Source organism: Loxodonta africana, chromosome 22 (genome assembly GCF_030014295.1).
Source record: "Loxodonta africana isolate mLoxAfr1 chromosome 22, mLoxAfr1.hap2, whole genome shotgun sequence".
In the NCBI taxonomy this organism is placed as follows: domain Eukaryota; kingdom Metazoa; phylum Chordata; class Mammalia; order Proboscidea; family Elephantidae; genus Loxodonta; species Loxodonta africana.
Window position 1 is genome coordinate 2,201,323 of NC_087363.1, and position 144,179 is coordinate 2,345,501.

General features: G+C 36.7%; 2 protein-coding genes and 5 pseudogenes across 2 annotated transcripts; 1 reads left to right on the forward strand and 6 right to left on the reverse strand.

Moving 5' to 3' along the window:
• Positions 1-27,737: 27,737 nt before the first annotated feature.
• Positions 27,738-30,278, forward strand: LOC135228519 (olfactory receptor 4C46-like). The gene is made up of 2 exons (XM_064275162.1): positions 27,738-27,829; positions 28,979-30,278. Exons 1-2 carry the CDS (start codon positions 27,738-27,740, stop codon positions 29,946-29,948), a joined length of 1,062 nt encoding a protein of 353 aa, XP_064131232.1. The 3' UTR covers positions 29,949-30,278.
• A 13,940-nt stretch (positions 30,279-44,218) lies between these two features.
• LOC135228520 (olfactory receptor 4A5-like) lies at positions 44,219-71,258 on the reverse strand (annotated as a pseudogene).
• Positions 71,259-81,669: 10,411 nt separating this feature from the next.
• LOC111751215 (olfactory receptor 4A47-like) lies at positions 81,670-83,684 on the reverse strand (annotated as a pseudogene).
• A 1,227-nt stretch (positions 83,685-84,911) lies between these two features.
• On the reverse strand, positions 84,912-86,039 carry LOC100655891 (olfactory receptor 4A5-like). Its single transcript, XM_003422923.3, has one exon. It carries the CDS (start codon positions 85,934-85,936, stop codon positions 84,929-84,931), a length of 1,008 nt encoding a protein of 335 aa, XP_003422971.2. The 5' UTR covers positions 85,937-86,039; the 3' UTR covers positions 84,912-84,928.
• An 8,881-nt stretch (positions 86,040-94,920) lies between these two features.
• LOC135228434 (olfactory receptor 4A15-like) lies at positions 94,921-95,921 on the reverse strand (annotated as a pseudogene).
• Positions 95,922-112,748: 16,827 nt separating this feature from the next.
• Positions 112,749-114,496, reverse strand: LOC100656465 (olfactory receptor 4A5-like; annotated as a pseudogene).
• An 8,307-nt stretch (positions 114,497-122,803) lies between these two features.
• Positions 122,804-123,783, reverse strand: LOC111748969 (olfactory receptor 4A47-like; annotated as a pseudogene).
• Between the last annotated feature and the right edge of the window lie 20,396 nt (positions 123,784-144,179).

Here is a 144,179-nt window from a genome sequence, read left to right on the forward strand (position 1 = left end):
AATAGCAACGGAACATTGTCAGATATAGTGCTGGATGATGAGATCCTCAGCTTGGAAGGTGCTCAACATACAACTGGGGAAGAGCTCTCTCCTCAAAGTACAGCTGACTTTAATGACTTAGATGGAGTCCAGTTTTTAGGACCTTCATCTGCTGATGTGGCACAACTCAAAATGAGAAGAAACAGCTGCAAGCATCCCTTAGTAATGAGAACATGGAATGTGCAAAGTATGAATCAAGGAAAACTGGAAATTCTCGAAAATGAAATGTTTGGAGATTGATATCCTAGGCACTGATGAGCTGAAATGGACTGGTATTGGCCATTTTGAATCAGACAATCATATGGTCTACTATGCCTGGAATGACCAGTTGAAGAGAAATGGCATCACATTCACTGTCAAAAAGAACATTTCAAGATCTATCTATCCTGAAGTACAATACTGTCAGTGATAGGGTAATAGTGATACACCTAAAAGGAAGACCAGGTAATACAACTATTATTCAAATTTACACACAAACCACTAATGCCAAAGATGAAGAAACTGAAGATTCAGACTTCTGCAGTCTGAAATTGATCAAACATGCAATCAAGATGCATTCATAATTTTTGGTGAATGGGATACAGAAGTTGGAAATAAAGAAGAACAAACAGTAATTGGAAAATATGGCCTTGGTCATAGAAATGATGTTAAAGATTGCAAGATAGAATTCTGTAAGAACAATGGCTTATTCATTAGAAACACCTTTTTTTAACAACATAAACGGTGACTATACAGGTGGACCTTACCAGATGGAATACACAGGAATCAAATGGACTACATCTGTGGAGTGAGACAATGAAGAAGCTCAATATCGTCAGTCAGAACAAGGACAGGGGCTGACTGAGGAACAGACCATCAATCAGTCATGTGTAAGTTCAAATTGAAGCAGAAGAAAATTGAAACAAGCCCATGAGAGCCAAAGTACAACCTTGAGTATATCCCACCTGCATTTAGAGACTATTTCTCAAGACTAGATTTGATGCATTGAACACTAACGACCAAAGACTAGATGAGTTGTGGAATGACATCAAGGACATCATACATGAAGAAAGCAAAAGGTCACTAAAAAGATGGTAAAGGAAGAAAACACCAAAATGTATGTCAGAAGAGGCCCTGAAATTTCCTCTTGAAGGCAGAACAGCTAAAGTGTATGGGACAAATTATGAAGAAAAAGAGCTGAACAGAAGAGTTCAAAGGATGGATTGAGAAGACAAAGTATTATGATGAAATGTGTAAAAACCTGCAAGTAGAAAACCAAAAAGGAAGAACATACTTAGCATTTCTCAAGCTGAAAAAAAAAAAATTAAGCCTTGATTTGCAATATTGAAGAAATCTATGGGAAAAATATTAAACAATGCTGGCAGCATCTAAAGAAGATGGATGGACAGAAGAAAGATGTGGCAGTCTGCTTCTGTAAAGATTATAGCCTTGGAAACCCTATAAGGCACTTCTACTCTCTCCTATAGGGCCAGTATGATTTGGAATTGGCTCCATGTCAATGGGTTTTTCTTTTTCTCTTTTTATTACTCCCTAGAAGGAGTCCTGGTGCTGCAACATTTAAGCACTAGGCTGCTAATCGATAGGTTGGTGGTTGCAACCCATCCACTAGCTCAGCAGGGGAAAGACCTGTCTCAATCCTCTTCGGTAAAGATTACAGCCTAGCTTAGGAGCAATGAGTTTGTGACAACTGTGGACGAAAAACTCACAAAAAGAGGAGGAGAATGGTTGCAAAACTCAAAGAATATGAGAAATGTAACTGCATTGCACATGTAGAAATTGTTGAATCAGTGTATATTCCACTGTGTATATTACCAACAACAACAAAAAAATAAAATAAACTGCTGAAAAAAGAAGATGGAAGGAAAAAAGTCATTGTACTAAAAGAATTGGTGAAATTCAACCATTTCAGCAGATAGCATGTAATCAAGAACTGATGGTACTGAAGGAAAAAATGTAAGCTGTGCTGAAGACATTGGTGAAAAACAAGCCTCCAGGAATTGATGGAATACCAGTTGAGATGTATCAGCAAATGGATGCCACCCTGGAAATTCTTCACAACTTCAGTCTTTTCTCCATTTATCATGATGTTGCTTATTGGTCCACATGTGAGGATTTTTGTTTTCTTTATGTTGAGGTGTAACCCATACGGAAACCCTGGTGGAGTAGTGGTTAAGTGTTATGGCTGCTAACCAAGAGGTCGGCAGTTCGAATCCACCAGGTGCTCCTTGGAAACTCTATCATGCAGTTCTACCCAGTCCTATAGGGTCGCTATGAGTCAGAATCGACTTTAAGGCAGTGGGTTTGTTTGTTTGTGTGGGTAATCCATACTGAAAGCTGTGGCCTTTGATCTTCATCACTAAGTTGTTCAAGTCCTCTTCACTTTCAGCAAGCAAGGTTGTGTAATATCTGCATAATGTAGGTTGGTTTCCGGTTATAATATAACACACACACGTGTGTAGAGCTCATAAAATGAAATAAATGATATATAATGTTAAATTCAGTATTTTGAAGGACGTTCTGGAGAAAGCCTTCTTATTTTCAGCAGATCATGTCACAGATGTAGCCGCTCACAGATAGAACCCAGCTTTAATACCAAAGTCTCATCATGGAGAGTGAAGCAAAAAACATGGGAAAATTATTGTGGGAGAAGGTTCCAAGGACCCATTTTCTAAAGAACTCTTGTGTGCAAGGCTCTATGGAGGAAACATTGTTGAGTAGGGCATCAAATTTTGGCCTAGAGTTTCTGTTCTTCTCAAATTTATTATTGACCCTTTGGTTTGCAGGCTCTGACACCGAGTTCAACATCTTCAAAAGAAAACATGAAGAATGGGAACATTGTGGCTGAGTTTGTCCTCCCTATACTCACTCAGTACCCTGAAGGGGGAAAAAGTTTCATTTGTCACATTCTTACCCATCTACATTGTGAAGATAGTGGTCAATCTGCTTATCATGGTGACAATCATAGCCAGCCAATCCCTGGGTTTCCCCAAGTGTTTTTTTTTTTTTTTCTCGCCTATTTATCATTTATATAGACTGCATATTCTACCTCTATTGCTCCCAAAATGATCGTAGACATGCTGTACTAGGAAAAAAAAAAGTTCATTTCCTTCCATGCTTACATGGCACAAGGCTTTATAGATCATTTATTTGCCAGTGCTGAAGTTATTTTTCTGGTGGTGATGGCAAATGACTAATATGTGGCCATCTGTAAACCTCTTCATTATTTGATGGATATGTGTTCCCATGCTGATGATAGCCTGGATTGGAGGTTTTCTACACTCTGGTTCAATTCTCTTTATCAGCCCCCTTTCTGTGGCCCCAAAGTCAATGACAGCTTTGTGTGTGATATGTATTCCTTATTGAAACTTGCTTGCATGAACAGGTGTTTCTGTGATAGCCAATGGAGAGGCAATTTTCACTGTGATAATCTTCATCCTACTAGTCTTCTATGGGGCCATCTCACGCTCCTTGAAAATTAATTGTTTGGAAGAGAGACAACTGTGCAGCTCATATGACTGTGGTCATTTTATTCTTTATTTTCTGTGTCTTCCTGTATGCAAGGCCCACATCTCCTTTCCCATGGATATATTCATGACTGTGGTTTTAGCTTTCATAACCCCTATGTTAAACAATTTAATCTATCTGTACCCTGAGAAACTCAGAAATGAAAAATGCCGTGAGGAAACTTTGCAGTAAAAAAGTAACCTTAGTTGGAAGAGGGCTGTAGCCCTCATTCAGAACATGATATTCATTATTTCACAGAGCCAAGGAATGCTTTCACTATCAGTGATCCCAGTCTTTTTTTTTAAATCATTTTTGTTGGATTCTTTAGACTATTTATTTTTAAACTTATATATAAAATATTCTTTATAGGAGGTGGGGCCAAGATGGCTGACTAGGTAGAAGCTACCTCGGATCCCTCTTGCAACAAAGACTCGGAAAAACAAGTGCATCAATCACATACATGACAATCTACGAACCCTGACCATCAAACACAGATCTAAAGAGTTGACCTGAGTGACAGAGACTGAGAGTGAACAACCACGGGGAAGCAGCGACTGTTTTCGGAGCCTGGAGCCAGCATCCCAGTCAGGAAACCTTGGTGCGGGGCTTTGGACTGGACGCAGGGGAGCTGAGCACGGCATCCTGAGACAGCACAAACACGGTCGCAGCCCTAGACCCCAGAAGTGACCTAGGGGGAAGCCCAGCCAGTGCACGCAGGCAGCGCAGCGATGCGGCTGCCAGGAGGAGAAGTCAATGGGAGGCAGCAACAGGTTTTGGAGCCTGGAGTGAACGGCGTCCCAGCCGGGGAATCTTTGCGCTGGGCTTTGGACTGCGAGCGGAGGAACTAACCACGGCTTCTAAGACAGCAGAAGCACGGGACGCAGGCCTGACCCTTGGGGTCAATCTTTACCTAGCCAGCGCACACAGTTGAAGAGCCCCTTGGGAATATCAGATACAACAGTCATCTCAAGCAAGATAAGTAACTTTGTCTATATTCTGGGGTGCTACTCTCTCCTATTAATTGAACCCTCCCCTCCCCTTCCCAGGCAGCTTCATTAACATTGGAATTTCCTAAGCCAGACAGTGAAGTGCTCTGCAGTTTTCCTTTCTTTTTTGTTCTTTTCCTAACCCATTCTCCTGGCCTGAGAGAAGCAGCTACAAAAAAACCCAGGGACCAAAAATCCTTCCCTAATTGGACTAAAAATACAGAACAAACTCCAGCCAAACTTATGTGATCCACAGTCTTGGGCTTTCATCCCTACACAGAACAAGGTGGCTATTATAATGCAAAGGTATTTCTGATAGCGATCTGACTGTAATTGTTTTAGCAGATTACTGGAAAGACAAGTTTCCCAGGTCTGATATCTCTGTGTATTCAACACAGCCCTCACTGACCCACAACAGGGCACTGAGAGCTGAAGCTCCCCCCAGACCACCTAGCCTCCTGCCTTAGGGGTCTAAGGAGGGTGACACCTACCAGTCTGTAGAGGTACTTGCATTGGGAGCCTAAGGTACAGCCGCAGAGCCCACCAACCAAAGTGCTTTAGGAATAGAGACACATCTACCTCACTGGCACTTGGCGGAAGCCTCTCAGTAACCTGATCTCCCTGGAGTGTGACCTCCTGCTGCTACTAGAATCTTTTGCACACAACTATCACCACTACCTCTCTAGATGGATAGGTGACAGTCTGCCTCACACACTTGATGACCCCAAATCAGATTCTACTCAAGAAGAGTGAATGGACTCTAAGGCTTATATATCTGGTAACAGCCCAAACCAGCTCGTAATATGGCATAAGTGATTCAATGGCTACAACAATCAAGACAGCACAATCTAGTAGCCCATATACTTATATTGAAAGAAAACAAAACAAGATAAGACTCAGTGAGTAAATATAGAAGAAATCACTACAATATCTTAGAGATGGCTCAGAGACAGCAGTTGATATCAAACCACATAAAGAAGCAGACCATGGTTGCTTCTACAACTCCCCAAATTAAAGAATCAAAATCTTTCCCAAATGAAAAGACAATCCTGGAATTGCCAGATGCAGAATATAAAAAACTAATTTACAGAATGCTTCAAGACATCAAGAATGACCTCAAAAATGAAATAAGGCAATCTACAGAAAAAGCCAAGGAACACACTGATAAAGTGGTTGAAGAAATCAAAAAGATTATTCAAGAACATAGTGAAAAAATTAATAAGCTGCAAGAATCCATAGAGAAACAACATTCAGAAATCCGAAAGATTAACAGTAAAATTACAGAACTAGACAACTCAATAGGAAGTCAGAGGAGCAGACTCGAGCAATTGGAATGCAGGGTGGGGGATCTGGAGGACAAGGCAATTGACACCAATACAGCTGAAAAAAAAATCAGATAAGAGAATTTTAAAAAATGAAGAAAACCTAAGAATCGTGTGGGACTCTATCAAGAAGAATAACTTGCATGTGATTGGAGTCCCAGAACAGGGAGGGATAACAGAAAATACAGACAGAATAGTTGAAGATATGTTGGCAGAAAACTTCCTTGACATCATGAAAGACGAAAGGATATCTATCCAAGATGCTCATCGAAACCAATATAAGATTGATCCAAAAAGAAAATCACGAAGACATATTATCATCAAACTTGCCAAAACCAAAAATAAAGAGAAAATTTTAAAAGCAGCCAGAGATGAAAGAAAGGTCTCGTACAAAGAAGAATCAATAAGAATTAGTTCAGACGACTCAGCAGAAACTATGCAGTCAAGAAGGCAATTGGATGATATATAGAGCACTGAAGGAGAGACACTGCCAACCAAGGATCATATATCCAGCAAAACTCTCTCTCAAAAATAAAGGTGAAATTAAAACATTTACAGATAAACACAAGCTTAGAGAATTTGTAAAAAAACAAACCAAAGCTACAAGAAATATTAAAGGAAATTGTCTGGTCAGACAACCAATAATATCAGATACCAGCACAACACAAGGTCACAGAACACAACATCCTGATATCAACTGAAATGGGCAAATCATAAAAACAAATTAAGATTAATTTTAAAAAGAAAAAAGTGCTCAAAACAGGGAATCATTGAAATCAATATGTAAAAGATCACAATAATCAAAAAGAGGGACTAAAACTGCCATATGGAGAGGAAAACAAGGCGATATAGGACAATACAAGTTAGGTTTTTACTCAGAAAAATAGGGGTAAATATTAAGGTAACCACAAAGAGGTATAACAACTCCATAACTCAAAATAAAAACCAAGAAAAACGTAACAACTCAGCAAACATAAAGTCAACTACTATGAAAATGAGGAACACACAATTTACAGAGAAAAACATCTCAGCACAAAAAAGTAAGTAGAAAAATGAAATTGTCAACAACACACAAAAAGGAATCAAAATGACAGCACTAAACACACACTTATCTATAATTATGCTGAGTGTAAATGGACTAAATGCACCAATAAAGAGACAGAGAGTCTCAGACGGGTTAAAGAAACACGATCCATCTATATGCTGCCTACAAGAGACACACCTTAGACTTAGAGACACAAACAAACTAAAACTCAAAGCATGGAAAAAAATATATCAAGTAAACAACATGCAAAAAAGAGCAGGAGTAGCAATATTAATTTCTGACAAAAGAGACTTTAAAGTTAAATCCACCACAAAGGATAAAGAAGGACACTACATAATGATTAAAGAGACAATAGACCAGAAAGATATAACCAAATTAAATATTTATGCACCCCGTGACAGGGCTGCAAAATACATAAAACAAACTTTAACAGAACTGAAAAGTGAGATAGACACCTCCACAATTACAGTAGGAGACTTCAACACACCACTTTCAGAGGACAGGACTTCCAGTAAGAAGCTCAATAGAGACACGGAAGACCTAATTACTACAATCAACCAACTTGACCTCATTGACTTACACAGAACACTCCACACAACGGCTACAAAGTATACTTTTTTTCTAGTGCACATGGAACGTTCTCTAGAATAGATCACATATTAGGTCATAAAACAAACCTTTGCAGAATCCAAAACATCGAAATATTACAAAGCATCTTCTCAGACCACAAGGCCATAAAAGTGGAAATCAATAACAGAAAAATCAGGGAAAAGAAATCAAATACTTGGAAACTGAACAATACCCTCCTGAAAAAAGACTGGGTTATAGAAGACATTAAGGAGGGAATAAAGAAATTCATAGAATGCAACGAGAATGAAAACACTTCCTATCAAAACCTCTGGGACACAGCAAAAGCAGTGCTCAGAGGTCAATTTATATTGATAAAAGCACACGTACATAAAGAAGAAAGAGACAAAATCAGAGAACTGTCCCTACAATTTGAACAAATAGAGAGTGAACAACAAAAGAATCCATCAGGCACCAGAAGAAAACAAATAATAAAAATTAGAGCAGAACTAAATGAATTACAGAACGGAAAAAAAATTGAAAGAATTAACAAAGCCAAAAGCTGCTTCTTTGAAAAAATTAACAAAATTGATAAACCACTGGCCAGACTGACTAAAGAAATACATGAAAGGAAACAAATAACCCAAATAAGAAATGAGATGGGCCACATCACAACAGACCCAACTGAAATTAAAAAAAATCATATCAGATTATTATGAAAAATTGTACTCTAACAAATTTGCAAACCTAGAAGAAATGGATGAATTCCTGGAAAAACACTACCTACCTGAACTAACACAATCAGAAGTAGAACAACTAAATAGACCCATAACAAAAAAAGAGATTGAAAAGGTAATCAAAAAACTCCCAACAAAAAAAAGCCCTGGCCCGGACGGTTCTACCAAACTTTCACAGAAGAGTTAACACCACTACTACTAAAGGTATTTCAAAGCATAGAAAAGGATGGAATACTACCTAACTCATTCTATGAAGCCAGGATATCCCTGATACCAAAACCAGGTAAAGACACCACAAAAAAAGAAAATTACAGACCTGTATCTCTTATGAACATAGATGCAAAAATCCTCAACAAAACTCTAGCCAATAGAATTCAACAACATATCAAAAAAATAATCCACCATGACCAAGTGGGTTTTATTTTTATTATTATTTTTTTTTATGCAAGGCTGGTTTAATATTAGAAAAACCATTAATGTAATCCACCATATAAACAAAAGACAAAAAACACATGATCTTATCAATTGATACAGAAAAGGCATTTGACAAAGTCCAAAACCCATTTATGATAAAAACTCTCAGCAAAATAGGAATTGAAGGAAAATTCCTCAACATAATAAAGGGCATCTCCCACCAACATCATTCTAAATGGAGACAGCCTGAAAGCATTTCCCTTGAGAATGGGAACCAGACAAGAATGTCCTTTATCACCACTCTTATTCAACATTGTGCTAGAGGTCCTAGCCAGAGCAATTAGGCTAGACAAAGAAATAAAGGGCATCCGGATTGGCAAGGAAGAAGTAAAATTATCTCTATTTGCAGATGACATGATCTTATACACAGAAAAACCTATGGAATCCTCCAGAAAACTACTGAAACTAATAGAAGAGTTTGGCAGAGTCTCAGGTTGTAAGACAAACATACAAAAATCACTTGGATTCCTCTACATGAACAAAAAGAACATCGAAGAGGAAATCACCAAATCAATACCATTCACAGTAGCCCCCAAGAAGATAAAATACTTAGGAATAAATCCTACCAAAGATGTAAAAGACCTATACAAAGAAAACTACAAAGTACTAGTGCAAGAAACTAAAAAGGACTTATATAAGTGGAAAAAATACCTTGCTGATGGATAGGAAGAATTAACATAGTAAAAATGTCTATTCTACCAAAAGCCATCTATACATACAATGCACTTCCGATCCAAATTCCAATGACATTTTTTAATGTGATGGAGAAACAAATCACCAACTTCATATGGAGGGGAAAGAAGCCCTGGATAAGTAAAGCATTACTGAAAAAGCAGAAGAAAGTGGGAAGCCTCACTCTACCTGATTTTAGAACCTATTATACAGCCACAGTAGTCAAAACAGCCTGGTACTGGTACAACAACAGGCACACAGACCAATGGAACAGAAATGAGAACCCAGATATAAATCCATCCACATATGAGCGGATGATATTTGACAAAGGACCAGTGTCAGTTAATTGCGGAAAAGATAGTCTTTTTAACAAATTTTGCTAGCATAACTGGATATCCATTTGCAAAAAAATGAAACACGACCCATACCTCACACCATGCACAAAAACTAACTCCAAGTGGATCAAAGACCTAAACATAAAGACTAAAACGATAAAGATCATGGAAGAAAAAATAGGGAAAACGTTAGGAGCCCTAATACAAGGCATAAACAGAATACAAAACATTACCAAAAATGATGAAGAGAAACCAGATAACTGGGAGTTCCTAAAAATCAAACACCTATGCTCATCTAAAGACTTCACCAAAAGAGTAAAGAGACCACCTACAGATTGGGAAAGAATTTTCAGCTATGACGTTTCTGACCAGCGCCTGATCTCTAAAATCTACATGATTCTGTGAAAACTCAACCACAAAAAGACAAACAACCCGATCAAAAAGTGGGCAAAGGATATGAACACGCACTTCACTAGAGAAGATATTCAGGCAGCTAACAGATACATGAGAAAATACTCTCGATCATTAGCCATTAGAGAAATGCAAATTAAAACTACGATGAGATTCCATCTCACTCCAACAAGGCTGGTGTTAACCCAAAAAACACAAAATAATAAATGTTGGAGAGGCTGAGGAGAGATTGGAACTCTTATACACTGCTGGTGGGAATGTAAAATGGGACAACCACTTTGGAAATCTATCTGGCGTCTTCTTAAAAAGTTAGAAATAGAACTACCATAAAAAAATACAACCCAGAAATCCCCCTTGTCGGAATATATCCTAGAGAAATAAGAGCCTTTACACAAACAGATATATGCACACCCATGTTTATTGCAGCTCTGTTTACAATAGCAAAAAGCTGGAAGCAACCAAGGTGTCCATCAACAGATGAATGGTTAAGTAAATTGTAGTGTATTCATACAACGGAATACTACACATGGATAAAGAACAGTGATGAATCTGTGAAACATTTCATAATATGGAGGAACCTGGAAGGCATTATGCTGAGTGAAATTAGTCAAAAGGACAAATATTGTATAAGACCACTATTATAAGATCTGGAGAAATAGTAAAAACTGAGAAGAACACATACTTTTGTGGTTACGAGGGGGGGGAGGGAGGGAGGGTGGGAGAGGGTTATTTACTGATTAGTTAGTAGATAAGAATTACTTTAGGTGAAGGGGAAGACAACACTCAATACATGGAAGGTCAACTCAATTGGACTGGACGAAAAGCAAAGGAGTTTCCGCGATAAACTGAACGCTTCAAAGGTCAGCGGAGCAAGGGCAGGGTTTGGGGGACTATGGCTTAAGGGGACTTCTAAGTCAATTGGCAAAATAATTCTATTATGAAAACATTCTGCATCCCACTTTGAAATGTGGCGTCTGGGGTCTTAAATGCTAACAAGTGGCCATCTAAGATGCATCAATTGGTCTCAACCCACCTGTATCAAAGGAGAATGAAGAACACCAACGTCACACGATAACTATGAGCCCAAGAGACAGAAAGGGCCACATGAACCAGATTTACATCACCCTGAGACCAGAAGAACTAGAATGTACCCAGCCACAACCAATGGCTGCCCTGACAGGGAGCAGAACAGAGAACCCCTGAGGGAGCAGGAGATCAGTGGGATGCAGATCCCAAATTCTCATAAAAAGACCAGGCTTAATGGTCTGACTGAGACTAGAGGAATCCCGGCGGTCATGGTCCCCAAAACTTCTGTTGGCCCAGGACAGGAACCATTCCCGAAGACATCTCATCAGACATGGAAGGGACTGGACAATGGGTTGGACAGAGATGCTGATGAAGATTGAGCTACTTGTATCAGGTGGACACTTGAGACTGTATTGACATCTCCTGTCTGGAGGGGAGATAGGAGGGTAGAGAAGGTTAGAAACCAGCAAAATCATCACAAAAGGAGAGACTGGAAGGAGGGAGCGGGCTGACTCATTAGGGCGAGAATAAGTGGGAGTATGGAGTAAGGTGTACATAAGCTTATATGTGACAGACTGACTTGATTTGTAAACTTTCACATAAAGCAAAATAAAAATTATTCAAAAAAAATATTCTTTATATTAGTAGAATTTGTTATAGCCCTTAAAGACAAAGAAAATTTCATAGGTTTAACCCCCTATATATTGAATCATACTGGGTTAATTTTCCTTTGTGGACAGCAATATTTGGTTTTATTTCAAACTCTTATCTGTGAAGCATGGTACCTTCCTAAAACATAAAAATATGACCTAATCAAACATTTCTTTTAGTGCAAGGCAATGAGATTTTAAAGTTAAAAATTAAGATTTTAAAAAAAGATTATCTAACAAAAAAAATGACTGTCAAATTAATTAAATTTACATGGCAGATGAGGATAAATTCATAAGAAATGAACTTTGTTAACTTTGTACTGTGATGAAGCAAGGATAACCAAGTACCATACAGTCGATTTTGTGAATTGTGACTGATTTTTGAACAGAAAAGTATTTCAACCCCATTTAGTATATCTAGTTAATCGACCTCCTCCAATAGTTGAAATGCATGTTTAAAGTCATTCATACCACAGATAATTCAAAAACAGTTGCAGTAGTACATCCACAGGGAACTGCTGGAAATTCAAGGCGAATTCAGAAGAGGACATGAAATGAGGGATATCATCGCTGATGTCAGATGGATTTTGCCTAAAACAAAGAACACCAGAAAGATGTTAACCAGTATTTTATTAAATGCCTATAGAAAGGCATTTGTGTGGATTACAACAAATTATGAAAAACATTGCAAAGAATGGGAATTGCACAACACTTAATCGTGCTCTTATGGAACCTGTAAAAAGACCCAGAGGAAGCTGTTTGAACAGGACAAGGGGATACGGTATGGTTTAAAATCAGGAAAGGTGTGCATCAGGGTTGTATCTTTCATCATACTTATTCAATCTGTATGCTGAGCAAATAATCTGAGAGACTGGACTATATGAAGAAGAATGTGGTATCTGGATAGATGGAAGATTCATTAATAATCTGAGATATGCAGATGATATAGCCTTGCTTGCTGAAACCCTGGTTGCATAGTGGTTAAGTGCTACAGCTGCTAACCAAAAGGTCAGCAGTTTGAATCCACCAGGTGCTCCTTGAAAACTCTATGGGGCAGTTCTGCTCTGTGCTTTAAGGTTGCTATGAGTTAGAATTGACATGATGGCAATGTGTTTGGTTCTTGGTTTGGTTTTGCTGACAGCAAAGAGGACTTGAAGCAGTTACTGATGAAAATCCAAGACTACACCCTTCAGTATGGACTGCATCTCTACATACAAATTTTTTTTTTTAACAAAAATTCTCACAACTGGACCAATAAGAAACATCATGATAAATGGAGATAAGATTGAAGTTGTCAAGGATTTCATTTTACTTGGATCCACAATCAACCACCTTGGAAGCAGCAGTCGAGAAATAAAATGAAGTATTGCATTGGAAAAATCGGCTGCAAAAATCTCTTTAAAGTGTCGAAAGTAAAGATGTCACTTTGCAGACTAATGAGTGCCTGACTCAAGCCATGGTATTTTCAATCACATCATGTGCATGCAAAAGCTAGGCAACGAATAAGGAAGACTGAGGAAGAATTGATGTCTTTGAATTATGGTGTTGCTGAAAAATTTTGAAAGTACTATGAACTGCCAGAAGAATAAACAAGTCTGTCCTGGAAAAAGAACAGGCCGTTCTCTGGAAGGGAGGATGGCCAGACTTTGCTTCCTGTACTTTGGACATGTTTTCCAGAAGAGGCCAGTTCCTAGAGAAGAGCATTGTGCTTGGTAAGATAGAAGGTCAATGAAAGAGAGGAAGACACTGGATGAAATGGATTGACACAGTGGCTGCAACAATGAGCTCAAACATAGCAACAATTGTGGGATGGTTAAGGACTGGGCAATGTTTACTTCTGTTGTACACAGGGTCACTATGAGTTGGAACCTACTCAATGGCACCTAACAAAAACAACATATCACAGAGCAGAGTTTCAGAATCTGCCTACATTAGACAATTTGAGTATACTTTTTTTTTCATTTTAACACAATGTTATGGATTGAATTGTGCCATTTCCAAAATAGGTGTTGAAATTCTAACCCCTGTACTTGCATATATGATCCTGTTTAGAAATAACAGTTTTATTTTGTTATGCTAATGAGGCTATACCAGTGTAGGGTGGATCTTAAACCTAATCTTGTCTGAGTTATTAAAAGAGCAGAATATACACAGACACACAAACCATGTGAGGATTGTTTAAAAGCCAAAGAATGTCAAGGAACCAAGGAATGCACAGGGCTATTCACAAGCAAGGAATTGACACACCCAGTACTTTACTTGGACTTTTAGCTTCCAGAACAATGAGAAAATAAATTTCGTTTATTTAAGGCTACCTAGTTTTGGTATTTGTGTCATAAAAAAAAAAAAGTTTTTTTTTGTGTGTGTGTGTGTCATAGCAAATAAAAATAATACCAAACCCACTGTCCTCGAGTCGATTCTGACTTGTAGCCACCCTATAGGACAGAGTAGAACTGCCCATAGGGTTTCCAAGGAATACCTGGTGAATTCGAACCACCAAGCTTTTAGTTAGCAGTCATAGCTCTTAACCACTGTGTCACAAGCAGCACTAGACAATTAAGACACACAATAAGTAGTAAATATTTTTGGAGCAGATTATTTTGTTTTATGTGATGAATGCCTTTCTGATTCTCAGTAAAACGAACTGTACATTCTTGTTGACTTAGGTGATAAATCACAGGTGTCTCTCTGTTTATAATTGCTCTGTAGCAGTTTGGTGCAATGGATAAGTGCTTGGCTGCTAACCGAAATTTGACATTGTGAATCCACCAAGTGGCTTCTCAGGAGAAGACCTGGGGATCTGCTTTCTTAAAAATTATAGCCAAGAAAATTCTATGGGGCAGTTTTTTTTTTTTTAATTAATTTTTATTAAGCTTCAAGTGAACATTTACCATTCCAATCAGTCTGTCACATGTAGGTTTACATACATCTTACTCCCTTCTCCCACTTGCTCTCCCCCTATTGAGTCAACCCTTTCAGTCTCTCGTTTCGTGCCAATTTTGCCATCTTTCATCTCTCTCTTTCTTCCCATCCCCTCTCCAGTCAAGAGTTGCCAACACACTCTCCAGTGTCCACCTAATTTAATTGGCTCACTCTTCATCAGCATCTCTCTCCCCACCGCTGACCAGTCCTTTTCATGCCTGATGAGTTGTCTTCGGGGATGGTTCCTGTCCTGTGCCATCAGAAGTTCTGGGGAGCATTGTCTCTGGGATTCCTCTAGTCGCATTCATATCATTAGGTATGGTCTTTTTATGAGAATTTGGGGTCTGTATCCCATTGGCCTCCTGCTCCCTCAGGAGTTGTCTGTTGTGCTCCCTAGCAGGGCAGACATCGATTGTGGCCGGGCACCAACTAGTTCTTCTGGTCTCAGGATAATGTAGGTCTCTGGTTCATGTGGCCCTTTCTGTCTCTTGGGTTCTTAGTTGTCGTGTGGCCTTGGTGTTCTTCCTTTGACTTTGCTCCAGGTGGGTTGAAACCAATTGATGTATCTTAGATGGCCCCTTGTTGGCATTTAGGACCCCAGGCGCCACAATTCAAAATGGGATGCAGAATGTTTTCATAATAGAATTATTTTCCCTGTTGACTTAGAAGTCTCCTCAAACCATGTTCCCCAGACCCCAGCCCCTGCTCCACTGACCTTTGAAGCATTCATTTTATCCCGGAAACCTCTTTGCTTTTAGTCCAGTCCAATTGGGCTGACCTTCTTTGTATTGAATGTTGTCTTTCCCTTCACCCAAAGCAGTTCTTATCTACTGATTGATCAATAAAAAGCCCTCCCCCTCCCTCCCTCGCTCCCCCCTTTGTAACCACAAAAGTATGTGTTCTTTTCCGTTTTTTCTATTTCTCAAGATCTTATAATAGTGGTCTTATACAATATTTGTCCTTTTGCCTCTGACTCATTTCGCTCAGCATAATGTCTTCCAGATTCCTCCATGTTATGAAATGTTTCACAGATTCGTCACTGTTCTTTATCGATGTGTAGTATTCCATTGTGTCAATATACCACAATTTATTTACCCATTCATCCGTTGACGGACACCTTGGTTGCTTCCAGCTTTTTGCTATTGTAAACAGAGCTGCAATAAACATGGGTGTGCATATGTGTGTTTGTGTGAAGGCTCTTGTATCTCTAGGGTATATTCCGAGGAGTGGGATTTCTGGGTTGTATGGTAGTTCTATTTCTAACTGTTTAAGGTAACGCAAGATGGATTTCCAAAGTGGTTGTATCATTTTACAATCCCACCAGCAGTGTATGAGAGTTCCAATCTCTCCACAGCCTCTCCAACATTTATTATTTTGTGTTTTTTGGATTAATGCCAGTCTAGTTGGTGTGAGATAGAATCTCATCGTAGTTTTAATTTGCATTTCTCTAATGGCTAATGATCGAGAGCATTTTCTCATGTATCTGTTGGCTGCCTGAATATCTTCTTTAGTGAAATGTGTGTTCATATTCTTTACCCACTTCTTGATTGGGTTGCTTGTCTTTTTGTGGTTGAGTTTTGACAGAATCATGTAGATTTTAGAGATCAGGTGCTGGTCTGAGATGTCATAGCTGAATATTCTTTCCCAGTCTGTAGGTGGTCTTTTTACTCTTTCGGTGAAGTCTTTAGATGAGCATAGGTGTTTGATTTTTAGGAGCTCCCAGTTATCGGGTTTCTCTTCATCATTTTTGGTAATGTTTTGTATTCTGTTTATGCCCTGTATTAGGGCTCCTAGGGTTGTCCCTATTTTTTCTTCCATGATCTTTATCGTTTTAGTCTTTATGTTTAGGTCTTTGATCCACTTGGAGTTAGTTTTTGTGCTTGGTGTGAGGTATGGGTCCTGTTTCATTCTTTTGCAAATGAATATCCAGTTATGCCAGCACCATTTGTTAAAAAGACTATCTTTTCCCCAATTGACTGACACTGGTCCTTTGTCAAATATCAGCTGCTCATATATGGATGGATTTCTATCTGGGTTCTCAATTCTGTTCCATTGGTCTATGTGCCTGTTGTTGTACCAGTACCAGGCTGTTTTGACTACTGTAGCTGTATAATAGGTTCTGAAATCAGGTAGAGTGAGACCTCCCACTTTCTTCTTCTTTTTCAGTAATGCTTTGCTTATCCGGGGGTTCTTTCCCTTCCATATGAAATTACTGATTTGTTTCTCTATCCCCTTAAAATATGACATTGGTATTTGGATTGGAAGTGCGTTATATGTATAGATGGCTTTTGGTAGAATAGACATTTTTACTATGTTAAGTCTTCCTATCCATGAGCAGGGTATGTTCTTCCACTTAAGTATGTCCTTTTGAATTTCTTGTAGCAGAATTTTATAGTTTTCTTTGTATAGGTCTTTTACGTCCTTGGTAAGATTTATTCCTAAGTATTTTATCTTCTTGGGGGCTACTGTGAATGGTATCGATTTGGTTATTTCCTCTTCGGTGTTCTTTTTGTTGATGTAGAGGAATCCAAGTGATTTCTGTATGTTTATTTTATAACCTGAGACTCTTCCAAACTCTTCTATTAGTTTCAGTAGTTTTCTGGAGGATTCCTTAGGGTTTTCCATGTATAGGATCATGTCATCTGCAAATAGTGATAGCTTTACTTCCTCCTTACCAATCCGGATACCCTTTATTTCTTTGTCTAGCCTAATTGCCCTGGCTACGACTTCAAGTACGATGTGGAATAGGAGTGGTGATAAAGGGCATCCTTGTCTGGTTCCCGTTCTCAGGGGAAATGCTTTCAGGTTCTCTCCATTTAGAGTGATATTGGCTGTTGGCTTTGCATAGATGCCCTTTATTATGTTGAGGAATTTTCCTTCAATTCCTATTTTGGTAAGAGTTTTTATCATAAATGGGTGTTGGACTTTGTCAAATGCCTTTTCTGCATCTATTGATAAGATCATGTGGTTTCTATCTTTTGTTTTGTTTATGTGATGGATTACATTAATGGTTTTTCTGATATTAAACCAGCCTTGCATACCTGGTATAAATCCCACTTGATCAGGGTGAATTATTTTTTTGATGTGTTGTTGAATTCTATTGGCTAGAATTTTGTTGAGGATTTTTCATCTATGGTCATGAGGGATATAGGTCTAAAATACTCTTTTTTTGTAATGTCTTTACCTGGTTTTGGTATCAGGGAGATGGTAGCTTCATAGAATGAGTTGGGTAGTATTCCCTCTTGTTCTATGCTTTGGAATACCTTCAGTAGTAGTGGTGTTAAGTCTTCTCTGAAGGTTTGGTAGAACTCTGCAGTGAAGCCGTCTGGGCCAGGACTTTTTTTTGTTGGAAGTTTTTTGATTACCGTTTCAATCTCTTTTTTTGTTATGGGTCTATTTAGTTGTGCTAGTTCTGAATGTGTTAGTTTAGGTAGGTAGTATTTTTCTAAGAATTTATCCATTTCTTCTAGGTTTTCAAATTTGTTAGAGTACAATTTTACGTAGTAATCTGAAATGATTCTTTTAATTTCATTTGGCTCTGTTGTGATGTGGTCCTTCTCGTTTCTTATTCGGGTTATTTGTTTCCTTTCCTGTTTTTCTTTAGTCAGTCTAGCCAAAAGTTTATCAATTTTGTTAATTTTTTCAAAGAACCAGCTTTTGGCTTTGTTAATTCTTTCAATTGTTTTTCTGTTCTCTAATTCATTTAGTTCAGCTCTAATTTTTATTATTTGTTTTCTTCTGGTGCCTGATGGATTCTTTTGTTGCTCACTTTCTATTTGTTCAAGTTGGCGGGACAGTTCTCTGATTTTGGCTCTTTCTTCTTTTTGTATGTGTGCCTTTATCGATATAAATTGACCTCTGAGCACTGCTTTTGCTGTGTCCCAGAGGTTTTGATACGAAGTTTTTTCATTCTCGTTGCTTTCTAAGAATTTCCTTATTCCCTCCTTGATGTTTTCTATAACCCAGTCTTTTTTCAGGAGGGTATTGTTCATTTTCCAAGTATTTGATTTCTTTTCCCTAGTTTCTCTGTTATTGATTTCTAGCTTCTTTGCCTTGTGGTCTGAGAAGATGCTTTGTAATATTTCGATGTTTTGGATTCTACCAAGATTTGTTTTATGACCTAATATGTGGTCTATTCTAGAGAATGTTCCATGTGCACTAGAAAAAAAAGTATATTTTCCAGCAGTTGGGTGGAGAGTTCTGTATAAGTCAATGAGGTCAAGTTGGTTGATTGTTGTAAGTAGGTCTTCCGTGTCTCTATTGAGCTTCTTACTGGATGTCCTGTCCTTCTCCGAAAGTGGTGTGTTGAAATCCCCTACTATAAATGTGGAGGTGTCTATCTCGCTTTCAATTCTGTTAAAATTTGATTTATGTATCTTGCAGCCCTGTCATTGGGTGCGTAAATATTTAATATGGTTATATCTTCCTGATGAATTGTCCCTTTTATCATTATATAGTGTCCTTCTTTATCCTTTGTGGTGGATTTAAGTTTAAAGTCTATTTTGTCAGAAATTAATATTGCTACTCCTCTTCTTTTTTGCTTATTATTTGCTTGATATATTTTTTTCCATCCTTTGAGTTTTAGTTTGTTTGTGTCTCTAAGTCTAAGGTGTGTCTCTTGTAGGCGGCATATAGATGGATCGTGTTTCTTTATCCAGTCCGTGACTCTCTGTCTCTTTATTGGTGCATTTAGTCCATTTACGTTCAGCGTAATTACAGATAAATAAGTTTTTAGTGCTGTCATTTTGATGCCTTTTCATGTGTGTTGTTGGCCTTTTCATTTTTCCACATACTTTTTTGTGCTGAGACGTTTTTCTTAGTAGATTGTGAGATCCTCATTTTCATAATGTTTAACTTTATGTTTGTTGAGTCGTTACGTTTTTCTTGAGTTATGGAATTGATATTCCTTTTTATGGTTACCTTATTATTTTCCCCTATTTTTCTAAGTAAAAACCTAACTTGTATCATTCTATATCGCCTTGTATCACTCTCCATCTGGCAGTTCAATGCCTCCTATATTTAGTCCCTCTTTTTGGTTATTGTGATCGTTTATCTATTGATTTCCATGATTTCCTGTTATGTGTATTATTTTGTTTATTTACATATTTTTTCTAATTAATCTTTGTTTGTTTTTGTGCTTTCCCCATTTGAGTTGCGTTGATATCAGGACGTTCTGTTTTGTGACCTTGTATTGTGCTGGTACCTGATATTATTGGTCATCAGGCCAAACAATCTCCTTAAGCATTTCTTGCAGTCTTGGTTTAGTTTTTGCAAATTCCCTAAACTTGTGTTTATCTGTAAATATCTTAATTTCTCCTTCATATTTCAGAGAGAGTTTTGCTGGATATATGATCCTTGGTTGGCAGTTTTTCTCCTTCAGTGCTCTGTATACGTCGTCCCATTCCCTTCTTGCTTGCATGGTTTCTGCTGAGTAGTCTGAACTTATTGATTCTCCCTTGAAGGAAACCTTTCTTTTCTCCCTGGCTGCTTTTAAAATTTTCTGTTTGTCTTTGGTTTTGGCAAGTTTGATGATAATATGTCTTGGTGTTTTTCTTTTTGGATCAATCTTAAATGGGGTTCGATAAGCATCTTGGATAGATATCCTTTCGTCTTTCATGATGCCAGGGAAGTTTTGTGTCAGGAGTTCTTCAACTATTTTCTCTGTGTTTTCTGTCCCCTCTATGGGGCAGTTTTACAGTCACGTGGGTCACCGTGAGTCGAAAATCAACTTGATGATACCCAATAACAACAACAATTCTATATTACAAAAATCATTTCTTTAAGGCTTTGACCTTAGATGTTTCCCTCTTGGTAAGTGCACCCATAACATACATACTAAGGCATTAAAATTAGCGTGTGTTTTTTTTTCCCCTTAATCATTTTCTGAATTTATAATTGGATTCTATGATGGCACTTAGATATATTAATACCTCCATTTATTGAGCAAATATAGAATAAATCCCAATCATGTAGTTACATTTATTCTTCAGCAAAGGAAATGAAAACTTCTCTAGATCTTTTAATAACAAATGAATCTGGTGCACGAAATTAAAAACTTACATAATCATTGGAGGGGTTGGAGGAGCTGACTTTTAGATTTGTGGATTCGGAAAGAAAGTCCACTGCAACTACTTCTCAAAGTACTTCCCTGTTCAGAGTTTAAGAAGATAATTTACTTCAAAAGTATTAAAGCTTTACTTTTTCACATTTACCTCTTTAATCCATATAAAGCTTGAATTTTAAGGTAGTGTTTGAAGTGGAAATATGGATAAGGATAACTAGATTTTCCCAGCACCATGTATTGAATAACTATTTCATTTCCTACTACACTGAAATATCATCATTTTTATGTATAAAATATCTATAGATCCATTGTTCTGTTTCTTGAATTTCTATTTTCTTCAATTTGTCTATCCATGAGCCAAAACTATAGTGTTTAAATTACTGTATTGTTTCAGATAGACGCTATAGTTGTGTAACAAATGGCTCCAAAATTTAGTTGCTGAAAACAACAATCACTTTATTCCCAGATGGTTTCTCTAGGTCATGAATACGGTTCATGGTTTCTCATGAGGCTAAAATCAGAGGTGATTGGGGATGAGGTCATCTAACAGTTTTCTTTATCATATATCTGGTACCTGGTCTTGAAAGTCTTGAACAGTGATGGCTGAAATAACTGGCACTGCTTGGGCATCTCCTTCTATTTCTATGTGGTCTGTCTACATAGTCTCTCAAGCATGGTCTCTCAAGCATGGAGACTTTTACATGGTGAATCAGAGCTCTAAAAGTGTGTGTGTCAAGAGAGCAAGCAAGGTAGAAGTGCATTTTCTTTTTTTACCTAACCTTGGAAGTCACATAGAATCACTTCTGTCATATTCTATTTGTCCAGAGTCATAAATTTCCTTCCATTTTCAAGTAGAAAGGGCATGGACTCTACCACTTAAGGAGGAAATGTCAACATTCTGAAAGAGCATATATAACAGGCTATAATGCGGTGGAAATATGCCAAAATCTCCCCTTTGGCCACAACAATGTGCATGCCCCCCACAAGAAAAGCACACTCACTGTCCCCTTTCCCAAGGTCCCTCTCTCAACCCTCATCCAATTACAGTATCAGGTTTTGACTTAAGATTCAGGATCTTATCATCTAAATTACATCCAAGTGGGGATGAGGCTCGTGAGGTGTGGTTCCTTGGACACAACTCTTTTAGTACTATTCAATCTGAAGACCTATGAACTATAGATACATTATCTGTGCTCCTCCCCCAACCCAGTGTAAAATGCTCTGACAGGTATGGAATAACTTCTTTATACACTTATGTTCAAAAAGGGAAAACATGAGAGGTGCGCAGCAGTGATGTTCCATAGAAATTTTGACAACCTATTTAGACACATGTTATTTCCAGATTCTTGGTTATCTGTCCAGGACTTCTGGTAGTGATTTTTCCATGCATCTTGCCCCAAAATACCTTTGGTATTTTGATTCTGCTTTCTGAATTATCCATTCTTTTCTGTAACATATAGCTTGTGTTTGTAGGTTACCAAACATACTTGAAAGATACAGGCGAGATTATTCTCACATTCCATTTAACTTACTTATTTGGCTTGCAAAAAGATGGAGAGACAGACTTAATATGTGTGGAAAATGGAAGCTTAAAAATTCCAAATCATTTATCTTTATATTTTGTGATTTGTCTTTATACGATAAATCCTATAGAATAACTTCAAAGCTATATTTGGTTATTATATCTCAACATCTTCATTTCCCAAAAGGCAGGTCTCTCTTGGAAACAACATGGGTAATTGTCTTCGTTATCTAGTGCTGCTGTAACAGAAATACCACAGGCGAATGGCTTTAACAAACAGAAGTTTATTTTCTCAGTCTATTAGAAGTCCAAATCAAGTGTCAGCTTTTTCTCTCTGTCAGTTCTGTAAAAAGGTCTTTATCATCAATCCTCTGCTGGACTCAGTGCAGGGATCCCAGGCCCAAACACTCACTCTTCTCCTGGCACTGCTTTCTTAGTGGTATGAGGTCCCTCTGTCTCTCTGTCCCCTTCTTTCTTTTATATCTTAAAACAGATTGGCTTAAGAAAAGCTTAATCTTTTACTTGAGTCCTGCCTCGTTAGCACAGCTGCCACTAATCCCATCTCATTAACATCATAACACATAGGAAATTCACATCAGTTTACAAAATAGTGGAAAATCACACAAGACTGGAAATCATGGCTTAGCCAAGTTGACACATATTTTGGGAGGACACAATTCAATCCATTGCAGTAATCGAAGCAACTATATAGATCAATTAGGCAAACAAAACAGTAACTTTTGTTTGAATTACTCTGTAAAAAGTGAGACTATCAGCTATTCCACGTAGGGAAAAGATAAACAGGCTGAGAGTCAGGAAACCTGAGTTCTTATCCTTAATCTAAAAAACCACCACCTAAATGTGCAATTTTGTTAACGTCCTTTTTCTTCTCTTAATCTCAGTTTCCTCATTTTCAAAAAGGAAAGAATCTGTCTACCTACCTACCAACTGACTAACCTATCAACCAGTCCATCCATCCATCCGTCCACCCACCCACCCATCCATCCATCCATCCATCCATCCATCCATCCATCCATCCATCCATCCATCCATCCATCCATCCATTATCTATCTACTTATTTATTTATAGGTCACATTCTGGCCTCAGTGTGCTTAAATTCTCAGCAAATTGTCATTGGAATGTAATATGAATAGGTTATTACTCAGCTCAATAGGAAACATGGTCCAACTCTTTTCAGAGACTTCTTATTTTGGAGAACTCTTAAATTAGAGAACATAATGGAATCCAACTGAATAAGCTGGCTTTTAGTTCTACTGCTTAGCAGTTATACCGCACTGGGCAAGTGAAATGAGACATTCTGAGCCTTAGATTTCCCATCTATGAATTAGGAAAAGTATACTTACGGGGTTATTTGAGTTTAAAAGTGAAAATGACTTCCAAATACTAGGTGCAAAAACATCAAAATCAAACCTGTCGCCATCATCTTGATTCCACTTCATGGTGACCCCGTGAGTTACAGAGTAGAACTGCTGCATAGGGGTTTCTTGGCTGTAGTTTTTACAGAAGGAGGTCACCAGGTGTATATTCCATGGAGCTGTTGGGTGGGTTCAAGCCACCAACCTTTAGGTTAGTAGTCTAATGAAAACTATTTGTACCACCCTGGGACCTAAACCAAAAATAACAAACCCAGTGCCGTCGAGTCGATTCTGACTCCCAGGGACCTACTTACTTTTAATAACAAATTTAAGGTGGGTTAGAAATAATATTTGGATGGGGTAGCAATGTGTTATTAACTGACATAAAACAAACAAAAAATAAGTATTTATCCATTGCCTTCGAGCTGATGTTGACTCATAAAGACCCTACAGGACAGAGTAGATCTGCTCCAAAGGGTTTCCAAGGAGTGCCTGGTGTATTTGAATGGCCAACCTTTTTGTTAACAGCTGTAGCACTTAACCACTGTACCACCACGGCCCCAAATAAGTATATAAGTAGTTCTAAATTCTTGTTCTAAATTCTCCTGAGACGGAAGTTGGGAAATCTCAGAGGAAGTACTGAGACTGGCATAGTTCAAATCCCTAAGTGTTTTTTGAATCCAATTTTATGCCTCCATGAGTTACGGTTAGAGTCTTCTTAAAGCCTTTGTTGCTAGATGAATATTAAAGAAGGGTCATGCTAACTACCTAGGTAAGGTTTTAAATGGCAGATAACACGGGGTCAAGGTCGAGAGCAAGACTTCAGGCCAGATACTTGAATTAGATCTTCTGACCTGCTCCTCACTAACTATACGTCCTGAGGTAAATGGCTAACTCCCTCTTTTTCTCAATTTTCCTATATGTAAAATAGAAGGAATAATCTTCCTATGGGGTTTTTTTATATGTGAAATAGAAGGAATAACCTTACTACTGTATATAACCCAGTGCCGTCGAGTCCTACTGTATATAGTCCTTTTAAAAAAATATTAAATGAGGTAATTTATGTGAAGTGCTTTGCACAGTGCCTAGCATATAAGAGTATAAGAAGTAATCAATTAATATTAGTTTTTGATCATTGCATATAATAATAATGTTTAACCTTTACATAGAACTTTATAATTTAAGAAACATTTTCATATCTCCTATGGGGAAATTAGGCTTAATTCCTTTAGTTCTTCGTTTTCTCAGGACTCACGCTGAGATCACAAAAATGGAGGTAGAGGTAAGAAAGAGATATGAGAAAGGAACGGAGACCAGTGGGCAGTAGAGGTCTTTTGGGGGTGGGCAATGCTGAGCAATAAGGTAGAAAACAGTGGGATTGAAGGGGAGGACATCAGCGAGTGAGAACCCTCGTAAGTAAATCTGTATATAGGTGTCAGAAAATTAGATTTGACATTCACATTAAAACACTAATCATATGACAAATTCTGCCTCTGCCTACTCAATGCCAAAATTACCCCCTAATTCTGGAGATGGGGGTGGTGATGTGCATGTGTGTGTGAAATATCTTATAATCACTTTGATAAAGAAAAATAATAATAATAAAAAAGACTCACGGTGGTGGTTAAAAACCTTGCAGATGAATGAGAGAAAAATATGTCCTCATCTGTTTTTATAAGTACTTGTTTTGGGGTGGCACAGATACAGCCTCATAGAAAAAAAAAAGAAATTTTAAAGTACACTATAAATTTAATAGTCACAGGCAGTAAACATACCCTACTCTTAAAAATTTCAATAAAAGTAGTTGATATTGATTGTGTACCTACTTTGGGCCAAATGCAGAACTAGTAGCCTTGTCACTGTCACAGCCATACTTCAAGCTAATTGACCACATTTGACAGAAAATAGTTAACAGGTTCAGAGGTTAAACACATTTTACAGAATTACCTTTGTTAGCTCTATTTCAACGTAAGACTGGGTTTACCAACCACTGACTAACATCAGAAAACTTCCTTACCCTCTTCTTATCTTAGTTATTTCATCTAATAAATAAGGATAATAATAGTGTATGACTCAATATTGATACAAGGATTAAATGCGCCTGGCATTTCAAAGGCACCCAAGTAAATGTTAGCCGTGTAAATCATGGCATCTGTAGGTGAGGTTGTCTCAATAAAGGGCAACAATGCCTTTCATGGAGTGAAGTCCAAAACTTTGGAATCATTTTTACTCTTCTTTCTTTCTGACACCCCACATTAAGTCCATCAGCAGATACTACTGCAGCTACCTTCATCATACATCTCCCTCCACTAAGCCCATCCTTGTGCAAATCACCATCACGTTTCTGCTGAATGGTTACAATATCCTCCTAACTAATCATCTCCCTGCTTCTACCATTGCCCCTTTATAGTCTATTCCCCACACAGTAGCCAGAACGATCAATTCTAAGATTCAGTCAGACCATGCCATTTTGCAGTGCAAAACCTTTCAATGGCTTTGTTTTTCACTTAGAATAATTTCATACCCCTTAAAATGATCCTGCAAAGCCCTATCAGACCTGCCACTTACCAGTCCTTCATTGCTCTCCAGCCATACTGATCTCCTTTAGACAATGATGCCAACCACATTCCCTCCTCAGAGTGTTTTCACTTACTGATTTTTTTGTCTGGAATGTTCTTTCCTTAGATGTCTTCTTGCATCTTTCTTCACTTCTTTCTAGTCTAGTTCACATGTTCCCTTCTCAATGAAGCCTTCTGTGACTACCTTATAGAAAATAACACCCTACCCCCAGATTCCAAATATCCATTACCCTACTTAACTTTCCCCATAGCAGATATTACAATCTGAAATACTATCTACTTTCTGTTTTATTTGCTTACTTTCTGTCTTCCCTTACTAGAATGTAAGCTACATCAGTGTAGAGGCTTCATCTGTTTGTTCACTGCTATCTTTCAACTTTCTAGAGTATTGGGCACATAGTAGATGATTAATAAATATTTTGTGAATGACTTATTAAATGGAGCTTAAAGCTATATTTCATTGGGTAATCCTTCTCCCCAGACTCTACAGGTTTTATTTTCATTAATAAGAATATTCATTTTGTCTAATTTTGTACGGATGTGGAGTTTGGCAGACCGATAAAATGTTCCTTAATATTATATCTTGTATCTGTTTGACTTCAAAATCTCAAAAAGAGATTTCATAAATTGATTAAAACTACCCCCCATGCACTAAAATAAAACAGAAAAACTCATGATGCAATAACACACAGAGAAAGAGAATCTGGATTTTTGTGAGTTTTTCAGCTTACTTTCTAAGTAATTCTAATATACAAAGACAAATACTTTTCGGAAAAAGATAAAATCATGGCTCTCATACAAATTTAAAATGAACATATGGCAAAGTTTTTATTTAACACATTAATTAATGAATGAACCAGGAATATGTTGTAATCCATTTAAAGGAGAATCCAGTGTAGCACATTTGTTCAATCAGGAACGTGTAATGAATGTACAAATAGATGCAAAACTGACTTTATCCGCAATGATTGAGGGAAATCAATGGAACCTCCATCAGCCAACATTTTCAGTGTTATGGACAAGAATTATTTGTGTTATCAGTTTTCAATAACTCTAAGAGTTATAAAATATCTCAAAGACAGTGAAAGGCATAATCCTCATAGAATCATGTAGCCCCAAGGGGAGTGCTATAGATAACACATAGCTTTCATTGAAGATCGCCAGTAATCTTTTTATATTTCAAAGTCTGTCACAGTTTTTTCCTCACAGAAGCTAAATTTCTTTAGCAGCTATACATCAAAAGAAGTAGAGATTATTTTGAAATAACATAAAATTATATAAAGGGAAAACTATTTTTCCATTTATTTTTATTATTTACAAAGGAAAAGTGCAAACTTTCTATATCCATTGGAGTCTTCACAAGAAACAGCATACTCAAAATGGCAGATTAAAAAAAATTAAAGAAGATTACTTATTGATGTATGAAAAAGTTTAAGGGAAATTAATTAGGGATGATGATAAAGCATTCCAGGCCTAGCTACCAGTAGGAAACCATTGCCAGAATTATGGCTGAGGGAATGAGTAGAATAAATGATTACAAAAGGAAATATGAAAGTAGGAGACGCCTACCCAACAAGACCTGTGACCCCAGTTTAAGGTACCCTGTTACTGATAAACCACAGAAGGGGCCCAGGAGAATAAACTCTGACATGCTTTTCTTCCCACCCTGTCCTCTAACATTCATCTAGTACTTCCTGTTGACCAGAGAAGGAGGAGGCCTGGTTGAGGAACACCATGGAAGCGCGCCATGGAAGAGAAGAGTGAGAATAGACCTGAAGGGTTGAGAGGAGTATATCTTGCTCACTTTCCAACACTTTATTAAATTGTTTTCCTAGGTAAGATGGTGAGCACTCCTATTTTGGAAAACAGAGAACGTGGGAGAAATAAGTAAATTGTCTTCCAACTTAAATTTGTACAATTAATGTTTATTGACCTCCATTCTGGTTCAAACATTAAAGTAGATCTGGGGATAAAGAGGTGAAGAAGGCAGATACAGCTTTCCTTCTCTGTGGCTTATTTAAAGGGTTTTTGAATGGAAGAGTGAGGTGATTTAGTCTCAATCTGTATATCAACAGCGTATAAAACAAGAACCAAGAGTTGGTTAGAAGCCATAGCTCTTAACCACTGCCCCACCAGAGCCCTTCATATACAGGTATATATATACATATATATATACTTATATATGTGTGTGTTTCTATGTGTATGTGTTGTTGTCTTTGTTGTGTGCTGTGGGGTTGATTTTTACTCATAGTGACCCTATATGACACAGTAGAACTGCCCCATAGGGTTTCCTAGGCTGAAATCTTTATGAAAGCAGATGGCCAGGTCTTTTCTCCCACAGAGGGACTCATAGGTTTGAACTGCCAATCTTTTGGTTAGCAGCTGAGTGCTTAACTGTTGTGGCACCAGGGTTCCACACCCACACATAGATGAGTTCCCTAACATTTCCTGCTGGCTGAGAAGGAATTGGGTTTATTACATGATGAGCTCCCTGTGCCTGAATATCCTCCAGCAAATGCCCAGTGACCGCTTGTCACAAGATGTTGTAGATGGCATTCCAGCACCAACAGAAAAAGCTGGATTAGACAGCCTCAATGGTTCTAATCTCTTTGTAAAATAGAAATTGCATATTTTTTTCTCTTCTTTTATACCGTAAAGGAAAAGAGTTTGTATTTTTTAAATGCTTTGTTCTTATTTGCAAACCCAAAATCTCATGACCCTGCTGTTAAAAATGTTGTCTTTACAGGATAATCCCAATTTCTGTGTCCATCATCAGCACTGAAGTGAAAGAAAACAGGATGAACGTGACCGATTTAATTCTAATAGGACTTACACAGAATCCTCAGTTGCAGAGAATTCTAGTTGTTGTTTTGTTTATCACCTACATTGTCACTGTCTCAGGAAACCTGCTCATTGTGGTCACCATAATCTGCAGTCAGACATTGAAATCCCCAGTGTATTTCTTCCTGGCCTTCTTATCTTTGATAGATGCCTGCTACTCCTCTTCCATAATCCCTAAAATGCTAGTTGACTTGCTCTCTGAGACAAAAACCATCTCCTTCAATGGCTGCATGACACAGATCTTTACTGAACATTTCTTAGGTGGTTCTGAGGTTGCCCTCCTTGTGGTCATGGCCTATGACCGTTATGTGGCCATCTGTAGACCTCTGCACTATGTGACCATCATGAACCACAATGTATGCTGCCTTTTAGTGGGGGTATCTTGGACAGTGGGTTTTTTCCACTCTATTGGACAGATTCTTGTCACTTTCTGGCTCCCATTCTGTGGCCCCAACATCATGGATCACTTCATGTGTGACGTCTTTCCTCTGTTACAACTTGCCTGCACAGACACTTTCCTTGTTGGTCTCTTAGTTGCTACCAATGTTGGGGTTATCTGTGGAATATCCTTTGTAATGTTGTCGACATCCTATGTTGTCATCCTCTGCTCCTTGAGGACTCAGAGCTCTGCAGGGAGGAAAAAGGCCCTCTCTACCTGTGGTTCCCACATCACTGTTGTTGTCTTGTTCTTTGTGCCCTGTATTTTTATATATATGCGACCAGTAGCCACCTTCTGCATGGATAAAGCCATAACTGTATTCTATACTCTTGTCACTCCCATGTTAAACCCCATTATCTACACAGTAAGGAATGCAGAAGTAAAAAATGCCATCAAAATGTTATTGAAAAGAAATGTAATTTCAGATAATAAATGACCCAATATGAAGATTTTATTTCTATCCTGATCTTTACATTTCTGTTTTATGTTACATACATACATGTGTACAAATGTATATGTTTTTGTGTGTGTATATATATGTAGCTCTTTCTCACATATATCACTTAACTTCCATAGAACCTTTGCCCAAGAATGGCATGGAGGTGGTGTCTGACCTCCTCTATCTTCACAAGGAGGAAGAAGAATCAAAATTAGCAACCCAAGCCTGATTCTTTGCGGAAGTCATACATGCCTCCTCTCTCCACCATCTTTACTAATTCTGACACCAGCTGCCCCTCCTATGGCACTCTCTACTTCTCTGCTAGGTTCAATAATTTATTGCAATGGCCACACAGAAGTCACAGACAATATTCACTATTATGGTGTTTATTAGGGAAGTAATAGTTACAATTCAGGCCCAAGAGTATTCAATATACAGTTCTTCCATAAGAACAGCCTCTTTCCAGCTGTGCTGAAAGGCACACCTCTCCCTGGTCTTAGACATATGCCCAAAGGCACTCAACTTTCTCCATGAGCCTGGAAACCCACCGGGCGATTGCCTGCTGACGGGCGTCTCCTACTGCTGGGTGTCTCCTACTGGGTCTTTCCTGCCACTGCTTCTCACCATCTTCAGGGTTACAGCTCACTCTCTGTTGGTCTGCTGCTTCCTAGAGCTTCTCAGCACAGGGACCCCAGGTCCAAAGGGCATGCGGGCTCCTGGCTGTTATTCCTTGGCAGTGGTGAGATCTTCTCTTTTCCCCCTCTAGGGTGGCTGATTTCAAGCCCAGCAGAATGACAAAAGTGACCAATCCCTTTGTTGGGCCATAATTACCCCACCACTCAATCGCACCAATCTCCTGGGTGGGGATTAGAAGACCATGGCTATAAAGTCCTCACAAAAGTCATCCATCACACCACACTTTGCAACAATTATTCTTATTTTACAGACGAAGAGAAATAAAGTGAAAAGAGGCTAAATGATCAGCCCAAAGTCCAAGTCAGTGCTATTTGCATTGTTTTAATTGTTTTAATTCCCAATCCCACTTTCTTTCCACCATTTCAGATGGTATCAGAATCAAAGGCAGAATTTTATCAAAGCCTTTCTTGTTTTGTTACAAATGGAAAATTCTCTTCTCTAATTGCAGAGTTGTATAACAGACCTGCATGTGTAAGCTGTTGGCACTCAGAACCTGTATTCCCTACTGATATCTAGGAGAGTGCAGAATACAGTTTAGAAAGAAAATACTCTCTCAGTACACTGTCAATATACCAATGTTTAAAATTATATGGGCTTCTTTTTCTGTTGAGTAAAAGTTGACAGTAATAAAAATTAATTGCATTTAAACCTATGTGAAATTTTAAAGTGTCCTTTTGTGGTCACAATGACCCTATAAAACTGAAATTTAGTTAGTGTTATTATTTTACGGATAAAAAAATGGGCAGGGTTGTAAAATTTAAATAATTAGATCATAGAACAAATAAGTCAGCCTTGAGCTCAAATATTCTCACTTCACATCCTGTGAACTTTTCATTATATGTATACTTCTTTGGTGCTAGTACTTTTTTTTTTTTTTTTTTTTTAGTACTTAGTTATGGCCTATTTTTTTTAACCATTTTTTTTTTTTTATTGTATGTCATACCTATTGCCGTTGAGTTGATGCTGTACTCTTAGCGACCCTACAGTACCCTATAGACCAAAGAGCAACTGATGCATTTTAACTGCTGAACTTTTGGTTAGCAGCCAAACTCTTCTTAACTACTACTCCACCAGAGCTCCATGTGTGATAGGAAGTGACATTTTATTAGATATAAAATCATTTAAAAAACAGACAGATTGCCGTCTAGCTGATTTGGACTCATAGAGACTCTATAGGACAGATTAGAGCTGCTCCACAGTATTTCCAAGGAGTGGCTGGTGGATTCAAACTGCCGACCTTTTGGTTAGCAGCTGTATCTCTTAACTACTGGGCCACCAGGACTCCTTAGTGGTAATTAAATGCAGATTTTTTTCAAAAGCACATGGGAACATAACAATTTCATTATTAAAATTTCGCTAGTTACTGGAATCCTACATTGTTAAGTATATATCTGAGACTCGTCTAGCAAACTGCTTTCAGAGATGTCTTAAGCATAAGGCTTATAAGAAAAGAGAAATCATTACTCCTCAGTTGACCAAAGGAAGATTTCTCAGCTAAACAACTTACCTAACTCATAAGAGTTTGTTGCAAATAACTTCTGATTCTTTTCAAAAATGAAGTCTGCTACCACAAGGCAAATGTATGTCATAGTTGTCTTTATAGCTACCTGTTTTGACAGAGAGTTCCATCTCGTGGGTATCATATGTTTTACTGAAGAAGTCAGAGAACTCTATGATGTAACAATATTTAGCAAGGCTATTATGATTCTGAAACACAATAGTGGTTAAGAACATCAGCTTCAGGATTAGTAGACATGGGTTTTCTTTCTCACTGTGCCGCCATCGCATTGCATGATCTTAAACAGGTCTCACTATTTCTATAGGCAGTTCACTTAGGTAACTTAGAAAGTGTCTTAGTAATCTAGTGCTGCTATAAAAGAAATAGCCCAAGTGGATAGCTTCAATAAAAAGAAATTTATTCTCTCACAGTCTAGTAAGCTGGAAGCCCAAAACTCAGGGTGTCAGCTCCAGGGGAAGGCTTTCTCTGTTAACACTAGAGGAAGGTCCTTGTCATCAATCTTCTCCTGGACTAGGAGCTTCTCTGCACAGGAACCCAGGGTCCAAAAGTCATGCTCTGCTCCCGGCACTGCTTTCTTGCAGGTATGAGTTCCCTCACTCTCTGCTTGCTTCCCTTTCATTTCGTCTCTTGTAAGATAAAAGGTTGTCAGGTCACACCCCAGGGAAACTCCCTTTACACCGAATCACAGATGTGACCTGAAGAAGGGTGTTACACACTAATCCTCTTTTACCACTGGTAGAGATTATGATTTAAAACACAGAAGATATTGTAACAATTGAGCAGAAATGTGATGGTGGTTTGCACCAGGATGGGAGTAGCAGAGGTAGATATATTATGATGATAGCTTCAGTGGTACTTGCTGATGGACTTGATGTGGGGTGTCAGAAAGAAAGAAGTGTAAAAATTATTCCAAAGTTTTGGACTTCACCCTCTGAAAGATAGTATTGCTCTTTATTGAGACAACTTCGTGTACAGATGCCATGATTAACATGGCTAACTTTTACGTGATTGCTTTTCAAATGCCAAGCACATTTAATCCTTGTGTCAATATTGAGTCATATACGAATATTATCTTTATTTAGTAGATGAAATAACTAAGATAGAGAGAGGGTAAGGAAGTTTTTTGATGTTAGTCACTAGGTCATACCCCTAGTCTTACACTAAAATAAAGAGCTAACAAAGGTAATTCTGAAAATCTGTTTAGCCTCTGAACCCCTCTACTATTTTCTGTCAAATGAGGACAACTAGCTTGAAGTATGGATGTGATAGTGACAAGGCTACTAGCTCTGCAATTGGCCCAAAGTAGGTACACAATCAATGTCAACTACTTTTATCGGCTATTGAAATTTTTAAGAGTAAAACCAAAACCCACTGCAGGTGAGTCGATTTCGACTCATAGCGACCCTATAGGACAGAGTAGAACTGCCCCATACGGTTTCCAAGGAGTACCTGGCGGATTCAAACTGCTGACCTTTTAGTTGGCAGCTATAGCTCTTAACCACTACACCACTAGGGTATCTATGTTTACTGCCTGTGAAATTGGATAACATGACTGTGACTATTAAAATTATAGTGTTCTTTCTGTGAGGCTGTATCTGTGCCACCCCAAAACACCTAGTCATCAAAAAGAATGCGGACACATTTTTCTCTCATTTATCGGCAATCTGTATTTTCTTCTTCTTTATGAAAGGTTTTTAAACACCCAGCATGAATCTTTTTTTCTTCTCTATCAAAGTGATTACAAGCTATTCCAAACACACACATATACACAAACACACGCACATAACCACCAACACCACCACCACTATCACCAGAATTAATGGTAAATTTTGGCATAGAGTAGATAGAGGCAAAATTTGTCACATGATTACTGTTTTAATGTGAATGTCACATCTAATTTTCTGGCATCAATATATAGATTTACTTCCAAGTGTTCTCACTTACTGATGCCCTCCCCTTGAAACCTGCTTTTTTGTACCTTACTGCTCAGCATTCCCCACCCCCAGAAAGATCTCTGCTGTCCACTGGCCCCCATCACCTTCTCATGCTTCTTTCTTTTCTCTACTTCCATTTTTGCAATCTCAGACTGAGTCCTGAGAAAACAAAGGACTGAAGAAATTAAGCCGGCTTTCCCCATAGGAGATATTAAAATGTTTCATAAATTATAAAGTTCTGTGTAAAGGTTAAACATTATTATTACATGCAATGATCAAAAACTAATATTAATTGATTGCTTCTTATATTCTTATATGCTAGGCACTGTGCAAAGCACTTCACGTAGATTACCTCTTTTGATTTTTTTTAAAGCACTATATATAGTAGGAAACTTATTCCTTCTATTTTACATATTGAAAAATTGAGACAACAAAAGATTTAGCCTTTTACCCCAGGACATGTGGTTAATGAGGAGCAGGTCTGAAGACCTAATTCAAGTCTCTCTAGCCTCAAGTCTTTCTCTTGACCTTGATCACTTGTGACTTCTCATGTAAAAACTTACCTTACCTAGGTAGTTAGCATGATCCTTCTTTAGTATTTATGTATCAACACAGGCTTTAAGAAGACTCTCATCCTAACTCATGGAGGCATAAGATTGGATTCAAAAAACACTTAGGGGTTTGATCTATGCCTATCTCCCTATTTCCTCTGAGAATTTCTCATCTTCCCTTTTAGGAGAATTTAGAATGAGAATTTAGAACTGCTTATATACTTGGAGTCCTGTTGGCAGAGTGGTTAAGAGCTACAGCTGTTAACAAAAAGGTTGGTAGTTCAAATCCACCAGCCACTCCTTAGAAACCCTATGGAGCAGTTCTCTGTCCTGTAGGTTCTTTATGAGCCGAAATCAACTCGCAGGCAATGGGTAAATACTTACTTATTTATTTCAAGTCAGCTAATAACACATTACTACCCTTGTCAAAATAGTATTAAGCCACCCTAAATTTGTTATTAAAACTAAGTAGTTCCCTGGATGGCATAAACAGTTCTCGTTTGACTACTAACCTAAAGGTTGGTGATTTGAACCCACTCAACAGCTCCATGGAAGATAGGCCCAGTGACCTGCTTCTGTAAAGACTACAGCCAAGAAAACCCTATTCAGAAGTTCTACTCTGTAGTATATGGGGTCACCATGAGGCAAATCAATTTGATGGCAATAGGTTTGATTTTTATTTTTTGTATCATATATTGATCATTTAGTATTTGCAAGGCACTTTCACATTTAAACTCAAATAACCCCATAAGTATGTTATTCCTAATTCATAGGGGGGAGAGCTGAGGTTCAGAATGTTTTGTTTCACTTGCCTGGTGTTATATAACTACTAAGCAGTAGAACTAAAACCAGCTTATTCTGTTTCAGTTCCATTACATTCTCTGAGATTTCTCCTAAATCAGAAGTCTCTGAAAAGATTTGGATAATGTTTCCTTTTGAGCAGAGTAATAACCTACTCATACATTATAATGAGAATTTTCTGAGAATCTACACACATGGAGGCCAGAATGTGATCTATAAAAAAATAAGTAGACAGATGATAGATGATGGATGGATGGATGGATGGATGGATGGATGGATGGATGGATGGATGGATGGATGTGTAGGTGGGTGGGAGGTTGGGTGGGTAGGTGGGTGGGTGGGTGGGTCAGTAGGTAGATTCTTTTCATTTTGCAAATGAGGATAACTGAGATTGAGAAAAGAAACAGACATTTACAAAATTGCACATTCAGATGGTGGTAGATTAAGGACAAGAATTCAGCTTTCCTGACTCTCAACCTGTTTATCTTTTCCCTACATGGAATAGCCGATAGTCTCACTTTTTACATGTAATTCAAACAAAAATAATTGTTTTATTTGCCTAATTGATCTATATAATTGTCCCAATTACTGTAATGAATTGAATTGTTTCCCTCCAAAATTTGGCCAACTTGGCTAAGCCATGACGTCCAGTATTGTGTGACTGACCATAATTTTGTCATCTGATGTGATTTACCTATGTGTTGTAAATCCTGTCTCTATGATGTTAATGAGGTGGGATTAGTGGCAGTTATGTTAATGAGGCAAGGCTCAATCTACAAGATTAAGTTGTTTTAAGCCAATCTCTTTTGAGATATAAAAGAGAGAAATGAACACAAGCATTTAACCGTTGCACCAAACTACTATAGAACAATTGTAAACAGAGAAAACACCTGTGATTTATCACCTAAGTCAACAAGGATGTGTAGTCTATTTTACTGAGAATCAGAAAGGCATTCATTACATAAAACAAAACAATCTGTTCCAAAAATATTTAATATTTGTTGTGTGTCTTAATTACCTAGTGCTGCTGTGGCATAATGGTCAAGAGCTATGGATGCTAACCAAAAGGTTGGCAATTTGAATCCACCAAGCATTCCTCAAAAATACTATGAGGTGGGAGGCGGGGCCAAGATGGCTGAGTAGGTGGAAGCTACCTCAGATCCCTCTTGCAACAAAGACTCGGAAAAACAAGTGAATCGATCACATACATGACAATCTGTGAACTCTGACCATCAAACAGAGATCTAAAGAGTTGACCTGAGTGACAGGGGAGCGAAAAGCTGCACCCTGAAGCAGCGACCGCCTCTGGAACCGACCTCCAGTGCCACAACCTTAAGCTGTCCCAGTTCCCGGGTGCCAAGTGGCGGGGCTGATTGTGACTTCCTGAGGTGGGGCAGGCACGAGACACAGCCCTAACCTTTATCCCCCTAGGGTAACCTCAGGAGAGACTCAACCAGTGCAAGTAGGCGGCACACTGATGTGGCTAATGAGAGAAAGAGCAACCATGGGGAAGGGGTGACTGTTTTCGGAGCCTGGAGCCAGCGTCCCAGCCAGAAAACCTTTGCGCCAGGCTTTGGACTGGGCACAGGGGAGCTGAGCACGGCTTCCTGAGACAGCGCAAACACGGGATGCAGCTCTAGACCCTTGAAGTGACCTCAGGGGAAGCCCAGCCAGCACAGGCAGGCAGCACAAGGACACGGCTGACAGGAGAAGTCACCAGGAGGCAGTGACTGGTTTTGGAGCCTGGAGTGCTGCGTCCCAGCAGGGGAAACTTGGCATTGGGCTTTGGACTGGGAGAGGAGGAGCTGACAATGGCTTCTGAGACAGCACAAGCACCGGCCGCAGGGGCAATCTCGACCCAGCCAGCGCACACAGGCTAAAAACCCCTGGCCCCTCTGAAATCTCAGATAAAAAAGTCATCACCAAGCAAGGTAAGTAACTTTGTCTATATGGCTGGGTGCTACTCTTTCCTATCTATATGATCCCTCTGCTCCCTGCCACAGGCGGCTTTGTTAACACCGGAATTTCCTGGCAAGGGAATGAAGTGCTCTGAAGTTTTTTTGTTGTTGTTGTTTTCGTTTCCTAACCCATTCTCCTGGCCTGAGAGAAGCAGCTACTAAAAACCCAGGGGTGAAAAATTCCTTCCCTGAGTTCCCTAAATTGGAATCAAAACACGGAACCAGCTCCAGCCAAGCATATGAGATCCACAGTCTTTGGCTTTCATCCCTACAGGGAACAAGGTGGCTATTATAATGGAAAGACAATTCTGATAGAGATCTGACTATAACTGTTTTAGCAGATCACTGGAAAGGTAAGTTTTCCAGGTCTGATATCTCTACCTATTAAACAGAGCCCTCACTGACACAGGACGGGAAACTGAGGGCTGAAGCTCCACCCAAACCACCTAGCCACCTGCCAAAGGGGTCTGAGGATACTGACACCTACCAATCTTTAGAGATACATGCATTGGGTGCCTAAAGTACAGCAGCAGAGCCCACCCACCAAAGGGCTTTAGGAATAGAAACATACCTACCTCACTGGCACGTGGCCGAAGGCTATCAACATCCTGCCCTCCCTGGAGTGTGAACTTCTGCTGCTACTACAATCTGGTGCACACAACTATCACAACTACTTCTCTAATTGTATAGGTGACAGTCTATACCACACATTTGGTGACCCTAAATCAGAACACCTAAGCTGATTCTATTCAAGAATAGTGAAAGGACTCTTAGGCTTATATATCTGGTAATAGCCCAAACCAGCTGGTAATAGGACATAAGGCTACAACAATCAAGACAGCACAATCTAGTAGCCCATCTAAGTATACTGAAAGAAAACAAAAAAAGATAAGACTCAGTGAGCAAATATAAAATAAATCACTACAATATCTTATAGATGGCTTGGAGACAGCAGTCGATATCAAACCACATAAAGAAGCGGACCATGATTGTTTCTACAACTCCCCAAATTAAAGAATCAAAATCTTTCCCAAATGAAGATACAATCCTGGAATTGCCATATGCAGAAAGTAAAAAAAACGAAAATACAGAATACTTCAAGACATCAGGAATGACCTCAGAAATGAAATATGGCAATCTACAGAAAAAGCCAAGGAACACACTGGTAAAGCAGTTGAAGAAATGAAAAAGATTATTCAAGAACATAGTGAAAAAATTAATAAGCTGCAAGAATCCATAGAGAGACAGCATTCAGAAATACAAAAGATTAACTAACAGTAAAATGACGGAATTAGACAACTCAATAGAAAGTCGGAGGAGCAAAATCAAGCAACTGGAATGCAGTGTGGGGGAGAAGGAGGATAAGGCAATTGACACCAATATAGTTGACGAAAAATCAGATAAAAGAACTTTAAAAAATGAAGAAACCCTGAGAATCATGTGGAACTCTATCAAGAAGAATAACTTGCATGTGATTGGAGTTCCAGAACAGGGAGGGATAACAGAAAATACAGACAGAATAGTTGAAGATCTGCGGGAAGAAAACTTCCCTGGCATCATGAAAGACAAAAGGATATCTATCCAAGATGCTCATCTAACCCCATATAACATTGATCCAAAATGAAAATCACCAAGGCATATTATCATCAAACTTGCCAAAACCAAAGATAAAGAGAAAATTTTAAAAACAGCCAGGGATAAAAGAAAAGTCTCCTACAAAGGAAAATCAATAAGAATAAATTCAGACTACCCAGCAGAAACCATGCAGGCAAAAAGGCAATGGGATGACATATATAGAGCACTGAAGGAGAAACACTGCCAGCCAAGGATCATATATCCAGCAAAACTCTCTCTCAAATATGTAGATGAAATTAAAACATTTACCGATAAACACAAGCTTAGAGAATTTGCAAAAACCAAAGCTACAAGAAATACTAAAGAAAATTGTTTGGTCAGAAAATCAATAATATCAGATACCAACGCAACACAAGGTCACAGAACAGAACATCCGGATATCAACTCAAATTGGGAAATCACAAACACAAATTAAGATTAATTTTAAAAAGAAAAAAATGCTCAAAACAGGGAATCATTCAAGTCATTATGTAAAAGATCACGATAATCATAAAGAGGAAATAAATACAGGAGGCATAGATCTTCCATATGGAGAGGAAAACAAGGTGATATAGGACGATACAAGTTAGGTTTTTACTTAGAAAAATAGGGGCAAATATTAAGGTAACCAAAAGAGGTCTAACAATTCCATAATTCAAAATAAAAACCAAGAAAAACATAACAACTCAGGAAACATAAATTCAACTACGATGAAAATGAGGAACACACAATTTATAAAACAAAAGTCTCAGCAGAAAAAAGTAAGTGGAAAAAGGAAATTGTCAACAACACACACAAAAAGGCAACGAAATGACAGCACTAAACTCATAAGTATCTATAATTACACTGAATGTAAATAGACTAAATGCACCAATAAAGAGACAGAGAGTCTCAGACTGGATAAAGAAACATGATCCGTCTATATGCTGCCAACAAGAGAAACACCTTAGAGTTAGAGACACAAACAAACTAAAACTCAAAGGATTGGGAAAAAAATATATCAAGCAAACAACCATCAAAAAAGAGCAGGAGGGGCAAAATTAATTTCTGACAAAATACACCTTAAAGTTAAATCCACCACAAAGGATAAAGAAGGACATTACATAATGATTAAAGGGACAATTGACCAGGAAGATAAAACCATATTAAATATTTATGCACCCAATGACAGGGCTGCAAGATACATAAAACAAACTTCAACAGAACTGAAAAGTGAGATAGACACCTCCACAATTACAGTAGGAGACTTCAACACACCACTTTCGGAGAAGGACAAGACGTCCAGTAAGAAGCTCAATAGAAGAAAAAAAAAGAGACACGGAAAATCTAATTACTACAATCAACCAGGTTGACATCATGGACTTATACAGAACCCTCAACCCAACAGCTACAAAGTATACTTTTTTTCCAGTGCACATAGAACATTCTCTAGAATAGATCACGTATTAGGTCATAAAACAAACCTTTACATAATCCAAAACACTGAAGTATTACAAAGCATCTTCTCAGACCACAAGACCATAAAAGTGGAAATCAATAACCGAAAAATCAGGAAAAAGAAATCAAATACTTGGAAACTGAACAAGACCCTGCTCAAAAAAGACTGGGTTATAGAAGACATTAAGGAAGGAATAAAGAAATTCATAGAATGCAAAGAGAATGAAAACACTTCCTATCAAAACCTCTGGGACACAGCAAAAGCAGTGCTCAGAGGTCAATTTATATTGATAAAAGCACACATACATAAAGAAGAAAGAGCCAAAATCAGACAACTGTCCCTACATATTGAACAAATAGAAAGACAACAACAAAAGAATACATCAGGAACCAGAAGAAAACAAATAATAAAAACTAGAGCTGAACTAAATGAAATAGAGAACAGAAAAACAATTGAAAGAATTAAAAAAGGCAAAAGCTAGTTCTTTGAAAAAATTAACAAAATTGGTAAACCATTTGCCAGGTTGACTAAAGAAATACAGGAAAGGAAACAAATGAACCGAATAAGAAATGAGATGGGGTATATCATAACAGAACCACCTGAAATTAAAAGAATCCTATCAGATTATTACAAAAAATTGTACCCTAACAAATTTACAAACCTAGAAGAAATGGATGAATTCCTAGAAAAAAACCACCTACCTAAACTAACACAATCAGAAGTAGGACAACTAAATAGACCTATAACAATAAAAGAGATTGAAAAGGTAATCAAAAAACTCCCAACAAAAAAAAGCCCTGGCCCGGACGGCTTCACTGCAGAGTTCTACCAAACTTTCAGAAAAGAGTTAACACCACTACTACTAAAGGTATTTCAAAGCATAGAAAAGGATGGAATACTACCTAACTCATTCTATGAAGCCAGCATATCCCTGACACCAAAACCAGGTAAAGACACCACAAAAAAGAAAAATGCAGACCTATATCCCTCATGAACATAGATGCAAAAATCCTCAACAAAACTCTAGCCAATAGAATTCAACAACATATCAAAAAATTAATCCACCACCACCAAGTGGGATTTATACCAGGTATGCAAGGTTGTTCAATATTAGGAAAACCATTAATGTAATCCACCATATAAATAAAACAAAAGACAAAAAACACATGATCTTATCAATTGATACAGAAAAGGCATTTGACAAAGTCCAAAACCCATTCATGATAAAAACTCTCAGCAAAATAGAAATTGAAGGAAAATTCCTCAACATAATAAAGGGCATCTATACAAACCCAACACCAACATCATTCTAAATGGAGAGAGCCTGAAAGCATTTCCCTTGAGAACGGGAACCAGACAAGGATGCCCTTTATCACCACTCTTATTCAACATTGTGCTAGAGGTCCTAGCCAGAGCAATTAGGCTAGACAAAGAAATAAAGGGCATCCGGATTGGCAAGGAAGAAGTAAAATTATCTCTATTTGCAGATGACATGATCTTATACACAGAAAACCCTAAGGAATCCTCAAGAAAACTACTAAAACTAATAGAAGAGTTTGGCAGAGTCTCAGGTTACAAGGTAAACATACAAAAATCACTTGGGTTCCTCTACATCAACAACAAAAAAAACATCGAAGAGGAAATCACCAAATCAATACCATTCACAGTAGCCCCCAAGAAGATAAAATACTTAGGAATAAATCTTACCAAAGATGTAAAAGACCTATACAAAGAAAACTACAAAGTACTAGTGCAAGAAACTAAAAGGGACCTACATAAGTGGAAAAACATACCTTGCTCATGGATAGGAGACTTAAAACAGTAAAAATGTCTATTCTACCAAAAGCCATCTATATATAAAATGTACTTCCGATCCAAATTGCAATGACATTTTTTAATGTGATGGAAAAAGAAATCACCAACTTCATATGGAAGGGAAAGAAGCCCCGGATAAGTAAAGCATTACTGAAAAAGAAGAAGAAAGTGGGAGGCCTCACTCTACCCGATTTTAGAACATATTATAGAGGCACAGTAGTCAAAACTGCCTGGTACTGGTACAAAAACAGACACACAGACCAATGGAACAGGATTGAGAACCCAGATATAAATCCATCCACATATGAACAGCTGATATTTGACAAAGGCCCAGTGTCAGTTAATTGGGGAAAAGATAGTCTTTTTAACAAATGGTGCTGGCATAACTGGATATCCATTTGCAAAAAAATGAAACAGGGGGCATACCTCACACCATGCACAAAAACTAACTCCAAGTGGATCAAAGAGTAAAACGATAAAGATCATGGAAGAAAAAATAGGGACAACGTTAGGAGCCCTAATACAAGGCATAAACAGAATACAAAACATTACTAAAAATGAAGAAGAGAAACCAGATAACTGGGAGCTCCCAAAAATCAAACACCTATGCTCATCTAAAGACTTTACCAAAAGAATAAAAAGACCACCTACAGATTGGGAAAAAATTTTCAGGTATGACATCTCCGACCAGCACCTGATCTCTAAAATCTATATGATTCTGTTTAAACTCAACCACAAAAGACAAACAACCCAATTAAAAATTGGGCAAAAGATATCAACACACTCTTCACTAAAGAAGATATTCGGGCAGCTAACAGATACATGAGAAAATGCTCTCGATCATTAGTCACTAGAGAAATGCAAATTAAAACTGCGATGAGATTCCATCTCACGCCAACGAGGCTGGCGTTAATCCAAAAAACACAAAAAAATAAATGTTGGAGAGGCTGCAGAGAGATTGGAACTCTTATACACTGCTGGTGGGAATGTAAAACGGTATAACCACTTTGGAAATCTATCTGGCGTTTTCTTAAAAAGTTAAAAATAGAACTACCATACAACCCAGAAATCCCACTTCTCAGAATATACCCTAGAGAAATAAGAGCCTTTACACGAACAGATATATGCACACCAATGTTTATTGCAGCACTGTTTACAATAGCAAAAAGCTGGAAGCAACCAAGGTACCCATCAACAGATGAATGGATAAATAAATTATGGTATATTCACACAATGGAATACTACGCACTGATAAAGAACAGTGCTAATCTGTGAAACATCTCATAACATGGAGGAACCTGGAAGGCATTATGCTGAGTGAAATTAATCAGATGCAAAAGGACAAATATTGTATGAGACCACTATTATAAGATCTTGAGAAATAGTTTAAACTGAGAACACATTCTTTTGTGGTTACGAGAAGGGGGAGGAAGAGAGGGTGGGAGAGGGTTATTTACTGAATAGATAGTAGATAAGAACTACTTTAGGTGAAGGGAAGGATAATAGTACAGGGAAGGTCAGCTCAAATGGACTGGACCAAAAGCAAAGAAGTTTCCTGGATAATCTGTTTGCTTCGAAGGTCAGAGGAGCAACTGCGGGGATTTGGGGACTGTGGCTTCAGGGGACATCTAAGTCAATTGGCAAAATAAATTCTATTAAGAAAACATTCTGGAAGATGGCGGACTAGGTGGACGCTACCACGGATCCCTCTTGCAACAAAGACTTGGAAAAACAAGTGAATCGATCACATATATAACAATCTACGAACCCTGAACAACAAACACAGATTTAGAGACGGAGAACGAACAAATACGGAGAGGCAGCGATTGTTTTCAGAGCCTGGAGCCAGTGTACCAGTCAGGTTACCTTCGGCGCCCGATTTGGGGCAAAGCCCAGGGGGGCAGACGGCACAAAGAAGGGGCCTAGCCCTGACCCCCGAACTCATTCCGGGAGGGGGCCCAGCCAGTTCGCGCAGGTGGTGTGGCGGCGCAGCCACTGGGAAAAGTCCCCGGGAGGCAGTGACAGGTCTTGGAGCGGGGAGAGCAGCGTCCCAGCCGGGGAGCCATCCCGCCGGGATTTAGGAGGGGAGAGGGCGCGGGGAGCTGCACCACCCCCCTGAACTAACCCCAGGAGGGGGCCCAGGTGGTTCTCGCGGGCGGTGTGGCGACGCAGCCGGTGGGAGAAGGCCCCGGGAGACAGTGACGGGTCTTGGAGCGGGGAGAGTGGCATCCCAACCGGGACGCGCGGTCGCGGCGTAGGCACGGGGAGCTGCTCTGCTTGCCTGAGCTGACCCCGGGTGGGAGCCCAGCCAGTTCGCGGAGGTGGCGCGGCGACGCGGTAGGCGGGAAGGGGAGTCCCCGGGAGGCAGCGACTGATTTTGGAGTCGGGAGTGCACCGCCCCAGGCTGGCAGCTGAGGATCTGACTGTGACTCCAGTGGGCCAGACCCCCCCGGGGCAATCTCCACACAGACAGCACACATAGGTGATGCGCCCCACGGAAATCTCAGATATAATAGTCATTCCAAGCAAGACAAGCAACTCTGGCTATATTCTGAGGTGCTACTCTCTCTGATCCCTCCCCCCACCCTCCCCAGGCGGCTTCCGGCTTCATTAACATCCGAATAGCCTGAGCCAGAGGGAGAACTCTGATAGGGATCTGACTGCATTTTTTTTTTAGCGGGTTTTCTGGAAAAACTAGTTTCCCAGTGACGGCTCGGAGACAGCAGTCCATATCAAACCACATAAGAAGCAGACCATGACAGCTTCTCCAACCCCCCAAACAAAAGAAACAAAATATTTCCCAAATGAAGATACAATCCTGGAATTGCCAGATACAGAATATAAAAAACTAATTTACAGAATGCTTCAAGACATCACAAACGAAAAAGGCAAACTGCAGAAAAAGCCAAGGAACACACCGATAAAACTGTTGAAGAACTCAAAAAGATTATTCAAGTACATAGTGGAAAAATTAATAAGTTGCAAGAATCCATAGAGAGACAGCATGTAGAAATCCAAGAGATTAACAATAAAATTACAGAATTAGACAACGCAATAGGAAGTCAGAGGAGCAGACTCGAGCAATTAGAATGCAGACTGGGACTTCTGGAGGACCAGGGAATCAACACCAACATAGCTGAAAAAAAATCAGATAAAAGAATTAAAAAAAATGAAGAAACCCTAAGAATCATGTGGGACTCTATCAAGAAGGATAACTTGCGAGTGATTGGAGTCCCAGAACAGGGAGGGGGGACAGAAAACACGGAGAAAATAGTTGAAGAACTCCTGACACAAAACTTCCCTGACATCATGAAAGACAAAAGGATATCTATCCAAGATGCTCATCGAACCCCATTTAAGATTGATACAAAAAGACAAACACCAAGACGTATTATCATCAAACTCGCCAAAACCAAAGATAAAGAGAAAATTTTAAAAGCAGCCAGGGATAAAAGAAAGGTCTCCTACAAGGGAGAATCAATAAGAATAAGTTCAGACTACTCAGCAGAAACCATGCAGGCAAGAAGGGAATGGGACGACGTATACAGAGCACTGAAGGAGAAAAACTGCCAGCCAAGGATCATATATCCAACAAAACTCTCTCTGAAATATGAAGGCGAAATTAAGATATTTACAGATAAACACAAGTTTGGAGAATTTGCAAAAACCAAACCAAAGCTACAAGAAATACTAAAGGATATTGTTTGGTCAGAAAACCAATAATATCAGGTACCAGCACAATACAAGGTCACAAAACAGAACGTCCTGATATCAACTCAAATAGGGAAATCACAAAAACAAACAAATTAAGATAAATTATACACATAACAGGGAATCATGGAAGTCAATAGGTAAAAGATCACAATAATCAAAAACAGGGACTAAATACAGGAAGCTTTGAACTGCCAGATGGAGAGTGACACAAGGCGATATAGAACGGTACAAGTTAGGTTTTTACTTAGAAAAATAGGGGTAAATAATAAGGTAACCACAAAAAGGTATAACAACTCCATAACTCGAGAAAAACGTAAAGACTCAACTAACCTAAAGTCAAACACTCTGAAAATGAGGATCTCACAATTTACTAAGAAAAACATCTCAGCACAAAAAAGTATGTGGAAAAATGAAATTGCCAACAACACACATGAAAAGGCATCAAAATGACAACACTAAAAACTTATTTATCTATAATTACGCTGAATGTAAATGGACTAAATGCACCAATAAAGAGACAGAGAATCACGGACTGGATAAAGAAACACGATCCGTCTATATGCTGCCTACAAGAGACACACATTAGACTTAGAGACACAAACAAACTAAAACTCAAAGGATGGAAAAAAATATATCAAGCAAACAACAAGCAAAAAAGAAGAGGAGTAGCAATATTAATTTCTGACAAAATAGACTTTAGACTTAAATCCACCACAAAGGATAAAGAAGGACACTATATAATGATAAAAGGGACAATTGATCAGGAAGACATAACCATATTAAATATTTATGCACCCAATGACAGGGGTGCAAGATACATAAATCAAATTTTAACAGAATTGAAAAGTGAGATAGACACCTCCACAATTACAGTAGGAGACTTCAACACACCACTATCGGAGAAGGACAGAACATCCAGTAAGAAGTTCAATAGAGACACGGAAGACCTAATTACAACAATCAACCAACTTGACTTCATTGACTTTTACAGAACTCTCCACCCAACTGCTGCAAAGTATACTTTTTTTTCTAGTACACATGGAACATTCTCTAGAATAAACCACATATTAGGTCATAAATCAAACCTTTGCAGAGTCCAAAACATCGAAATATTACAAAGCATCTTCTCAGACCACAAGGCAATGATCTAGAAATCAATAACAGAAAAACTAGGGAAAAGAAATCAAATACTTGGAAAATGAACAATACCCTCCTGAAAAAAGACTGGGTTATAGAAGATATCAAGGAAGGAATAAGGAAATTCATAGAATGCAACGAGAATGAAAATACTTCCTATCAAAACCTCTGGGACACAGCAAAAGCAGTGCTCAGAGGCCAATTTATATCAATAAATGCACACATTCAAAAAGAAGAAAGAGCCAAAAGCAGAGAACTGTCCCTACAGCTTGAACAAATAGAAAGTGAGCAACAAAAGAATCCATCAGGCACCAGAAGAAAACAAATAATACAAATGAGAGCTGAACTAAATGAATTAGAGAACAGAAAAACAATTGAAAAAATTAACAAAGCCAAAAGCTGGTTCTTCGAAAAAATTAACAAAATTGATAAACCATTGGCTAGACTGACTAAAGAAATACAGGAGAGGAAACAAATAACCCGAATAAGAAACGAGAAGGACCATATCACAACAGAACCAAATGAAATTAAAAGAATCATTTCAGATTACTATGAAAAATTGTACTCTAACAAATTTGCAAACCTAGGAGAAATGGATGAATTCTTGCAAAAACACTACCTACCTAAACTAACACATTCAGAAGTAGAACAACTAAATAGACCCATAACAAAAAAAGAGATTGAAACGGTAATCAAAAAACTTCCAACAAAAACAAGCCCTGGCCCGGACGACTTCACTCCAGAGCGCTACCAAACTTTCAGAGAAGAGTTAACACCACTACTACTGAAGGTATTTCAAAGCATAGAAAAGGACGGAATACTACCCAACTCATTCTATGAAGCTACCATCTCCCTGATACCAAAACCAGGTAAAGACATCACAAAAAAAGAAAATTTTAGACCTATATCCCTCATGAACATTGATGCAAAAATCCTCAACAAAATTCTAGCCAATAGAATCCAACAACACATCAAAAAAATAATTCACCATGATCAAGTGGGATTTATACTAGGTATGCAAGGCTGGTTTAACATCAGAAAAACCATTAATGTAATCCACCACATAAATAAAACAAAAGATAAAAACCACATGATCTTATCAATTGATGCAGAAAAGGCATTTGATAAAGTCCAACACCCATTTATGATAAAAAAAATCTTATCAAAATAGGAATTGAAGGAAAATTCCTCAACATAATAAAGGGCATCTATGCAAAGCCAACAGCCAATATCACTCTAAATGGAGAGAACCTGAAAGCATTTCCCTTGAGAACGGGAACCAGACAAGGATGCCCTTTATCACCACTCTTATTCAACATCGTGCTGGAAGTCCTAGCCAGGGCAATTAGGCTAGACAAAGAAATAAAGGGTATCCAGATTGGTAAGGAGGAAGTAAAGCTATCACTATTTGCAGATGACATGATCTTATACACAGAAAACCCTAAGGAATTCTCCAGAAAACTACTGAAACTAATAGAAGAGTTTGGAAGAGTCTCAGGTTATAAAATAAACATACAAAAATCACTTGGATTCTTCTACATCAACAAAAAGAACACCGAAGAGGAAATAACCAAATCAATACCATTCACAGTAGCCACCAAGAAGATAATATACTTAGGAATAAATCTTACCAAGGATGTAAAAGACCTATACCAAGAAAACTACAAAGCTCTACTACAAGAAATTCAAAAGGACATACTTAAGTGGGAAAACGTACCTTGCTCATGGATAGGAAGACTTAACATAGTAAAAATGTCTATTCTACCAAAAGCCATTTATACATATAATGCACTTCCGATCCAAATTCCAATGTCATATTTTAAGGGGATAGAGAAACAAATCACCAATTTCATATGGAAGGGAAAGAAGCCCCGGATAAGCAAAGCATTACTGAAAAAGAAGAAGAAAGTGCGAGGCCTCACTCTACCTGATTTCAGAAGCTATTATATAGCCATGGTAGTCAAAACAGCCTGGTACTGGTACAACAACAGGCACACAGACCAATGGAACAGAATTGAGAACCCAGATATAAATCCATCCAAGTATGAGCAGCTGATATTTGACAAAGGACCAGTGTCAGTCAATTGGGGAAAAGATAGTCTTTTTAACAAATGGTGCTGGCATAACTGGATATCCATTTACAAAAGAATGAAACAGGACCCATACCTCACGCCAAGCACAAAAACTAACTCCAAGTGGATCAAAGACCTAAACATAAAGACTAAAACGATAAAGATCATGGAAGAAAAAATAGGGACAACCTTAGGAGCCCGAATACAAGCCATAAACAGAATACAAAACATTACCAAAAATGATGAAGAGAAACCCGATAACTGGGAGCTCCTAAAAATGCTCATCTAAAGACTTCACCAAAAGAGTAAAAAGACCACCTACAGACTGGGAAAGAATTTTCAGCTATGACATCTCAGACCAGCGCCTGATCTCTAAAATCTACATGATTCTGTCAAAACTCAACAACAAAAAGACAAACAACCCAGTCATAAGTGGACAAAGAATATGAACACACATTTCACTAAAGAAGATATTCAGGCAGCCCACAGATACATGAGAAAATGCTCTCGATCGTTAGCCATTAGAGAAATGGAAATTAAAACTACGAGGAGATTCCATCTCACACCAACAAGGCTGGCATTAATCCAAAAAACACAAAAGAATAAATGTTGGAGAGGCTGTGGAGAGATTGGAACTCTTATTCACTGCTGGTGGGAATGTAAAATGGTACAACCACTTTGGAAATCTATCTGGCGTTATCTTAAACAGTTAGAAATAGAACTACCATAAAAAAAACAACCCAGAAATCCCACTCCTCGGAATATACCCTAGAGATACAAGAGCCTTCACACAAACAGATATATGCACACCCATGTTTATTGCAGCTCTGTTTACAATAGCAAAAAGCTGGAAGCAACCAAGGTGTCCATCAATGGATGAATGGGTAAATAAATTGTGGTATATTCACACAATGGAATACTACACATCGATAAAGAACAGTGAAGAATCTGTGAAACATTTCATAACATGGAGGAACCTGGAAGGCATTATGCTGAGCGAAATTAGTCAGAGGCAAAAGGATAAATATTGTATAAGACCACTATTATAAGATCTTGAGAAATAGTAAAAACTGAGAAGAACACATACTTTTGTGGTTATGAAGTGGGGAGGGAGGGAGGGAGGGAGAGGGTTTTTTATGGATTAATCAGTAGATAAGAACTGCTTTGGGTGAAGGGAAAGACAACACTCAATACATGGAAGGTCAGCTGAATTGGACTGGACTAAAAGCAAAGAGGTTTCCGGGATAAAATGAATGCTTCAAAGGTCAGCGGAGCAGGGGCGGGGGTCTGGGGAAAATGGTTTGAGGGGACTTCTATGTCAATGGGCAAAATAATTCTATTATGAAAGCATTCTGCACCCTACTTTGAAATGTGGCTTGTGGGGTCTTAAAGGCTAACAAGCGGCCATCTAAGATGCATCAATTGGTCTCAACCCACCTGGAGCAAAGGAAAATGAAGAACACCAAGGTCACACGACAACTAGGAGCCCAAGAGACAGAAAGGGCCACATGGACCAGAGACCTACATCATCCTGAGACCAGAAGAACTAGTTGGTGCCCGGCCACAATCGATGACTGCCCTGACAGGGAGCACAACAGAGAATCCCTGAGGGAGCAGGAGAACAGTGGGATGCAGACCCCAAATTCTCATAAAAAGATCAGACTTAACGGTCTGACTGAGACTAGAAGAATCCCGGCGGTCATGGTCCCCAAACCTTCTGTTGGCCCAGCTATAGAAACCATTCCCGAAGACAACTCATCAGACATGGAAGGGACTGGACAATGGGTTGGAGAGAGATGGTGATGAGGAGTGAGCTACTTGTATCAGGTGGACACTTGAGACTGTGTTGGCATCTCCTCTCTGGAGAGGAGACGGGAGGGTAGAGAGGGTTAGAAACTGGCAAAATTGTCACAAAAGGATAGACTGCAGGGGCTGAGTCATTAGGGGAAAAGTAAATGGGGGTATGTAGTAACGTGCATATATGTTCACATGTGAGAGACTGACTTGATTTGTAAACTTTCACATAAAGCACAATAAAAATTATTTAAAAAAAAATACTATGAGGCAGTTCTAGTCTGTCCCAATCGCTATGACTCAGAATCAATTCAAGGGTAGTTTTTTTTTTTTTTTTGCTAAAAACACAAATACAAAAAGTAGGTGGCTTTAAAGAAATTTGTTTTCTCATTGTTCCAAAAGCTAAAAGTTCGAATCAGAGTCTCAGCTGTGTCAATTCCTTCCTTGTCAGTAGCCCCGGGCCTTCCTGTTTTCCTTGACATTCTTTGGCTTGGGAAGGATCCCCATATTGTTTGTGTGTGTGTCTGTATATTCTGGTCTTTTAATAACTAAGACATGATTAGGTTTAAGATCCACCCTACACCAGTATGGCTTCATTAGCATAACAAAAGAAACCTACAATATACAAGTGCAGGGGTTACAATTTCAACACATATTTTGCAGGGGGCACAATTCAATCCATAACACTGTTTAAAAAAAAAAGTGTACCCAGAGAGTTTAATGTAAGCAGATTCTGAAACTCTACTCTGTGATATGTTGTTGTTGTTATTATTAGGCCCCATTGAGTATGGTTCCAACTCATAGCCACCATAAGTACAACAGAACTAAACATTGCCTGATCCTGTAGCATCCTCACAATCATTGCTATATTTGAGTCCATTGTTGCAGCCACTGTGTCAATCCATCTCATCAAGTGTCTTCCTCTTTTTCTCTGACCTTCTATCTTACCAAGCATAATGTCCTCCAGGGACTGGTCCCTACTGAAAGACATGCCCAAAGTACATGAGACAAAGTCTTGCCATCCTCCCTCCCAAGGAGCACCCTGTCTGTACTTCTTCCAAGAAAGACTTGCTCATTCTTTTGGCAATCCATGGTACATTCAAAATTCTAAACCAACACCATAATTTAAAGACATCAACTCTTCTTCAGTTTTCCTTATTCATTGTAGAGCTTTCACAAGCATATGAGGTGATTGAAAATATCATGACTTGGGTCAGGCACATCTTAGTCCTCAGAGTGACATCTTTAATTTTCAACACTTTAAAGAAATCTTTTGGAGCAGATTTGCCCAATGCAATACTTTATTTCTTGACTGCTGCTTCCGTGGGCATTGATTGAAGATCCAAGTTAAATGAAATCCTTGACAACTTCAATCTTGTCTCCATTTATCATGATGTTGCTTATTGGTTTAGTTGTGAGGATTATTTTCTTTATGTTGAGGTGCAATCCATACTGAAGGGCATAGTCTTTGATTTTCATCAGTAAGTGTTTCAAGTTCTCTTTGCTTTCAGCAAGCAAGGTTGTATCATCTGCATATCTTAAGTTATTAATGAGTCTTCCACCAATCCAGATACCACATTCTTCTTCATATAGTCCAGTTTCTCAGATTATTTGCTCAGCATACAGATTGAATAAGTATGGTGAAAGAATACAGCCCTGATGCATATCTTTCCTGATTTTAAAGCACTCTATATCCCCTTGTTCTGTTCAAAAGACTGCCTCTTGGTCTATTTACAGGTTCCTCAAGAGCATAGCTAAATGCTCTGAAATTTTTATTCTTTGCAATGTTATCCATAATTTGTTATGATTCACACACTCCAATTCCCTTGCATAGTCAATAAAATACTGGTAAACATCTTCTGGTATTTCTGCTTTCAGCCAAGATCGATCTGACATCAGCAATGATGTCCTCTTTTGAATTCAGCTTGAATTTCTTGCAGTTCCTTGTGGACATACTGCTACAACCATTTTTGAACTATCTGTGATATGAGTGACTTTAAATACATATTTCAACTACTGGAGGAGGCCTATTAGTCTAAAAAAAATGTACTAAATGGGGATAAACAACTTTTCTATCCAAAAAAATCAGTCACAATACACAAAACCAACTATATGATACCTTATTATCCTTGCTTCATTACAGTACAAATTAATTAATTAAATTCATTTATTACGAATTTATCCTCATCTTTGAACATGTCATGGAAATTTAATTAATTTAACCACATCACTTATTTTTTTGTTAGATTAACTATCCTAAAAATCTGAATTTTTGATTTTAAAACCTCACTGTCTTGGACTAAAAGAAATAAGTTCAATTAGATCACATTTTTATGTTCCAGAAAGGTACCATGCTTCACAAACAAGAATTTGAAAAAAAAACAAAAATTGTTGTCTACCAAAGTAACTTAACACATTATGAGTCCATATATAGGGGATTAAACCTATGAAATTTTCTTTATGTCTAAGGGCTATAATATATTCCACTTATATAAAGAATAATTTAAATATAAGTTGAAAAATAAATAGGCTAAAGAATCCAAGGAGAATGATAAAGAATGAGATCACTGATAGTGAAAATGTTCCTTTGTTCTGTGAAATAATGAATATCATGTTCTGAATGAGGGCTACAGCCCTCTTCCAACTAAGGCCACTTTTTTTACTCCAAAGTTTCCTCAAGACATTTTCCATTCCTGAGTTTCTCAGGGTATAAAAAAATATAGATAGATTAAATGGCTGAACATAGGGGTTATGAAAGCTAAAACCATAGTCATGAATAGATCAACCCAAAAGGTAGATTTGGGCCTTGCATACAGGAAGATACAGAGAATAAAGAATAAAATGACCACCGTGATATGGGATGGACAGATGTTTTCCTTCAAGGAGTGTAAGATACCGCATAGAACATTAGTAGGATGAAGAAGATTGCAGTGAAAATTGGCCCTCCGTTGGCTGTCATACAAAGTCCAGCGACGTAATTGTTCATGCAAGCAAGTTTCAATAAGGAATACACAGTACACACAAAGTTGGCAATGACTTTGGGGCCACAGAAAGGGAACAGATAAATAAAGAGAAATTGAACCAAAGAGTGTACAAAGCCCCCAACTGAGGCTACCAATAGCATGAGAACACACATCCACCAATTCATGGTCACCAAATAATGAAAAGGTTTACAAACGGCCACATAATGAGTCATAGGCCATCACCACCAGAAGAATAACTTCAGCCTCAGCAAATAAATGATTTATAAAGAGTTGTGCCATGCAAGTATGGGAGGAAATGGTCTTTTTCTCATAGATCTTGTCTATGCTCATTTTGGGAGTAACAGAAGTAGAAAATACAGTATATATAAATAATAAAAAGGTGAGAAAAAAATATATAAGGGGAACCTAAGGATTGGCTGGCCATGACTGTCACCATGATCAGCAGATTGTCCACTACCTTCACAATGTAGATGCGTAAGAATGTAACAAGTGAAACTTTTTGCCCCTCAGGATACTGAATGAGTTCTTGGGGTAAAAACTGAGTCACAACGTTTCTATTTTCCATGCATTCTTTTGAAGATGTTGAACTCAGGTGTCAGAGCCTGGAAACAAAAGGGCCAATAATAAATTTGAGAAGATCACAAACTTTTTGCCAAAAATTTCATGCCCTGTTCAACGATGTTTCCTCCCCAGAGTCTTGCACACAACATCTCCTTAGAAAATGGATGCTTGGAATCTTCTCTCACAGTAATTTCCCCATTCATTTTCATGCGTTTTTTGCTTCACCCTCAATGATGTTTGAAATCCCGGTGGCATAGTGGTTAAGAGCTATGGCTGCTAACCAGAAATGTTTGGCAGTTCGAATCCATCAGGAGCTCCTTGGAAACCCCATGGGGCAGTTCTTCTCTGTCCTATGGGGTCGATATGAGTTAGATTCAACTCGATGACAACAGTTTTTTTTTTTTTTTTGGTTTTCAACAACAATACTTTGGTTTTAAAACTGTGTTTGATATGTGAGTGGCTACATCTGTGACATGATCTAATGAAAATAAGAAACCTTCCTCCACAATGCCTTTCAAAATATTGAATTTAACATTATATATCATTTATCTCATTTTATGAGCTCTATATTGAAACCTGCATTATGCAGATTGCAGAATCTTGCTTGCTGAAAGTGAAGAGGACTTGAAACACTTACTGATGGAGATCAAAGGCCACAGCCTTCAGTATGGATTGCACCTCAACATAAAGAAAAGAAAAACCTTACAACTGGACCAATAAGCAACATCATGATAAATGGATAAAAGATTGAAGTTGTGAAGAATTTACAGGGTTGTATCCATTGCTGAAACATCTCAACTGGGATTCCGTCAATTCCTGAAGCCTTGTTTTTCACCAATGCCTTCAGCACAGCTTAGATTTTCTTCCTTCAGTAGCATCAGTTCTTGATTATATGCTACCTGCTGAAATGGTTGAACTTAGACTAATTCTTTTGGCACAGTGACTGTGTTTTCCTTTTGTCTTCTTTTCTCAATAATTTATTTTTTATTGTGTTTGATAATATACACAGCAGAATATACACCAATTCAACAATTTCTACAAGTACAACTCAGTTACATTGATTATATTCCTTGAGTTGTGCAACCATACTCATCTTCCTTTTGTGAGTTGTTCCTCCACAATTAACATAAACTCATTATCCCCTAAGCTGGGCCATAATCTTTACAGGAGCAGATTGCCAGGTCTTTCCCCTGCAGAGCCAGTGGATGGGTTCTAACCACCAACCTATCATTTAGCAGCCTAGTGCTTACATGTTGCAGTACGAGGGCTCCTTCTTTAGGAGTAATAAACCAAAACAAAAACATTGCCATCAAGTCAATTCCAACTCATAGTGACCCCAGAAGACAGAGTAGAACTGCCCTATAGTGTTTTCAAGGCTATAACCTTTACAGAAGCAGACTGCTACATCTTTCTCCTGTCCATTCATCTTCTTTTGATGCTTCCTCAAAATTTTGAGCTTGGTATGCTTGGAAACCCTAGTGGCCACAGAAGAAATGTGTCTACTAATGAACACACTCATTGTTTCATTACATTTACATGGAATTTGAGGCTCCTATTCTGAGGAAAGGGGCAGGAAGAATACATTACTGATGCCATGTTTAGCTACAAAAATAAAATATTCGGTAGACTACAATTGGATGATAAAAATTCAAATTACTGAAATCTTTAGAAGACAATATAGAATATTTTCCTGTCCCTGGTGGTACAGTAGTTAAGAGTTAGGCTGCTATCCAAAAGCTCGGCCATTCAAAACCACCAGCTGCTCTTCGGAAACCATATGGGGCAGTTCTACTCTCTGCTATAGGTCTCTATGAGTCAGAATCGACTTGACAGCAATGGGTTTTGGTTTTAGAGGAGCTAACCAAACACATAAAGACTGAGAAATTTAACTACATTAAGAAGTTACTATTTTTCAAATGAAATGTTAAAAGCATAAAAAGAAAAACCACAAACAGGAAAAAGCCTTTTTTACTACTTATAAACAAAAATAAAGAATTAGTACACAAGGTACATATACAATTTAGTAATGGAAAAACAATCCAGTAGAAAAACTGTCAAAAGACATAGATATACAACTCATAGAAGAGGGGAAAAGTGATGTCTAATAAACAGGAAAATATATTCAACTTCAATAGAAATACGAAATGCAAATTAAAACCACAGTGAAATCACAGTTTTATACCCATTGAATGGCCAAAATATCAAGCATCTACAACATCTGGTGTTGGTAAATATATAGAGTAATGGAACTGTTAAACTCTGGTGGCATGAGTATAACTGATGATACCTCTTAAGGAAAAAATTGCAACCAGCTGTTAAAGTGAACATGTAAATACCCTATTTAACACAAAATAATTTCTTTTAGAATGTCCACAGTGACACTGTGTATGATAACAAAAACTTGAAATGATCTATATGAACACTGACTAGAGAATTGTACATAACCTGTGGCATATTCAAACAATTATATCATATGCAGCAAGAAAAACATAATCAAATCTTAGAAAGTTAACGCTGAGTGACAAAAGTTAAGATTCAGAAAACTATGGGCAACAGAAAGTAATTTTTTAAAAAGTAAGGAATAAGAAAATCTAAACAATACACTTTAAGGATACACACATACATAGTTAAACTATTTTTAACTGTGATTAAAAAATTAGGATTGGGATTACTTTTGAGGAGAGGGGGCGGAACGGCCTCAGAGAAGTGTAATCAGGGAGTTTCAATGATATTAGTAATATTCTAGGTAGGTGGCTACGAGATTTATAAATAATTGCATATGTTGTTGGATATACATGAAAAATTGTACACTAAAACTTAAAAATAAGAAAAGTTCTAAAATCTGTCTTTTAGTTAGAAAAGTAAACACTTGTTTAGCATAGATAATGTACCATATTACACTGAGAACATTCTGCTTTCTGGCTTTAGGATGTTCCTGCTTGGGCTGTAGACTGAGAAGAACTTATTTTTTTGCATAAAAAGCGAAATTTTCCTTTTGCCAAAACAAATCATGACTAAGCCTATGTGTGAAAAGAGTTTACATTTAAAGTTTACACTACGATTTTTAGGGAACATGCTGCTTATGCAAAATAACACATTACTTTATATATCTTCAAGTTTATGGAGACAAAATTGGAAGCTCTACCTACTCATTTCAGAATTATAAAAAACATGCACATGATAACTAGTGAGGAAAATATAAAATATGTTTATGACTTAGATTAATGTGATTTTCAAATCCTTGGTGAAATAGTATCTTTCCTCTAATCAAGAACTAGAAGGAGTTTTCTTCATCAACCACATCCCATCTATCAAAATTGCTCACTAATGGTGTCTCAAACCAAACATAATATCACGGCCCTCTTAAACATATAGAATTGCAAATGCATAGACATTGCCCAGAGGAACAGAAGTAGTCTTAAACACAAAATGCATTAAAAAAAAAAAAAAATGCATAGTGGAGCTAAAAAAAAAAAAAAAAGCTGTTGTGCTAATAGAATAATGAACAGTAAAATTTTAAAATCACACCCTTGGCCTCAAAAATTTGTTCTAAGGATTTGTCAAATTGTTTTCTCATGAATTTGGATGATAGAAAATTTTCAGAAAGTAACTTGATTTACGTTTTTTTTAAAGAGGAAAAAACAAAAGAATTTCTTCTAAGTCCTGTTTCAGCATATACTGAGAAAAATAAAATTACAATGTAAGCTTAGTTTTACTTATATTTATAACAGGAAAAAAAAAAAAAACCTGTGCCTTTTATCTGGCCTTCAGAAGGTCTCTATTTGTTAGGTTAATTCTAACCTGGAAGAATAATTTATTCAATTTTTTTTTATGCCTTTGCATCAATAAAGACTAGTATTCCTAGAGAATCTGTTGAATTGACTTAATCATTCATTGTGATAATTAACTGCCTATTTGTTACTTTAAAGATTTAGCAATGGTATTTTCAGTGTGGACACAAATTCTTATTCTACTTTTGGTTAACTTTCCACCCCAGATTTTTTCTATAGCATTTTTTCATCTCAGAATTTCTCAAGGTGTAAACCAGAGAATTGAAAATGGGAGTGATAACTGTAAAAACCACAGTCATAGATTTATCAATGGCAAAGTTGGAAACAGGTCTAACATACAAGAAAATACACAGCACAAAAAAGAGGACAACCACTGTGACGTGGACAGGGCTTCGCGCCTCCTTTCCTGATTGTTAGTCTTCAGGGAGCTTAGGATGACCCCATAGGAGATTAGTAGAAGGACAAAAAATACCACACAGATGGCTCCACCATTGGCAACCACAGTGAGACCTATAAAATAGGTGTCAGGAGGCAGGGCCAAGATGGCTGACTAGGTAGAAGCTACCTTGGATCCCTCTTGCAACAAAGACTGAGAAAAACAAGTGAATCAATCACATACATGACAATCTACGAACCCTGACCATCAAACACAGATCTAAAGAGCTGACCTGAGTGACAGAGACTGAGAACGAGCAACCATGGGGAAGCAATGACTGTTTTTGGAGACTGGAGCCAGCATCCCAGTCAGAAAACCTTGGCGCCAGGCTTTGGACTTGGTGCAGGGGAGCTGAGCATGGCATCCTGAGACAGTGCAAACAGGGGACACAGCCCTAGCCCCCAGAAGTGACCTCAGGGGAAGCCCAGCCAGTGCACACAGGCAGTGCAGCGATGCGGCTGACAGGAGGAGAAGTCACCAGGAGGCAGTGACTGGTTTTGGAGCCTGAAGTGCAGCGTCCCAGCCCGGGAACCTTGGCGCTGGGCTTTGGACTGGGAGCGGAGGAACTGACCACAGCTTCTGAGACAGCACAAGCACAGGACGCAAGCCTGACCCTCAGGGGCAATCTCGACCAAGCCAGTACACACAGTCAACACGTCCGCCCCTCGGGAATCTCAGATAAAACAGTCATCCCAAGCAAGGTAAGTAACTTTGTCTATATTCCTGGGTGGTACTCTCTCCTATTTATCTGAACCCTCCCCTCCCCTTCCCAAACAGCTTCATTAACATTGGAATTTCCTGAGCCAGAGAGTGAACTGCGCTGCGGTTTTTCTTTTTTTTTTTTTTTTTGGTCTTTTCTAACCCATTCTCCTGGCCTGAGAGAAGCAACCACAAAAAACCCAGGGACCAAAAATCCTTCCCTAATTGGACTGAAAACACAGAACCAGATCCAGCCAAACATATGTGATCCACTTTCATCCCTACAGGGAACAAGGTGGCTATTATAACGCAAAGGCAATTCTGATAAGGATCTGACTGTAATTGTTTTAGCAGATTACTGGAAAGACAAGTTTCCCAGGTCTGATAACTCTGCTTATTCAACAGAGCCCTCACTGACCCACAACAGGGAACTGAGGGCTGAAGCTCCCCCTAGACCACCTAGCCTCCTGCCTTAGGGGTCTAAGGAGGGTGACACCTACCAATCTGTAGAGGTACTTGCATTGGGGGTCTAAGGTACAGCTGCAGAGCCCACCCACCAGAGTGGTTGAGGAATAGAGACACACCTACCTCACTGACACTTGGGGGAAGCCTGTCAAATTCCTGCCCCCCCTGGAGTGTGACCCCCTGTTGCTACTAGAATCTGGTGCACACAACTATCACCACTACTTCTCTAGTGGATAAGTGACAGTCTGCATCACACACTTGATGACCCAAAATCAGATTCTACTCAAGAATAGTGAATGGACTTTTAGGCTTATATATCTGGTAACAGCCCAAACCAGCTCGTAATATGGCATAAGTGAGTCAAGGGCTACAACAATCAAGACAGTGCAATCTAGTAGCCCATCTACGTATATCGAAAGAAAACAAAACAAGATAAATCTCAGTGAGCAAATATAGAATAAATCACTATAATATCTTAGAGATGGCTCGGAGACAGCAGTTGATATCAAACCACATAAAGAAGCAGACCATGATTGCTTCACAACCCCCCAAAATAAAGAATCAAAATCTTTCCCAAATGAAGATACAATCCTGGAATTGCCAGATGCAGAATATAAAAATCTAATTTACAGAATGCTTCAAGATATCAGGGATGACCTCAGAAATGAAATATGGCAATCTACAGAAAAAGCCAAGGAACACACTGACAAAGCAGTTGAAGAACTCAAAAAGATTATTCAAGAACGTAGTAGAAAAATTAATAAGCTGCAAGAATCCATAGAGAGACAGCATTCAGAAATCCAAAAGATTAAGAGTAAAATGACAGAATTAGACAACTCATCAGGAAGTCAGAGGAGCAAACTCGAGCAATTGGAATGCAGGGTGGGGGATCTGGAGGACAAGAGAAGAGACACCAATATAGCTGAAAAACAATCAGATACAAGAATCTAAAAAAATGAAGAAACCCTAAGAATCATGTGGCACTCTATCAAGAAAAATAACTTGCGTGTAATTGGAGTCCCAGACCTGGGAAGGATAACAGAAAATACAGAGAGAATAGTTGAAGTTCTGTTGGGAGAAAACTTCCCTGACATCATGAAAGACGAAAGGATATCTATCCAAGATGCTCATCGAACCCCATTTAAGATTGATTCAAAAAGAAAATCACCAAGACATATTATCATCAAACTTGCCAAAACCAAAGATAAAGAGAAAATTTGAAAAGCAGCCAGGGATAAAAGAAAGGTCTCCTACAAAGGAGAATCAATAAGAATAAGTTCACACTACTCAGCAGAAACCATGCAGTCAAGAAGGCAATGGGATGACATATATAGAGCACTGAAGGAGAAGAATTGCCAGCCAAAGATCATATATCCAGCAAAACTCTCTCTAAAATATGAAGGTGAAATTAAAACAGATAAACGCAAACTTAGAGAATTTGCAAAAACCAAACCAAAGCTACAAGAAATACTAAAGGAAATTGTTTGGTCAGAAAACCAATATCAGATACCAGCACAACACAAGGTCACAGAACAGAACATCCTGATACCAACAAAAATAGGAAAATAACAAAAAGAAATTAAGATTAATTTTGAAAAGAAAAAAACGCTCAAAACAGAATCATTGAGGTCAATATGTAAAAGATCAGAATAATCGAAAAGAGGGACTAAATACAGGTGGCATAGAAAGGCCATATGGAGAGGGATACAAGGCAATATAGGACAATACAAGTTAGGTTTTTACTTAGAAAAATAGGGTAAATATTAAGGTAACAATAAAGAGGTATAACTCCAGAACTCAAAATAAAAACCAAGAAAAACATAACAACTCAGCAAACATAAAGCCAAATACTATGAAAATGAGGAACACACAATTTGCAAAGAAAAAGTCTCAGCACAAAAAAGTGGAAAAATGAAATTGTCAACAACACACATAAAAAGGCATCAAAGTGACAGCACTAAACACATACTAATATATAATTACTCTGAATGTAAATGGACTAAATGCACCAATAAAGAGACAGAGAGTCTTAGACTCGATAAAGAAACACGATCCATATATATGCTGCCTGCAAGAGACACACCTTAGACTTAGAGACACAAACAAACTAAAACTCAAAGGATGGAAAAAATATATCGAGCAAACAACATGCAAAAAAGAGCAGGAGGAGCAATATTAATTTCTGACAAAATAGACTTTAAAGTTAAATCCACCACAAATGATAAAGAAGGACACTACATAATGATTAAAGGGACAATTGACCAGGAAGATATAACCAAGTTAAATATTTATGTACCCAATGACAGGGCTGTAAGATACATAAAACAAACTTTAACAGGACAGAAAAGTGAGATAAATACCTACGCAATTATAGTAGGAGACTTCAACACACCACTTTCCAGTAAAAAGCTCAATAGAGACACGGAAGACCTAATTGCTCCAATCAACAAACTTGACGTCATAGACTTATACAGAACACTCCACCCAAATGCTGCAAAGTATACTTTTTTTCCTAGCGCACATGGAACATTCTCTAGAATAGATTACATATTAGGTCATAAAACAAACCTTTGCAGAATCCAAAACATCGAAATATTACAAAGCATCTTCTCAGACCAAAGGCCATAAAAGTGGAAATGAATAACAGAAAAATTAAAAAAAAAAAAAATAACAGAAAAATTAGGGAAAAGAAATCAAATACTTGGAAACTGAACAATACCCTGCTCAAAAAAGACTGGGTTATAGAAGACATTAAGGAGGGAATAAAGAAATTCATAGAATGCAAAGAGAATGAAAACATTTCCTATCAAAACCTCTGGGACACAGCAAAAGCAGTGCTCAGAGGTCAATTTATATCGATAAATGCACACATACAAAAAGAAGAAAGAGCCAAAATCAGAGAACTGTCCCTACAACTTGAACAAATAGAAAGCGAGCAACAAAAGAATCCATCAGGCACCCGAAGAAAACAAATAATAAAAATTAGAGCTGAACTAAATGAATTAGAGAACAGAAAAACAATTGAAAGCATTAACAAAGCCAAATGTTAGTTCTTTGAAAAAATGAACAAAATTGATAAACCATTTGCCAGACTGACTAAAGAAATACAGGATAGGAAACAAATAACCTGAATAAGAAACGAGATGGTCCATATCACAACAGACCCAACTGAAATTGAAAGAATTATATCAGATTATTACAAAAAGTTGCACTCTAACAAATTTGCAAACCTAGAAGAAATGGATGAATTCCTAGAAAAACACTACCTACCTAAACTAAAACAATCAGAAGTAGAAGAACTAAATAGACCCATAACAAAAAAAGAGATTGAAAAGGTAATCAAAAAACTCCCAACAAAAAAAATCCCTGGCCCGGACGGCTTTACCACAGAGTTCTACCAAACTTTCAGAGAAGAGTTAACACCACTACTACTGATGGTATTTCAAAGCATAGAAAATGAGGGAATACTGCCTAACTCATTCTATGAGGCCGCCATATCCCTGATACCAAAACCAGGTAAAGACACCACAAAAAAAGAAAATTACAGACCTATATCCCTCATGAACATAGATGCAAAAATCCTCAACAAAATTCTAGCCAATGGAATTCAACAACATATCAAAAAAATAATCCACCACGACCAAGTGGGATTTATACAAGGTATGCGAGGTTGGTTTATTATTAGAAAAACCATGAATGTAATCCACCATAGAAATAAACCAAAAGACAAAAACCACATGATCTTATCAATTGATGCAGAAAAGACATTTGATAAAGTCCAACACCCATTCATGATAAAAAAAACTCAGCAAAATATGAATTGAAGGAAAATTCCTCAGCATAAAAAAAGGCATCTATACAAAGCCAACAGCCAACATCACTCTAAATGGAGAGAGCCTGAAAGCAATTCCCTTAAGAACGGGAATGAGACAAGGATGCCCTTTATCACCGCTCTTATTCAACATTGTGCTAGAGGTCCTAGCCAGAGCAATTAGGCTAGACAAAGAAATAAAGGGCATCCGGATTGGCAAGGAGGAAGTAAAATTATCTCTATTTGCAGATGACATGATCTTATACACAGAAAACCCTAAGGAATCCTCAAGAAAACTACTGAAACTAATAGAAGAGTTTGGCAGAGTCTCAGGTTACAAGATAAACATAGAAAAATCACTTGGATTCCTCTACATCAACAAAAAGAACACCGAAGAGGAAATCACCAAATCAATACCATTCACAGTAGCCCCCAAGAAGATAAAATACTTAAGAATAAATCTTACCAAAGATGTAAAAGACCTATACAAAGAATACTGCAAAGTACTAGTGCAAGAAACTAAAAAGGACTTACATAAGTGGAAAAACCTACCTTACTCTTGGATAGGAAGACTTAACGTAGTAAAAATATCTATTCTACCAAAAGCCATCTATATATACAATGCACTTCCGATCCAAATTCCAATGACATTTTTTTAAAGTGATGGAGAAAGAAATCACCAACTTTATTTGGAAGGGAAAGAAGCCCTGGATAAGCAAAGCATTACTGAAAAAGAAGAAGAAAGTGGGAGGCCTCACTCTACCTGATTTTAGAACATATTATACAGCCACAGGAGTCAAAACAGCCTGGTACTGGTACAACAACAGGCACAAAGACCAATGGAACAGAACTGAGAACCCAGATATAAATCCATCCACATATGAGCAGCTGATATTTGACAAAGGCCCAGTGCCAGTTAATTGGGGAAAAGATAGTCTTTTTAACAAATGGTGCTGGCGTAACTGGATATCCACTTGCAAAAAAATGAAAGAGGACCCATACCTCACACCATGCACAAAAACTAACTCCAAAAGGATCAAAGACCTAAATGTAAAAACTAAAACGATAAAGATCATGGAAGGAAAAATAGGGACAACGTTAGGAGCCCTAATACAAGGCATAAACAGAATATAAAAGATTATTAAAAATGACAAAGAGAAACCAGATAACTGGGAGCTCCTAAAAATCAAACACCTATGCTCATCTAAAGACTTCACCAAAAGGGTAAAAAGACCACCTACAGGTCGGGAAAAAATTTTCACCTATGGAATTTCTGACCAGCGCCTGATCTCTAAAATCTATATGATTCTGTTAAAACTCAACCACAAAAAGACAAACAACCAATTAAAAATTCGGCAAAGGATATGAACACTCACTTCACTAAAGCAGATATTCAGGCGACTAACAGATACGTGACAGAATGCTCTCAATCATTAGCCATTACAGAAACGCAAATTGAAACTTCAATGAGATTCCATCTCACTCCAACGAGGCTGGCATTAATCCAAAAAACACAAAATAAGAAATGTTGGAGAGGCTGCGGAGAGATTGGAACTCTTATAAAATGCTGGTGGGAATGTAAAATGGTACAACCCCTTTGGAAATCTATCTGGCCTTTCCTTAAAAAGTTAGAAATAGAACTACCATACAACCCAGAAATCCCACAACTCAGAATATATCCTAGAGAAATAAGAGCCTTTACATGAACAGATATATGCACGCCCATGTTTATTGCAGCATTGTTTACAATAGCAAAAAGCTGGAAGCAACCAAGGTCTCCCTCAATGGATGAATGGTTAAATAAATTACGGTATATTCACACAATGGAATACTACGGATGGAAAAAGAACAGTGACGAATCTGTGAAACATTTCATAACATGGAGGAACCTGGAAAGCATTATGCTGAGTGAAATTAGCCAGATGAAAAGGACAAATGTTGTATAAGACCACTATTATAAGATCTTGAGAACTAGTATAAACTGAGAAGAACACATTCTTTTTTGGTTACGAGAGGGGGGAGGTAGGGAGGGTGGGAGAGAGTTATTTACTGATTAGATAGTAGTTAAGAACTACTTTAGGTGAAGGGAAGGACAATACCCAATATAGGGAAGGTCAGCTCAACTGGACTGGACCAAAAGCAAAGAACTTTCCTGAATAAACTGAATGCTTCGAAGGTCAGTGAAGCAAGGGCAGGGGTTTTGGGACTATGGCTTAAGGGGACTTCTAAGTCAATTGGGAAAATAAATTGTATTAAGAAAACATTCTGCATCCTACTTTGAAGTGTGGCATCTGGGGTCTTAAATGCTAACAAGCAGCCATGTAAGATGCATCAACTGGTCTCAACCCACCTGGATCAAAGGAGAATGAAGAACACCAAGGTCACACGATAGCTATCAGCCCAAGAGACAGAAAGGGCCACATGAACTAGAGACTTACATCATCCTGAGACCAGAAAAACTAGTTGGTGCCCGGCCACAACCGATGACTGCCCTGACAGGAAGCACAACAGAGAATCCCTGAGGGAGCAGGAGAACTGTGGGGGTGCAGATCCCAAATTCTCATAAAAAGACTAGACTTAATAGTCAGACTGAGACTAGAAGAATCCTGACAGTCATGTTTCCCAAACCTTCTGTAGGCCTGGACAGGAACCATTCCTGAAGACAACTCATCAGACATGGAAGGGACTGGACAATGGGTTGGAGAGTGATGCTGATGAAGAGTGAGCTGCTTGTATCAGGTGGACACTTGAGACAGTGTTGGCAGCTCTTGTCTGGAGGGATGATGGGAGGGTAGAGAGGGTTAGAAACTGGCAAAATTGTCACAAAAGGAGAGACTGGAAGGAGGGAGAGGGCTGACTCATTAGGCCGAGAGTAAATGGGTGTATGAAGTAAGGTGTAAAAAAAAAATAAGTTTATGTTTGACAGACTGGCTTGATTTGTAAACTTTCACTTGAAGCACAAGAAAAGTTAATTAAAAAAATACTGAATGAAAGAAGATACTGACAGAAAACAGAGATCTAGGAGAGACATGAAGTGGATGTCCCCTGTCAACAAATATGAACAGTGTTGCCCTCTTGAAGCACAGCCAGCAATGAGCCCAGACAGGAAAGATGGGAAAGCAACTTCACAGAGCTCACAACAGGACATAGAATACTTGGTAACCAGAAATACAAGCTTTTCCGTACCTCGCCCTTCTGCCCCATATGCCACTTCCCTCCTTTTACTTGGGCCCCCTCAAAGCAGCCAAGGCTAGAGCATCCCCCAACACTCAGGCACACCTCCATCCCAGATTCCCATTGCACGTCCTCTCCCACCACTCAATCAACTGCTGAATGGTGGGAAGTAAGCCTGTACGACACCCCACTGACACCCCCGCCCAACTGGTGAGGGGCTGTGAATATTTGCACACCTCTGGACCAACATCAGAAGGCAAAAAACACCCACTCAGTACACCTTCACCCACCTCACCAAATCAGTGTAGAAAGAAGTGGGCTCACCCTGCCTGCTGCTGCCTTGCCAATCAGAGAATGTGGTGAAAGCTATCATACCAGAGACAAGCAAGCAGCAAAGAATGACCAGCCTACCTTCCCTGGCATAGAATCAAAAGACAAAAACAGGATGAAACAAATAAGTTTACAATCAATATATAAAGAAAAAAAGACCTTAATGTCTCAGAGACAGCAGGACAAGATGGCTCCAGCAAGTGACCAAAATAAAGAATCAGATAAACTTCTGGTAGAAGAAAAGGCAGTGGAACTACCTGGTAATTCAAAATACTAATATTTAGGGCTTTCCAAGACATTAGGAAAGAGATCAAGAAAAACACAGGGAAAAAAAAAAAAGAAAAAAATCACAAAATCATGGAAAAAAAGAGATGAAACCAACAAAAACATACTCGAAATCAAGGAAAACAAAGACAAAAATATACAAGAATAAAGAAAAATAATACAAGAAAAAATCACAATAAATAAACAATTAGAAACCATGCAAAAAAAAAAAAGGCATGGTTAATCAAAAAGATAACAAAAGTTCAGAAATAGACAACTGAATAGAAGGTTAAAAGCAAATTTGAAACAATAGAAGACAGAACCAGCTATATTGAAGGCAAACATAGCTACACCACTTTCTCTGAGGAAAAATTAGAGAAGACAACGAAGAAAAATTAAGAATTATGTGGGACAGAATCAAGAGCAAAAATTTGCATGTGATTGGAGTTTCAGAACAGGGAGAGAAAGTGGAAAACACAGAGAAGGTTGTTGAAGATTTACTGACAGAAAACTTCCAAATATCATGAAAGAAGAAAACCTGACCATCTAATAAGCTCAAATAGCCCCATATACGATGAACTGCAAAAGAATGTCACAACAATACATCATAATCACACTTGCCAAAACCAAAGACAAAGAAAGAATCCTGAGAGCAGATCTAGAAAAACAAAAAGTCACTTACAAAAGGGAAAAATAAGATTAAACTCTGATGACTTGGCAAAAACGATGAAGGTAAGAAGATGATGGAATGACACGTGTAAAACCTTGATTTGATAAAAATGCAAACTAAGAATAATATATCCTGCAAGACTCTCCAATACAATAGCAAAATTAGTACATATCCAGATAAACAGAAGTTGAAGTAATTCTAATAACCAAACAAAACTTACAAGAAATATTAAAGGCAGACCTTATTTTTTTTTTTTTTTATGTTAGAGAACCAGCAACATCAGACAACACCAGAGTCTAGGACATAGGTCAGCATCAGCCAGATATCAACCTAAAGAACTCTTAATATTAAAATTCATACCAGATATGCAAGGTTGGTTCAACATTAGAAAATCAGTCAACATAATCCATCATGTAAATAGAACAAAAGAAAAAAATCACATAACACAATAGACATTTGATAAAGCTCAACACTTATTCCTGATAAAAACTCTCAATAAAATAGGAATAGTAGAGAAATTCCTCAACATAATAAAGGACATCTATGCAAAACCAAAAGCCAACATCATTCTCAGTGGAGAGAGGCTGAAAGCATTCCCCCTTAGAACATCAGCAAAACAAGGAGGCCCTTTATTGCCACTCCTATTTAACATTGTGCTGGAAGTCCTAGCTAGAGCAACAAGCCAAGAAAAAGAAATAACGGCATTTGAAATTGAAAAGGAATTGGCAAAACTATCCCTATTCGCAGATGTAGGATCCTGTCTATGATCTTACTCAAAAAAAAAACTCATAGACAATACCAAATTGTCCATAAGGAAACTACTGGAATAAGAAAATCTAAACAATATACATTAAGGATACATACATACATAATTAAACTATTTTTAACTATGATTAAAAACTTAGGATTGGGATTACTTCTGAGAAGAGGTGGAGAAATGTCATCAGAGAAGAGCAATCAGGTAGTTTCAATGATATTGATAATATTCCAGACAAGAGGCTACAAGATTTATAAATAATAGCATATGTTGCTGGATATACATGAAAAATTATACACTAAAATTTAAAAATAAGAAAAGTTCTAAAATCTTTCTTTTAGTTAAAAAAATAAAATCTTGTTAAGCATAGATTATGTTCCATATTACATTAAGAAAATTCTTTCTGATTTCTGGTTTTGGGATGTGTCTGGATGGGCTGTAGGTTGAGAAAAACTTATTTTTACACAAAAATGAAAAAACCAAAATTTTATTTTTACCAAAAAAAATCATTATTAAGTCTTTACATTAAAATATATTTAAATTTAATACAACTTTTAGAGAACATGCTGCTTATGTAAAATAATACATTTCTTTTCATAAATTCAATTTCATGGAGATAAAATCAGAACCTCTAATCTTTTAAGAATTGCAAAAATGCACATAATTACTAATGAGGAAAACATTGTTTATAACTTAGATGAATGTTATTTTCAAACCCACGTGAGCATACTATCTGTCCTCTAATCAAGAGCTCGAATGAGTTTTCTTCATCTACCACATCCTATCTACCAAAATTGCTCACTGATGATGTCTCAAACCAAACACAATATCATGTCCCACTAAAGTATGCAGAATTACAAATGCATAGACATTGCCCAGAGGAACAGAAGTAATCTTAAACACAAAGTGCATAGTGGAGTTTAAAAAAAACTGTTGTGCTAATAAAATAATGAACAGTAAAATTTTAAAACCATACTTTTGGCCTCAGAAATTTGTTCTAAGTATTGGCCTAATTGTTTTCTCATTAATTTGAATAATACAAAATTTTCCAAAGTACCTTGTTTATTCTCTTTTTAAAAGGAAAAAAAAAAAGAATTTCTTCTAAGTCCTGTTTCAGCATGTACTGAGAAAAATAAAATTACAATGTGAGCTTAGTTTTATTTTTATTTATAAAAGAAAAAACACGAATGCCCTTCATCCAGCTCCCAGAATGTCTCTATTAGTTTATTCTAACCTCAAAGAGTAATTTATTCTACATTTTGGATGTGTTTGCATCAATAAAGAGAAGTATTCCTAGAGAATCCACTGAATTGACTTAATCATTCATTCTGATCATTTATTGCCTATTTCTTGCTTTAGATTAGCAATGATATTTTCTGTGTGGACACAAATTCTTACTCTACCTGTGGTTAACGTTGTGCTCCAGATTTTTTCCATAGCTTTTTTCATCTCAGAATTTCTCAGGGTGTATATCAGAGGATTCAACATGGGAGTGATAACTGTATAAGCCACAGTCATGGATTTGTCAATAGGAAAATTGGAAACAGGTCTAACATATATGAAGATATATGGGACAAAAAAAGGACAACCACTGTGATGTGGGAGCTGCAGGTAGACAGGGCTTTGTGCCTCCCTTCCTGACTGTGAGTCTTCAGGGAGTTTAGGATGACCCCATAGGAGATTAGTAGAAGGATAAAAATAATCATATAGATGGCTCCACCATTGGCAACCACAATGAGGCCAATAAAATAGGTTTCAGAGCAAGCAAGTTCCAGTAATGGGTAAATGTCACAGCCAAAGTGATTAATGACATTGGGGCCACAGAAGGGGAGGCTGCACACAAAGAGAAGTTGAACCAAAGAGTGCAAAAAACCTCCAACCCAGGCCACCACCAGCAAGAGAATGCAAAACCATCGATTCATGATGGTCAAGTAGTGCAGTGGCTTACAGATGGCCACATAGCGGTCATAGGCCACTACCACCAGAAGAAAGACCTCAGCACCACTAAATAAGTGTTCTATAAAGAGCTGGCCCCTGCAAACTGGGAAGGAAATAGTCTTTTATCACAGAGTAAGTCTAGAATCATTTTGGGGGAAACGGCAGTAGAATAAACAGCATCCATGAGTGACAGATAGGCAAGGAAGAAGTACATGGGAGAGCCCAGGGAGGGGCTGACAATAACAGTCATGACAATGATCAGGTTGCCCACCATTGTGACAATGTAGATGAGCAGAAACATGACAAATGACACTTTTTGGCCCTCAGGATCTTGAGTGAGTCCCAGGAGGACAAATTCTGTTACATTGTTACCGTATCCCATTTACTCTTGTATAAGACCTGCTTCAGAGATGAGAGCTCAGAAAAACAAGACCTGTAATGAAATCATGGACACCACTGTGAATATATGCATTGGGTCATGGAGCTCTTCTTCACTATTAATCTTGTACAGTGGCTTATTCACAATAAACATTTAGAAATATCTACTGAGTTTCTCTTTCAAAGATCCCAGTATGTCTTCCCTTAACAATTCTACTTTTTCCCAGAAGACTGGATTGGGCCTATAATTACAAGGTTCTATATCTAAATCTTAGTGGACCTTCTATAGAGAAGATCAGTCAGAGGTCCGACAGCCTTTCATTCATTTAATATTCCTTTTTTAAAACATGACAGTGCTTGGCACAGAGATCAGCAATGACAAAGAGGGAAAGGATTTCTGCTCTCAAGGAACATTCTCTAGTGACGAAGATGAACTCTAAACAAATAAACTGACATAGAATCAGTACTTGGAGTTGGTAATATTTGTGGTGAGTCCCTTTACAATAAGATCTATATAGCACCAAAAATATCTCACTAAATATTATGATATTCCACTCTTAGATGTTTGGTCCTTCCTGCCTCAAATGTTTTTCAGTCTGTATGAATCGCTCATTAAATTCGAAGGGGCTGGAATTTGAAATGTATCAGATAACTATGAAATTATTTAGGATATTGTTCCCTGTACCAATTATTGGGCCATAGATTGAATGTCTCTTCTTAAGGATTCATAATGCCTTCCATTTTCACTTTGGTTATCCCACAACTCCTAACACACTTCTATACCCTATTGACATACTGTCAGTACCTTGACTTGGTTGTATTTGTGGTGAGTACCCTTGCAAAATACTCTATAATTTCAGCAAACATTTTTGAACTGAAGTTAACTGACACATAACAACTAACAACTAGTACATTAGCAGCCAGCATTTTTCCTATCCATTGCATGTGAGCTGGGTAGCCATGGGGGAGAAAATAGATGCTGTAAAGAGAGGTAGAGGACAACAAAAGAGGGTTTAATATGTAATACTTCTTAGGCGCTGAGAGTGGTCAGAATTAGAACTTCAATATCCAGATTCCGTAAAGGAACATACTCAAAGGAAAAATCCAAACTCAGTGTAAGAAGGTATGAGTTTTATTTATTTTCTATATTTAGCTACAAATCTGTCTCAATTTACTCACTGAAAAATAAAGATTTAAACCAGATGATCTTAGAATCCTTTCTAGTCCAACTGTCTATGACACTATCAGTGATACCCCATCTTATTTTATTCTGCTGGATATTTCTATTTATATATTTGTAACTAAACAACAATCTCCAAGCTCATCAATGTTACTTTAAAAAATGCTAGTCAGTGTTGGAATTGGATCATTCAAGTGACCAAATAATGGTTAGCTTTCTCACTCATTGTGCACCTGTTTAAGGCCCAGGACACCCTTGGAAAGAGCGCACAGCACAGTGACGAATAATGTGTACTCTGGGGCAACACTGTCTGTGTTTGAATTCCACCTTCACCGTTTACTGTCTCTGTGACCTTGTGCAACTTCATAAACCTCTTTGTGCCTCAGTTTCGTAATTAAAATGGGGAACTGTTGTACATATCTCTGAAATTTGTGTGTGTGTGTTTTTATATGTAAAGTGCCTAGAGCACTGCTGGATCCTGATAAAGAATCAATAAACAATAGCTTTTTATTATTGTCCTTGAATGTTTCTCTATGGACATTTCATCAGAATAAATCTTCTGGATCTTGTTCACGTTAGGAACAAGGATACTTCTTATAAAAATAATATTATATACCTGTAACTCGCAGACACACATTTTTGGACATAGGATAAAACTGTACATTATAAGAACTATTTTGTTGTACATGTGTCATAATATCTACCTGTCACAGTATGTATATTGATGAATGTTAAGCAGAAAAAAAGGAAAAACTTGTACCCATGCATCAGATGGAGACCTAAAGAGTAGAAAATGAAAGAAGACTCAAAACAGGAAGCAGAGAAATTATATTTAAGAAATTAATATACACAGGTAATGGGGATGTTAATGTGTTAAGTGGGGATAGCTTTCTTAAGAAATCTTCAGAAAGACTTCTTTTAGTGAAAGAGTGCTGGAAGGCCAACCTCTGAGGCTTCCTGAATTTACTCAGGAGGCTTTTTGGGAAGCCATTACAAATAAACACAGAGCCCATCCTAGAAAATAAAGAATAAAAAAGGAAAGGAAATGAAAGGAAGGGGAAAAGGGAGACAAGATTAAAAAGAAAAAGAAGAGCAGAGGAGAGAAGATGGGAGGAGAGGGGAGAAGGAAAGAGAAAGGAAGGGAAGGAAAAGAGGAAAAAGAAAAAATTCAAAGGAAAAAAAAGAAACATTGATCCCTCCGACGACCTAGCACTTCTGGTTAAAGACAAACTCAAATAAGACAGAACAGTACATATACGGATACAAACACAAACTCTAGGATTATTCTTTCTTGCAGAAAATAGCCAAATTACTACTCCTCAAACGTAGACAAGCTGATTTCATTTATATTGATTTGGTTGAGGGGAAAGAACATGTTCAGAAGAATTCTGAGCTTTCTTTTAGAAACCAGCTGTAATGAGCACTCTGTACGTCTGGGTGATTCAGGAGTTCTATCATTTTTGAAGCTGTAGACTAATAAAGGAACAGCTGTTGAAGAACATAATGGTAAAGATAGTTTATATCTAATTGTTTTTTAACTACTTATTTTCTGCAAGGTCTAGTGTCCTTAATGTTATTAATAATCAACGCTGGATTTCACTGAAATAAATATTCTATTGGCCAGCTAAATTATTTCCATGTAAAACAATCAGTATGTGAAGTATCCACTATAGTTTCAGTCCTCAAAGATTTGATACTATAAAAACTAAAATAATTACTAGGCTGTTAACTTAAACCACTAAATTTACACCTTACTAGAAAAAAAATCATTTAACTTATTTTTATAAGGAATGGCTTTTTACAGATAGAAATTACAACGCCATAGTAACAAAAATAACCTGGATTTATAAGATTTATAAGTCTCTCTAAGCGGCAGTAGGCAAGGTACTTCCTGTTCACCAGTTTCTTTTAGTATAAATTAAAAAAATATATATATATATATCATTATGGTTGTTGTCAAAGTTTTGCATGTATACAAAAAGATATACATACGTATATATAATATATACATATATATATATAAGGTTGTTGTCATCATTTAAAACATTCACACTTAAAAGCACATAACAGACATTTTTTTACACCCTGACACACTTGATATAATACATAGTTTTAAATTTTATAGTTCAAATATGGAGCCTTGGTGGTGCAGTGGTTAAGAGTATGGCTGTTAACTAAAAGGTCGGTAGTTTGAATCCACCAGCTGCTTCCTGGAAACTCTATGGGGCAGCTCTACTCTGTCCTTCAGAGTCGCTATGAGTTAAAATCCACTTGGCAACAATGGGTTTGGTTTTTTGATTTAGCTCAAATACATCTAAATTAATTATAAATCTTTATTAACGTATCGTATATCCTATGAACCAAGATTACAAACCTACTGACTTCCTGTAATGCACAGCATGCTTCTTTTGTTATCTGGCAAATGGACAGTAAACGTCTGTCTGATAAAATACTAAAGCGAAATACACTGTGTAGGTTCTGGTTAATTTCTGTGTTTCTCTTGCTTAATTTTACAAATTAGCAATAAACCTAAAGAAATATTTTTAAGAAACTAGCTCTATTTCTATATATCATGTAAAATTTTTAATGAGTGTCCTCTGTCAGATGTTTCAAAATCTCACCTCTTGGTTCTTGTCCTTGGTCCTAAAAATCAGGGCTTCTTTCATTGAGAGTAATTGTAGATACCTCATGTATTTATCTGAAATCACAGAACACATGGCAGTGTGCGTCTGATCAGTGGGCCCAGAAATAGTTCGAAGAGGTTACACTCTTCACACTTCCACACAAGCTGCCCATCATACCATTTTTTTTTTTTTTCAGATAACTGTAGAAGTGTATATATAGATGCCTGGAAAATGAAGACATTTAAAAATAATAGTAAACAGTTGAACGTTCTCACCTGTTGGGAAAATGTGCTAGAAGAACAATGAGGATGCTATGTTTGCATGACTATGTAAAAACTGGGCAAATTAATGGAAATTAACCTGGCCAAGCTCATTATTTAGTGACACAAAGTAAAAATCACTGAAATTAGTTATTTGAATTTTTCTTTCTTAATCAATTATGATGAAGCAAACAAAAGTTTTTGACTGAGGATTTAGGGTCATACTCATGTCTCCCTCCTCATTAATTCTGTACCTAACAAGGCAAAGGCTGGGATTTAGCTTCCCGAAAAAGCCAACGACAGAGCTTCTCGCAGATAGGAACAGAACTTTTCAGCATTTCAGTCATTCAAAAAGTGTATCAAAGACCATTTCTTTCCTCACTAGAATAATGCTCCTACATCTCTCCAACCGCACTCCAGAAAATCATGACCTTCCAGGAATTCCTACAAGCAATGAGAGACATGTGTCAAGAGAAAATATCACAAGAAACCATTTACAGGACTAGATGCCAATTAAAGAGAGTCTCCAGCCTGGACAGGAATTTGAATTTTCAGAAATCTCTTGGGTCATTCTATCTGGAAATAATTCTTCCATTTATATGAGCAGATGTAGTGTGTGGCTTTTTACATCATCACTATTTTAAATGAAAGACAATGCAAGTTCATTATAAATTAGTTTGTTAGAATATTTGGAACAAATTCAAATGAAATTTCCTCTCCTGGACAGTTTTCTTCCCTAGACATCCTAGAGGAAAAAGGCTTGAGTCTTGCCAAGAAAAAGTAGCAGACAAGCAAGTAATGGGAAAAGTCCGTAATGAGAAGAGGAAATTCTGAAATACAGAGAATACTAAATTATGAATTTTATATTAGTAAATCTTTAGATAAAGTGTTGTTGTTAGGTGCCATCGAGTCAGTTTCAACTCATAGAAACCCAATGCCCAACAGAACGAAACACCACCTGATTCTGAGCCATCCCTACAATCGTTGTTATGCCTGAGCTCATTGTTGCAGCCACTGTGTCAATCCACCTCTTTGAGGGTCTTCCTCTTTTCCGCTGACCCTGTACTCTGCCAAGCATGATGTCCTTCTCCAGGGACTGATTCCTCCTGACAACACGTCCAAAGTATGTAAGACGCAGTTTCGCCATCCTTGCCTCTAAGGAGCATTCTGGCTGTACTTCTAAATCAGGTTTGTTCGTTCTTTTGGCAGTCCATGCTATATTCAATATTCTTCACCAACACCACAATTCAAAGGCATCAATTCTTCAATCTTCCTTATTCATTGTCCAGCTTTCACATGCATACGATGTGATTGAAAATACCATGGCTCGGGCCAGGCCCACCTTAGTTTTCATGGTGACATCTTTGCTCTTCAAAACTTTGAAGAGTTCTTTTGCAGCAGATTTGCCCAATGCAATATGTCTTTTGATTTCTTGACTGCTGCTTCCATGGTTGTTGATTGTGGATCCAAGTAAAATGAAATCCTTGACAATTTCATTCTTTTCTCCATTTATCATGATGTTACTCGTTGGTGCACTTGTGAGGATTTTTGTTTTCTTTGTGCTGAGGTACAATCCATACTGAAGGCTGTGGTCTTTGACCTTCATTAGTAAGTCCTTCAAGTCCTCTTCAATTTCAGCAAGCGAGGTTGTGTTATCTGCATAACGCAGGTTGTTTATGAGCCTTCCTCCAATCCTGATGCCCTGTTCTTCTTCATATACTCCAGCTTCTGGTATTATTTGCTCAATATGCAGATTGAATAGGCATGGAGAAAGAATACAACCCTGATGTACACCTTTCCTGACTTTAAACCAATCAGTACCCCCTTGTCCTGTACGAACAACCACCTCTTGATCTATGTAAAGGTTCCTCATGAGCACAATTAAGTGTTCTGGAATTCCATTCTTCGCAATGTTATCCATAGTTTGTTATGATCCACACAGTCGAATGTCTTTGCATAGTCAATAAAACACAGGTAAACTAAACATCCTTCTGATATTCTCTGCTTTCAGCCTGGATCCATCTGACATCAGCAGTGATATCCCTGGTTCCACGTCCTCTTCTGAAACTGGCCTGAGTTTCTGGCAGTTCCTCGTTGATATACTGCTGCAGCCATTTTTGAATGATCTTCAGCAAAATTTTGCTTGGGTGTGATATTAATGATATTGTTCTGTAATTTCCACATTCGGTTGGATCACCTTTCTTGGGAATAGGCATAAATATGGATCTCTTCCAGTCAGTTGGCCAGGAAGCTGTCTTCCATATTTCTTGGCATAGACAAGTGAGCACCTCAGGTGCTGCATCTGTTTGTTGAAACATCTCAATTGATATTCCATCAATTCCTGGAGCCTTGTTTTTTTGCCAATGCCTTCAGAGCAGCTTGGACTTCTTCCTTCAGTACCATTGGTTCCTGATCATATGCTAGCTCTTGAAATGGTTGAACATTGACTAATTAGATAAAGTAGATAATATTTTTTCCAAAAAGAAGGGAGAACAAGTCCCAGATTCTCATGTGTTACTATATTCCTAGCAGAGGAAGGCCTTACTCTGACTCTTAGAGGGATTATACCCAATAAACCTTATGGCTCAGAGGCAGAGAACATTGGGACTAGGTAAGTAACTGAAATTTACCTTCTAATTCTTGAAAAGGCAGATAATCACAGTTCTGCAGTTCTGGATTGGAGCAGATGTTGTTGATCTAAGCCTGAATCTAGATCAGCTGGAACCATATAATCTATTTCTCAAACACCATCAGCAATTGCTTTCGTGAATAGTCACAACATGAAGATTTAACTCCCGATGCAAAAGGATGTGACTTAATCACTTCATTCTTTGTTGGACCAAGACACAACTTGACTAGGACTTCAAACTAACACCTTAACTTTGAGTGAGCTAAATTTTACTTGCATGCATGGCTCCTTTATGCAAAACTGATACACTTTATCAACTAACCCTGAAGCTTGCCATAGCCTTGAAGTTTATGGTTACAATGACCAATTAATAAGTACATTTATAGTTCAAAAAGTTTTAGTTGAGTTTTTTGTCATTTGCAACCAAAAGCATCCTAACAGACACACCCTGATCTTAAAAGCATATATGAATTTAGGTTAGTTTATGTGTATGAGTGTGTTTTTTGGGCAGTATCACTTGACTTTAATTTTACATTATAGTCTGTCTTCTTATCGGTAACAGTTCATTAATCTCAAAATTTTAATGGAATTTCCATGTTTTTCTGCTTCCAAACGAACTTTTAGAATTAGAGAAATGTTAGGCACAGTTATATGTAGAAAAAAGGGAAATACGTATTTACACTTTTCCCCAAGGATTGACTTAGCATACTATCACACTTTCGTGAAATAAAATTTAGACAGGATGATGCTCAAAGTAAGTTAACTCATTGCATTCTTCTGGCAGTCCATGGTATTTTAAATATCCTTTGCTGACACCACAATTCAGAGGTACTAATTCTCCTTTTGTCTTCTTTTTTCTTTATACATCTTTTGCATTAGAAAGCCATAATCCTAATGCTCAGATAACTTTGGAAATGTCTGTTATACTAACACTTGCACACGGAGACACTGGCAGAAGTCTAATACTGCCACCCAGTGATGAACTCTAGGAAGCGGGATTCGAAAGTTCCCTGATACACTGGTAACATGCATGCTATTTGAAAGACAGCTAGTGTAAGGTCATTGGAATTCATAGGGACACAAGGAAATGACATCATGAGTGCCCTTTACATCATGCTTGATATCAGAGAGTCATTCACTAAAAGATTGAGCAGCATAACAAAACTCCTTAATAAAAACAAAATTGTACTTACAGATACATGGCCAGGGATGTGGCTCAGGGGAAGTATACCATATTCATAAGTACAATTTTCAGAACAAATGAAACCTCTGTCAAGATTTCCATTTCTGTTGTTGAGTGATATGAATGTGATGCTCACTTTCTGAAAGAAAAACAAAATCCTTTGTTTTCCAAAGAGAGCTCTTAAATAAAAGGGTGTGGCATAGTGGTCAAAGAGCTCAGCTGCTGGCCAAAAAGTCAGCATTTTGAATCTACCAGCTGCTCCTTCGAAACTCTATGGGGCAGTTCTGCTCTGTTCTACAAAGTGGCTATGAGTCAGAATAGACTCGATGGCAACAGATTTGGTTTCTTTTGAGGGGCGGACCAGGTATAAATAACATTAGAAATATTTGATTACTGAAATAGTGTGTTTTAGTAGCAGAGAAATAAACCAAAAAAAGAAAAAGTAGAAGAAAAGATTGATTCTTTTAAAGATGTATAAAATGACATATTAACAGAAAAAAAATTTCAATTTGTACTTAATTAATAAGCTATGCTGGCAGAATATTTTACCATTTTGGAGAAAATAGGTTTAGATATTCTCTTTCCACAAATAAAGCTAAATTCTAGATAGGTTGAAAACGGAATTATTTGAAAAGTTACTTACAAAACAAAACAAAAAAGATTAAAATGTATGGTCTATGGAAGGGAATAGAATTCTCCAAGTTTAAGTAAATGAAGAATTCTAAAAGTAAAAGAATTTTTAAATAGAATGTATGTAAAAAACACTTATAATGATAATATAAAAAACATGGTGTGGTAAACATTTCTAGCAAATATCAAAGAAAACTAGTACATATATTTAATACATGTGGAGCTCATCAGAATTCATCAGTAAAAATTCTGATTCTAATAGACTGAGAATTCAAAAATACAAATAATTTAAAAGTTTCTGGTGTGATTTCTATATCCCACACATTGCACAAGAAAGAGAGAGCACAACAATAATTAACTTTTCTACCTTCAGGTAACTTATAAATCAGTGAACATAAATAGATAATTAACTAGAATTTTTATCTCATCGCTTGACATAACTATGCAAATTTTAAAATTGACTAAATGGCCAAAAGTGAAGGATTTAGTTATGTTAACTCAGACCAACCAAATGTTTGACATTATTTGATGAATTGTGTTAGGCTTAGGAAAGGTTGAGTTGGTATAAGAAATAGCCATGTAATAATAAAAAAAAATTAATACTAGAGATAAATTCCAGGATACAAAGTCATGCATACAGTGTGCTTTACCAGTGAAATGGACCCAATCCCCCATCGCATTAGACCATCATAAAATAGGCCTACATAGGGGAGGCAGGGACCAGGAGTGTCTTTGACCACAAGTTTCCTACTATCACAGGGACAGATAATATTTTAAGCCTGTTTCAACAGAGAAATGTTCACAAAAATGTAATGAATGAGGTCTCTGTCAAATAAAATGGTGTATTCCAATCTCTTTACTACCTAATAATCTGCATTCCCCTGGGAAGAGATGTGAGGATGGAAACAGCATGAATGGTCAGCATCTTTCTTGACAATGAAATCACACAAAATAATCCAGTGCCAAGTTCTGGTGAGTACACGTGAAGCTCATTGATTATGGATTTTGCTAATTTTCCAAGTGAAAGTCAGCCTTTTGGAAACCTTGGTGGCATAGTGGTTAACAGCTAAAGCTGCTAACCAAAAGGTAGGCAGTTAGATTCCACCAGGCACTCCTTGGAAACCCTATGGGGCAATTCTACTCTGCCCTATAGGGTCTCTGTGAGTCGGAATGGGCAACAGATTTGTTTCTTTTTTTTTGTTTAGGACCTTTTGGAAGACCATGAAACACTATGAGCAAGAAGGAGATGGGATATTGAAAAATAACAAAGGCTTCATCAGGTATTTTAAATGATGTTGGAAGGTGAATGCATCATCTTTATGAAAATATAACACCAAACAAAGCTCCCCCACTTGAGGAGATGATTTCCCAATTTGGAAAGCAAGCCAGATTGAGTCATTTTTCTGCTTATCTGCCTTGTTCATTCACATTCCTTTTGTATGTTTAGCCTCCTTATGATTAACTTAGAATTCTGAAACATTCTTTCTATAAACCTTAACATGCTAACCAATATAAGCAAAACTACATATCTAAAAGATCTTTCAGATATAAAAATAGAAATATAAAATTCTAATGTAATGTAACCTATCTCTGTATGGGGTGGAGTGAAACATAGTTTTATGTCATATTTAAAAATGTATTATTCTGAAATTGGCAATAAACACTATTAATTGTGAAAAAGGATTAGTTTTACTTAAGAAAAAGACATCAGAGAATCTTCTATCATCTAAAATAAATTTCTGGCATCAGCTGTAGCATAAGTCATCACATGCAACATAAATCTATAGACTCAACAGAACTATTCTACACCAAAAAAAAAAAAAAAAGGTATGTAGTCCCAGGAAATGAAAATCTTAAAAATATATTTTCAACAAAAGAAATCATTAGAAGCATCCTAATAAATGTTTTTCATCATGCACAATCATGACTAAGTGAGGAAATATTTACTACAGTTAAATAATTACATGCAGCTTCCCTGGAATTGACTGGATGGCAGTGGATTTCAGTGTTTTGTTTTGTGTTCCTGGTAGGGTGGTAGGGACAGTTTTTTATTGAAAGTAGGTGATGCATTTGTTTAAGACCTGATTTTCTTTTTCTGGTCAAGAGCTGCTTCATGGCATTTTTCATCTCTACATTTCTCAGAGTATACATTAAGGGATTCAACATGGGGTGAAAACAGTGTAAAACACAGTCAAGAATTTATCAGTGGGTAAGGTGGAAGGAGGTTTCACATACAGGAAAACACAAGGGGCAAAGAAGAGGACTACCACAGTGATGTTGGAGCCACAGGTAGATAAGGCTTTGCACTTTCCTTCCAGACTAAGGTTCTTCAGGGAGTGCATAATGACTCCATAAGAGATGAGTAACAGCATAAAAATGACCACACATATTGCCCCACCGTTGGCAACCACAGTGAGACAAATGACATAGGTGTCAGTGACGACAAGTTATAATAAGGGGTACATGTCACAGCAGAAGTGGTCAATGACATGGGGACCACAGAAGAGAAGGTTGTAAACAAAGAGAAGATGAAGTATAGCATGCACAAACCTCCAACCCTGGTCATCGACAGCAACAGAACATGCACCCGTTGGTTCATGATGGTCATATAATGCAAGGGTGTGCAGATAGCCACATAGTGATCATAGGCCATGACCGTCAGAAGTAAAACCTCAGAACCACCAAATAAGTGTTCTGCAGAAAGCTGGGTCAGGCAATCTTGGAAAGAAATGGTTTTCTTCTCATAGAGTAAGTCTATGATCATATTTGGATTAACTGCAGTAGAAGAAACAGCATCCATACATGCTTAGCAGCCAAGACAGAAGTACATAGGGGCACCCAGTGTTGGGCTGACCACTAGAGTCACACCAGTAAGTAGGTTGCCCACCATTGTCACAAGGCAGATGAGCAAGAACACAACAAATAATATTTTCTGACCCTGAAGACTGAGTGAGCCCCAAGAGGGCAAACTAGGTCACATTTTTCCTTTGTTCTGTAAGTTCTTCTGTGTGTCCTTATTTCAGAGTTCAGGACAAATTTACTTGTAACTATAATGACTAGTGACTTTATGAAATCCCCAGATAATCTATTTATTCATTCAACAAATAGGCATTATGATTATGTTTCAGCCCTGTACAATATTTTTAGAATACAAGACTGATTAAAATATGGCCCATAACCTCGGTGATCTTATCAAATAACGAAAGACAAAAATGTAATTAGAAACATAGGGGAAAGGCATAGATTATGAAATAAATAGGGTTACCACACTAACTGGCCACATCTCGTAGAAAATAAAATTGTGTATATATGGTTAGCACTATTTATAAAAATAAAGTATAAATAGAATAAAGCTTTAATATAAAAATAAAGGAAGATTTACTTAAAAATTTCATGTTAGTAAATGGGATTATTGTCTACATTCTAGAAATGGTAGAATCTTTTTAACTAGTAACTGAAATCCCCAATGGACATATTTCACAATTTCAGAAACTGGTACTGACAAATTACTGCTGAGCAACAAAGAAATAAGCATAAAACTATGTATAATACTACCGTAAAACAAAATAAAAATAATTATAGGAGCATGAATAAAACATGGAGAGGTACAATTTTTGTTGTAAAAAGTTTACTTTTTTACTGGTTATGTGTGTGTAGGAGTGAAAGAGATGAGAGAAGAGATCCCAAGGAAAAAAGAACACCACACACACACACACACACACACAAACTATATAATAAATATCATCAACATTAACCAGCCCTGCTATCTCTTAAAATAATCCTAGTAATGATATCCAGTTACTCTTGAAATTTCTGTTGACATTTACTTCAATATCTGATGCCATAATTCTGCTGGACCTCTTCTTCACAGTACATGGATTTTCTGTTTCTATGGCTAAAACCTCTGTGTGTGCACTAGATCCCATCCTCTTTGTCACTCTTCCTCCTTTAAGGATACATACATAGTTAAACTATTATTAAAGTATGATTAAAAATTTAGAATTGCAATTACTTCTGAGAAGAGGTGGAAAATGGCATCAGAGAAGTGAATCAGTAAGTTTCAATGATTTTGATAATATTCTTAGTAAGAGGCTACAAGTTTATAAATAATTGCATATGTTGCTGGATATACATGAAAAATTACACATTAAAATTGAAAACTAAGAGAAGTTCTAAAATCTTTCTTTTAGTTAGAAAAGTAAACTCTTCTTAAGCATAGATAATGTTCCATATTACCCTGAGAAAATTCTTTCAGCTTTCTGGATTTGGGATGTTCCGGGATGGGCTGTAGATGGAGAAAAACTTATGTTTTTTACATAAGATTGAAAAAAACAAAATTTTGTTTTTACCAAAACAAATCATTACTAAGTATCTACATAAAAAAGTAAGTTTAATACAACTTTTGGGAACATGCTGCTTGTGTAAAACAACACATTTCTTTGCAAATATTCAATTTCATGGCGATAAAATCAGAAGCACTGTCTACTCATTTAAGAATCACAAAAAGTGCGTATACTGACTAATGAGGAAAACATAAAATATGTTTATAACTTAGATTAGTGTTATTTTCAAATTCAAACTGAAAGAATACTGTCTTCTAGTCAAGAAAACTGGAATGAGTTTTCTTCATCAACTACATCCTATCTACCAAAATTGCTCACTGATGGTGTCTCAAACCAAACACAATATCATGTGTCACTAAAATATGCAGAATTGCAAATGCATAGACATTGCCCAGAGGAACAGAAGTAATCTTAAACACAAAATGCATAGTGAGGTTAAAAAAAGCTCTTGTGTGAAGAGAATAATGAACAGTAAATTTTTTTAAAAGCACAATTTTAACCTCAGAAATTTGTTCTAAGTATTGGCCAAATTGTTTTCTCATTAATTGGAATGATATAAAATTTTCCAAAGTAACTTGTTTTTTCTCTTTCTAAAAGGAAAAAAACAATTTCTTTGAAGCCCTGTTTCAGTATATACTAAGAAAAATAAAATTACAGTTAGCTTAGTTTTATTTTTATTTATAAGAGAAAAAATATGTTTCCCTTTTATCCAGCCTCCAGAATGTCTCTACTAGTTTAATTCTAATGTCAAAGAATAATTTATTCTACATTTTGGATGCCTTTTTGTCAATAAAGAGAAGTATTCCTAGAGAATCCATTGAATTGACTTAAACATTCATTGTGATCATTCGTTGCCTATTTCTTGCTTTAGAATTAGCAATGTTATTTTCAGTGTGGATGCTCATTCTTACTCTACCTGTGGTTAAATTTCTACCCCAGATTTTTTCCATAGCATTTTTCATCTCAGAATTTCTCAGGGTGTATATCAGAGGATTCAACATGGGAGTAATAACTGTATAAACCACAGTCATGGATTTGTCAATGGGAAATTTGGAAACAGGTCTAACATACATGAAAATACAGGGAACAAAAAAGAGGACAACCACTGTGATGTGGGAGCTGCAGGTAGACAGGGCTTTGTGCCTCCCTTCCTGACTGTAAGTCTTCAGGGAGCTTAGGATGACCCCATAGGAGATTAGTAGAAGGATAAAAATTACCATACAGATGGCTCCATCATTGGCAACAACAGTGAGTCCTATAAAATAGGTGTCGGTGCAAGCAAGTTCCAATAATGGGTACATGTCACAGCAGAAGTGATCAATGACATTGGGGCCACAGAAGGGGAGGCTGTACACAAAGAGAAGTTGAACCAAAGAGTGAAAAAAACCTCCAACCCAGGCCACTACCAGCAATAGAATGCAAACCCGCTGATTCATGATGGTCAAGTAGTGCAGTGGCTTACAGATGGCCACATAGCGGTCATAGGCCATTGCCACCAGAAGAAAGACCTCGGCACCACCAGATAAGTGTTCTATAAAGAGCTGGCCCATGCAAGCTGGGAAGGAAATAGTCTTTTTATCACAGAGTAAGTCTAGAATCATTTTGGGCGAAATGGCAGTGGAATAAACAGCATCCATGAGTGACAGATAGGCAAGGAAGAAATACATGGGAGAGCCAAGGGATGGGCTGACAATAACAGTCATGACAATGATCAGGTTGCCCACCATTGTGACAATGTAGATGAGCAGAAACATGACAAATAACACTTTTTGGCCCTCAGGATCCTGAGTGAGTCCCAGGAGGACAAATTCTGTTACATTGTTACTGTGTCCCATTTATTCTTCTGCAAGACCTGTTTCAGAGATGGGAGCTCAAGAGAACAAGCCTGTAATGAAATCATGAACATCACTATGAATATGTCCATTAGGTCATGGAGCACTTCAGTGTTAATCTTCTACAGTGGCTTATACATAATAAACGTTTAAGAATGTCTACTGAGGTTCTCTTCCAAAGATCCTAATATGTCTTCCTTTAACAATTCTACTTCTTTTCAGAAGACTGCATTGCGCCTACGAATAACAAGTTCTATCTCTAAATCTTAGTGGACCTTCTGTAGAGAAGATCAGTCAGAGGCCTAACAGACTTTCATTCATTTAATATTCCTTTTTTAAACATGACCGTGCTTGGTACAGAGGTTAGCAATGACAAAGAGGGAAAGGGTTTCTGCTCTCAAGAAACTTATTCTCTGGTGGCGAAGGTAAACTCTAAATTAATAAATTGAAATAGAATCAGTACTTAGAGTTGATAATATTTGTGATGAGTACCTTTACAGTGTAATCTATATAAAACAAAATAATAGCACCAAAAATAACCCCTCTTCAGGAATATGTCGTACATATTATGACATTCCAATATTAGAAGTGTGGGCCTTCCTGCCTCAAAGGTTGTTCAGTCTTTATGAATCTCTCACTAAATTTGAAGAGCCTGGACTTTGAAATGTATCAGATCACTATAAAATTATTTAGCACACTATTCCCTGTAGCAATTATTTGGGTATAGATTGCTCTTAAGCATCCATAATCTTTTCTATTTCCTCTTTGCTTATCCCACAACTCTTAACACATTTCTACACTCTACTGACATACAGTCAGCACTTTAAGTTGGTAGGATTTGTGGTGAGTACCCTTACAATACGATCCATATTTTAAGCAAAAATTTTTGAACTGAAGTTAACTGACACATAACAATTACCAACTAGTACCTTAGCAGCCACTATTTTCATACCAATTGGGGGTAAACTGGGCAGTGATGGGGGAGAAAATAGACACTGTAAAGAAAGGTAGAAGACAGTGGAATGGGGTTTTGTATATAATGCTTCTTAGGCAATGAGAGTGGTCAAATTTAAGAACATCACTGACAAGATTCCAAAAAGGAACATACTCAAAGGAAAAGCCCAAACAGTGTAAGAAAATATGAGCTTTAGTCATTTTCTAAATTTAGTCACAAGTCTGACTCAATTTACTCATTGGAAAATAAAGGGTTTAAACAAGATGATCTTAGAATCCTTCCTAGACCAACTGTCTTTGATAAATGATACTATCAGTGAAAGCCCATCTTATTTTATTCTGCTGGGTACTTCTATTTGTATATTTGGAATTAAACAACAATCTCCAAGCTCGTCGATGTTACTTTAAAAATGCTAGCCAGTGTTGGAATTGGATCATTACTGTGGCCAAATATTGGGTAAGGTTTCTCACTCAGTGTGCACCTTTGTACTACAGCCCAGGGCTTCCTTGAGGAGAGAGCACAGCACAGTGATGAATAATGTGCACTACAGAACAACACTGTCTGTGTAGGAATTTCCCCTTCACCAATTAATATCCCGGTGACCCTGAGCAACTTCATAAACCTCTTTGTGCCTCAGTTTCATAATTTGTGAATGAGGGAACCAATCGTACTTATCTCTTAAGTTTTTGTGTGTGTTTGTTTACATGTAAAGTGCCTAGAGCACTCCCTGGATGCTGATAAAGGATCAATAAATAATAGCTTTTTATTATTGTTCTTGAATGTTTCTCTATGGACATTCGATCAGAACAAATCATCTGGATCTTCGTCACATTAGTAATAAAAATATTACTTATAAAAAGAATATTATATACCTATAACTACAAGTACACAATTTTGGACATAGGATAAATTGTACATTATAAGAATTATCTATTTTATTGTATATGTGTGGTAATATCGACCTGTCACGGTGTGTATATTGGTGGAAGTTAAGCAGAAAAAAGGAAAAACTTGTACCCATGCATCAGATGGAGGCCTAAAGAATAGAAAATGAAAGAAAAGAAGAACCAAATCAGGAAGCAGATAAATTATATTTAAGAAATTAATATACACAAGTAATAGGGATATTAATGTGTTAAGTGGGGATAGCATTCTTAAGAAATCCTCAGAATGATTTCTTTTAGTGAAAGAGAGCTGAAAGGCCAACCTCTGAGGCTTGCTGAGCTTACTCTTCTTGGGAAGCCATTAGAAATAAACACAGAGCCCATCCTAGAAAAGAAATAATAAAAAAGAAAGGGAAATGAAAGCAAAAGAAGGGGAAATGGGAGAAGAAACAAAAAGAAAAAAAAGACAAGAGGAAAAGAGAGATGATGGGAGGAGAAGAGAGGAGGTAAGAGGAAAGACAAAGGAAAGGAAGGAAAAGAAGAAAAAGAAAAGAAAATCCAAAGGGGAAAAAAAAGAACATTGAATCCTCAGAGTTCCTAGCACCTATAGTTAAAGACAAACTCAAGAGAGAAGAGTACATATGTAGATTCAAACACAATCTTTAGGATTATTCATTGTTATACAAAATCACTGAATTACTAAACCTCAAATGTAGACAAGCTGATTTCATTTGTATTGATTTGGTTGAGGGGAAAGAACATGTGCAGAAGAATTCTGAGCTTTCTTTTAGAAACCAGATGAAATGAGCACTCTGTATGTCCAAGTGATTCAGGAGTTCTATCATTTTTTGAAGCTGTAGACTAATAAAGGCACAGCTGTTGGAGAACATAATGGTAAAGATAGTTTATATCTAATTGTTTTTTAACTACTTATTTTCTGCAGGGTCTAGTGTCCTTAATCTTAGTAATAATCAATGCTGGATTGCACTGAAATAAGTATTCTATTGGCCAGCTAAATTATTTCCATGTAAAACAATCAGTATGTAAAGTATCCACTATACTTTCAGTCCCCAAATATTTGATATTATACAAACTAAAAGAATTACTAAGCTTTCAACTTAAACCACTAAGTTTACACCTTTATAGAAAAAAAATCCTTTAACTTATTTTTATAAGAGCACGGCATTTTACAAAGAGAAATTAAAATACCATAGTAACAAAAATAAAATAACCTCTGTAGTACATTACAATTACAGTTTTATAAGTCTAAGTGACAGTAGGCAAGGTACTTCATGATCGTTGCTTTCTTTTTGTATATATAAAAAAGATATATATATATATAAATACGGTTATTGTCATAATTTTGCATACACACAAAAAGGACACACAGTATAAAGTTATCATAATTTTAAAATATTCACACTTAAAAGCACATATCACATTTCCAGGCATAACAGGCATTTTTTCTTTACACCTTGACACACTTGATATAATACACAGTTTAAAATTTTCTAGTTTAAATACAGAGCCTTGGTGGTGCAGTGGTGAAGAACATGGCTGCTAACCAAAAGGTCAGCAGTTTGAATCCACCAGCTGCTCCCTGGAAACCCAACGGGGCAGTTCTACCCTGTCTTATAGAGTCCCTATGAGTTGGAATCCACTTGACTCGACAGCAATGGGTTTGGATTTTTTATTTAGTTCAAATATATCTAAATTAATTATAAATCATTATTAGCATATCACATATCCTATGAACCAAGAAGACAAACCTATTGACTTACTTGTAATGCATAACGTACTTCTTTTGCTACCTGGTAAAAGGACAGTAAACATCTATCAGGATAAAATACTAAAGCAGAATAGACTGTGTATGTTCTGGTTTATTTCTGTGTTTTTCTTGCTTAATTTTACAAACTCAAAATTAATATAAGGAAATATATTTAAGAGATTAGCTCTATTTCAATATATCATGTAAATTTTTAATAAGCGTCCTCTGTCAGATGTCTCAAAAACTCACCTCTTGGTTCTTGTCCTTAGTCCTGAAAATCAGGGCTTCTTTCCTTGAGAGTAACTGTAGATACCTCATGCATTTATCTGCAATCACAGAACACATGGCAACGTGTGGGTGATCAGTGGATCTAGAAATAGTTCCAAGTGGTTATACTTTTCATACTTCCACACAAGCTGCCCATCATATCATTTTTTTTTTTTTTCAGGTAACTGTAGAAGTGTGTATGTGGATGACTGGAACATGAAGATATTTAAAAATAATAATAAACAGTTGAACGTTCTCACCTGTTGGGAAAATATGCAGGAAGAACAATGAAGATGCTGTGAGTACATGACTGTAGATACTGGGCAAATTAATGGAAATTAACCTGGCCAAGACTGTTGTTATTTAGTCACACAAACAAACAAACAAAAAAAACAGAAAAAATCACTCAATTTAGTTTATTGAAATTTTCCCTTTTTAATCAATTTTGATGAAGTAAGCAAAAATTACTTTATTTTGACTGAGGTTTTAGAGTAACACTCATATCTCTAGTCATTAAATCTGTACCAAACAAGGCAAATGCTGCGATTTAACTTCCCGGAAATGCCAATGACAGAGCTTCTCACAAATAGAAGCAGAACTTTTCAGCAATTCAGTCATTCAAAAAGCATATCCAAAGATCATTTCTTTCCTCATTAGAAGAATGCCCCTATATCTCTCCAACCACGCTCTAGAAAATCATGGCCTTCCATAAATTTCTACAAGCAATGGGAGGTACGTATCAATGGAAAATATAACAAGGGAACATCTACAGGATTAGATGCCAGTTAAAGAGAGTGTCTCCAGCCTCAACAGGAATTTGAGTTTTAAGTAATCTCTTGGGTCATTCTGTCAGGAAATAATTATTCCATTTATATGTGCAGAGGTAGTGTGTGGCTTTTTACATCATCACTGTTTTAAATGAAAGACAATGCAAGTTCCTTGTAAATTAGTTGGTTAGAATATTTGGAACAAAGTCAAATGAAATTACCGCTCCTGGACACTTTTCTCCCCTAGACATCCCTAGAGGAAAAAGACTTGGGTCTTGCCAAGAAAAAGTAGCAGACGACCAAGTGATTAGAAAAGTCTGTGATGTGAAGAGAAAATTTTAATATAAAGTGAATAATAAATTATGAGTTTTATATTAGTAAGTCTAAAGTAAATAATATTTATTCCAAAATGAAGGAAGAACAAGCCCCAGATTCTCTTGCCTAACCATATTCCTAGCAGAGGAAGGCCTTACTCTGACTATTAGAGGGTTTAATACCAAAAACCCCTATGGCTCAGAGGCAGAGAACATTGGGACTAGGCAACTTATTGAAATTTACTGTCCATTTCTTGAAACGACAGATAATCACAGTTCCGCACTTCTGGATTAGAGCAAATGTTGTTGATCTAAGCCTGAATCTAGGTCAGCTGGAACCTTAAAGATCTATTTCTCAAACACAGTCAACAATTGCTTTCATGAATAGTCACAACATGAAGATTTAACTCCTGATTCAGGAGGATGTCTCTTAACTTAATCACTTTGTTTTCATTTGGACCAAGACCCAACTTGACTAAGACTTCAAACTGTTTTACTTATCTTTGCATAAGCTGAAATTTTACTTGCATGCATGACTCCTTTACACAAAATTGATATACTTTATCAACTCACCCTGAACCTTGTCATAACCTTGAAGTTTATGGATATGATGGCCTATTAATAAATATCTTTATATTTCAAAAAGGTTTTAGTTGAGTTTTCTGTCATTTGTAACTAGAAGCATCCTATCTGAAACACCTCGAATTTAAGTTAGCTTACATTTATGAGTGTGTTTTCTGAGGAGTATCACTTGATTTTGATTTTTACAACGTTAGAATCTGTCATATTATCAACAACCGTTCATTGCTTTTTCAAAATTTGATGCAATTTCCATATTGTTATGCTTCCAAATGAGCTTCTAGAATTAGAGAAATGTTATTTGTGGAAAGAAGTGAATATATATTTACATTTTTCTTCAAGGATTGACTTAGCATACTATCACAGTTCTGTGAGATAAAAACTTAGACATGATCATACTCAAAGTATGTTAATTCATTACAATCTTCAGGCAGTTCATAGTATGTTAAATATCCTTTGCTAACACCACAATTCAGATGTATCAATTCTTCTTTGGTCTTTTTTCTTTGTTCAGCTTTTCATTAGAAAGCCGTAATCCTAGTGCTCAGACAACTCTGGAAATGTCTATTATATAAACATATGCAGACGGTGACACTGGCAGAAGCCAATACTGCCACCCAGTGGTGAACACTAAGAGGTGGGATTCAAAAATTCCCTGATACAGTGACAAGATGCATGTTATTTGAAAGACTACTAGTGAAAGGTCATCGGGCTTTCAGAGAGACACAAGAAGATCACATCATGAGTGCCCTTTAGTTCATGGGTGATGTCAGAGGGTCATTCACTAAAAGACTGAACAGCATAACAAAACACTTTAATTAAAAAAAATACTACATACAGATATACGGCAAAGAATGTGGCTCAGGGGAAGTCTATCATTTAGGTATAATTTTCAGAACAAAATGGAGCCTCTGGAAAGATTTCCATTTCTGTTGTTGAGTGATATGAATGATGCAACATTCACCTCCTGAAAGAAAAACAAAATTCTTTGTTTTCCAAAGAGAGTTTTCTAATAGAAGGGTGTGGCTTAGTGGTTAAAGACCTTTGCTGCTAACTAAAAAGTCAGCACTTCGAATCCATCAGCTGCTCCTTGGAAACCCTACAGGGCAGCTATAGGGTGACTACGAATCAGAACAGACTTGATGGTAACAGATTTGGTTTCTTTCTTTCTTTCTTTTGACCAGGCATAAATAATGTTAAAAATATCTGATTACTGAAATAGTGTGTGTTAGTGCCAGAGAAATAAGCCAAAAGAAAAAAAAAAGTAGAAGAAAAGATTGACACTTTCAGATGTATGAAATGACATATTAACAGAAAAAAGATTAAGTTAGTACTGAAAATAATTAATAAACTATGATGTCAAAATATTTTACTCATTTGGAGAAAACAGGTTTAGGTTCCTTCACCACAAACGAAGATAAACTCTAGATGGTTGAAAGCAGAATTATTTCAAAAGTTATTTACAGGACAGAAAAAAAAGGTTAAAGTGTATAAAGTCAATGAGAAGGAATGGAATTCTCCAAGTATATGTAAATGAAGAAATCAAAAAGTGAAAGAGTTCTTAAATATAACATTTGTATATAAAAAAGCCCGTAATTATAATCTGAAAAACATGGTACAGTAAATATCAAAGAAAAGTGGTACATGTATTTAATACACAAAAAGTTCATCAAAATTCCTCAGTAAAAATTCTAACTCCAATAGATTGAGAATTCAAGAATACAAATAATTTACAAAGTTTTTGAGGTGAATTCTTTATCCCAGACATTGTACAAGAAACAGAGAGCACAAAAATAATTATCTGCCTTCAGGAAACTTATAAATCAGTGAACATAAATAGGCAATTAACTAGAATTTTTACCTCATCACTTGATATAGCTATACAAATTTGAAAATTGACTAGATAGCCAAAAGCAGAGCATTTAGTTATACTAACTCAGAACAACCAAACGTTTAATATTATTTGATGAATAGTGTTATGCTTAGGAAGGGTTGAAATGGTATAAAAAATAGCAGTGTAATAATACTGTAGATAAATACCAGGATACAAAGTCAAGCATACAGAATGCTTTACCAGTGTAATGGAACCAACACCCCAACACATTAAAAAAAAAAAAATTTTGTTTTTTTTTAGCCCTCGTGAAATAACACTAAACAGGGGAGGCAGGGACCATGAGTGCCTTTGACCACAAGTTTCCTACTATCACAGGGGCAGATAATATTTTAAGCCTGAGTCCAAAGAGAAATGTTCACAAAGAGGTAATGAATGAGGCCTCTGTCAAATAAAACAATATATTCGGATCTCTTTATTACCTAATAATCTGCGTTCCACTAGGAAGAGATGTGAGGACGAAAACAGCATGAATGGTCAGCATCTTTCTTGACAATGACATGATGCAAGATAATCCAGTGTCAAGATGTGGACTGTATATTCGAAGTTCATTGATTATGGATTTTGCTAATTTTCCATATGAAAGGCAGGGTGTGGGTCCTTTTGGAAACCCTGGTGGCATAGTGGTTAAGAGCTACGCTGTTAACCAAAAGGTCAGCAGTTTGATTCCACCAGGCACTCCTTGGAAACGCTATTAGGCAATTCTACTCTGTCCTACAGGGTCGCTATGAGTTGAAATCGGCAACAGGTTTGCCTTTTTTTTTTTTTTTGGTTTAAGACCTTTTAGAAGACCATGAAACACTATGAGCAAGAAGGAGATGAGATATTCAAAAAACAACAAAGTCTTCATCAGATATTTTAAATGACCTTGAAAGATGAATACATCATCTTTATGAAAATACAACACCGAACAAAGCTGCTTCACATGAGGAGATGATTAACCAACTGTGAAAAGAAGCAAGATTGAGTAATTTTTCGGCCTACCTGTCTTGTTCATTCACGTTCTTTTTTGTATGTTTAGCCTCCGTATGGTTAATTTAGAATTCTGAAGCATTATTTCTCATAAACCTTAACATACTAGCCAATATAAGTGAAACTACATATTTCAAATATTTCGCAGATACAAAAATAAATATATAAGCTTCTAAGTAACATGAGCTATCTCTGTATGGGGTGAAGGGAAAGATTTTTATATTTCAAAAAGTATTTTTCAGAAATCGGTAATGACCGCTATTAATTGTGAAAAAAGGATTAGATTAATTTAAGAAAGAGAAATTAGAGAATCTTCTATCAACTAAAATAAATTTATGGCATTAGCTGTAGCATAAGTCATCACATACAACATAAATCTATAGACTCAACAGAACTAATCTACACCAAAAAAAGTATGTATATTTTGTAAGGAAAACAAAATCTTAAAAATACATTTTCAACAAAATTTATCACTGGAGATATCCCAATGTATGTTTTTCATCAGACACAAACATGATGATTTGAGGAAATATTTACCACAATTAAATAATTACATACAACTTCCCTATAATCAACGGGATGGCAAAGGATTTCAGCGTTTTGTTTTGTTTTGTTTTGTTTTCCTGGAAGGGACAGTTCTTTATTGAAAGTAGGTGATGCATTTGCCTGTCACCTCATTTTCTTTTTCTGATTGAGAGCTTCTTCATGGCATTTTTCATCTCCGCATTTCTCAGAGTATACATTAAAGGATTCAACATAGGGGTGAAAACAGTGCAAAACACAGTCAAGAATTTATCAATGGGCAAGGTGGAAAGAGGTTTCACATACAGAAAAATACAAGGGACAAAGAAGAGGACCACCACGGTAATGTGGGAGCCACACATGGATAAGGCTTTGCGTCTCCCTTCCTGATTAAGGTTCTTCAGGGACTGCATAATGACTCCATAGGAGATGAGTAACAGCATAAAAATGACCACACATATTGCCCCATCATCGGCAATCACAGTGAGACTAATGACATACGTATTAGTGCAGGCAAGTTTTAATAAGAGATACATGTCACAACAGAAGTGTTCAATGACATTGGGGCCAGAGAAGGGAAGATGGTAAACAAAGAGAAGGTGAGCTATAGCATGCACAAAACCTCCAACCCAGGTCACCAGCAGCAGCAGAACACGCATCTGTTGGTTCATGATCATCATATAATGCAGGGGTCTACAGATAGCCAAGTATCAATCATAGGCCGCGACGACCAGAAATAAAATCTCAGAACCACCAAATAAGTGTTCTGCAAAAAGCTGGGTCAGGCAACCTTGAAAAAAAATGGTTTTCTTCTCATAGAGTAAGTCTATAATCTTATTTGGGGTAGCTGTAGTAAATAAACAGCATCCATTAATGATAAGTAATTAAGAAAGAAACACATAAGGGAATCCAGTGTTGGGCTGACCATAACAGTCACGCCAAAAATTAGGTTGCCCACCATTGTCACAATGCAGATGAGCAAGAACACAACAAAAAATATTTTCTGACCCTGGAGACTGTGAGTGAACCCCAAGAGGACAAATTCAGTCACATTGTTCCATTGTTCCATATGTTCTTCTGTGTGTCCTTATTTCAGAGTTCAGGACAAATTTACCTGTAAATATAATGGCAACTAGTCACTTTATGAAATCTCCAGATAATTTATTTATTCATTCAACAAATAGGAATTATGACTTATTATGTTTCAACACTGTACAATATGTTAGGAATATAGGGCTGATTAAAATATGGTCGATAACTTCAGTAATCTCATCAAATAATGAAAGACAAACAAGTAATTAGAAACTTAGGGGAATAGAGAAGATTATGAAATAATTAGGGTTACCACACTAAATTGTCACATCTGGTAGAAAATAAAATTCTGTACATATAATTAATACTACTTATAAAAATAAAATCTAAATAGAATAAGTTTTAATATAAAATAAAGGAAGATTTACTTAATATTCACCCTCATGTTAATAAACGAGATTTTTTTTCCTGCATTCTACAAATGGCAGAACCTTTTTAACTAATAACTGAAATCCACAATGGACATATTTCATAATTTTAAAAATTGTTGCTGACAAGGTACTGTTGAACAGCAAAGAAATAAGCATAAAATTATGAACAATACTATTATAAAAAAATAAAATAATATGAGCATGAATAAAACATGGAAAGATACAATTTTTGTTGTAAAAGTTTTACTTTTTTGCTGGTGATGTGGGTGCAGGAGTGAAAAAGATGAGAGAAGAGATTCCAAGGAAAAAATGAAAAAGAAGACGGCACACACACACAGGCACACACACAAACTATATCATAAATATTTTCAATATTAACCAACCCTGATTTCTCTTAAAATAATCCTAGTAATGATATCCAGTTACACTTGAAATCCCTATTGACATTTGCTTCAATATCTGACATCATAATTCTGCTGGACCTCTTCTTCACAATGCATGAATTTTCTGTTTCTATGACCAAAACCTCTGTGTGTGCACTAGATGCCATCTCTTTATCACTCTTAAAATAGTCCTCCTGTAATTGTCTCCTCCATTTCCTGCAGTCATTATTTTCCTCTCTGTTTTTCTACAGTGTTCTTTCTCCATTGTTTAAAATATTAATCCATCTACTCCACATCTATTTCAAGCACATAACCCAATTCTGTGCTCTTCTTTATAAAAACACCTTCTATTTGGTAAGTCTACTGAACAATTTCAGTCCTCTTCTTACCCAACATATCACTCCTGTGAATTGAAGTAAAAACCTGCTTTCATAAGTATCATCTAAGGTCTTTGAAAGTCGCTCATTCAAGGTTTAAAGATTAACATTATACTTTAATTATTAACAGATTACAGAGCACTTCTGTTGATCCTATATGAGATTTGCAAATCTCTGTCCATTAAAATAACCCCCACATACTTACCCTTTAAACTAATTTCTAAGAATATTGATGTTACAGAAGGTAAATATACTCTATATATGTACAGTATGAAAATATCCAAAAGGATATTACAAAACTAAGTCAACCCCCATATTTCTTATAGACCACAAAGGTTCCCTAACATGGCTGATTATCAAAATAACTCTGGAGAACTTTTAAAAGACTACAATTTTCCAAATCACACTACCAATGTACTCTTGCATAATATAAACCCTAGTGAAGACTCTTATGTGTAAAAACACTTCCTGAGTTTCCTGCATAATGAAACAGTCACTCAGTCCAAGTTCTGGATTGTTCTTCCTTCTCCCATGTCTTAAAAGTTAACAGCCTCATACACTGATGCAATCTCTGTGAACACAGACAGTAAGATAGTACATGTACCATCACCTGAACTAGAAATGTTTCTCTGTGGCCAAACTTTCCATGCTTCAGGAAGTCTGTCTCAACCTTTCATAAAATTGTTACCTTTTAAATTACTGGGACTTCTAACACAAATATCAAAAATGTCCTCTAGAAATAAAGAAATTCATAGAATGCAACGCGACTGAAAACACTTCCTATCAAAATCTCTGGGACACAGCGAAATTAGTGTTCAAAGGTCAATTTATTTCAATAAATGCACGCATACATAAAGAAGAAAGAGCCAAAATCGGAGAACTGTCCCTACAACTTGAACAAATAGAAAGCGAGCAACAAAAGAATCCATCAGGCACCGGAAGAAAACAAATAATGTAAATTAGAGCTGAACTAAATGAATTAGAAAACAGAAAAACAATTGAAAGAATTAACAAAGCCAAAAGCTGGTTCTTTGAAAAAATTAACAAAATTGATAAACCCTTGGCCAGATTGACTAAAGAAATATAGGAAAGGAAACAAATAACCTAAATAAGAAAAGAGATGGGCCATATCACAACAGACCCAACTGAAATTAAAAGAATCATATCAGATTACAACAAAAAATTGTACTCTAACAAATTTGAAAACCTAAAAGAAATGGATGAATTCCTAGAAACACACTACCTACCTAAACTAACACAAACAGAAGTAGAACAACTAAAGAGACCCATAATGAAAGAGGAGATTGAAAAGGTAATCAAAAAACTCCCAAGAAAAAAAAAAAAGCCCTGGCCCGGACGGCTTCACTGCAGAGTTCTACCAAACTTTCAGAGAAGAGTTAACACCACTACTACTAAAGGTGTTTCAAAGCAGAGAAAAGGACGTAATACTCCCTAGCTCACTCTATGAAGCCAGCATATCCCTGATACCAAAACCAGCTAAAGACAGCACAAAAAAAGAAAATTACAGACCTATATCCCTCATGAACATAGATGCAAAAATCCTCAACAAAATTCTAGCCAATAGAATTCAACAACATATCAAAAAATAATCCACCACAAGCAAGTGGGATTTATACCACATATGCAAGGTTGGTTCAATATTAGAAAAACAATTAATGTAATCCACCATATAAATAAAACAAAAGACAAAACCACATGATCTTATCAATTGATGCAGAAAAGGCATTTGACAAAGTCCAACACCCATTCGTGATAAAAACCCTCAGCAAAATAGGAATTGAAGGAAAATTCCTCAACATAATAAAGGGCATTTATACAAAGCCAACAGACAATATCATCCTAAATAGTGAGACCATGAAAGCATTTCCCTTGAGAATAGGAACCAGACAAAGATGCCCTTTATCACCACTCTTATTCAACACTGTGTTGGAGGTCCTAGACAGAGCAGTTAGGCTGGATAAAGAAATAAAGGGCATCCAGATTGGCAAGGAAGAAGTAAAAGTATCTCTATTTGCAGACGACATGATCTTAGACACAGAAAACCCTACGGAAATCTCCAGAAAACTACTGAAACAAATAGAAGAGTTCAGCAGAGTATTAGGTAACAAGATAAACATAAAAAAATCAGTTGGATTCCTCTACATCAACAAAAAGAACATCGAAGAGGAAATCACCAAATCAATACCATTCACAGTAGCCTCTAAGGAGGTAAAACGCTTAGGAATAAGTCTTACCGAAGATGTAGAAGACCCAAACAAAGAAAACTTCAAGGTACTACTGCAAGAAACCAAAAGGGACCTACGTAAGTGGGAAAACATACCTTGCTCATGGATAGGAAGACTTAGCATAGTAAAAATGTCTATTCTACAAAAAACCATCAATACATTTAATGCAATTCCAATCCAAATGCCAATCACATTTTTTAATGTGATGGAGAAACGAATTACCAACTTCATATGGAAGGGAAAGAAGCTCCGGATAAGTAAAGCATTTCTGAAAAAGAAGAAGAAAGTGGGAGGCCTCACTCTACCTGATTTTAGAACCTATTATACTGCCACAGTAGTCAAAACAGCCTGGTACTGGTACAACAGGCACATAAACCAATGGAACACAATTGAGAATCCAGATATAAATCCAGCCACATATGAGCAGCTGATATTTGACAAAGGCCCAGTGTCAGTTAATTGTTGAAAAGATAGCCTTTTTAACAAATGGTGTTGGCATAAATGGATATCCACCTGCAAAAAAATGAAACAGGACCCATACCTCACACCATGCACAAAAACTCCAAATGGACCAAAGACCTAAACATGAAGTCTAAAATGATAAAGATCATGGAAAAAAAAATAGGGACAACATTAGAAGCCCTAATAAAAGACATAGACAGAATACAAAACCTTACTAAAAATGCCGAAGAGAAGCCAGATCACTGGGAGCATCTAAAAATCAAACACCTATGCTCATCTAAAGACTTCAATAAAAGAGTAAAAAGACCACCTACAGACTGGGAAAAAATTTTCAACTATGACATCTCCGACCAGCGCCTGATCTCTAAAATCTACATGATTCTGCTAAAACTCAACCACAAAAAGACAAACAACCCAATTAAAAATTGGGCAAAGAATATGAACAGGCACTTCACCAAAGAAGACATTCAGGTGGCTAACAGATACATGAGGAAGTTTTCTCAATTATTAGCCATTAGAGAAATGCAAATCAAAACTACAATGAGATTCCATCTCACTCAAAAAAATTCTGGCATTAATTAAAAAAACACAAAAGAATAAATGTTGCAGAGGCTGTGGAGAGATTGGAACACTTCTACACTGCTGGTGGGAATGTAAAATGGTACAACCACTTTGGAAATCCATTTGTCACTTTCTTAAAAAGCTAGAAATAGGACTATCATACTATCCAGAAATCCCACTCCTCAGAATATATCCTAGAGAAATAAGAGCCTTTACAAGAACAGATATATGCACATCCATATTTATTGCAGCACTGTCTACAATAGCAAAAAGATGGAAGCAACCAAGGTGCTCATCAGTGGATGAATGGATAAATAAATTATGGTATATTCACACAACAGAATACTAATCAACAATAAAGAACAGTGAGGAATCTGTGAAACATTTCATAACATGGAGAAACCTGGAAGACATTACACTGAATGAAATTAGTCAGTTGCAAAAGGACAATATTGTATAAGACCACTATTATAAGATGTTGAGTAATGGTTTAAACTTAGAAGAACACATTCTTTTGTGGTTATGAGAGTGAGGAGGGAGGGAGGGTGGGAGAGGGATATTTACTAATTAGTTGATAAGAACTATTTTAGATGAAGGGAAGGACAACACTTAATACAAAGGAGGTCAGCACAACTGGACTAAACGAAAAGCAAAGAAGTTTCCTGAATAAACTGAATGCTTCGAAGGTCAGTGAAGCAGGGGCAGAGGTTTGGGGACCAGGATTTCAGGGGACATCTAAGTCAATTAGCATAATGAAATCTATTAAGAAAACATTCTGTATCCCACTTTAAAGTATGGCGTCTGGGGTCTTAAATGCTAGCAAGCAGCCATCTAAAACGCATCAGTGAGTCTCAACCTACCTGGACCAAAGGACACAAGGTAATTACAACCTCAATAGACAGAAAGGGCTGCATGAACTAGGGACTACATCATCTTGAGACCAGAAGAATTAGATGGTGCCTGGCCACGACAGATGACTGCCCTGACAGGGAACACAACAGAGAACCCCTGAGGGATTCAGTGGGATGCAGACTCCAAATTCTTATAAAAAGACCAGACTTAATGGTCTGAATGAGACTAGAAGGGCCCCAGTGGTCATGGTCCCCAAACCTTCTGTAGGCCCAGGACAGGAACCATTCCCAAAGCCAACCCATCGGACATGGATTGAACTGGACAATGGTTTGGAGACAGATGCTGATGAGGATTGAGCTACTCGCATCAGGTGGACACTTGAGACTAGGTTGACATCTCCTGTCTTTAGGGGAGATGGGACAGTAGAGGGGGTTAGAAGCTGGCAAAATGGTCACAAAAAGAGAGACTGGAAGGAGAGAGCGGGCTGTCTCATTAGGTAGAGAGTAATTGGAAGTGTGTAGTAAGGTGTACATAAGTTTATATGTGAGAGACTGACTTGATTTGTAATCTTTCACTTAAAGCACAATAAAAATTATTTTTAAAAAATTCCGAATCTTCATTATAAGCAAAGAGAGTCAAAAACCCCAATCCTGGCATAATTTGTTCCAAAAAATCAAATGTTACAAAAGTCGTATGAGGTTAAAAAAGTAAAAAGTAAATGTTGTGGAAGAGAGAACTGTGAATAGTTTAGAGAAACATTTTGCATTTTGTGGTTTAGAAGTGAAGTAGCCCTTACAACATTTTGATGCTCAATCTGTTATACTGGCCTGACTTCTTACAACATAGTTAAACTTTGGTATGCATGAAGGATGGAGAATAATTTCATTTTAATATTTCATTACACTTTGGCTCCAACATTTCAATTCCTAAAACAACCAGTCATGTAAATACTCACATAGGTAAGCACTCTCTGGGATAATGTAAGAACCTTTGGACACTTTATTTACATTTGAAGTACAAAAAATATTGTTGAGTCATTTAATTGATGCATCTCAAAGGGTGACACTTCCATCATTAAATTCATTGGGACCTTAATCATAATTCGGAGAGTAGAGTCTGCATCTCCAGAGATGCTACAAGAATAATCACCCATGTAAAATAGGATTTACAGACCCCGGTCTTCAGAGGAAAAAAATCCCAAAAATATAACCTGATTGGGGAGAATTTAAATGTGTAGAAATTCTCTTTTTTTAAATCATGACCTCCAAAATAGGCAAACCCTTCAAATGTGTAATTTTAAGTTATACCTATCAGATGACATCTGAACTCGCTCCCACTGGACCAAGAATACTGATTTCAGAACAAATCATTGAAAGTTTAATTCAAATACATATAAAGCCGGGTTCTCACCTGTTACGGATTGGATTGTGTCCCTCACAAACGTAAGCTGAAGTTCAAACCCCTGTACTTATGAATGTGACTCTGTTTGTAAATAGATTCTATGAAGATGTTATCAGTTAGATTAATATGAGATTTCACTGGAGTAGGGTGAGTCACACTGGTGATCTTATAAAAAAGAAGATACACACAAAGAGAGAGAGATGAAGGACGCCATGTGATGCTGCAGTAGAAACTCAGGATTTCCTGGAGCTATTAGGAGCTAGGAGAGGAGTAGAACAGATCTGCATCAAAGCCTCAGAAAGAATCAACACAGTTGATACCCTGATGCTGAACCTCTGCCTCCAGAACTGAGACTAACTTTCTGTTGTTTAAAGCCACCTATTTTGCAGAATTTTCTTATCGCAACCCGAGGAAACTAATATTTCACACTAGCAGTAAGAGTCTTGAGTTTTTCATGAAAAGAGTTTTCAGACAGGCAAACTGGTAAAATCTGTATTGAACATGAAAATAAAGGAAGAATAAAAAAAATTAAAGGAGTAGCTTGAAAATCTAGGAATTCTAAGTCTTATCACACAGCCCTTTCTGAGGAAAACACTACCAACTGTTTCTTTTTACAAAAAGCTTCAAGGAACTCTATTTCTGTGGGAGGAGGAAATTCTATCGCTTGGAAATAGTCATAAAGAGAATGAAAATTTGTAGGAATTGCAGAGTTCTGGTTGCCTTCTTTATATTTTCTGCTCACACCACCTTAGTGTTATACCTTATATTTCCAGGGAACTCAATAGTCCCAGGTTTAAAAAAAATTAAATTTCCCAGCATTCTTTGAAAATTAATGTGGCCTATAAGATACAAGTTAAAGTCATTAAGTGAGACATACAGGAAGTGAGATGATTCAGTTGGAAGCCAAACTCCGTTTTACCTTCCTGTTTGGTGTTTCTCTAGATCTCAGATAAAATGTTCAGAGCTCCAACAGCCATCCTGTGATCACAATCATACCACAAGAATGGAAGTCAAGAGATTAGAAGTTGAGAGTCCTTCTACTCTGTTCCTTTTCAAGATGCTTAAGCAATTAAGAGCCCTTGGCAGTTCCATGCACATTTGAGGATTGATTTTTCCATTTTTGTAAAGAAAGCTGTTGGAATTTTGGGGGGGGAGGAACTTCCTTGAATTTATAAATTGCTTTACGTAGTATTGACATCTTGACAATACTGAGTCTTCCAACCCATGAGCCTGAAATGTTCTTCCATTTATTTAAGTCATCTTTAATCAATTTTAGTACCTTTTGCACCATTTTCTACACAAGTCTTTCTAAGATTATTCCTAGGGATTATATTGTTTTAGATGATATTGTAAAAGGGAGTTTTTTTTTCTTTGTTTCCTCTTTAGTATGTTCATTGTTGATGCAGAAAAACTCAAATTACATGCATGAGCACAAGAAAATTTTTCCCAGAGATAATCTTAAAGTTTTAAATCTTAAACCAAAACTATCCCCTGAAGTCTTCTTTGAACTAAAAAATAGATTATTTTAATTAGTAAATTACCTCTGCTCTGAGTATTCTACTCTTTTAAAGAATTATCTTTGTGAGATTAAATTTAGAAATGGCAACTCAAAACATTGTATAGGAAACTTAGGCAGCAGTTAGTTTAAGATAATGATGGTAGAATAATGTGGTAAGGTAACTAGCAAAATGGTGGCACAATTTGAATAATGTAACCAATGTCACTGAAATGTACATGCAGAAATTATTAAAATGATGTATCTTTGGCTCAGTATACAAAATGAAGAAATTAAAAAATAATAATAACATGGAAATCAAGAGTTAATAATTACTAAGTAGAAGAATTCGGTGTCCATAAGCTTTTGGGACTCAATTCAGTCAACTTACTCTGTATTTCTTTCATAAACAGAAAATCAAAACTCTACCTTGTTAAGGTCACAGTTCTTTTAGATCTTTGTTACTATCAGCCCGCAAACCACCTTAATTACACTTCGAAATGTATGCTGAAGGATTCTGTGGCATATCCCAGTTCTCCTTCAGGCAGCTCAGTCTTGACAGAAATGAAAATTGTTACATACATCGATGGTTCCCCACTGCCTAATTTTCCTGTGTAATCAATGCCTATTGTCAAAAATCACAGAAGTGTTCTATTTACAAGTCAAAACATGTACCTCAATTTTTTTTAAACATTTCATACAATTTTGCTTGCCAATACCCATTAAAGTGTGCTTAAATTAACAATTACTATATTTCATTCTGAAGCAATTTTTAGAAATAAATATTTCTAGACTGGAATATAATTATAGATATACATTTCATTTTGGAATTCATTTTAAGGAAATGATTAAAATTTACTGTAATTTATACTGCAAGAATTATATACAATTATCTCAACATTAAATCTGATTATAAAACTTAGTGCAAAATTCCTATAATAATTCTAAAATAAGAAGTTATACTTTGTAGAATAAAATGCTGGGTAGTGATCATCGGAGTCTAAAGCTTTATAAAAACAAAAAAATTATAGTAAATCAATGAAGACAAAAGTAAGGTGATGGTATGGCAATAGAGAAGAGAAAGGAAATGTGGGACTATTTTATTTATGACAAAGTCCTCATGGAACATTCACCAAAATAGACAATATTCTAGCACAAAACAAGCTGCAGTACATTTCAGAGGACTTATATTATATGGAAATATGTATGATAATATTAACATTCAGCTAGAAAATTTGAATAAACAAGTAACTATACACTCCCCAATCATTTACAAATTAAACGACACAGTTCTTAATAAGTTATGGATCAAAGAAAAAATCACAATGAAAATTAGAATATATTGTGTACAGTAATACAGTAAAAAAACTAAAATTCATTGGATGCAGCTTAGATAGTGCTTAGAGAGAAATATATATCTTTAATTGTCAATATTAGAAAATAGGAAAGATATTAAAAAATGAACTAGCTTCTATCTCAAGAAGTTAGAAAGGAAAGAGTAAAATTAACCCAGAGAATATCGTAGAATTGAAACAGTTAATATAAAAGAAAAATCATTAACATAGAAATTAATCTAAAAGTAGAGAAAATATATAAAACTAGGAGTTGCTTTTTGACAAGACTAATAAAATGAATGTGTCTAGCAAAATGGATTTAAAAAAAAAAAGAGGAAAACAAACAGAGATTTGCTAGAGAAAAAAGTGCCATCACGGCACATTCTGTATATTCTAAAAGGAAAATAAAAGGATATTATAAACGAATACATGCCAATGTTTTTGCCAACTGAAAAGAAGTGGAGGAAAACTTTGAAAAATACAACTTTCTGAACACAAATATACAAAATTAAAAAACATAATAACATGATGCCTGTTAAATTAAATGACACTTTAATATCTCCTCCCTCCAAAAAAAAATCTATTCACATATAGCTTTATCAATGAATTCTACTCACCATTTCAGCAAAAGATACTTTTGGGACAAAAGAAAATTAAAATACTTTCAAACTCATTTTGTGTAACAGTATAAAAACTCTTAAGCAAAGATGAAAAAAGGAGTTATGAGGTTTTGTAAAAATTCATCAACATAGCCACAAAATTTCTCAAGTATTATTTACCAATTCAAATACAGCCATATATTTAAAAAATCTAATATGACGAAGTAGGTTTTATTTTAAGAATAAAAGCTGGGCTATTGTTTGAAATAAATTGATGTAGTTCAACTGACTACAGTAAGCACCGTAGCCTTTCGCTTGCCACTCTTTTGAAGAGTAGTGTCTGTTTTGGTTATCTTGCATTCCCTCCCATTGTATGTTGTGTGTGTGAAAGAGAGAACATGACTCCAGTTCATATATCTTTAAATACAGAAAAACAATAATTTAGGAGCTGTAAGAAATGAACTATATCCAAGGAGCCTCATCCATACCTGATATGGATTTAGAAATTGAATTCTTGAACTTCAAGCTGATGCCATGGTGAGATAAGATGTTGATGAAGAGGATGAATGTACCAGCCTGTGTGAGTATGTGTGTTATTGTGACCACAGGTAAACCGGTATAAATTGTATTTCTAAAGATGGACACAATATCTTCTATCTTATGCTTTTCTTCATGTTATATTAATGCTGCCCAAAGATATGGAGTCAACTTCTTCACCCTTATCAATCTGCACAATTGTATGGTTGCCTTGATCTCTAGAATATGACAGAACATTGAGCCATTTGGGGGCATAGCCCTTACCTAGCATGGCAGCTTCGGTCTTCTCCCTCTGAGAGGCTTGAGTAGCCATTGTAGGATTCTAACAAGGTTGCTGGAGAAACCTTATCTACATAGGTCTGCATGGACTACAAAACAAATGTAATTAATACTCTGATGCTGTTGCACAATTAGACAAATAGTTGAACAAAATTGAACACAGAGTATAGAAATAGAACCACACATACATGCTCATGTATTTTCAACAAAGTTTCATTAAATTCAATAGAGAAGAGAAAGACTTTCAAGGAATGGGTATTTGAACAACTGATATGCATATTAAAAAAAGAATCATGTGAATCCAGCCTACATTACATCCTAGGCAGATGAACCATGCCATCTCTCTGAGGAAAAGACACAAAAAACTAAGTAAAACAGATACAAATGTCAATCCTGGAACTTTAACCATCAAATGAAGAGATAAGGAATCAGGTCAAATACTGAATGAAAGAAGATATTGACAGAAAACGGAGAACTAGGAAAGACATAAAGTGGAGGTCCCCTGTCAACTAATATGGAACAGTGCTGCCACCTCGAAGCATAGCCAACAATGACCCCAGGCAGAGAAGGCAGGAAGGAACTTCATGGAGCTCACAACAGGATGCAAAATACTTTATAATCAGAAAAACAAGCTTTTCCACACCTCACCCTTCTGCCCCATATGCTACTTCCTACCATTTATCTGGACACCCTCCCAGCTGCCAAGGCCATAGCATCCCTGATACTCAGGCACACCTCCACCACAGACTCCCATTGCACATGTCTTCCCACCAATTGACAAACAGCTGAGTGGTGGTAAGTAAGCCTGGACCACACCACGTTTGAAACCCCCACCCATCTGATGAGAAGCTGTGAATGCTCCCACAACTCTGGACCAATATTGGAAGGCAAATAGCATGCACCCAGGCCACCTTCTCCCACCTCACCAAATCAGTGTAGAAAGATGTGGCCTTCCCCTGACTGTTGCTGCTCTGCCCACCAGACAAGGTGGTGAGAGCTATCGTTATCACAACAAGCAAGCAGCAAGCAAGTCCAGCCCACCCATCATGACATCAAAACAAAAGAGAAAAACAGGATGAAACAAACAAATATACAATCAATAAATAAAGAAAAAAAGACCCTAATGTCTCAGACACAGCAGGAAAAGAGGGCTTCAGCAAGTGACCAAAATAAAGAATCAGATGAAGTTCTGGTAGAGGAAAAAGTAGTGGAACTACCTGATAATTCAAAATAGTAATATTTAGAGCTCTCCAAGGCATTAGGAAAGAGATACAGAAAAAAACAAGGAAAGAAATACACAAAATCATCAAAAAAAAAAAGAACTAAAGAAAACATAGCCTAAAAAAGGGAAAACACAGACGAAAATATGGAAGATTTCAGGAAAATAATACAAGAATAAAACAATCACACTAAATAAACAATCAGAAATCGTGAGAAAAAGGCAACTAGAAATCAGAAAGATAATAAAATTTCAGAAATAGACAACTTAATAGAGGGCTTAAGAAGCAAATTTGAAACAATGGAAGACAGAATCAGTGATATTGAAGACAAATATATGGATACCACTTTGAGGAAAAATTAGAGAAGACAAAGAAGAAAAATTAAGAATTATGTGGGACACAATCAAGAGGAAAAATTTGCACGTTATTGGAGTTCCAGAACAGGGGGAGAATGTGGAAAACACAGAGAAGATTGTTGAAGATGTGCTGACAGAAAACTTCCAAAATAGCATGATAGAAGAAAAAGTGATCATCCAGTAAGCTCAAAGAAGCCTATATAAGATGGACTCCAAAAGAAGTTACCATGATATATCATTACTACACTTGCCAAAACCAAAGATAAAGAAAGAATTCTGAAAGCAGCTCTAGAAAAAAACAAAAAGTCGCTTACAAAGGGGAAAAATAAGATTAAACTATGATTACTTGGCAAAAGTAATGCAGGCAAGAAATTGATGGGGAGACATATATATATATAAAATTGACAGCCAAGAATAATATACCCTACAAAACTCTCCAATAAAATAGCAAAATTAGTACTTATCCAGATAAAAAGAAATTCATGGAATTCTAAAAAAAAAAACCAAACTTACAAGAAACATTAAAGGGAGACCTTTTGTTAGAGAACCAACAGTAAACAAAAACCAGAGTCTAGGACATGGGTAAGCATCAGCCAGATACCAACCTAGGTAAAAACTCTCAATACTAAAATAAAGCTAGACTCAGAAAGTAAAACAGAAACGTCAATCAATAAATGATAACAATGTCAAAACAATAAAAAGGAGAATAAATGGGTAAGCATAGAACTTTCAGATGGAGAGGAACTCAAAGCAATATCAAGTAATAAACAACTGATTCAGACTAAGGAAGATAAGGGTAAAATTCAAGGAAACCACAAAGAAACTTGATAAACCTAACCAGCCAAATAAAAAAAACAAAAAAATAATTAAGAGTAAACACAAAATCTACCATAACAAAAGAAGAAAAGAAATTCCACAAACAAAAGGAACTTGGCATGGGAAAGTAAGAGGCACAAAGAAAACGTCAGCACCACAGAAGAAAAGCACAGTATGACAGCAATAAATTCACACCCATGTATCAATAATTACACTGAATGTAAATAGCTTAAAAGCACACATAAAGAGACAGAGAGTGGCAGAATGAATTAAAAAAAAAAAAAGATTCATCAATATGCTGCCTACAAGAGACATAACATTGACAAAAACACATAAATACTGCAAATTAAAAGACAGAAAAAATATATCAAGCAAACAGTAACCAAAAAAGAGTAGGACTGGTAATATTACTCTCTGGTAAAATTTAAGGCAAAATTGAACAGAAAGACAAGGGAGGACATTATACAATGATTAAGATGACAATCAAATATCTATACACTCAATGACAGGGTTCCAAAATACATAAAACCAACTCTAAGAGCATGGAGAAGAGAAATACTCCGTTCTACAATAATAGTGGAAGATTCAACACACCACTGCATAAAAGACAGAACATCTAGGAAGAAACACAGCAAAAATACAGAAGACCTAAAGGCCATGATCACCCAACTTGACCTCGGAGACATATATAGAACACTCCACCAAACAGCAGCAAAGTGAATATTTTTTACAACACACACGAAACATTCTTCAGAATAGACCACATTTTAGGCCAAAAAATGCCCTCAATAAAATTCAAAATATTAAAATAATACAAAACATTCTGTCTAATCACAACACCATAGAAGTAGAAATCAACAAAAAGAAGAACAAGGGAAAAAATTAAGTACATGAAACCTGAATAACATCTTGCTTGAAAAGCACTGATTAATAGAAGAAATCAAAGAGGAAATCAAAAAATTCCTAGCATTAAATGAGAATGTAAGGATATCATATCAAAGCCTTTGAGACACAGCAAAGGCAGTGTTCAGAGGTCAATTTATAGCAATAAATGCAAACATCAAAATAGAAGGACACACCAAAATAAAAATGATAGCTGTATGCAAATAACAAAAAGAGGCCACAGTCAGCAGAAGAAAGGAAGTAACAAAGATTAGAGCAGAAATAAATGAAATATCTGGAAAAAAAAAAAACAGAAAGAATCAACAAGACCAAAACTTTGTTGTTTGAAACAATCAAAAAATTCAGTAAACCACTGGACAAACTAACAAAAGAAAAATAGGAGAGGAAACAAATAACCCAAAGAAGATGAGAAGAGAGGCATTACAACAGACCTTGCTAAAATAAAGATCATAACAGAACACTACGAAAAATAGTACTCCAACAAATTCGAGAAACTAGAGGAAAGAGATAAATTTCTAGAAACACACTACCTACCTAAATGAACAAAAACTGAGATAGAAAATCTGAAAAATGCATAACAAGAGAAGAGATTGAATGGGGTTAAAAAAAAAAAGAACTCCCAACAATTAAAAGCCCTGGCCTGGACGGCTTCACTGAAGAATTCTACCAAATATTCGAGAAGAACTCACACCAGTACTATTCAAACTATTTCAGAGCAAAGAAATGAAGGAAATCTCCCAAAATTCATTCTATAAAGCCAGTAAAACCCTGGTATCAAAGCCAGGAAAACACACAAATATAAAAAATAAAACATAAAAGCAAAAATGCTCAGCAAAATTCTAGCCAATAAAATTCAGCATCATATTAAAAAAGTAACACAACGCTACCAAGTGGGATTCATACTATGTATACAAGGATGGTTCGACATTAGAAAATCAATCAACATAATCCATCATACAAAAAGAACGAAAGAAAAAAATCTCATGATAATGCCAATTGACAACTGATAATGCCCAACACTTATTCCTGATTAAAAAAAACCCTCAGTAAAATAGGAATAGTAGTGAAATTTGAGGAACATCTATATAAAACCAGAAACCAGCATCATTCTCAATGGATACAGGCTGAAAGCATTCCCCCTGAGAACACAAACAAGACATGGAGGCCCTTATCATCATCACTCCTATTTAACCTTGTGCTGGAAGTCCTAGCTAAAGCAATAAGGCAAGAAAAAGAAATAATGGCACCCAAATTGAAAAGGAATTGGTAAAATGATTCCTGTTCACAGATGATATGATCCTACACACAAACAACGCCAAATATTCCTTAAGGAAACTACTGGAATAAGAAAACCTAAACAATATTCTTTAAGGATACACACATACATAGTTAAACTATTTTTAACTATGATTTAAAAATTAGGATTGGGGTTACTTCTGAGGAGGGGTGAAGAAATGGCATCAGAGGAGTGCAATCAGGTAGTTTCAACGATATCAATAATATTCTAGGTAAGAGGCTCTGAGATTTATAAATAATTGCATGTTGCCAGATATACATGAAAAAGTACAAACTAAAATCTAAAAATAAGAAAAGTTCTAAAATCTTTCTTTTAGTTAGAAAAGTAAACTCTTGTTAAGCATAGATAATGTTCCATATTACACTGAGAAAGTTCTTTCTGCTTTCTGGTTTTGGGATATTCCTGGGTGGACTGTAGACTGAGAAAAACTTATTTTTTTCACATAAAATTGAAAAACAAAATTTTGTTTTTACCAAAACAAATGATTTCTAAGTCTCTATGTAAAAAAAAAAATGTATTTTAGTTTAATACAACTTTTAGGGAACATGCTGCTTATGGAAAATAACACATTTCTTTCCATATCTTCAATTTCATGGCGATAAAATCAGAACCTCTAATATTTTAAGAATTACAAAAAATGGACATAATAACTAATGAGGAAAACATAAAAGTTTATAACCTAGATTACTGTTATTTTCAAATACAAAGTGAAAGAGTAGTATCTGTCCTCTAATCAAGAACTAGATTGAGTTTTCTTCATCAATGACATCCCATCTACAAAACTGCTCACTGATGGTGTCTCAAACCAAACACAATTTCATGTCCCACTAAAATAGGCAGAATTGTAAATATGTAGACATTCCCCAGAGGAATAGAAGTAATCTTAAACACAAAATGCACAGTGGAGCTAAAAAAAGCTGTTGTGCTCATACAATAATGAACAGTAAAGTCTTAAAACCACACCCTTGGTCTCAAAAATTTGTTCTAAGAACTGGGCAAATTGTTTTTTCATTAATTTGAATGATAGAAAATTTTTTAAAGTAACTTTTTTTTTCTATCTTTAAAAGGAAATGATTTTTTTTCTAAGCCCTGTTTCAGTATATTCTGAGAAAAATAAAATTACAATGTTAGCTTAGTTTTATTTTTAATTATAACAGGAAAAATACTTATGGCTTTTATCCAACCTCCAGAATGTCTCTATTACTTTCATTCTAATGTCAAAGATAATTTATTCTACATTTTGGATGTCTGCATCAATAAAGGGAAGTATTCCTAGAGAATCCATTGAATTGACTTTATTGTTCATTGTGATCGTTTATTGCCTATTTCTTGTTTTAGAATTAGCAATGACATTTTCAGTGTGGACCCAAATTCTTATTCTATACGTGGTTAACTTTCCACTCCAGGTTTTTTCCATAACATTTTTCATCTCAGAGTTTCTCAAAGTGTATATCAAAGGATTCAACATGGGAGTAATAATTGTATAAACCACAGTCATAGATTTGTCAATGGGAAAGTTGGAAACAGGTCTAACATACATGAAAATACAGGAACAAAGAAGAGGACAACCACTGTGATATGTGAGCTGCAAGTAGACAGGGCTTTGCGCCTTCCCTCCTGACTGTAAGTCTTCAGGAACTTTAGGATGGCCCCACAGGAGATTAGTAGAAGAATAAAAATTACCATACAGATGGCTCCATCATTGGCAACAACAGTGAGCCCTATAAAATAGGTTTCAGAGCAAGCAAGTTCCAATAATGGGTACAGGTCACACATGAAGTGATCAATGACATTGGGGCCACAGAAGGGGAGTCTGTGCACAAAGAGAAGTTGGATCACAGAGTGCAAAAATCCTCCAACCCAGGCCACCACTAGCAACAAAATGCAAACCTGTCGATTCATGATGGTTAAGTAATGCAGTGGCTTACAGATGGCCACATAGCGATCATAGGCCATTGCCACCAGAAGAAAGATCTCAGGGCCACCAAATGAGTGCATTATAAAGAGCTGGCCCATGCAAGCTGGGAAGCAAATAGTCTTTTTTATCACAGAGTAAGTCTAGAATCATTTTGGGCGAAATGGCAGTGGAATAAACAGCATCCATGAGTGACAGATAGGCAAGAAAGAAGTACATGGGGGAGCCTAGGGAGGGGCTGACAACAACGAGACAATGAGCAGGTTGCCCACCATTGTCACAATGTAAATGAACAAAAACATAACAATTAACAATTTTTGGCCAACAGGATCCTGCGTGAGCCCCAGGAGGACAAATTCTGTTACATTGTTACTGTGTCCCATTTACTCTTCTATAAGACCTACTTCAGAGATGAGAGCTCAGAAGACCAAGACCTGTAATGAAATCATGAACACCACTGTGAATATGTCCATTAGGTCATGGAGCTCTTCTTCACTATTAATCTTGTTCAGTGGCTTATTCATAATAAACATTTAGAAATATCTACTGAGTTTCTCTTTCAAAGATCCCAGTATGTCTTCCCTTAACAATTCTACTTCCTCTCAGATGACTGGATTGGGCCTATGAATAAGAGGTTCTACCTCTAAATCTTAGTGGACCTTCTACAGAGAAGATAAGTCAGAGGCCCAACAGTCTTTCTTTAATTTAATACTCCTTTTATAAAACATGACAGTTCTTGGCACAGAGGTCAGCAATGACAAAGAGGGAAAGGATTCCTGCTTTCAAGAAACATTCTCTAGTGGCGAAGATAAACTGTAAATAAATGAACTGACATAGAATCAGTACTTAGAGTTGGTAATATTTGTGGTGAGTCCCTTACAATATGATCTACATACCACCAAAAATAACCCCTCTTCAGGAATATCTCACGAAATATTATGATATTCCACTATTAGAAATTTGGTACTTCCTGCCTCAAATGTTTTTCAGTCTTTATGAATCTCTCATTCAATTTGAAGGGGCTGGACTTTGAAATGTATCAGATAACTACAAAATTTTTTAGTACATTCTTACCTGTAGCAATTATTTGGACATAGATTATCTGTCTCTTTTTAAGGGTCTGTAATGCCTTCCATTTTCTCTTTGCTTATCCCACAACTCCTAACATAACTTCTATACTCTATTGAAATACAGTCAGTACCTTGAGTTGGTAGTATTTGTGGTGAGTACTCTTACAATATGATCTATATTTTCAGCAAACATTTTTGAACTGAAGTTAACTGACACATAGCAATTACCAACTACTACATTAGCAGCCAGCATCCTTCAAATCCATTGCAGGTGAGCTGGGTAGCCATGGGGGAGAAAATAGAGGCTGTAAAGAGAGGTAGAGGACAACGGAAGAGGGCTTTATATATAATACTTCTTAAGCACTGAGAGTGGTCAGAATCAGAACTTCAATCTCCACATTCCGAAAAGGAACATATACAAAGGAAAAATCCAAACTCAGTGTAAGAAGGTATGAGTTTTAGTTATTTTCTACATTTAGTCTCAAATCTGTCTCAATTTACTCATTGAAAAATAAAGATTCAAACTAGATGATCCTAGAATCCTTTCTAGTCCAACTGTCTATGACACTATCAGTGAAACCCCATCTTATTTTATTCTGCTGGATATTTCTATTTATATATTTGTAACTAAACAACAATCTCCAAGCTCATCAATGTTACTTTAAAAAATGCTAGCCAGTGTTGGAATTTGATCATTCAAGTGACCAAATAATGGTTAGCTTTCTCACTCATTGTGCACCTGTTTAAGGCCCAGGACACCCTTGGAAAGAGCGCACAGCACAGTGGTGAATAATGCGTACTCTGGGGCAACACTGTCTGTGTTTGAATTCCACCTTCACCGTTTACTGTCTCTGTGACCTTGTGCAACTTCATAAACCTCTTTGTGCCTCAGTTTCATAATTTTTAAAATAGAGAAACCAGTCATACATATCTCTGAAATTTGTGTGTGTGTGTTTTTACATGTAAAGTGCCTAGAGTGCTGCTGGATCCTGATAAAGAATCAATAAACAATAGCTTTTTATTATTGTTCATGAATGTTTTTCTGTGGACATTTGATCAGAACAAATCATCTGGATCTTTGTCACGTTAGGAATAAGTATATTACTTACAAAAAGAATGTTATATATCCATAACTCAGAGACACACATTTTTGGACACTGAATAAAACTGTACATTATAAGAATTATCTATTTTGTTGAATATGTATCATAATATCTACCTGTCACGGTATGTATATTGATAAAAGTTAAGCAGAAAAAAAGGAAAAACTTGCACCCACGCATCAGATGGAGACCTAAACAGTAGAAAATGAAAGAAAAGAAGAATTAAATCAAGAAGCAGAAAAGATGTATTTAAGGAATTAATATACACAGGTAATGGGGATGTTAATGTGTTAAGTGAGGATAGCTTTCTTAAGAAATCTCCAGAAAGACTTCTTGTACTGAAAGAGTGCTGGAAGGTCAACCTCTGAGACCCTGAACTTAGGAGGCTTCTTGGGAAACCATTACAAATAAACACAGAGCCCATCCTAGAGAACAAAGAATAAACGATGAAAGGAAAGGAAGGGGAGTAGGGAGACGAGAGTAAAAAAAAAAAAAAAGAAGAGCAGAGGAGAGAAGACGGGAAGAAAGGAGAGAAGGAAAAAGAAAGGAAAGGAAGGAAAACAGGAAAAAGAAAAGAAAATACAAGGAGAAAAAAAAGAAGAACGCTGATCCCCCAGAGGCCCTCGCATTTATGGTTAAAGACAAACTCAAATAAGAGAGAATAGACATATATAGATAGAAACACGATCTTTAGGGTTACTCATTCTTGCAAAAAAAATTGCTGAATTGCTACTCCTCAAATGTAGACAAGCTGATATCATTTTATTGATTTGCTTGAGGTGAAAGAACCTGTTCAGAAGAACTTTGAGCTTTCTTTTAGAAACCAGCTGTACTGAGCACTCTGTATGTCTGGGTGATTCAAGACTTCTATCATTTTTGAAGCTGTAGATTAATAAAGGCACAGCTGTTGATGAATATAATGGTAAAGATAGTTTATATCTAATTGTTTTTTAACTACTTTTTTTCTGCAAGGCCTAGTGCCCTTAATGTTATTAATAATCAATGCTGGATTTCACTGAAATAAATATATTATTGGCCAGCTAAGTTATTTCCATGTAAAATAACCAGTATGTGAAGTATCCACTATAGTCTAAGTCCTCAAAGATTTGATACTATAAAGACTAAAATAATTACTAGGCTGTCAATTTAAACCTCTAAGTTTACACCTTTCTAGAAAAAAAATCTTTTAATTAATATTTATAAGAACATGGCTTGTTACAAATAGAAATTAAAATGTCATAGTAACAAAAATAACCTCTACATTGCATTACAATTGCAGTTTCATATGTTGAATCGATTTGATGGCACTGGATTACTGGGTATGTCTAAGTGGCAGTAGGCAAGATACTTCCTCATTACCAGTTTCTTTTTGAATAAATAAAAAAGGTATATATATGTATACCTCATTATGGTTGTCATAATTTTGTATATATACAAAAAGATATACATATGTATGTATCTGTGTGTATATATATATATATATATATAAAGGTTGTTGTCATAATTTAAAATATTCATACTTAAGAGCACATATCAAACTTCCAGACATAACATTTTTTTTTTACACCCTGACACACTTGATGTAATACATAGTTTTAAACTTTCTAGTTCAAATACAGAGCCTGGGTGGTACAGTGGTTAAGAGTATGGCTGTTACCCAAAAGGTCGGCCATTTGAATTCACCAGCTGCTCCCTGGAAACTCTATGGGGCATTTCTACTCTGTCCTTCAGGGTTGCTATGAGTTAAAATCCACTTGAGGGCAATGGGTTTGGTTTTTGATTTAGCTCAAATACATCGAAATCAATTATACATCTTTATTAACATATCACATATCCTATGAACCAAGATTACAAACCTACTGACTTCCTTGTAATGCATAGCATGCCTCTTTTGTTATCTGGCAAATGGACAGTAAACGTCTATCTGATAAAATACTAAAGGGAAATATACTGTGTAGGTTCTGGTTAATTTCTGTGTTTCTCTTGCTTAATTTTACCAATTAGCAATTAATCTAATGAAATATTTTTAACAAACTAGCTCTATTTCTGTATATCACGTAAAATTTTTAATGAGTGTCCTCTGTCAGATGTTTCAAAATCTCACCTCTTGGTCCTTGTCATTAGTCCTGAAAATCAGGGCTTCTTTCATTGAGAGTAATTGTAGATACCTCACGTATTTATCTGAAATCAGAGAACACATGGCAATGTGCATCTAATCAGTGGGCCCAGAAATAGTTCCAAGTCGCTGCACTCTTCACACTTCCACACAAGCTGCCCATCATACCATTTTTTTTTCAGATAACTGTAGAAGTATATATGTGGATGCCTGGAACACGAAGACATTTAAAAGTAACAGTAAAAAGTTGAACGTTCTTACCTGTTGGGAAAATGTGCTAGAAGAACAATGAAGATGCTATGTTTGCGTGACTATGTAAAAACTGGGCAAAATAATGGAAATTAACCTGGCAAAGCCTATTATTTAGTGACACGAAAAAAGGAAAAATCATTGAAATTAGTTATTTGAATTTTTCTTTTTTAATCAATTACGATGAAGCAACCAAAAATTACTTTACTTTGACTGAGGATTTAGGGTAATACTTATGTCCTTAGTCATTAATTCTGTACCTAACAAGGTAAAGGCTGGGATTTATCTTCCTGGAAAAGCCAATGACAGAGCTTCTCAGATAGGAACAGAACTTTTCAGCAATTCAGTCATTCAAAAAGCATATCCAAAGACCATTTCTTTCCTCATTAGAAGAATGCCCCTACATCTCTCCAACCTCACTCCAGAAAATCATGACTTTCCAGATTCCTACAAGCAATGAGAGATATGTATCAAGAGAAAATATGACAAGAAACCATCTACAGGACTATATGCCAATGAAAGAGAGTCTCCAGCCTGGACAGGAATTTGAATTTTTAGAAATCTTCTGGGTCGTTCTCTTAGGAAATAATTCTTCCATTTATATGTGCAGACATAGTGTGTGGCTTTTTACATCATCACTGTTTTAAATGAAAGACAATGCAAGTTCATTATAAATTTGTTTGTTAAATATTTGCAAGAAATTCAAATGAAGTTACCTCTCCTGGACAGTTTTCTTCCCTAGACAATCCCTAGAGGAAAAAGGCTTGAGTCTTGCCAAGAAAAAGTAGCAAACAAGTATGAGAAAAGTCTGTAACGTGAAGAGAAAATTCTAAAAGTGAATAATAAATTATGAGTTTTATATTAATAAATCTTTAGATAAAGTAGATGATATTTATTCCAAAATGAAGGGTGAACAAGCCCCAAATTCTCTTGACTAACCATGTTCCTAGCAAAGGAAGGCCTTACTCTGACTGTTAGAGGGATTATACCCAATAAACCCTATGGCTCAGAGGCAGAGATCATTGGGACTAGGTAAGTTACTGAAATTTACCTTCCAATTCTTGAAACTGCAGGTAACCACAGTTCTGCAGTTCTGGGCTGGAGTAGATGTTGACGATCTAAGCCTGAATCTAGGTCAGCTGGAGGCATAATGATCTATTTCTCAAACACCATCAGCAATTGCTTTCATGAATAGTCACAACATGAAGATTTAATTCTTGATCCAAGAGGATGTGTCTTAACTTAATAACTTTACTCTCAGTTGGACCAAGACTCATCTTGACTAGGACTTCAAACTGGAACCTTAACTTAAAAAGCTAAATTTCACTTGTGTGTATGGCTCCTTTACACAAAATTGATACACTTTATCAACTAACCCTGAAGCTTGCCATAACCTTGAAGTTTATAGTTATAATGACCAATTAATAATTATATTTATAGTTCAAAAGTTTTTAGTTGAGTTTTCTGTCATTTGCAACCAAAAGCATCCTAACTGAAACACTCTGATCTTAAATGCGTATATGAGTTTAGGTTAGTTTATGTGTATAAGTGTGTTTTTGAGCATTATCACTTGATTTTAATTTTTACATTATAATCTGTCTTATTATCAACAACAGTTCATTACTCTTTCAAAATTTAACTGCAATTTCCATATTGTTCTGCTTCCAAATGAACTTTTAGAATCAGAGAAATGTTAGGCATAGCTATATGTGGAAAGAAGTGAAATATATATTTACCTTTCTCCTCAAGGATTGACTTAGCATACTATCACAATTCTGTGAGATAAAATTTTGATATGGTCACACTCAGAGTAAGTTAATTCATTACAATCTTCGGGCAGTCCATAGTATGTTAAATATCCTTTGCTAACACTACAATTCAGATATATCAATTCTTCTTCTTCTTTGTACAGCTTTTGCATTAGAAAGCCATAATCCTAGTGCTCAGATAACTTTGGAAATGTCTATTACATGAATATTTGCACATGGAGAGACTGGCAGAAGCCTAATACTGCCACCCAGTGATGAACACTAGGAAGCGGGAATCAAAAATTCCCTGATACACTCGTAACATGCATGCTATTTGAAGGACAACTAGTGTAAGGTCATTGGGTTTCATAAGGACACAAGGAAATGACACCATGAGTGCCCTTTACATCATGCTTGATGTCAGAGGGTCATCCATTAAAAGACTGAGCAGCATAACAAAACTCCTTAATAAAAACAAAATTGCACGTACAGATATATGGCCAGGGAAGTGGCTCAGGGGAAGTATATCGTATTCGTAAGTATAATTTTCAGAACAAATGAAACCTCTGGCAAGATTTCCGTTTCTGTTGCTTAATGATATGAACGCAATGCTAACTTCCTGAAAGAAAAACAAAATTCTTTGCTTTCAAAAGAGAGTTCTTAAATAGAAGAGTGTGGCGTAGTATTCAAAGAGCTGAGCCGCCAACCCAAGAGTCAGTATTTCAAATCCACCAGCTGCTCCTTGGAAACTCTATGGAGCAGTCCTGCTCTGTCCTGTAGAGTAGCTAGGAGTCAGAATAAACTCAATGGCAATGGATTTGGTTTCTTCTGGGGGGGGGGAACAGGTATAAATAACATTAAAAATATTTGACTACTGAAAGGGTGTTTTAGTGGCAGAGAAATAAACAAAAAAAAAGTAGAAGACAAGGTTGATTCTTTTAAAGATGTATAAAACAACATATTAACAGGAAAAAAAATTAAATTTGTACTTAAAATAATTAATAAGCTATGCTGGCAGAATATTTTACCAGTTTGGAGAAAATAGGTATAGATATTCTCTCACCACAAATAAAAATTAATTCTAGATGGGTTGAAAATAGAATTATTTGAAAAGTTATTTATAAAACAAAGCAAAACAAAAAAAGATTAAAATGTATAAAGTCAATTAAAGAGAATGGAATTCTCCAAGTATAAGTAAATGAAGAATTCAAAAAGTTAAAGAATTTTTAAATAGAACATCTGTATATAGAAACACTCATAGTATGAAAAACATGGTAACATAAACATTTGTAACAAATATCGAGGAAAACTGGTTCATATATTTAATACATGAAGAGTTCATCAAAAATCATCACTAAAAGTTCTGATTCCAATAGATTGAGAGTTCAAAAATATAAATAATTCACAAAGTTTCTGAGGTGAATTCTATATCCCACACATTGCACAAGAAAGAGAGAGCACAAAAATAATTAACTTTTCCATCTTCAGGTAACTTATAAATTGTGAACATAAATAGATAATTAACTAAAATTTTTATCTCATCACTTGATATAACTATGCAAATTTGAAAATCGACTGAATAGCCAAAAGTGGAGGATGTAGTTATGTTAACTCAGTCCAAACAAATGTTTGATATTATTTGATGAATAGTGTTAGGAAGGGTTGAGGTGGTATAAGTAATAGCCATGGAATAATACTGGAGATAAATACCAGGATACAAAGTCATGCATACAGTGTGCTTTACCGTGAATGGGTCCAATCCCTATCATCGCATTAGATCATCATAAAATAAGACTAAACAGGGGAGGCAGAAACCACGAGTGTGTTTGACCACAAGTTTCCTACAGTAACAGGGGCAGATAATGTTTTAAGCCTGATTCAAAAAAGATATGTTCACTAAAATATAATGAATGAGGCCTCTGTCAAGTAAAACAATATATTCCAATCTCTTTATTACCGCATAATCTGCTTTCCTGTAAGAAGAGATGTGAGAATGGAAACAGCATGAATGGTCAGTATCTTTCCTGACAATGAAATCATGCAAAGTAATCCAGTGTCGAATTCTGGAGTGTATACATGAAGATCATTGATTATGGGTTTTGCTAATTTTCCATGTGAAAGGCAGGGTCCAGGTCCTTTTGGAAAACATGGTGGCATAGTGTTTAAGAGCTAAAGCTGCTAACCAAAAGGTAGGAAGTTTGATTCCAAGAGGCACTCCTTGGAAACCCTGTGGGGCAATTCTGCCCTGCCCTATGGGCTTACTATGAGCCAAAATTGGCCAACAGGTAGGTTTTTATTTTTTTGGTTTAGGATCTTTCAGAACACTGTGAAACACTTAGAGCAAGAAGGAGATGGGATATTGAAAAATAAGAAAGTCTTCATCAGATATTTTAAAATACATTGAAAGATGAATGTATCATCTTTATGAAAATATAACACCAAACAAAGCTGCTCCACTTGAGGAGATGATTTCCCAATTGGGAAAAGAAGAGCAAGGTTGAGTCATTTTTCTGCGTATCTGCCTTGTTCTTTCACATTCTTTTTTATGTTTAGCCTCCTTATGATTAATTTAGAATTCTGAAGCATTTTTTCTATAAATCTTAACATGCTAACCAATATAAGGAAAACTACATATTTAAAAGATCTTGCAGATACAAAAATAAAAATATAAAATTCTAATGTAATATGAGGCATCTCTGTATGGGGTAGAGTGAAACATAATTTTATGTCGTATTTCAAAATGTGTTATTCTGAAATCGGCATGAACACTATTAATTGTGAAAAAGGATTAGATTTATTTAAGAAAGAGATATCAGAGAATCTTCTATCAACTAAAATAAATTTCTGGCACTAGCTGCAGCATAAATCATCATATGCAACATAAATCTATAGACTCAACAGAATTATTCTACACCAAAAAACTATGTATATTTTCCCAGGAAATGAAACTCTTAAAAATATATTTTCAAAAAAAATCATTGGAAACATCCTAATAGATGTTTTTCATCATGCACAATCATGATGACGTGAGGAAGTATTTTCCACAGTTAAATAATTACATGCAGCTTCCCTGGAACTGAGTGGATGGCAGTGGATTTCAGTGTTTTGTTTTGTTTTCCTGGTAGGGACAGTTTTCTATCGAAAGTAGGTGGTGCATTTGTTTAAGACCTCATTTTCTTCTTCTAGTCCCAAGCTTTTTCATGGCATTTTTCATCTCTGCATTTCTTAGAGTATAGATTAAGGGAGTCAACATAGGGGTGAAAACAGTGCAAAACACACTCAAGAATTTATCAATTGTTAAGGTGAAGGAGGTTTCATATACAGAAAAATACAAGGGACAAAAAAGAGGACCACCACGGTAATGTGGGAGCCACAGGAGGATAAGGCTTGGTGTCTCCCTTCCTGACTAAGGTTCCTCAGGGACTGCAGAATGACTCCATAGGAGATGAGTAACAGCATAAAAATGACCACACGTATTTCCCCATCATTGACAATCACAGCGAGACCAATGACATAGATGTCAGTGCAGGCAAGTTTTAATAAGGGGTACATGTCACAGCAGAAGTGGTCAATGACATTGGGACCACAGAAGGGAAGATTGTAAACAAAGAGAAGATGAAGTATAACATGCAGAAACCCTCCAACCCAGGTCACCAGCAGCAGCAGAATGCACACCCGTTGGTTCATGATGGTCATAGAATGCAAGGGTTTGCAGATAGCCACAAAGAGGTCATAGACTATGACCATCAGAAGTAAAACCTCAAAAGCACCAGTGTTCTGCAAAAAGCTGGGTCAGGCAAGTTTGGAAAAAAATTGTTTTCTTCTCATAGAGTAAGCCTATAATCATTTTTGGAGTAACTGCAGTAGAATAAACAGCATCCATACATGATAAGGAGCCAAGAAAGAAGTACATAGGGGTATCCAATGTTGGGCTGACCACTACGGTCATGCCAATAAGTAGGTTGCCCACTATTGTCACAATATAGATGAGCAAGAACACAACAAATAATATTTTCTGACCCTGGAGACTCTGAGTGAGCCCCAAGAGGACAAACTCAGCCACATTGTTCCTTTGTTCCATATGTTCTTCTGTGTGTCCTTATTTCAGAGTTCAGGACATATTTGCATGTAATTATAATGACTAGTGACTCTATGAAATACCCAGAAAACCTGTTTATTCATTCATAATAGGCATTATGATTTATTATGTTTCAGCCCTGTACAATATTTTAAGAATACAAGGCTGATTAAAATATGGCCCATAACCTCAGTGATCTTATCAAATAACGAAAGACAAAAATGTAATTAGAAACATAGGGGAAAGGAGTTGATTATAAAATAAATAGGGCTACCACACTAACTTGTCATATCTGGTAGAAAATAAAATTGTATATATGGGTTTTATATGGTTAATGTTATTTATAAAAATAAAATATAAGTAGAATAAAGCTTTAATATAAAAATAAAGGAAGATTTACTTAATACTCAATTTCATGTTAGTAAATGTGATCATTTTCTACATTCTAGGAACTGTAGAATCTTTTTAACTAATAAGTGAAATCCCCAATGGACATATTTCACAATTTCGAAACCTGGTACTGACAAAGTACTGCTGAGGAACATAGAAATAAGCATAAAAGTACGTATAACACTATTATAAAACAGAAATAATTATATGAGCATGAATAAAACATGGAAAGATTCAATTTTTGTTGTAAACAGTTTACTTTTTTACTGGTGATGTGTGTGTAGGAGTGAAAGAGATGAGAGAAGAGATCCCAAAGAAAAGAAGAAAAAGATCACACACACACACACACACGCACACACACACACTCACACAAAGCTATATCATAAATACCATCAATATTAACCAGCTCTGCTATCTCTTAGAATAGTCCTAGTAATGATATCTAGTTACTTTTAAAATCTCTGTTGACATTTACTTCACTATCTGACGTAATAATTCTGCTGGACCTCTTCACAGCACGTGGATTTTCTGTTTCTGCTAAAACCTCTGTGTGTGTACTAGATCCCATCCTTTTTGTCACTCTTCCTCCTGTAATTGTCTCCTCCATTTTCTACAGTAACAATTTTCTTCACTATATTTATACAGTATAGTATCCTCATTGTTTAAATTATAAAGGCTTCTACTCCACATCTTTTTTAAAGCAAGCAACCCAATTCTCTGTTCTTCTTCATAAAAACACCTGCTATTTGCTAAGTCTACTGATCAATTTCAGTCCTCTTCTTACCCAACTTATCACTCCTATGAATTGAAGTAATAACCTGCTTGGATAAGTATTATCTTAGGTCCTTGAAAGTCACTCATTCAAAGTTTACAGATTTACGTCATACTCCAATTATTAACAGATTACCAAGAACTTCCGTTGATCCTTTATGAGATTTACAAATCTCTGTCCATTAAAATAACCCCCAAATACTTACCTTGAAATTAGTTTCTAAGAGTATTGATGTTAGAGGAGGTAAATATGCTCTAGATCTTTACAATATGAACATACCCAAACGGGTATTACAGAATTAAGTCAATCCCCATATTTTTATCGACCACAAAGGTTCTCTAATACGGCCGATTATCAGAATCACTCAGGAGAAGTTTTAAAAGACTATGACTTTCCAAGTCACACTACCAATGTACTCTGGCATGACATAAATCTCAGTGAAGACTCTTATGTGTCAGGACACTTCCTGGGTTACCTGCATAATGAAACAGTCATTCAGTCCAAGTTCTGGATTGTGGTGCCTTCTCCCTTGTCCTAAAGGATAACAGCCTCATACACTAATGCCGTCTCTGTGGACACAGACAGTAAGACAGTACATGCACCATCACCTGGACTAGAAATGTTCCTCTCTATCCAAACTTTCCATGCTTCAGGAAGTCTGTCTCCTCTCAATCTTTCATAAAATTGTTACCTTTTGAATTACTGGGACTCCTAATACAAATATCAAAAATGTCCTCTAACCAAAAGAAGTCTGAATCTTCATTATAAACAAAGAGAGTCAAAAAACCCAATACTTGCCTAATTTATCCTAAAAAAAATCAAATGTTAAATTAGTGGTATGGGGTTAAAAATAAATAAATACAACGTAAATTTTGTGGGAGAGAGAGCTGTGAATAGTTTAGAAAAATATTTTGCATTTTGTGGTTTAGAAGTGAAATAGCCTTTACAACATTTTGATTCTCAATCTGTTATACTGGCCTGATTTCTTCCATAGTTAAACTTTTGTTTACCTGAAGGATGGAGAATAATTTCATTTTCATATTTTGTTACACTTTGAGTCCGACATCTCAGTTCCTGAACAGTCATGGAAATACTCAGATAGATAAGCACTCTCTGTGATGACGTAAGAGTCTTTGGACCTTTTATTTACATTTGAAATACAAAAAATATTGCTGAGTCATTTCAGTGATGCATCTCAAAGGGTTACTTCCATCATTAAACTCATTGGGACCTTAATCATAATTTTGAGAGTAGGTTCTGCATCTCAAGAGATGCTACAAGAATAATTACCCACATAGAACAGGATTTACAGGACCAGGTACTCAGGGGAGAAAAATCACGAAAGTATAACCTGAGGTCAAACCATCCAAAGGGAAGAGTCCAGAATGGAAAGAATTTGGATATGTAACAATTCTCTTTTTTTAATCATGACCTTCAAAATAGGCAAACCTGTTGAATGTGTAATTTTAAGTTATACCTTTGCAGATGACATCTGAACTACTCCCACTGGACTAAGAAGTTAATTTCAGAACAAATCATTGAAAGCTTAATTCAAATGCATGTAAAGCAGGGTTCTCACCTCTTATGGGATTGAGTTGTGTCCCTCACAAACATATGTTGAAGTCCAAGCCCCTGTACTTGTGAATATGACTGTTTGTAAATAGGGTCTATGAAGATGTTATCAATTAGATTAATATGAGATTTTACTGGAGTAGGGTGGGTCACACTGGTGCTCTTATAAAAGAGAAGACACACAGAGATAACGAGAGACAGATGAAGGATGCCATGTGATGCTGCTGTAGCAACTCAGGAATTCTTGGAGCTACTAGAAGGTAGGAGAGAGAAGTAGAACAGATCTCCATCAAAGCGTCAGAAGAAATCAACAGAGTTGACATCCTGATGCTGAACCTCTGCCTCCAGAGCTGAGACTAACTTTCTGTTGTTTAAAGCCACCTACTTTGCAGAATTTTGTTATGGCAGCCCTAGGAAACTAATACATCACACTAGCAGTAAGAGTCTTGAGTTTGTCACAAAAAGAGTTACAGACAGGCAAATTGGTAAAATCTATATTGAACATTAAAAAAAAAAAGTATAAAATATTTAAAGGAATATCTTGAAAACCTAGGAATTCTAAGTCTTATCACACAGCACTTTCTGAGGAAAACATTACCAACTGTTTCTTTTTACACAAAGTTTCAAGGAACTCTGTTCCTGTGAGAGGAGGAAACTCCATCGCTTGGAAATGGGCATAAAAAGAAAGAAAATTTGTAGAAATTGTAGAGTTCTGGTAGCCTTCTTTATATTTCTGCCCCCCCTTTACCTTAGTGTTAGACCTTATATATCCAGGGAAAGCAACAGTCCCAGATTTAAAAAATTAAATTTCCCAGCATCCTTTGAAAATTAAGGTGGCCTATTTTATAAGATAAAAGTTAAGTCATTAAGTAAAACATACAGGAAGTGAGATGATTCAACCGGAACCCAAACTCCCTTTTACCGTTCCTCTTTGATGTTTCTCTAGATCTCGGACAAGTTGTCCAGAGCTCCAACAGTCATCCTGTGACCTTGGTCATACCACAAGAATAGAAATCAAGAGATTGAGAGGTGAGAGTCCTCCTCTTCTGTTGTTTTTTCAAGGTTGCTTAGGCTGTTTGGAGCCCTTGGCAGTTCCATATACATTTGGGAATTGATTTTTTTCCATTTCTGTAGAGAAGGCTGTTGGAATTTTGAGGGGGATTTCCTTGAATTTATTAATTGCTTTAGGTAGTATTGACATCTTGACAATATTGAGTTTTCCAATCCATGAGCATGAAACGTCCTTCCATTTATTTAGGTTATCTTTAATTTCTTTTAGTACTCTTTTACAGTTTTCTGTGTAGAAGTCTTTCACTTCCCTGCTAAAATTATTCCTAACAATTTTATCCTTTTAGATGCTATCGTAAAAGGGATTTTTTTTTTCTTTGTTTCCTTTTGAGCATGTTCACTGTTGATGCAGAAAAACTCAACTTATGTGTGTGAGCACAAGAAACTTTTTCCCGGAGATAATCTTTAAACTTTAAACCTTAAACCAAAAATATCACCTGAGGTCTTCTATGAACCAAAAAATAGATTATTTTAATCTGTAAATTACCTCTGCTTGGAGCATTGTGTTCTTTTAAAGAATTATCTATGTTAGATCAAATTTACAAATGGTGACCCAAAACATTGGATGGGAAACTTAGAGGGCAGTTAGTTTAAGATAATTGTGGCGGAATAATGTGGAAAAGGAAACTAACAAGACTGGTAGCACAATTTGAAGAATGTAACCAGGGTCACTGAATTGTACATGTAAAAATTGTTAAAACGATGTATCTTTGGCTCAGTATACTTTCTCCAAAACAAAGAAATTTAAAAAAAAATTAAATAACATGGAAGTCAAGAGTTAATAATTACTGAGTAGAAGAATTTAGTGTCCATAAGCATTTGGGATTAAATTCAATCAATCTACTCTGTATTTCTTTTAAGATAAAAAATCAAAACTCTACCTTGTTAATGTCACAGTTCTTTTAGATCTTTGTTACTAGCAGCCCCCAAATTATCTTAATTACACTTCAAAATGTATGCTGAAGGATTCCGTGGCATGTCCCAGTTCTCCTTCAGGCTGCTTTGTCTTTACAGCAATGAAATTCATTACATACATCGATGGTTCCCCCACTATCTAACTTCCCTGTGTAATCAATCCCTATTGTCAACAATCACATGAGTGTGTCTATTTACAAGTCAAAACACCTAGCTCCAATTTTTTAAAATATTTCATACAATTTTATTAGCCAATGTCCATGAAAGTGTGCTGAAATTGACAATTTCCTATATTCCATGGTGAAGAAATTTATAGAAATAAATATTTTTAGATTGGAATATAATTACAGATATAAATTTCATTTTGGAATTCATTTTAAGGAAATGATAAAAAACTTCACAGCAACTTATACTGCAAGAAGAATATGTATACAATTATCTCTTAACATTAAATCTGATTATAAAACTGAACCCAAAATTCCTATAATAATTCTAAAATGACAAGTTATACTTTGTAGAATAAAACACTGGGTAATGATTATCTGAATCTAAAGCTTTGTATTAAACCATTAAAGACAAAAGTAAGGTAATGGTATGGCAATAGAAAAGGGAAAGAAAATGTGTGACTATTCTGTTTATCACAAAGTCATCATGGAACATTCACCAAAATAGACAATATTCTAGTACAAAACAAGTTACAATACATTTCAGAGGACTTATATCATACAGATATATGTCTCATAACTAAAATACATTCAAACTAATTTCTACACACAACATAATTCTTAAGCAAAGATGAAAAAGAGAGTTACAAGATTTTGTAAAAAATCATCAACAAACCCTCAAAATGTCTCAAGAAGCTAGAAAGAGCAAAATAAACGTGGAGAATATGGTAGAATCGAAACAGTAAATACAAAAGAGAAATCATTTCTCTAGAAATTAATTAAAAAATAGAGAAAATATATAAAACTAGGAGTCAGTTTTTGACAAGACTAATGAAATGGATAACTGTCTAGCAAAAGGAATTTAAAAAATAAGAGGAAAAACAAACTGCCAGATTTGGTAGAGAAAAATGGGCCATCGCTGCAGATTCTGTATATTCCAAAAGGATATTATAAACAAATGTATGCCAATATTTTTGCCAACTGAGAAGTGGAAGAAACCTTTGAGTAACACAACTTTTGGAAGAGACACACACAAAATTAAAAATCAGAATAACATAATACCTGTTAAATTAATCAATACTTTAAATAAGACAAATCTTCCCCCCCCTCCCAAATTCATATATAGCTTTATCAATGAATTCTACTCAGCATTTCTTTAAAAAATACTTTTGGAACAAGAGAAAATTAAAATACTTTCAAACTAACTTCTACACACTGCATAACTTTTGCTTTCCACTCTTTTGAAAAGTAGTGTGTATTTTGGTTATCTTGCATCCCCTCCCATTGTATATAGTGTGTGTGGAAGAGGGAATGACTGCAGTTCATACAGCTTTAAATATAGAGAAACAATAATTTAGGAGCTGTATGAAATGAACTGTACCCAAGGAGCCTCATCCATACCTGATATGGATTTAGAAATTGAAGTCCTGAACTACAAGCTGATGCCATGATGGGATAAGATGTTGATGAAGAGGATGAATGTACCTTGCCTGTGTGAGTATGTGTGTTATTGTGACCATAGGTATACTGTATACAATTTATACAGTATAAATTGTATTTCTAAAGGTGGACACAATATCTTCTATCCTATGCTTTTCTTCATGTTATGTTAACACTGCCCAAAGATATGGAGTCAATTTCTTCACCCTTATCAATCTGGACAAGTCTGTGGCTGGCTTGATCACTAGAATATGACAGAATGTTGAGCCATTTGGGGCGATAGCCCTTACCTAGTCTGGCAGCTTCTGCCTTCTCCCTCTCAGAGCCATGAGTAGCCATTTAAGGAGTCTAAGAAGCTCGCTGGAGAAATCTTCTCTATATAGGTCTACATGGAGAAGAAGAGGGATCCAGCAGAGCCCAGTCTTCAAGACATTCCTGTCAGGGCACCATTCATCTGAGTGAAGTCATCTCGGTCCCACTGTAAGTACGGCCATTAGCAGAATATCAAACACTGAACTAACTCTATGCCATATGCAGCAAGATTGATCAGTCAAGGTCTGCCTAAATTTCTAACCCCCTAAAAATGTGAGATACAAAAAATAATATATGTTTTTTTAAGCTACCAAGTTTTAGGGTAGTTGGTTATACATCAATGCCTAATAGGAACAGTAGAAATGAGCAAAGAGATTCTAAAATATATATTAAAATGAAAAGGTCCTACAGCTAAAATAATCTTGAAAATAAAAGTGGTAGAATAACACTACATGATTTTAGAATTTACTACAAAACAAATGTAATTAATACTCTCTTATGCTTCTTCAGTTAGACAAATAGTTGAACAAAATTGACCACAGAGTCTAGAAATAGAACCACAGTATATGTTCATATATATTCAAAAAGTTTCATTAAATTCAATGGGGAAGAAAAACACTTATAACGAATGGGTATTTGAACAAATGGATATCCATATTACAAAATGAATCGTGTGAATTCAGACAACCTGATGCTATAGACAGAACCACCATCCCATCTGTCTGTAGCAAAGACCCAAAAAACTAAGTAAAACAGATACAAACGTCAATCCTGGAACTTTTTTCCATCAAATGAAGGGGTAAGGAACTACGTCAAATACTGAATGAAAGAAGATATTGACAGAAAACAGAAAGCCAGGACAAACATGAAGGGAGGTCTCCTGTCAACAAATATGAACACTGTTGGCATCTTGAAGCACAGCCAGCAATGACCCAAAAGAGGGAAGATGGGAAAGCAACTTCACAGAGCTCACAACAGGATATAGAACACTTGGTAACCAGAAATACAAGCTTTTCCACACCTCACCCCTCTGCCCCACATGCCATTTCCCTCCCTTTGCTTGGGCCCCAACCCAGAAGCCAAGGCTAGAGCATCCTTGACACTCAGGCACACCTCCACCCCAGACTCGCATTGCATGTCCTCTCCCACTACTCAACCAATGGCTGAAAGGTGGGAAGTAATCTTGTACCACACCCCGTCTGACACCCCCATCCATGTGGTGAGGAGCTGTGAATGCTCCCACACCTCTGGACCAACATCTGAAAGAAATAGCACCCACACAGTCCACCTTCACCCACCTCATCAAATCAGTGTAGAAAGAAGTGGACTCACCCTGACTGCTGCTGCCCTGCACGCCAGACAAGGTGTGCAAGAGCCTACCCACATTGACATCAAAAGAAAAGATAAATATAGGATGAAATAAAAAATATGGAATCAATAAATAAAGAAAATAAGAACTGAAAGACTCAGAGACAGTAGGACAAGATGGCTCCAGCAAGTGAGCAAAATAAAGAAGAAAAGGCAGTGGAACTACCTGATGATTCAAAATACTAATATTTAGAGCTCTCCAAGACATTAGGAAAGAGATCAAGAAAAATACAGAAAAAAAAAAAAGGTAAAAATACATAAAATCATGGAAAAAGAACAGATGAAACCCACAAAAACACAACCAAAATCAAGGAAAACAAACACAAAAATATGGAAGAATTCAGGAAAATAATGCAAGAACAACTCATCACAATAAATAAACAATTAGAAACTATGCAAAAAAAGGCAACTAGAAATCAGAAAGATAACAAAAGTTCAGAAATAGACAACTCTACAGAAGGCTTTAGAAGCATATTTGAAACAATGGAAGAAAGAATCAGCAACATTGAAGACAAATATATGGACACCACTTTGAGGAAAAAATAGTGAAGAAAATGAAGAAAAATTAGGAATTTTAAGGGATACAATTAAGAACAAAAATTTTCACGTGATTGGAATTTCAGAACAGGGGAGAAAGTAGAAAACACAGAGAAGATTGTTGAAGATTTGCTGACAGAAAACTTCCAAAATAGCATGAAAGATGAAAAACTGACCATCCAATATGCTCAAAGGACCCCTATAGGGTGGACTCCAAAAGCATGTAACCACAATATATCATAATCACACTTGCCAAAACCAAAGACAGAAAGAATCCTGAAAGGAGCACTAGAAAAACAAAAAGTCACAAATGGGAAAAATAAGATTAAACTCTGATGACTTGGCAAAAACAGTTCAGGCAAGAAGGTGATGGGGATGACATATAAAACCTTGAATTGATAAAACTGCCAACCAAGAATATATCCTGCAAACTCCACAATGTGATTGCAAAATTAGTACATATCCAGATAAACAGAAATTAAGGGAATTCTAAAAAAAACAAACCTTACTTAAAAGAAATATTACAGGGAGACTATCTGCTAGAGAACCAGCAACATCAGACAACAACCAGAGTCTAGGACGTAGGTCAGCATCAGCCAGATACCAACGTAGGTAAAGGACTCTCAATATTAAAACAAGGCTAAATACATGGAAAGGAAAACAGGAATGCCTATTAGTAAATGATGACAATGTCAAAACAATAAAAATGGAGAATAAATGGGACAGATATAGAACTTTCAGATGGAAAGGGATTCAAGGCAATATCAAGTAATAAATGACTGATTCTGACTTAGGAAGTTAAGGTTAAATTTCAAGGACACCGCAAAGAAAGTTAACAAACCTAACCATGCTAATAAAAAAAGAAGAAACACGTAAAGACTCATTAAAACAAAACCTATGATAATGAAAGAAAAGAAAAGAAAATCCACAAACAAAAGGAACTCAGCACAGGAAAGTAAGAGGAACAAAGAAAACGTCAGCACCGCAAAAGAAAAGCACAACAAGACGGCAATAAACTCATACCTATGAAACCCTGGTGACATAGTGGTTAAGTGCTATGGCTGCTAACTAAAAGGTCAGCAGTTCAAATCTGCCAGGCCCTCCTTGCAAACTCTATGGGGCAGTTCTACTCTGTCTTATACTGTCAATACGAGTCGGAATCAACTTGACAGTGCTGGGGTTGCGTATCTATCGATAATCACACTGAATGTTAATGGCTTAAATGCACCCATAAAGAGACAGAAAGGGGCAGAATGGATTAAAAAGAATTCAACTATATGCTGTCTCCAAAAGACATATCATTGACACAAAGTCATAAACATACTAAAAATTAAAAGAAAGAAAAATATATCAAGCAAACAGTAACCAAAAGAGTAGGAGTAGCAATATTACTTTCATATAAAATAGACTTTACAGCGAAACTGATCGTAAAGACAATAATGATTAAAATGACAATCAACCAAGAACACAAAACTTTAATAAATATCTATACACTCAATGACAGGGTTCCAAAATACATAAAACCAACTCTACAAGTACAGAAAAGAGAAATGTTCAGTTCCACAATAATAGTAGTAGACTTCAGCACATCACTCAATAGTGGGCAGAACATCTAGAAAGAAACACAGCAAAAATACGGAAGATCTAAAGGCCATGATCATCCAACTTTACCTCATAGACATACATAGAACACTCTACCAAGCACCAGCAAAGTGTGCATTTTTTCCAATGCACATGAAACATTCTCCAAAATAGGCCACATTTTAGGCACAAAACAACCCTCAATAAAATCCAAACCATTAAAATAATACAAAACATTCTAATCACAACACCATAAAAGTAGAAATCAACAAGAAAAGAGCAAGGGAAAAAAATCAAATACATGAAGATTGAATAACATCTGCCTTAAAAACCACTGGGTAATAGAAGAAATCTAAGAGGGAATCAAAAAATTCCTAGAATCAAATGAGAATGTAAACATATCATATCGAAGCCTTTGAGACACAGCAAAGGCAGTGTTCAGAGGTCAATTTATAGCAATAAATGTACACATCAGAATAGAAGAACACACAAAAATAAAAATGTTAGCTCTATGACTTGAACAAATAGAAAGAGAACAGCAAAAAGAGGCCAGAGGCAACAGAAAAAAGGAAGTAATAAAGATTACAGCAGAAATAAATGAAATATCAGAAAAAAAAAAAAAAAAGAGAGAGAAAGAAAGAATCAACAAGACCAAAACCTCGTTCTTTGAAAAGGTCAAAAACTCTGGCAAAGCATTGGACAAGCTGACAAAAGAAAAACAGGAGAGGAAGAGGAAACAAATGACACAAATAAGATGAGAAAAGAGACATTACAATAGACCTATCTAAAACAAAAAACATCACAATAGAATACTATGAAACATTGTACTCCCGCAAATTTGAGAAACTAGAGGAAATGGGCAGATTTCTACAAGCACACTACCTACCTAAACTCAGAAAAACTGATACAGAAAATCGGAAAAATGCATAACAAGAGAAGAGATTGAATGCGGTAAAAAATAAAAACTCCCAACAAAAAAACCCTGGCCTCAACTGCTTCACTGGAGAATTCTACCAAACATTCATTCAGAGAAGAGCTCACACCAGTACTATTCAAATTATTTCAAAGCATAGAAATGAAGGAAATCTCCCAAATTCATTCTATAAAGCCAGTATAACCCTGATACTAAAGCCAGGAAAATATACAAACTTAAAAAATGAAAATACAGACCAATATCTCTCATGAACATAAAAGCAAAAATGCACGGCAAAATTCTAGCCAAAAGTATTCAGCATCACTTTAAAAAGGTAATACACCACTACCACGTGAGAGTCATACCAGGTATGCAAGGATGGTTCAACATTAGAAAATCAATCAACGTAATCCATTGTATAAATAGAACAAAAGAAAAAATCACATGATAACACAGTTGACATTTGATAAAGCCCAACACTTATTCCTGATAAAAAACTCCCAATAAAATAGGAATAGTAGAGAAATTCCTCAACATAATAAAGGGCATCTATGCAAAACCAAAAGCCAACATCATTCTCAATGGAGAGAGGCTGAAAGCATTCTCCTTGAGAACATGAACAAGACAAGGAGGCTTTTTATCACTACTCGTATTTAACATAGTACTGGAAGTCCTAGCTAGAGCAGTAAGAGAAGAAAAAGAAATAATGGCATCCAAATCAAAATGAATTGGTAAAACTCTCTCTATTTGCAAATGATATGATCCTACACATAGACAGCACCAAATATTCCATAACGAAACTACTGGAATAAGAAAATCTAAACAATATACTTTAAGGATACATACAGACATAATTAAACTATTTTTAACTATGATTAAAAAATTAGGATTGGGATTAATTCTGAGAAGATGTGGAAAAATGGCATCAGAGAAGTACGATCAGGTAGTTTCAGTGATATTGATAATCTAGGTAAAAGACTACAAGGTTTATAAATAATTGCATATGTTGCTGGGTATACGTGAAAAATTACACACTAAAATTTAAAAATAAGAAAAGTTCTAAAGTCTATGTTTTAGTTGGAAAAGTAAACTCTTGTTAAACATAGATAATGTTCCATACTACACTGAGAAAATTCTTTCTGCTTTCTGATTTTGGGATGTTCCTGGATGGGCGGTAGGCTGAAAAAAACTTCTTTTTTTTTTTTTTTTTTACATAAAATTGAAAAAACAAAATTTTCTTTTTACCAAACAAATCATTACTAAGTCTCTACATAAAAAAAAGCCTTTCAGTTTAATACAACTTTTAGGGAAAGTGCTGCTTATGCAAAACAACACATTTCTTTCCATATCTTCAATTTCATGGACATAAAATCAGAAGCTCTATCTAATCTTTTAAGAATTACAAAAAATACACGTAATAACTAATGAGGAAAAATGTAAATATGTTTATAACTCAGATTAATATTATTTTCAAATCTAAAGTGAAAGAGTACTATCTGTCCTCTAATCAAGAACTCATGAGTTTTCTTCATCAACCACATCCCATCTATCAAACTTGCTCACTGATGGTGTCTCAAACCAAACACAACATCATGTCCCACTAAAATACGCAGAATTGCAAATGCACAGACATTGAACAGAGGAACAGAAGTAATCTTAAGCACAAAATGCATAGTGGAGCTTCAAAGTAGCTGTTGTGCTAATAAATAACGAACAGTAAAATTTTAAAACCATACTTTTGCCCTCAGAAATTTGTTCTAAGTATTGGTCAAGTTGTTTTCTCATTAATTTGAATGACACAAAATTTTCCAAAGTAATTTGTTTTTTCTCTTTTTAAAAGAAAGTCCTGTTTTGGTATGTACTCAGAAAAACAAAATTACCATGTGAGCTTAGTTTTATTTTCATTTATTTATTTTCTAATTTTTATTGTGCTTTAAGCGAAATTTCACAAATCAAGTCAGACTCTCACACAAAAAACTTATATACACCTTGCTACATACTCCCAATTACTCTCCCCCGAGACAGCCCGCTCCCTCCCTCTACTTTCTCTTTTTGTGTCCATTTTGCCAGCTTCTAACCCCCTCTACCATCTCATCTCCCCTCCAGGCAGGAGATGCTAACGTAGTCTCAAGTGTCCACCTGATCCAAGAAGCTCACTCCTCACCAGCATCCCTCTCCAACCCATTGTCCAGTCCAATCCATGTCTGAAGAGTTGGCTTCGGGAATGGTTCCTGTCATGGGCCAACAGAAGGTCTGGGGACCATGACCACCGGGGTCCTTCTAGTCTCAGTCAGACCATTAAGTCTGGATTTTTTATGAGAATTTGGGTCTGCATCCCACTGCTCTCCTGCTCCCTCAGGGGTTCTCTGTTGTATTCCCTGTCAGGGCAGTCATTGGTTATAGCTGGGCACCTTCTAGTTCTTCTGGTCTCAGGATGATGTAGTCTCTGGTTCATGTGGCCCTTTCTGTCTCCTGGGCTCGTAATTACCTTGTGTCTTTGGTGTTCTTCATTCTCCTTTGATCCAGGTGGATTGAGACTCATCGATGCATCTGAGATGGCCACTTGCTAGCATTTAAGACCCAAACACCAGTCTTCAAAGTGGGAAGCAGGATGTTTTCTTAATAGATTTTATTACGCCAATTCACTTAGATGTCCCCTGAAACCATGGTCCCCAGACCCCTGCCCTTGCTATGCAGGCCTTCGAAGCATTCAGTTTATTCAGGAAACTTCTTCGCATTTGGTTTAATCCAGTTGTGCTGACCTTGCCTGTATTGTGTGTTGTCTTTCCTGTCACCTAAAGTAGTTCCTATCTACTATCTACTTAGTGAATACCCCTCTCCCACCTTCCCTCCTACCCACCTCTCGTAACCGCAAAAGAATGTTTTCTTCTCAGTTTAAATTATTTCTCAAGTTCTGATAATAGTGGTCTTATACAATATTTGTCCTTTTGCAACTGATTCATTTCACTCTGCATAATGCCTTCCAGGTTCCTCCGTGTTATGAAATGTTTCGCAGATTCTTCACTGTTCTTTATTGATGCGTAGTATTCCATTGTGTGAATATACCATAATTTTTTACCCATCATCCGTTGATGGGCACCTTGGTTGCTTCCATGTTTTTGCTATTGTAACCAGTGCTGCAATAAACATGGGTGTGCATATATCTGTTCGTGTAAAGGCTCTTATTTCTCTACAATATATTCCGAGGAGTGGGATTGCTAGGTCATATGGTAGTTCTATTTCTAGCTTTTTAAGGAAGTGCCAAATCAATTTCCAAAGTGGTTGTACCATTTTACATTCCCACCAGCAGTGTATAAGTGATCCAATCTCTCCACAGCCTCCCCAACATTTATTGTTTTGTGTTTTTTGGATTAATGCCAGCCATATTGGAGTAAGATGAAATATCATTGTAGTTTTGATTTGCATTTCTCTAACAGCTAATGACCATGAGCATTTCCTCATGTATCTGTTAGCTACCTGAATGTCTTTAGAGAAGTGTCTGTTCATATCATTTGCCCATTTTTTAATTGGGTTATTTTTCTTTTTGTAGTTGATTTTTTGCAGTAATCATGTAGATTTTAGAGATCAGGTGCTGATGGGAAATGTCATAGCTAAAAACTTTTTCCCGGTCTGTAGGTAGTCTTTTTGCTCTTTTGGTGAAGTCTTTGGATGAGCATAAAAAAAAAAACCACCCAGTGCCCTTGAGTTGGATGAGCATAGGTGTTTGAATTTCAGGAGCTCTTCCTCTGCATTCTTAACAATGTTTTGTATACTGTTTATGCCTTGTATTAGGGCTCCTAAGGTCGAGCAGCTAAAGCAAAAGGAAGAAATGATGAAGTAAAAAACTGAACAGAAGATTTCAAAGGACAGCTCCAGAAGACAATGTAAAGTATTATAATGACTTGTGCAAAGAGCTGGAGATGGAAAATCAAAAGAGAAGAACAAGCTTGGTTTTTCTCAAGCTGAAAGAACTGAAGTAAAAATTCAAGCCTCAAGTTGCAATACTGAAGGATTCCATGGGGAAAATATTAAACGGTGCAGGAAGCATCAAAAGAAGATGGAAGCAATACACAGAGTCATTATACCAAAATGAATTAGTTGATATTCAACCATCTCAAAAGGTGGCATATGATCAGGAACTGATGGTACTGAAGGAAGAAGTCTAAGTTGCTCTGAAGGCATTGGGGAAAAGCAATGTTCCAGGAATTGATGGAATATCAATTGAGATGTTTCAACAAACAGATGCAGCGCTGGAGGTGCTCACTCTTCTATGCCAAGAAATATGGAAGACAGCTTCCTGGCCAACTGACTGGGAGAGATACATATTTATGCCTATTCCCAAGAAAGCTGATCCAATCAAATGTGGAAATTATAGAACAATATCATTAATATCACAAGCAAGTAAAATTTTGCTGAAGATCATTCAAAAACGGAGGCAGCAGTATATCCACAGGGAACTGCCAGAAATTCAGGCCAGTTTCAGAAGAGGACGTGGAACCAGAAATATCATTGCCGATGTCAGATGGATCCTGGTTGAAAGCAGAGAATACCAGAAGGATGTTTACCTGTGTTTTATTGCCTATGCAAAGGCATTCGAGTGTATGGATCATAACAAACTATGGATAACGCTGAGAAGAATGGGAATTCTAGAACGCTTAATTGTGCTCATGAGGAACTTTTACATAGATCAAGAGGGGGTTGTTCGGACAGAACAAGGGGATACTGATTGGTTAAGAGTCAGGAGAGGTGAGCATCAGGGTTGTATTCTTTCACCATATCTATTCAATCTATACGCTGAGGAAATAATCCGAGAGGCTGGACTATATAAAGAAAAACGGGCCTCTGGATTGGAGGAAGACTCATTAACAACCTGCGCTATGCAGATGACACAACCTTGTTTGCTGAAAGTGAAGAGGATTTGAAGCACTTACTAATGAAGATCAAAGACCACAGCCTTCAGTTTGGATTGCTGAATCGCATGGTAGTTCTATTTCCAGCTGTTTAAGGAAGCACCAAATCTATTTCCAAAGTGGTTGTACCATTTTAAAATTCCCACCAGCAGTGTATAAGTGTTCCAATCTCTCCACAGCCCTCCCCAACTTTTATTATTTTGTGTTTTTTGGATTAATGCCAGCCTTGTTGGAGTGAGATGAAATATCATTGTAGTTTTGATCTGCATTTCTCTAATGGCTAATGATCGCGGACATTTCCTCACATATCTCTTAGCTACCTGAATGTCTTCTTTATGAAGTGTCTATTCATATCTTTTGCTCATTTTTTAATTGGGTTATTTGTCTTTTTCCAGTTGAGTTTTTGCAGTATCATGTAGATTTTAGAGATCAGGCACTCATCAGAAATGTCATAGCTAAAAACATTTTCCCAGTCTGTAGATAGTCTTTTTACTCTTTTGGCGAAGTCTTTGGATGAGCATTTGTTGTTGCTGTTAGGTGGTGTTGAGTTGGTTTTGACTCATAGCGACCCTATGCACAACAGAATGAAACACTGCCGGTCCTTAGCCATCCTTACAATCGTTGTTCTGCTTGAGCTCATTGTTGCAGCCACTGTGTCAATACACCTTGTTGAGGGTCTTCCTCTTTTCCACTGACCCTGTACTCTGCCAAGCATGATGTCCTTCTCCAGGGACTGATCCCTCCTGACAACATGTCCAAAGTACATAAGACGCAGTTTTGCCATCCTTGCCTCTAAGGAGCACTTCTTCTAAGACATATTTTTTCGTTCTTTTGGCAGTCCATGGTATATTCAATATTCTTCGCCAACACCACAATTCAAAAGCATCAACTTATTCACTGTCCAGCTTTCACATGCATATGATGTGGTCGAAAATACCATGGCTTGGGTCAGGGGCACCTTAGTCTTCAGGGTGACATCTTTGCTCTTCAACACTTTGAAGAGTTCATTTGCAGCAGATTTCCCCAATGCAATGCGTCTTTTGATTTCTTGACTGCTGCTTCCATGACTGTTGATTGTGGATCCAAGTAAAATGAATTCATTGTCAACTTCAATCTTTTCTCCATTCATCATGATGTTGCTCATTGGTCCAGTTGTGAGGATTTTGGTTTTCTTTATGTTGGGGTGTAATCCATACTGAAGGCTGTGTTCTTTGATCTTCATTAGTAAGTGCTTCAGATCATCTTCACTTTCAGCAAGCAAGGTTGTGTCCATCTGCATAACACAGGTTGTTAATGAGTCTTCCTCCAATCCTGATGCCCCATTCTTCATATAACCCAGCTTCTCAGGTTATCTGCTCAGCATACAGATTAAATACGTATGGTGAAAGAATACAGTGCTGACGCACACTTTCAGTTGGGCCTGTTGTAATATTGCCCATCTCACTTCTTTTTCAGGTTATTTGCTTCCTCTCCTGTTTTTCTTTTGTCAGTTTCTGCCAAGTAGTCCAAGCTTATTCTTTTTGGCTCTCCTTTGTAAGTGACTTTTTGTTTATCCCTCCCTGCTCTTATAATTGGAAACCCTGGTGGCATAGTGGTTAAGTGCTACGGCCGCTAACCAGAGGGTCAGCAGTTCGAATCCGCCAGGCACCCCTTGGAAACTCTATGGGGCAGTTCTACTCTGTCCTATAGGGTCTCTATGAGTCAGAATCGACTCGACGGCACTGGGTTTTTTTGGGTTATAATTCTCTCTTTATCTTTGGTTTCGGCAAGTTTGATTATAATATGTCTTGGTGACTTTCTTTATGTGGAGTTCGATGAGCATCTTGGATAGATATCGTCTCGTCTTTCACAATATTAGGGAAGTTTTCTGCCAACAAATCTTCAACAATTTTCTCTGTATTTTCTGTTATCCCTCCCTGTTCTGGTACTCCAATCACTAGTAGGTTATCTCTCTTGATAGAGCCCCACATGATTCTTAAGGTTTCTTCATTTTTTTAAAGTTCTTTTATTTGATTTTTCTTTAAATATATCAGTGCCAAGTGATTTATCTTCAAGTTCAGAAATTCTAGGTTCTACTTCCTCAGTTCTGCTCCTCTGATTTTCTATTGAGTTGTCTAATTCTGTAATTTTATTTTTAATCTTCTGAATTTCTGATTGCTGTTTGTCTATGGATTTTTCCAGCTTATTATACTTTTCATTATGTTCCTGAATAATCTTTCTAATTTCTTCACTTGCTTTATCTGTGTGTTCCTTGACTTGTTCTGCATGTTGCCTCATTTCCTTCCTGATGTCTTGAAGGGTTCTGTATATTAAACTTTTGTATTCTGCATCTGGTAATTCCAGGAATGCACTTTCATCTAGAAGATCCGTGAATTCTTTGTTTTGAGAGCCTGTTGAAGTGATCATGGTCTGTTTCTTTATGTGACTTGATATTGACTATTGTCTCGAAGCCATCTGTAAGTTATTGTGTTAGTTTGTGCTTGCTGACTGTGTCATAGCTGCTTGCTCTGTTTTGTTTTGGTATACCCCTATGGGTTGTTTAGGTGAGCTAGCTTGATTATTTTCACCTTTGGAGCTCTGGTGTCCTGTCCGCAGCTGGCTAGATTTGTTATGAGGTATGTCAGTCTAGGAGTCCATTCAGTTTTCTTGTATGAATTCAGCTCAGGTTTCCAGGTAGCTGATCATCAAGTGTGTGGTACAGACTCTGTCCTACAGTCTTAGAGGGGCAGGGGTAATAGGCGTACATACCGGTATCTGATTGCAGCAGGGGGTCACGCTTTGAACAAAGCAGGGGGCTGAGAACCGACACTTAAGTGTCTCTAGGGGAACGCTTCTCTGTTCCCTAGAGCGTGCTCCTGGGTGGGTTCTGCAGAGGGAGAATGGGCACCCAAAGTTTTTGGTTGTAAGGACTAGGAGGTGCCAGTTATCTTTGGACCCCTGTCACGGGTGGCTAGGTGACTTGAGTGGAGCTACCAGTCCTTAGGTCCCTGATGTGGGTAGGTGAGGACCTTGTTTAATAGGCAAAGCAATGTCAAACATCAAACACCCACCTCTTCACCACACACCTGAAATAGTTGAAGTTTACCAACAAGGGCCTATTCTGCCAAAGTAGGCCCACACAGGTCCATGCAGAAGGGAAAGGTGCTCAAGGTCCAAGGACGGTTTATGCCTGGACAGGAGCCACTTCTGTCCTGAGCTCCCCTGGTTAATGGAGCTAGCAAATTATCTTCCCCCCGCCCATTGCAAATTTTTTCCTTCCCCAAGGCCAGGAGGTTGGCTTTAGGTGCTCACCAGGGTCTATCTCAGGCCTAGGGATACAGCCGCTGAAGCCGGCTTGAGGGTGGGGGGGCGTGGCAAAATATACACAAGTACTTAGCTTTTGCCGAGAGCCCCGTTCTCCTCAGGTTCCAGAGCCATGAGTGGGCTGTGTGGCTGGCTGCTTCTCTCTGAGGAAACTGCGGCCAAATGCTAGGAACAGCCTGCCTCCACCGCCGGGGCAGCTCCGGGAATGGTGCCTGAAGGCTCACCGCGATTCAGGTCTGGTAACTCCTCTTCACTTCTGAACAGTCTCTTCCTTCCCCTGCTCTTGAGTTCATTGTCTAAGCTTGCCTTTGATGCTCAGGGCTCCCAGCTTGTCACAAATATACTCGTTTCACTTGTTTTTTTCCGGGTCTTTGTTGTAAAGAGAGCTCGACAGAAGCGTCTGTCTATTCCGCCATCTTGACACCACCTCCAAGCTTATTCTTATTGGCTCTTCTTTGAAAGGTGACTTTTTGTCTATCCCTAGCTGCCCTTATAATTCTCTCCTTATCTTTGGTTTTGGCAAGTTTGATTATAATATGTCTTGGTGACATTCTCTTAAGATCTACCTTATGTGAAGTTCGATGAGCATCTTGGATAGATATCGTCTCATCTTTCACGATATAAGGGAGGTTTTCTGCCAAAGAATCTTCAACAATTCTCTCTGTATTTTCTGTTATGCCTCCCCTGTTCTGGTACTCCAATCACTTGTAGGTTATTTCTCTCGATAGAGTCCCACATGATTCTTAAGGTTCCTTCATTTTTTTAGTTCTTTTGTCTAGTTTTTCTTCAAATATATTAATGCCAATTTATTTATTTTCGAGTTCAGAAATTCTGGCTTCTACTTGCTGAGTTCTGCTCCTCTGACTTTCTATTGAGTTGTCTAATTCTGTAATTTTATTGTTAATCTTCTGAATTTCTGATTGGTGTCTGTCCATGGATTTTTCCAGTTTATTAAATTTTTCATTATGTTCCTGAATAATCCCTCTTATTTCTTCAATTGCATTATCTGTGTGTTCCTTGGCTTGCTCTGTGTATTTCCTCAATTCCTTACTGATGTCTTGAAGGGTTCTGTACATTAAGGTTTTCTTTTCTGTCTCTGGTAATTCCAGGAATACACTTTCATCTAGAAGATCCCTGGATTCTTTGCTTTGAGAGCTTGTTGAGGTGATCATGGTCTGTTTCTTTATGTGACTCGATATTGACTGCTGTCTTCGAGCCATCT

Excerpts from the sequence above, each read along its gene's own strand:
- LOC100655891 (XM_003422923.3), bottom strand. The coding sequence starts at position 85,936 with ATGGGACACAGTAACAATGTAACAGAATTTGTCCTCCTGGGACTCACT.
- LOC135228519 (XM_064275162.1), top strand. The coding sequence starts at position 27,738 with ATGGCTGAGGGAATGAGTAGAATAAATGATTACAAAAGGAAATATGAA. Across the intron at positions 27,830-28,978 it reads ACCTGTGACCCCAGTTTAAG|GATAATCCCAATTTCTGTGT; the intron begins GTACCCTGTTAC and ends TTGTCTTTACAG.